Below are 124,482 nucleotides of genomic sequence, written 5' to 3' on the forward strand. Positions count from 1 at the left end.
GCTAAAGAGGTGACTGGAGGAGTGAGCTGGGAAAGTGGAAATGTGGGCTTCTACAATTTGGTAACCATTGACAATCTTCCTTTACAGTGTTCAAATTAAGACTGAAAGTAATGGAGTCATTGTAATGTTGAAAGATTAGGGGCTCTATTGATTCAAAAACCATCACGGCAAACCAAGGACCTCAGAGGCCCTCTTAATTTTGATCACTGCATTCTAACTTCAGACAGCTTGAGTTTGAAGTGAGGTGAGACTACATCTGAATGAGATTTTCAGATTGGTCAATATGACTTACCGTATTCAACGTAATAAGCGCTCCGCTCTAATAAGCTCCCACGGCGACATTTGCTAAGATATTGGCTAGTGAACAATCCCAATTAGCACCCCTTCAGATTGATCAATGTACACAAGACTTATTCATTCACGTATAATACTCACTCGTGTATTATATGCACCCTTAATTATGGGAAATTAAATTCTGGAAAAATATATCTGTCATACATAAACATTTCAGGCTTTCACCAAAATAATATCCTAATAAGAGCCCCCTATTTCTAATTTTGTGAGCGCCCTGGGTGCTTATTACTTTGAATATGGTACTTGGATTTCTGTAGCAATATGCTACCTGTTACTACAGCTACATTTTACATGGGGGTCTTGTTTATAAGTACACAAGTGACTACAAGCATATTACCAATTCTTTGGTATAATATCAAATCAGTGATTGCACCATCGTTCTCATCACAGCTCACTGGCTGGGGTCACTACTATGTTCAGCTAATGTATACTTCCAAGGGGTACAAATCAACTACAAAATATGAAAAAAACAACAATAAAACAAAATATAGCAATCTTTTGCAGAATTGCTGGTTTCACTAACAGGCAGGTAGGAAAATATATCACTCCACAACCCACTAATTCCTCTTCACAAACTGTCACAAACTCAAAAATTTATCATGCACGAACAACAAACCTTCCTATAACATGCATTTTGTCAATACAACCTTTTCCTATCTATGACGGTAATTTCCAAACCATGCCTTATTCCATATCTTGTTCACATAGCACATCACAATGTCTAACAATATTAGCTTAGTTATTCATTGTCACATACTCTGGTACACTTAACACAATGACTGACAATATCAGTTCAAATAACCACGAATGACTAGTACCATTATAAAATAAGCAAAAACATGTAACAAAAAATGGTGTTCATGGCACCGCTGCTCACCAGCTACAGTTAAAGTGTCCAGAATATCACCATATTTCTGGACAGTTCAAATTAAGGCCTGTATCAGAGAACAGCTCTTATTAGAAGCCTGTCCCTTATTCTTTCATACATGTATCTTTAATGAGAAGTGATGGTACGTTTAGTGAACAATCGGCCTTACAATGTTTTTAGCTAGTTTATGTAACTGACCGACAAAAACTACCTGAGAAAAAAACACTGAAAAAATAAAATAAAATGACCTTTGGCAAAATATTTTATAATCAGTTTTTATGACAAAAACAAGTTCGTCAAACTGGTGAATAAAGATAAAAAAAATTATTCCAACAAAACACAAATGGGATAATTTTCATACTTCTGTGATGGTGTGACCTACGAGTTTATTTTTCATTTATTAGCAATCTGGAAGTTGCAAATTTCATCTGTGTTGGAGAAGTTGAAAGTTAGCAGCTAGGCAACAACTGGACAGAAAACGGGCAATGTGCCATGTTATAAGCCCACTGGGTGGGAGATCTTGGGTCCTGGGAGCTATAAATATGTCCTCACTCAACCCTCTCAACATGACCATCCACAGAAGAATTTTAGTCTCTACCATGACATTTTATTGCTCAAATTCTATTCTTCTTTGTTAACACCGACTGTCATTCTGAGGCAAGCTATCTTGCAGGTTCAACACCCATAGTGGTGGTCAAATCAAGAAGAGGAGGTTTTGAAGAAAGGTTTTTGTCTGGGGGTCATAGTATTTGCTGTTTCGAAACATGTGGTTCACATGGAAATAATGTTGTAAAAGTTGTGTTGAGATGTGTACATTCAAATAATAGTGTACACACTTCAGATCTAACTCATGAAGTATACCTTATATATAAGAAAGCAAGCAGAAACTCATACCAAGGAAATTAGGCTAAAATAATTAATAGTGTTGGTTCTCAGGCACCACCAGCATCATCCTAAAGTCTGCCGCACGTTTTGTTTTTATTTCCATTTTCAAAAAAATATAAAAATCCTAATACTTAAACACAATGCACCAAAAAAATTTAAAATGGAAACAAAAAAGAAACTTGCAATGAACTTTAGGATGATGTGGGCAGTGCCTGAGAACCAAGACTATTATTTATTTTAGCCTTAATAAACCATTTTTACCACCTTTCTCAACCAATTGTTAACTAGAGACTAAAACTTCAAACAGCATCATATGAAGATTGTCATGATTGCAAAAAATGCTAAAAATAAGTATGCACAAATAAAAAAATATTCGTTTCATTTAAACCTGCTTCTGTTGTGTTAAACAACTAAACACGATATAGAATTGCCCTGAAATTAAAGCAAAGGTGAAAGAATTCTTGGGATATTGCAAAAGCTTCATATATTATCTCTGGATATTTACAAAGTTGCATGGATTCTGAAAGAAAACTGGCAGTTGGTACTATGCTAACTGTAAATCTATAACTACCTCGATACTAATGAGCACAACCAATGGGGTTATATCACATTGTCCTTCAACAATACATACAAACTTTAGCATTATCCTCTATGGTCATCAGAAGATAATTTTCAAATGACCAGGTAACATTTTCCTTCTTTCAGTAGGCAAAGAAACAATTTGCTAAAAAATGTTTACATAGTTTAGCCCCAGCTCCATCACAGCATATGCCACCTTTGTTACCCTCACAGTATCACCTGAGCATAGAGAGCAGGGATTGAGGTATCACTGTGAGGAGCTTGAGTTCTAGGCAAGGAAAGATCTGTTAAAATCGAGAAATCATCATAAACATAATGAATTTGTTGCCCTGAAAAATATTTATTGATGTCACAATGTTATAAATGTGACAAGGATACAGTAAATCTTTTTAATTTTTCATGGACTTAGTTTTCTGTGTTTTGCTTGAGAAACTGGATAATTTGTCATGAACAATGACTTAATTCTGTACTTCAGCGTTATAATCACTCTAATGTGTATGAGGCCTATGATTCTAAACTGAAGTCTTATTAGTGAGCTATACAGATCAGGCTAAGCCTTCTTCTCATCTCTTTCCACATCACTAAACTTGCTTACAGACAATGTCAGACATCTTGAAAACGTATATATGTTTAAGTTATCATGGACGAAAAACTCCAACTGTAGTATTTCTGGGTTTGCATACTGTGGTAATCTTCACTGCAACAGTGTACATATTTATGCAAATGTAGGTGTTAGAAACTGACATGAATAATAATAGAGTACATTCTTCATTCAGTCTTTCAGAGAGACCAGAGACTCATCACAAGGTAAACTGGGACCTGATGGGCAGGGGACCCATGTTGCATATAAACCAGAGGGTTGTTTTGTTTTAGGGTTAATAACCCCAGGAAAACCTAATCTCAAGCATGTGAAGAGTGTTTCTCTTGTAAATCAAGTTACTGTATGATTGTGACAATCCATCTCAAACCACAACATCTTCATCAGTCAAAAAGAAGGATAAACAACACTGTTTCAAGTGTTGAATGAACATGACTTGTCGGAGTAGCAGGTACTTAAAACAGTGAAATTTGACTGTTTATTTGATGCTTAATGACCCAGACAGCAATATTCCAGCTATATCACTGGTCTGTAAATAATCAAATAAGGTCAAACAACCAGTGGTTGATATTATGAGCATTGTCCCATGGTGTCACGGCACATTGCCATGCAATCAACAGTCACTGAGCCTGACCACCTGATCCAGTCTTGTCACCTTTTAGGACAAACAACAGAGTGCTGAAGACCTAGTCTAGTCCGGGCTTCTTGACTATACATATGTTTCTGAATATAGTAACAAAATATATTCCATGAGATTCTTCATCCATTCAAATACTGTAACTGAAGTCAATAACACTGAAGCATAACAGCTGTGCTGAAACATCACCAAGCTGAAACATTACACATGTTGTCCCTATGACAACATATCTGATGATGAATGGTTGCTGGGCGGGTCTAGTAGTTGCTAAGGAAGTTGGGATCAACGGACGACAGCTTGGCAGACAGGAATGCATGGACACAGAACATCAGTGTATGCAGACTTGTGCACTCGATCTCCTGTAGGTACAAAATGATACCAAATGGTCATTAATGAAGTAGACTGCTGAGATGCTAGAAACAAAAGATAAATGAAACCAATGAGCATGAACCAGGATTCTAACTCACAATTACAGTTTTCTGGTTTGGCCAAGGGATGCAACTCTGCCCCTGTTGGCTGTAATGTCAAGAACTTTGCATTTTGCCCTAGAATATCAGACCTGGAGGGAGTGCTTACCCTAGATTCTACACTCCTGCTCAGGTCATTCTGGAAGAGCAGTTTGAGTTTGGTCTTGCCGTCATCTGATGATCCCTTCAGCTGGGAGAAGCGGTAGGTCCACACATATGTCTTGGTCTCATGGTCCACCAATGAGAAGCCATGTTCCAGATCCAGAGTGAGGCCGGACAAACGACCTCGCCATGAGCAGCCAAATGTTATATTCTGGAAACATTTTTGGTAGTTTGTCATATAATCTTACAGCTACTTAAATATTTACACAATGACACAAATGACTAAATTAAATGACTTAAATTAACAAATGTAAAGTGTCCATACTGCAATAAACAGGGCCGTTACTGTAGCGTTCAGCAGAAGTTTGCGTTATGTTAATTAGTTTTTAAGTTTATAGTGTTGTTAACCGAAAGTCTTGTTGCGTGTATTGCACCTCATTTTAACTTGTTAATTAAATGTCCAGCTGGGAGTGTGTTGTTGTCTGGTGTCTTTGTTCGTCGCATTGATGTCCTAGTCTGGTCTTTCATCCAGTATTGCGTCTTATCCAAATAATGAATACATAGAACCTAAACACTACAGTTACCAAAGGTAGTGTCGCATCACTGTTACAAACATTATCATCATGCGTAATAAAGTCCAGCTATTTGATTGGACAGTTGCCATCTTTTAAAACTCCCCACAAATTGGTTGTCAACTACAAGCACATCATGATGTCATAGTGTTTTATGTGATGTCATCTGCTTGTTACAATTAATATGGTCACATAAACATATTTCACCTAAATAGATCTCTGTCACTTGTGAACACAAAGATAAATTCATCACTGTAAACAGAGAGGTGTAGAGGATTTTACGACCTGAATATCCTTGTACATGTTATAAACCCCTCAACCTCTGGAGCTGTGGTGTACAAGGCCCATCAGGCCAATGAGGTAAAGTTCTGTACTCCCACTATTGACACAAGTCACTCATACAGTGATCAGAATAACTAGCACCTCAGAAGATCAAGCCATTTAAAAGAAGTCATTGATCGATACCCAAAGGCTGGAAGACCTAAAATAACATGTGACCTAAATACAAGCACAACAAGGCATTTGAAGGAAGTCATTGAGCAAGACCCAAAGGCTGGAAGATCTCAAATAACATGTGACCTAAATACAAGCACAACGAGGTATTTAAAGGAAGTCATTGAGCGGGACCCAAAGGCTGGAAGACCTAGAATAACATGTGAACTAAATATAAGCACAACGAGGCATTTAAAGGAAGTCATTGAGCGAGACCCAAACGCTGGAAGACCCAAAATAACATGTGACCTAAATACTAGCACAATGAGGCATTCAAAGAGACCCAAAGGTTGGAAGACTTAAAATAACATGTGACCTAAATACAAACAAAACAAGGCATTCAAAGGAAGTCATTGAGCAGGACCCAAACAAGGCTGGAAAAGGCAAGACAGGCAAAATCCTCCTTCTTAGAGGCAGCAATCCCTACTGTACAAGCAGTGTGTCATGTCTAAAATCTTCAATATATGATAGGTGAGAGGGGGAAACATGTACACCTGACATCTTGGCTGTTTCTCCATAAATACTTCACACAGGTTCTAATGGCTTGAAAATTCCAGGGAGGCTAAAAATTAATGATAATGTATACCTACTTTTGGAATTAAGCAGCATTTAGAATGAATGCTTGATGGCTACCTCGGATGGAAAACCGTCATGGATTAGCATCTTCTAATTATTTTGCTAAGTATGTCGATTAGGTTCCAACTGACCTTGATCCTATGGACGGCGAGACTGTTGGTCTTGTACCATGCTCTCTCAATATGTAACAAGTCTGATCTAGCCTCCACACTCAGCACGATAGACTCGCCACTTCCTGTCTGGACAGAGCAGCAATGCTGGCGGTCGTCTGGAAGCTCTTCATCCTAGACGGAAATGAGTGCCACATGTCCTTAATATTTTGTTGCCTTGTACACCATTGACACATTTCGGATTAGACTACAAAGTTACAGTAACAGGTATTTGCATTTAGGAGACACTTCCACATAATGACACACAACTTCATCAAACTGTATGAAACACTGATGTTATGGAGCCAAGAAACAGTGGTTCATGAAGTGCTTTCTGAGTATGAGCACTATATCAATGTTGACAGTGTTATGAGGCAGTCTTAAGAATTCAAACCACTGTATACATAATTTCTAAAAACAGTTTACTTGCATTGTGTCAACAGATGGTCTTTTGAAAATCACACATATGATAATGAGTTGTTAGTCAAGTATTATATGATCATTTATAAGGAAAATAGTGTCAGAAAGTTCTGAAAGTTACTTTTTCCTGTAGGCCAGTGATCATGAAAACATGTAATAACTTTTTAGAACTTGAGTATAAAAACTGGGATTGTGACTAACAAAGAGGATTTTTCATCTAACAATGAATGTTTATGTCCGTTGGCCAATACTTGGATCAAACCTGTTCAGATCAAGATTTTACAAACTGGTCAGTAATTGATTATGACATTATTGTCAGCATCAAATATATACATGTCAAATCCTAGATATACTGGCATTGTAATTGACACTGATTTATAGTTTAAACACACTTGTTGGGCTCACCTTCAGCATCTTGAACATACATTCATACACCTTGTACTTCATATCACAGCGGGTCCAGTCACGAGCATGCATCTGAAACAATATCAACCTACATTAGCCTCCAGCTTCTAAATACTGACTTACACTCTTTTGTACTTATGGCCCTATGTGAGTGAGTGAATGAGTATGGTTTTACGCCGCTTTTAGCAATATTCCAGCAATATTGATTAAATGCGGTGAGGATATAGAAGGCTACACTGCATATTAAATTATTATTCCTGGAAGCCATCAACAGATATAAGTTACGTAAATTAGGATGTTTCCAGTCATATATCAGTTGAGTACTTTTGCCATGAGTTCATGTAAACACAGAGTGAGTGAGTGAATGAGTGAGTGTGGTTTTACGCCGCTTTTAGCAATATTCCAGCAATATCACGACGGGGGACACCAGAAATGGGCTTCACACATTGTACCAATGTTGCGAATCGAACCCGGGTCTTCGGCGTGACGAGCGAACGCTTTAACCACTAGGCTACCCGACCGCCCCTATGGCCCTATGTGGTTTATACAGTCGGCAATAGTCTGGGCCATCCAAAACCACTGGTTAAAAAGGTGTGCAACAAACTACACTGTCCAAGTACGATAAATCACAGATGGTACTGCATTGCAACCACCTGATCCTTATAAGAGTTGCATTCTGCCCTGGGTGACATTCAACAAACCACAAAGCAATCTTAGTGCTACGACTACATGCATCATTAGTCTGGGTGTATCCTAGGAGTTGTGACAGTCATAGCACCAACACTGTTTTTGGGGATGTATTCTGTAGCCACTGGGTTGCTTTGTGGAGCAGGGAACATCGCATAGCCCTCCCAGGTGGAAAACTGATTGTAAGACACTCACAGGTGGAACATTGACTGTGTTATATGTGGAAAGTTGCATGTGATGCATGGAGTTTGTATTGCATGTAAGGAGCTAGTGTAGTACATCTAGTCACATGACCTAACATGGCAACGTCCATGGAGTCTGCGAGCTGTCATTCATTACAGTGTAAGACTTCTAAACTTGGTAAGTTCTAGGTACTAGTAACCATGGTGAGGTAGTTGATGACTTAAGTGGGCGATATTGTTGAGGCGGCAGTTGTAATATGGCGATGTCGTAGGTCGTAAAGTCCGTTTTGATTGATACAAAGTGATTGTTGATGCGTGAGATGTCAACAGGTGATCGCAATGCCAGGCGGAGATATAACAATAGTAAGACACTCACAGGTGGTACATCAAAGAGAAAGACCTCGGGTCCCTTGAGAGCCATGAACTTGGCTTTCCATGGCTGGTTGTGGACTGCAGCTGACATCCGCTGCTGGCTCCAGCACATGTGTGCTATCTGTAACAGCAGGCATAGCATCACCAGCACAATCAAAGAGGGATGATAGTGGATGAGCTTCTCAGTGGTAAAGATGTTGACAAAGATAGTGTGCTGAGTGCATCCCCATTTTGAACAGTACCTCTGTCATAGTATATCCGCAAGAAGCGATGCTACTAAAAAACAAAGTACCAGTAGCTGATTTGTTGAAGCTGAACTATCTATTGACCAGGGCCTCGTTTCAAGAAGCATTAGAAGCACTATGAGTGATTGAGTTAGGTTTAACACCGCTTTAACAGTATTCCGATATCATGGCGTGTCAGCTTAATGTGGGAGGAAAGCTTAAAGTGGTGCAGGTCTCAGATGTTTACCACTTTGGTGAAACCCACGAGCACGGGTATGGTGCTGACAAACCTAGAAACATAATCTGGGGGAACCGGGATTCGAACCCACAATCCTAGGTTTCTGGTGTGTCCAAGGGACGCAACTCCGCACAGCGAATTGCAGCGCCTTAGATGACTGGGCCACCTGTCCCCCCTAGAAGCACTATGACACATTAGAGACATGGGTGCCGTTGTACAAAGCGATCTTAGCGCTAAGGTGATCGTTACTGCCATACCTTAACATAGACTTACGACAGTCCTAGTGCAAAGGTTGTTTTGTACAACGGAACCTTGTTACGTGTGTGTCAGTGTAACAACTGGACACCTGAGTATCAGTAGAAGTCATGAGGGAAGTGTTATTAGTGGTGTGTTTTCTTGAGTTTGGCCTGGCTTCAGTACTTACATGGTCCTCAGACAGCAGCATCTTGTTCGTCATCTGAACCTGTCAACAAAAAACAGGAGCAGCTCAGTGGGCTGCAACAGTCCCCCTTGTCACACAACAAAACACAAACGCAAGACGCAAACAGAGGACTTTTGTCTTTTCTTGTCAAATTACCTCTTTGCAAGAGAACTGACAAAACTGGAAATTGTTTGAATGATAATGAGAACTTGTTCAGGAAGTGAATTGAGATCAACATGTTACTTGACAAGAAAAGGCAAATGTTCTATTTGATTTATTATCTGCCAGGTTTTAGTCTGAAAACCAGTGTCACCAAGGCTGACTGGAAGTAGCTCGTAAAATGCTTTCTAACAAAGCAGATTTTCTAGCTTTATTCAGCATGTTGATCCTCCGCCATCTTGTTTCAGTAGATTGCTCAGAATGCGTTGGAGATTTAAGAGAGGTAGCTCCTATAATGGGCGTAGAAGTAGATACACTCATAAACAAATTCTGACAAAAAGCAAATCGGAAATTTGTAGTACAGAATTCATTATATGCATAGATTCATATGATAATATACAGAACAATAGTCAGGAGAAATAGCTGGAAATAGACAATCCAGCGGATGCTATTAGGAGCAATGATCCCCATCATTGGGGTACAATGACATGCAATGTCACTATTGTTTTTCATTGCATAATATCTATTTTAACTATCGACAGTCTAGGATGGTATCAATGCCAACTATAGATATTTCAGTTTGATGAATTGTTCCTCCCACCCAGATCTGCCCTCTATCTGTGCCCAGTGCCGAGTCTGCTACCCACCATCTGTGTGAGCAGACTGTCGATGATGGTTGTGATGGACTGGATCCACTCGGCCAACATGCGGTTGTCCTCACAGTGCAACACCCCCGAGCTGGAGCCGTCACAGCCAAACACCTCAAAACTGTTCATTCTGCCAAACAAAACATCTTTTAGTGAAGAAACAGTGACAGATCAAATCCTCATATAACAGAGCAATTTCAAAGAGGTACATATCTTGAAAATACAGTGAATCAAATATCTTGTAGTTTCCCGTTTATGACAGAGGAAAAGATAACTTAATGTGTTCGTACTTGTGACATAATGTTTATCAACATTTTACCATGTTCACATGTACATAGGGTATCAGTCATTTTCCATTGTAAGAATAGTCATACGCCATAAACAGTCCCAAGGATTTTCAGGCTTCCAATCCCTTGTAGACATGTCTCTCTACCAGTACAGTACACACTGTTATATATAACGGCATGATGATGGATTTTTTCTATGTTGTCATAACCATGATAACATCATAGCCACACATGAATCAGACCTATGTTTGTCTGTGTCTGTCAGGAGTATTGTGAGTGTGACCTGAGCTTGTGCCTGGCAGGAGTATTGTGAGTGTGACCTGAGCTTGTGCCTGGCAGGAGTATTGTGAGTGTGACCTGAGTTTGTCTGTGCCTGGCAGGAGTATTGTGAGTGTGACCTGAGCTTGTGCCTGGCAGGAGTATTGTGAGTGTGACCTGAGCTTGTGCCTGGCAGGAGTATTGTTAGTGTGACCTGAGCTTATGCCTGGCAGGAGTATTGTGAGTGTGACCTGAGCTTGTGCCTGGCAGGAATATTGTGAGTGTGACCTGAGCTTGTCTGTGCCTGGCAGGAGTATTGTGAGTGTGACCTGAGCTTGTCTGTGCCTGGCAGGAGTATTGTGAGTGTGACCTGAGTTTGTCTGCACCTGGCAGGAGTATTGTGAGTGTGACCTGAGTTTGTCTGTGCCTGGCAGGAGTATTGTGAGTGTGACCTGAGTTTGTCTGTGCCTGGCAGGAGTATTGTGAGTTTGACCTGAGCTTGTCTGTGCCTGGAAGGAGTATTGTGAGTTTGACCTGAGCTTGTCTGTGCCTGGCAGGAGTATTGTGAGTTTGACCTGAGTTTGTCTGTGCCTGGCAGGAGTATTGTGAGTTTGACCTGAGCTTGTCTGTGCCTGGAAGGAGTATTGTGAGTTTGACCTGAGCTTGTCTGTGCCTGGCAGGAGTATTGTGAGTTTGACCTGAGTTTGTCTGTGCCTGGCAGGAGTATTGTGAGTTTGACCTGAGCTTGTCTGTGCCTGGAAGGAGTATTGTGAGTTTGACCTGAGCTTGTCTGTGCCTGGCAGGAGTATTGTGAGTTTGACCTGAGCTTGTCTGTGCCTGGAAGGAGTATTGTGAGTTTGACCTGAGCTTGTCTGTGCCTGGCAGGAGTATTGTGAGTTTGACCTGAGTTTGTCTGTGCCTGGCAGGAGTATTGTGAGTTTGACCTGAGCTTGTCTGTGCCTGGAAGGAGTATTGTGAGTTTGACCTGAGCTTGTCTGTGCCTGGCAGGAGTATTGTGAGTTTGACCTGAGTTTGTCTGTGCCTGGCAGGAGTATTGTGAGTTTGACCTGAGCTTGTCTGTGCCTGGAAGGAGTATTGTGAGTTTGACCTGAGCTTGTCTGTGCCTGGCAGGAGTATTGTGAGTTTGACCTGAGCTTGTCTGTGCCTGGAAGGAGTATTGTGAGTTTGACCTGAGCTTGTCTGTGCCTGGCAGGAGTATTGTGAGTTTGACCTGAGCTTGTCTGTGCCTGGAAGGAGTATTGTGAGTTTGACCTGAGCTTGTCTGTGCCTGGAAGGAGTATTGTGAGTGTGACCTGAGCTTGTCTACACCTGGCAGGAGTATTGTGAGTCTGACCTGAGTTTGTCTGTGCCTGGCAGGAACCTGGTCAGCCTGCCATAGAGTAGCGGTATCGAGGTGACCGTCGTCCACTGTCGCTCCAGCCTCGGAAGACCAGGGATCAGGGGACCAGACAGCTGATGTACCAAATGTGTATATACACGTCACATAAGCATAAGGTTACTTATAGCAGTCGGTTACTTGGAATAACTAAACTGAAGCCCGTATCTAGTTAAAAAGGCTAAAGAAAATGTACACCCATTTTTGTTGGTGGCCAAAAATGAAACAAATAAGAAATGGTTATTCGACAGTGGTGTATTTGATATTGGTATCATAGTTGTGTTTGGACCTTAAGTTTGCGGTGTTTCAACAAATGTTCTCAGCCTAGAAACGTTTTGTTTTCGTTAGTAATGTTTTGGTCCAATCCAAATTTCAAGCGTGTACTTTGTTTTGCTCGGCAGTTTAGTAAGCTCAGCTAGTAATAGTCTAATAATTACATCAAAATCTACAGAAAGTGATACTTATAGCCAAACCCGGGCTGTAGATATTTACAAACCTCTTGGCATAGACTGTTATAGTCACACAATACATCAAAGTTACACAAAACACGAATCACACAAAAGTACACATTCAAATCTGATATGAACCCAGACTAATAAAGGTCTGTGATATGTGATTTACTTTCATTGATTCAGTTTAAAAGATTTTTTCTTCTCCAATTTTCAGACAAATACATAATACTTTCAAGACTGTAAACATTTCAAATGCATTTGAGGAAGTTTCACAGTTTCCACTTACTGGAGGATCATCTGTTTTGGAGCGCACTTGGTTACCTAGGAGATAAAGAAAACAATCTGTTAGAGTTTTAAACTCTTACACTTACATAAACACTGAAGAAGTGAAAAACTACCATATATACAATATACCAGCACAGAAGGTGTATGGATAACGTAAGCGACATGCATGCTTGTGTGTTTGTGGTTGGTTGTACTAGTCCCGACTAATGGTGATATTATGGCAAGGAAACAACAAGTACCATCTTTTAATGTCTTAATGTCTTTTGGTATGGCACGGCCTGGGATCGAACCCAAGACCTTCCCTTTTCTGGGAGAGACACTGCAGTCTCAGAACAGAAAATGATTTGTGAGAAGGAAAGGTAGAATGATACATGCAACTTACAAGAATTACCTTTGTTGAGGAAGTGTGACGCAGGGCGGAAGTGTTTCACTGCCAGCTTCACAATGCTTCCTTCGGTGTCCTTCATCGCCTTGACAACCTGGTCATGGGTGTAGTCCTCCACATTATTGCCGTTCACCTGGAACACCGATCACGCTATGATGTTGATGTCAAGTCAAAATTATATGGTGAGTGAGTTGGGCTTTACGCCACAGTAAACAGTATTTCAGTGTGGTAAAAGACAACGACACACAACTGGAAGAAACAGGGATTTAAGCCCATGATCCGACGATCTTGATGTGGCTAAGGGACACAACTCTGATCAGATAAGTTGGTTGGTTGGTTGGTTTGTTGTTTAACGCTGCACTCGGCAATATTCCTGCTATATGGTCTGTAAATAATCGAGTCTGGACCAGACAATCCAGTGATTGATATCATGAGCATCGATCCGACTTATTGGATGACAAAAAGATAATTCTTCCATTGAAGCTAGGCAAGGGAAAAATTACTCTTCCATTGAAGCTAGGCAAGGAAAGATTACTCTTCCATTGAAGCTAGGCAAGGAAAGATTACTCTTCCATTGAAGCTAGGCAAGGAAAGATTACTCTTCCATGGAAGCTAGGCAAGGATATATTACTCTTCCATGGAAGCTAGGCAAGGGAAAGATTACTCTTCCATTGAAGCTAGGCAAGGAAAGATTACTCTTCCATTGAAGCTAGGCAAGGAAAGATTACTCTTCCATTGAAGCTAGGCAAGGAAAGATTACTCTTCCATGGAAGCTAGGCAAGGATATATTACTCTTCCATGGAAGCTAGGCAAGGGAAAGATTACTCTTCCATTGAAGCTAGGCAAGGAAAGATTACTCTTCCATTGAAGCAAGGCAAGATTACTCTTCCATGGAAGCTAGGCAAGGAAAGATTACTCTTCCATTGAAGCCAGGCAAGGAAAAGTTACTCTTCCATTGAAGCTAGCCAGGGAAAGATTACTCTTCCATTGAAGCTAGGCAAGGGAGATTACTCTTCCATTGAAGCTAGGCAAAGGAAGATTACTCTTCCATTGAAGCTAGGCACAGGAAAGGTTACTATTCCACTTAAAATGTATTCTCAAGTACTCAATACACATCCCCACACAGTGGCTATGAGAAAGAAAATGATGTGGCAGGGGTAGTCAGGTGATCAAAAGTTGTGTAAGGTCACAACGAGCAGAATTACAGTGTGTGACCCATTTGTTTGGGTAATAGTGATGCTGGGATGTGTTCGGGCAAAACGTTTTTAGAAGCTGGAATTTATGTTTTAGCATGTTTCCACGGAAGGATCTAAAGAAGAAGGAAGAAATGCATAGTGTGAGATAGGAGAAGTATAAATATGTAATAGTGATAGGATTACCTGCAGGATGGCATCCCCGACGATGAGCTCCCCGGACCTGTCTGCCGCCTGGCCGTTGATGATCCGAGAGATGAGGACTGGGAGGTTGTGTTCGGCCCCTCCTTTCACGCACAGCCCTAAACCACTGGCTCCCTCACGGTTGATCGACACCTCACGGATCTAAACACGAATATGCAAAACTAAGAACAGCAGTTTTTACAAAATACAGCATATTTGTAGCACAATTGAGGCTTTGATTCAGAATTATAGCCCTCAAATGTAGAGAACCATCATTGTATTTGGCTTGTCCTGAGCACTATTTAGTAGTTTTGGGGAAGCGGACTAGTGTGAATTTCGGACTGATAAACATGTCATGCTGATACATACAGATAAGGCAGATTAATTGCAAATTGACATTTTCTATATGACCGTCATGTTACAGACCAGAAAGGTGAGCAAGTTTAGAGGCACCATCAAAGTTGAATAATGTTCATAGGCCTTGTATTTTCAAAGGAGATGTAGAAAATGTTAAAGGTTAAGACAGGTGGACAGACTAAGCACCAAAAGCCAAAATTGAGAGTTCAGGTGAGCTAACAAGAACCCACTCAGTTAATGAAAAGTTCTGTGCCATGTGGTTACTTTTTATCAGCAGGCTACTCTTACCATATTCAGGAACACCTCATCTTCCTCCTCCAGTGGTGCCGTCACCCATTCCTCTTTCTGTATGACCAGAGTTTCTGTCATCAGCTGCAGTCTGATTGGTTGAGCCTTGCCACGCCCATCATGTAATGTCACGATTCCACACTTAACCTTCAAAGAAAGCAGTTGGAAGTTGTAGTGCAGATGTTCATCATCCATTTCCATGGTTCAAACAAAACTGGGGGGGGGGGGGGGGGGGGGGAGAGGCACGGGTGGCCCAGTCGCCGCGATTCGCTGTGCAGAGTTGTGGCGCCAGAAACCTATGATTGTGGGTTCGAATCCCGGTTTCGCCCCAATTATGTTTCTAGGTTTGTCAGCACCATACCTGTGCTCGTGGGTTTCACCGAAGTGGTAAACGTCTGATACCTGCGTCACTTCGGGCTCTCCTCCCACATTAAGCTGACACAACGCGATACAACTGGAATACTGTTAAAAGCGGCGTTAAACCTAACTCACTCACTCACTCACTCACTCACTCACTCACTCACTCACTCAAACAAACAAAACTGTAAAACTAAAACGTAAGACCAATATGTTAAGAGATTTATCAGCTCAATTTGTACATGCAAGTACACTATCAAAATATTGAAGACCACCCACCAGTATCTCAACATTATTTGTAAATTGATTTATAGACTAATCTTTGGCTATATATCATCACACATTATGACAGAAAATATAATTCTAATATATTTATGTAACATCCGGGTTAACCATGTTTGATGAATTTAGGACTTTTCAAGACATTTTATTGGCCTTTTCATGCAGATTCACATTTAATGCTTTTTCAAACCACATTTTGATGTTACTTTGAACAGGATTTTACTTATGTCATAGTGCGTCAATTTGAAGTGATACAGGTCTTAGATGTGTACCAATTTGGTGAACACACAAACATGGGATTCAGGGTTAGAAATTGGCACTAGTCCTATAGTCCTTGCCAAACTGCCCAATAGTAAAGGTATCCTAAGGACTAGTAGAATTTTGACATTTTTAAAGGTTTTGCTATATGCTATCATTATAAGGACTAGTGGACTGAAACTGTTAGTTTCTACCGCTGGTGGCCCGATTGATGCAACAAACCGAGATACATAACCAGGGGTCATCTGTGATTCAAACACATGATCATGGCAACAGTCAGGGATGATCAACATGATCCTGTGAGTGGTATTTTTTTTGTATACATGTATATCCTGGTATATTCTGATATATTTACTGATTGTAAAACAAGGTATAATCTACCATAGCACTGCCAGATTAACTGTAAAGATAGATTCCAGGAAGAAGCTAATGTTTTATTAGTCTTCTGATAATAAAGTTGGATCTGAATGGTAAAGAAAGTCAACCCAGCAGCGGTAGAAACTAACAGTTTCAGTCCACTAGTCCTTATGATGATAGCATATAGCAAAACCTTTTAAAATGTCAAAATTCTACTAGTCCTTAGGATACCTTTACTATTGGGCAGTTTGGCAAGGACTATAGGACTAGTGCCAATTTCTAACCCTGCACAGGTTTCAGACTTTTACCACTTTGGTGAAACCCATGAGCACAGATATTGTGCTGATAAAGCTAGAAACATAATCAGGGCAAACCAGGATTTGAACCCACAAACATAGGTTTCTTGCGTGCCCAACTCTGCACAGCAATTTGCACCACCTTAGACGACTGGGCCACCAGTGACTGAAATTCAGAAGACTTTGAATGTTTTCACAGTGAATTTCTTCTACTCAAACATCAAATATAAATTTATGAGTGAGTGAGTGAGTTAGTATGGTTTTACGCCGCTTTTAGCAATATTCCAGCAATATCACGGCGGGGGACACCAGAAATGGGCTTCACACATTGTACCCATGTCGGGAATCGAACCCGGGTCTTCGGCGTGACGAGCGAACGCTTTAACCACTAGGCTACCCGACCGCCCCATAAATTTTATAAAATGAGAGCATGCAAACAATATCCTCTACTTTGACATGAAACTGCTGTACCCTTCCTCCTTGTGAATCCAGGTATCGTTTGTTTGTTGTTTAACGCCACACTGAGCAATATTCTAGCTATATGACTACTGGCTGTAAATAATTGAGGATGGACATCATAAAGCATCGATCTTCGCATTTTTGATACCATGACATGCATCAACCAAATCAGCAAGCCTGACCACCCGATCCCGTTATATGCCTCTTACGACAAGCATGGGTTCCTGAAGACCAATTCTAAGACGGATCTTCATGGGTGATACAGGTATCGGCATAAGAATGTGCCCTTAGTGCCAAACTGTTGCTGTTTTCTAATAATAATTTCACAAATAATCAGAAATTAGATGAGACAATTCCTTATGTGAGAACGGAGCACCTTTAGAAATCAGTCCCGTAAGTTCCTGTGATGAAGAATTCTGCGTAAGGTCACATATCACTGAGACAAGTAACCAGTTTTTGTGAGAATTTTCTCGGCCTTGAACTCAGATTGTCAGTCCTTTAAGCTAACCGAATTAAGTCCACACTGTTAAACTAAGGACAAACTGACCTTGTCATGCCGAAATGGATACGGAAATGAATGGAAAGGAATGGGGACAAAGTGGTGACAGACACTCATGAAGGCTATGAGTATGCATTAGGGCTGGGACAAGTCCAAATTTACTACCCGTAGGCCCATCCCCCTATAATAATAATAGGTCATTCGTAGTTCGTCTGGTGATATGTTTGTCCATGCTGTTGCTTGATTGACTGGAATGTCATATTGGCACTAATTAATAAGTGTATGTAACAAATTAGCAAGTAGTGTATAAATAGTATGACTTGCCAGTGTCATACTATACACATCCCTTTACTATACACATCCAGTGAAGAAGAGTATACTGACCCTCAGGATTTTAACAGACATCTTAGGGTTAAGACAGTACAGAGACAACTGACCCTCAGGATTTTACAGACATCTTAGGGTTAAGACAGTACAGAGAGACAACTGACCCTCGGAGTTTTAACAGACATCTTAGGGTTAAGACAGTACAGAGAGACAACTGACCCTCAGGATTTTAACAGACATCTTAGGGTTAAGACAGTACAGAGAGACAACTGACCCTCAGGATTTTACAGACATCTTAGGGTTAAGACAGTACAGAGAGACAACTGACCCTCGGAGTTTTAACAGACATCTTAGGGTTAAGACAGTACAGAGAGACAACTGACCCTCAGGATTTAAACAGACATCTTAGGGTTAAGACAGTACAGAGAGACAACTGACCCTCAGGATTTTAACAGACATCTTAGGGTTAAGACAGTACAGAGACAACTGACCCTTAGGATTTAAACAGACATCTTAGGGTTAAGACAGTACAGAGAGACAACTGACCCTCGGAGTTTTAACAGACATCTTAGGGTTAAGACAGTACAGAGAGACAACTGACCCTCAGGATTTTAACAGACATCTTAGGGTTAAGACAGTACAGAGAGACAACTGACCCTCAGGATTTTACAGACATCTTAGGGTTAAGACAGTACAGAGAGACAACTGACCCTCGGAGTTTTAACAGACATCTTAGGGTTAAGACAGTACAGAGAGACAACTGACCCTCAGGATTTTAACAGACATCTTAGGGTTAAGACAGTACTGAGAGACAACTGACCCTCAGGATTTTAACAGACATCTTAGGGTTAAGACAGTACAGAGAGACAACTGACCCTCAGGATTTTAACAAACATCTTAGGGTTAAGACAGTACTGAGAGACAACTGACCCTCAGGATTTTAACAGACATCTTAGGGTTAAGACAGTACAGAGAGACAACTGACCCTCAGGATTTTAACAGACATCTTAGGGTTAAGACAGTACAGAGAGACAACTGACCCTCAGGATTTTAACAGACATCTTAGGGTTAAGACAGTACAGAGAGACAACTGACCCTCAGGATTTTAACAGACATCTTAGGGTTAAGACAGTACTGAGAGACAACTGACCCTCAGGATTTTAACAGACATCTTAGGGTTAAGACAGTACAGAGAGACAACTGACCCTCAGGATTTTAACAGACATCTTAGGGTTAAGACAGTACAGAGAGACAACTGACCCTCAGGATTTTACAGACATCTTAGGGTTAAGACAGTACTGAGAGACAACTGACCCTCAGGATTTTAACAGACATCTTAGGGTTAAGACAGTACAGAGAGACAACTGACCCTCAGGATTTTAACAGACATCTTAGGGTTAAGACAGTACTGAGAGACAACTGACCCTCAGGATTTTAACATACATCTTAGGGTTAAGACAGTACAGAGAGACAACTGACCCTCAGGATTTTACAGACATCTTAGGGTTAAGACAGTACAGAGAGACAACTGACCCTCAGGATTTTAACAGACATCTTAGGGTTAAGACAGTACTGAGAGACAACTGACCCTCAGGATTTTAACAGACATCTTAGGGTTAAGACAGTACAGAGAGACAACTGACCCTCAGGATTTTAACAAACATCTTAGGGTTAAGACAGTACTGAGAGACAACTGACCCTCAGGATTTTAACAGACATCTTAGGGTTAAGACAGTACAGAGAGACAACTGACCCTCAGGATTTTAAAGGATGCCCATGGGCTAAGACAGTACAGTTTTTTTTAAGCACATCCAAGGTAGGCCTGGACAAACCCAAATTTACTACCCGGGTACCAGGCCCCCAATTAACCAACCCTACCTGGGTACCAGACCCCCAATTACCCAACCCTACTTGGGTACCCACTGTAGGTCTCAGGAGATGTCTCAAAATGTCTGATTGGGAACATTTTGAGCATAGCCCTGGCAAACGTATTAAGATACATGTATTAAACAATCTGGTCATTCGTAGGCATGGTGTCGTGCGACTTCAGTCTAGAAATACCTATGAATGGTCAAAATGCCATCTGGCACACTAATCTCATTCTGTAATCTACATAACCCAAAGTGGTAAAGATGATTTGAAATGATGTGAACTGAAAACAGCTCCAGGCATCAATTTTTCATGAGTACGCATGAATGACATCAATGGTATTTAATAATTTGTGACAGAAAAGTGTGGGAAGGAATACTGTAAGGGTAACATAGATCTTAATATGGAATGAGGGAGGCGTGGCTACTAACGCTCTGAGCATGAGTATCATATCTGTGTAATTGCAGCGAGTGACAGTAGCTTGGATGACGTTCCGTGACAGTCTCCCCCATCTAATATATTCAACACCAAACCACTTCATCCTGCTCTCACAACATTTATATGCGAAGAACAAACAACTGTCACAAATTATTCATGCAAAACAATAAAATGAATTATATGTTTTTTTGTATGCTTTGCGGCCAATGCTACATTATGTATGAGAAGAGGGCATAACCACCTTCCACCCCACACAGCCCTTATCCATCTTTGTCATCACAGACCTAATTGATTCATTACAAAAGATAGATAGTGTTCGGACTGGGGACGTTTGGCTGTGTGCAACGTCACCAAGTAAATAAGTAAATATCTTAATTTCTGTGAACAATAATGAAAATTACTCAATTGAAACAACAAATAATGTATATTAGTTCCTATTTAGGATCTTGTTAGCATGTTAGCCAAATAAATTAAGTTGAAACAGAGGCGACTGTGCTTGTCGTAAGAGGCAACTAACGGGATTGGGTGGTCAGGCTTGCTGACTTGGTTGATGTATGTCATCGATCCCAATTGCTTGGATCGATGCTCATGATATTAATCACTGTATTGTCTGGTCAAGACTTGATTATTTACAGACTGCCGTCATATAGCTGAAATATTGCTGAGTGTGGCATTAAACAACCAAACAACCAAGTTGAAACAAAAAAACAAAAAAACATGCTGAAAATATTATGCTTTCAGAAACTGGCACTTGCTATAAAATGCGCCGCTGCAGCCTGTACTTGCTCAACAAATATTTTGCTGTGCACAGTTGCGTCCCTTGGGCTTGCCAGAAATCTATGATTGTGGGTTTGAATCCCGGTCCGCCCCGATTATGTTCCTAGGTTTGTCAGCACCATACCTGTGCCCGTGGGTTTCACCAAAGTGGGAAACGTCTAGGACCTGCATCACTTCGGTCTTTCCTTCCACATAAAGTTGACATGCCATGATGTAACTGGTATACTGTTCAAAGTGGCGTTAAACCCAACACACTCACTCAACATCACTGGGCTTCTTCAATGACATTACAGAGATGCTAGAGGTGGCTTATGCACACCCGATTACACAGCAACCCTGTTGCAAGGCTGATGTCACACGGAATTGTTTTGCCAGTGTATCTGACGACACAATTCTACAAATTACATCATAAGGTATTGTGACATGTTCGTAACTGAATTCTCAAGGTAGATCGACCACAGAGTTTGTAAATATTCTGCAACATTGACATGTTAAATATAAATATAAATAAAATAAAATATAATATTAACGCTACACTGGTGTAGCATGGAGGTCAAAAGACAGTATGCTAAATGATGAATAATCATGTCCCATGACTGTAGCAAGATATATCAAGAGATGGTTCCGGCAAATTAATGTCAATCTAGTAGCCTTGTTGGTTTCTTAATGTGTCATTCCTATCAAGACTGTGAATCGCTTGCTAAATTCACAGACAACAAAAGTTATCTCGCTGATTCCATCATACATTACATTCTTACACATTTTGCAGTAGGCTTATGACAGCAGTAGCAACACGACAATCCCTGCAAGTCATGGAGTGTCGGAGGAAATGTACTATTTATGAACTGTCAAACTAGTGGAGTAGCCGATAGATCTGTCATGCAAGCGTTAATGTGCAGAAATATACGTCTATTTTTCAGTGCTTAGACTTAATAGAACTGCAATACCTCTGTCATTTTTTTCTGTGTTCAGTCTACCATTATTATGCGGCACCGAGGAGTCAAATTACACTCTACAAGTGGCATTTTCTAGCACGGCATTCCATCACATTACTTTCCGAAGAGACAAATTTGTCCAAGACTACTTTCCTAACCAATAACATTATGGAGTGCAGAGCACAAACGAACTTCTGACGACAGAATAACATCCCCGTTAAAAATGTCTGTTATATGCACTGAATTTGTTAAATGAGTTTCGAATATGACATTTTAACTTTTTTTTATAAAACATAGGTAGGAGCTCGTCCCGACATTATCCGATGTTGGTGTTTTTGGGAGAATGGAAGAGTAACTGTTAATTAGTTAAATATTGTTATTAATAATATTACAGGTGGACACTACTGTGTAATATGCCATACTGTAATTAAAGAAATTACACATGCTACCTAATAATTTGACAGACATGAAAGTGGAAGAAACGGAACACTCATTGTATCGAGATAGAGTTACGAACGTCAGACTGAACACGCAGGGTCAAGCGTACGTCACTTGGGATCGATCGAATGTCTTGTTTGATAGGCATGACTTAGAAGTTGACGGATGACAAGGTAGACACACTTTATGGATAACAACTTCTTTAATTACTGTAAAGGCGACGTTTCGGTATAGATCCATATACCGTTGTCAAGCAGTCTTGTCATGCTTGACAACGGCATAAGGATCTATACCGAAACGTAGGCCGAGGGTGACATCTTTCCTGGAACAAGGCTTATATAGCCCAAATCACATGACCAGGAAGCCTAAATAAATATACGAATAATGAGGAATGGCATTTGCAAAGCTCCTTTTAAATGGCTCTCAATAAATGCATGGTAACACAATAGAGACTAGGCTTAACAATTAACACGTTAATCTGGGGATTAGCACCCTGTAATTAATGTATATTGAATGATTCTAGACATATGTGGATAAAGAGGTATAGTTAAGCCCTTTGAATAAAATGTTACTTCCAGCAATGGTTGTCATGGATTCTGAGCCGCTACGACAACTAAAGTTTCTTGAAAATTTTACTTCAAACATGAACTAATTTCTTTATAAATTTTCGTACCCCAAATATCGGAAGCTTTTTTTTCTGGCCGTAATTTTAAAACCACAATTCCAGTACTTTTATTTAAATATCCTTTCATTGGGGCTTTTCGTTAATCTTATTTCAGTTCTAAGAAATGGATGGCTCTTGCTGGTACGATAATTGGTGTTTTCAAATACGATAAACAATAACATTAGCAATCGACACGCACGCAAGCCATTTCCGAGTAGACACATTGCGAACACTGGGCAATAACAAGAGTTACCCAAGACATCCCCTATGCCATGTAGTAGTATCATTTCGTTATTGATAATAAATATTCTAATTAATCTGTAGTGTACTTCTCACGACTATTGGACCAATTCAGATTAATTAGTATATTAGGGTTAATTGGCAAAGTAGACAGAACTTTTTAAATTACTGTAAAGGCGACGTTTGGGTATAGGTCTGCTTTGTCATCCTTCAACTTCTAAGTAATGCCTAGCAAGCAATTTAGGGTTAATTGGGTTGTGTTATCCAATAAACACGAATTAAGACCGGTTAGACTAATTCAGAATTTATTTTGGCATGATTGTGCGAAATTACCTCCAGACTTGTCGAAAAAGAAGATGTTCATTTCTCATGAATATTTATTTCTCTCGTGACACAGAGACATTGACAAAGAAAATATATATAGAGAATCTCACCCGAGTGTCTTTTGATATCTAATATATCAACACGAGTTGATAAAAGTGGAACAATTCCGAGGCTTGTCGATGATTTTTGTCACTTTTATTAACGAGTGTTGATATATTTGATATCAAAAGACACGAGGGTGAGATTTTATTTATCATCCAACATCATTCTTCCAACTTTTTCAATTTGTAGACAGTAATTAGCAGTGTCTTCAGTGTAAAAAGTACTGCAAACAGCTTCAGTAGCAGAGCCATTAGTGATGTCATTTGATTGTGACGTCATTGTAACCAGTGACGTCACAATGGTCTGTAAAGCATTGTGATATAATTTCATTGCAGCGATATCTACAGTGTAGATATCGCTTGATCTATCTCCTGTGGGAGCCAGTTTTGGATGCTAAATACACAGTAATGGAACAACAATGAGTGGAGCACACGCAGTCCACATTGCATGTACATAGCTAATCTTAATGGAAGAGGTTTATAAGAGCATGGCATAAGCGAAATACGTAAAGTTTACAGTATTTAATATTTGCCGTAATATGATGGAAGATATATATATTTCTTATATAATCCATTTTACGGCATTGTAATATAAAATGTAATTCATTACCAACATTAATTTTACACAGTGAACAAAGTCTAACTTCCTTATTGATATTATACCATCTACCTGTTTCAATATGGAGTCGGTGATTGGCGCTTCTAATTATAGTAAGCCAAACGCACTCATTAAGAGGTAAATACAATAAAAAATCTTCCATTGAGAGAATAATTTACACAAATTGTACTGTCTTTTGATGATTTGACTTTACTTTGCCTCAACAGATTGATCGGTAGGGACAGTTTGACCTTACCTTAGCCGTTATCCATTATACCTGATAGTTTCGTTTCCGAAAGAACGAATGAATACTAATATGATACCATTCTTAACTTTACAAAAAAAACATTCACTGGTTACGTACCCGTCACCATGAAACCAAGAGGAGTTTGTTTAACTTTCAAAATATATTTACAATATCTTAAATGAATACGTTCCACGTTGACAAAGTCTTTATTTCATAACCCAGTTCATTAACGACATTTTACCTTGATGGCACACCGGTTCATTCCTTATAGTATTAAGTACCTTTGGGCTTTGCTTCGTCTGTTTATTACTTTCACTATGTGTCTTTTCATAAATGTTTTGTTTTTTAAATATTTCACGAAATATTGTTTCACTTACAATAATACACATAGTTTGGAATAATGATTGCTTGTGAACCAAGAGATAATTGACTTCTTGATATTATTAGTGAGTGTGTAATTCAGTAAACAAACATGTCTACAAACGGTGCAGTCTTCCTTTGATTACAGTTCATTTCGTCTACAGTCAGTTCGACTACAGTAATTGTGGTAAGGTGGGGTGATTCGACTACATTCAGTAAATCTCATCTCTCACTTGGTAATGGACAGGTCCGAACTCCATAATACCAGCGACACATACCTAAAGACAATTAAAACTTGAAATAAAGCTGAAAAATTGAAACTATTCTGCTCAGGAATAGCTCAGTAGTAAATAAAGGTCCCCTTTCTCCTGAGTAGTCTCATAAAGTTTAAAAACCCCTTTAAAACCACTGATCACGCCGAACACGCGGATTACTAATAAGAGAGAATTGCTTATAATAGCCGTTGATTAATTTATACTTTAAATGTTTGCATGAGGCCGATGTGGGTTCGTAACATGAAGAATGGGTTGTAATCAAGTAGTATTTGTGCTCTCCAACGAGAAAGACCGGAAAATCCTAATGCCAAATCACGCGAGATTGTAAGCGAGACTCGGTACCTTAGCAACACCGGGCAACAAGGACGCAGGCTTAGAATATCAACAACCAAACACCTTCAGAACATAGTGTGTGTCTGCCATCTGCCAGTTCGAAGGCAGTGATTTGAAGATGGAAGGTTTACCATTTCTTCCCGGAAACAGCTTTAATGACCCAACTGTAAGTTACACTTTGTTATACATTTGCACCTAAGTTTGTCTACTATTTCACTCCAGCGGCCTCTAGAGCCTAGTCTAGGTCTAGTTGCTATATTGATAAGAACTGATAAACTTAGACAGAATCACACTGACACATTTTGGTCAACATTTAGCTGGTGGAATGTACTATTTCATTGTTAATATCGACAGCTGTGTCTTAATTTTATCTTCTGTTGTTTAGGCCTAGTTCCGTTTTACCAGGTTTGGTGCTATCGATCTCTAGAACATGACCAGGCTTCAGCGTTTCCACCACTTTTTATCTATTATTCATGTACTGTCTGTATCTGTCCACACCATGGGACACTGAAGACCAAGCCAATACACTATTTCTGTGGAATATGTTTAATTACACCCAATATTACTTATATATTTATTAAGGTGATATTGAACTGATGTGTTATCATATTATCTCGATTTATTTATCTTTTCGTGCCAAAATTGGCTGATAATAGCAAGTAGGCCAGGGTACCTTTGTGGGGAAAATACAGCCTTATCCCCAGAAGATGTCTGTTCAACATCCCTGTCATAAAAGAAATAACTGATCAATTGTGAAATGACATTACACAAATATACAAATATAGGAATCTGTAGAGTCAAATTTTAAATATATTTGTCATTGGTAAAGAACATTACTGTACTGTAATACACCATCCAACAGAGTCTTTTTTCCATTATTTTCCCTTAATGGCAACAAGCACACCAAGCTCTGCATTATGATATATACCAAGAGATGCTTGATGTTGTTGTACAGAGTCCAGCCAATTAAATTTAGTTTCTAATGATCTGCCCCTAAAATTTAGGGCTGGGACGATTCCAAATTTACTACCCGGGTACCCCCTCCCCCCCCTGTTATCCGACCCTACCCGGGTACCCGCTGTAGGTCTCAAGAGATAGGTACAAACATACTCCTGTCAAAATGTATTTAGATACAGGTATAAAATGATCTGGTCATGCATACACTGAACTTGACTGAAGTTTTATCTTTATGCAAACATATAAAGTCTGAAGGAATGTGTGCATAGTCGGAAAGAAATGCGAACATTTGTCACTTATAGTGTAACCATAGATTTCTAGATAATGTTTGCCATTAAACAATATAATCATGTGACTAACCACGGGCCAGGGTAGTCCTGTGGGTACCCGGGTCCTACTCAGTACCCACCCGACCTGAGTACCCGAGTTACCCGTCCCAGCCCTACCACCATTCATATTTAATTTTTTTAAACACTGTTAAAACTACTTTTAAGTCAACTTTTTCTTATACCAGATTCTATTTTGGCAAATCATGCCATTCACACAAGGGGCATGCACGCATTGGAATCTAGATTTCATTTAGATTTGTAACCTGTTTAAACAAATAAAGTCCTCCCTATCAAGTCATTTTTGAAAAAAAGTCATGAAAACAATAAAATCTTTTAAAAACTGGCCTGAAATAGTTAACTCCATATCATTGTGGCATCACAATTATTTAAAAAATATGTCCAAATCACCCACACATAAGTTCGCACTCTGATACTGCATGGGTATAGAAGGGAATGTATATGGATGTTCAGCAACACCTAAATGTCCAACAGAACATACTTGTTGCAATGTTAATCTAACTATCTCTTTATTTTCAGTAATAACTGAGCATGTGTTATTAGGTGATTACTTTTTTCTTTTACAGAGGGGCAAGTATCACAGACCACACTCACTGGGATACAAGAATGGCTATGCCATCCAGAAGCGTCCAGAAGTTGGGATTGGTGGTGAGACGATTTTGCACAATCAGCTGAATGAGGCGGAGTTGGATGAGCTTGCCAATTTCAATCCCACGCTGACCTATGGTCAGGCAAAGCAAGCCCCTCCAGAAGATTTTGTGCCTGGACATGTGGCTTGGGATAAAAAGGTTTGTGGAAGCGGACTTCCTATTTTAGATATGGTTGAAATGAAGACCTGTTAACAAGTTTGTGAAGTAACTGACTGCAGACCTGATGCCAGCAAAGCTGAGAGCTTGATGGAATCTTCAAAAATAATTTATATTCATCCCCAAAAATTATTCTCCCCAAACCAGCCATGGGGAACTTGAAATATACAGAATATACAACAAAACACAACATCATTGGTCCTTTCAGACTAGTGGTTTATGTGAAATAGCTATTTTGTTTTGAACATATCTTGTCCCCTAAGGTTTTCACTAGACTTTGACAAACTTGTGACCATGTCTATATCCTTGTCTCATCACAATATGATCTAATCATGAAAATGTTATTATACCATTTGTGTCTCGAAAAATCACTGTTTGTATATTTATTTTGAAATATTTTGGTAAAACACAATGTTTGTTGATGATTTTGTATTCTTCAAAAATACATATCTACTTGAATATATTGCTAAACATGCTGTTACGTTATAGGTGTTGCGGTTCAATGGCTACTTCAAGCAGACAGTGAATGAATCGCCTGATGAGTTTTACCGCGTTCGTCCCGTGGACATCTACTACTACCTGGAGGATGACAGCATCGCGGTGGTGGAGCCACACGTGGAGAACAGTGGGATGCCTCAAGGTTACTATGGCCTTCTGTTTTTCATAAGTTGATGTGCAGATTTTTCTCTCTCAAACCTTTAGGTTGGCCCCGGCCGCGTCATACCAAAAGACGTTAAAAGATGGTACTTGTTGTTACCCTGTCTGGCGCTCGGCATTAAGGGACTAAAACAAGGACTGGTCGGCTCGGAGTCAGTATACTGTGTCTGAGTGGGGTATTCATGTTAAACTGCGGCATGGTATCTCAGTGGGCTAGCACTATAAATCGGCATCAGTCCTGACTAGTACATTCAGCCACACACACATGTGCATGCACGTTGCTATATAAGTGCAATAATCTTTGACGCGACGTTAAACCAATACACCTCACCTTTAGGTTGGTGATAGAAATAAAAACAAGCATAAAGTAACTTTTTTTAGGAAAAATATGGTTATTGGGATGCCAAATATAAATTTTCAAAGTTTCTATTTTGATTTGTGAAATTCTGTAAATTATTATTATTATGTTTGGTTTACAGGGAAGTTGATCAAGCGTCAGCGTCTTCCGAAGAATGATCAGGGGGATCACTGGCACTGGACGGACATCAACATGGGCCAGAACATCACCTTCTATGGCAAGGTGTTCCATGTTGTCACCTGCGATGGCTTCACAAAGGTACATTACAATTCAGGAAGTGTTGTGACCTTTGGAATTTTCCTTTGAGGCATCAATGTCTTGAAATAAACTTAAATTTGTATCATTAATCAATGTCACCTTTTATTACACATCAACTAGACTTGTTATTACAATAATGACGAACACAAAACCATGGTGACTAATGCTTACAGTTTTCATAACTGCCCATGACAGAATTATAAAATAGCTCTTCCTATTTTTTATTTATTTGCTCAAAATGTTTAAGTAGGTAAAAAGAAAGTGGGGGCAGGATGACTAGGGAAAGAAACAAGTTTTAGAGTTACCTCCCTTCCATTATATATGCAGATCTGTAATAATTCACATAATTCATTGTGTTTTTTAGATAGATTTTCAAAAGGTTTTTAGTATATTGTTTTAGGTATTTATATTTATATTTTAGTTTTAGGTATTTTGAATGTTTATTTATCTTGAGAGCGACAGTAAATGAGTTTTTTTTATCATTTTCATTATTTCTGGTTGGTGGAATAAAAACTCTAGCTGCTTTTCATTTGTTTTGGCGGATTCGTGAACCAAGTTTTTAAAAAAGTTGAGCCTTATAGCTTCAGTGGAATACTCAGTTAATGATATGACAGTGAAAACCTGTTTATCTGGACGGTAGTGTTCCTCTTAACTGACCGACTAACAAATGTCTGGATTAACGAAACATTGGTATGGAGTAATGTCCCTTTGAACAGATTTCAGCATACCCAGCAGCTATCGCCTAGGAGGTGGCTTCCAGATTAATAGGTGTTGGATTAATGAGGTTTAAATGTTCACAGAAACAGAGGAAAGAGAATTATCCTCCCCTTTGTGTTATTCTCTAGGACTTTCTGGAGAGCGAAGGTATTGTTGTAAATGACCCCACGGGGATGCCAACCGATCCCTACATTGAACGAAGAAAGCAAGCAGCGGCACTGCGCACATACCAGGCCCCGAGCTCATTCGACAAGACTCGACAGTTCCTGGAGCTGGACAGAAAAGTCCTGAGGTTCTACTGCGCTTGGGATGACAGGGACAGTATGTTCGGAGAGATGAGGCCATTCATCCTACATGTGAGTTCCTTGGATCAGTGTTATGATGGCAACAGGTCACATTGTGTGTTGTATTTTCTTATGTATAATGCACGCTTTATAAGAACAATACAGCTGTGTAGAGGGGGTGCACATGAGTTTTGATGGGTTTTTTCCCCCAAATGCAAAGACATTACTGTGAGCACGTAACACCAGAAATATGTCAGCAAATTGGTACTGAAGTATACAAGTTAATTCTGTTATTACACTATGTGATATTTTCAGATCAAACAAGACCTATGTGTGTAAATGTGTTTTAGGGACAGAATCATTTGATATTGGGATGTTTTTAAAGAAAATTAAAATTGTGCTGGCAATTTCTTTTTATTTGCCTCAGGGTGAACAAAAAAAGTACCTTCCAGGTAGTGGTGGCTCCAAAAAAGCTTTCCGCACTCTTTCCAGAGGGAAAATAACTGTCTTGAAACAGTACTTAAAAAAATATTCTGTCTGTCACCAAACTACCTGGTCCGCCCCAGAATATGAAATGGTCAGGAGCTTGAAAGGAGCGGTTGAAAGCCAGGGTACACAGGGTTCTGAAGTTATCATGATTGAACATAAGAATAATGTTCAGTTATGTAAGGATCTGTTCCTAGAGGAGTCCTTATACATATGAGTGCAGTTGCATCCATAGTTGTGCCAGGATATGCATGGATTTGCAGGGGATAGAAATGAACCGAAAAAGTAGACTAGCCAGAATAGTAATAACATATAGCAATATGCCCCCAAAATGTTCAAATTCTTCTAGCCCTTAGGATACCTTGAACATTAACAAGGGGGCACAGGTGGCCCAGTTGTCTATGTGATTTACTATGCAGAGTTGCGTCCCGTGGGCACGTCAGAAACTCATGATTGTGGGTTTGAATCCCGGTTCGCATGATTATGTTTCTAGGTTTGTCCACACCATATCTGTACTCATTGGTTTCATCGAAGTGGTAAACATCTGAGACATACATCACTTTTGACTTTCCTCCCACATTAAGCTGACACGCTGTGATATAACTGGAATAATGTTAAAAGCGGCGTTAAACCCAACTCACTCACTCAACATTAACAAACCTGGTCTGGTCTAACAGGCTATTGCCAATTTCTATCATTGATTTGAATCTGACATTCGCTCTGATTATGACCCTTGGATTGTCAGAATTGTTTTCACCAATGGGAGATATCTATGATATAATCTTTCCTCTCACTTCAGACTGATCCGCTGCAGCTTAGACCCAACTCTGATACCTTCTCTCCTTATTTCAGTACTACTTGGTTGATGATACTCTGGAATTAAGAGAAATGCACTCCCCCAATGATGGCCGCGATCCATTCCCTGTTCTGATTGGTCGTCACAAGGTCCCCAAGGACCGTTACTCTGCTCCTTCCTCCTTCCCAGCAGTTGTCATGGAGCTGTCAGACCACGAAGTCAGGGAATATTTCACACCAAAGGACTTTGCAATGGGCAAAACCGTATCAATCTATGGACGTCGCTTCATTTTATATGACTGTGACAACTTCACAAAAGCTTTCTATTATCACAACTTTGGATTAACAGATTTCAACTCAGTTGATATCAAGGGCCTGACAAAGAATCTGCCTAAAATGGTGAGTAATTTCCACAATATACTACTCAAAAGAAGTTAAAGAACACATTATTCTTTCGTATGATTATATTCTTTATATGGCCAGGACAGATTGACTGTCACCATTATGGTAAGTATTATGAAAAGATCGATGTTCTCTAACTTCTTTTGAGTAGTATACATGTGACACAATACATATACCTGGAGCCCAAAACGCTTCAACTTACTAGACAGTCCGGCTAGTAGGGGTCTAGACAAAATGACCTTGACTACCAGGGTCACAAAGCATGACCCAGACTCGAATACTCTATTTCAGCGGTAATATGCCACACTACTGACATTTTTCTTTGTATCATCAAGTAACATACATCCAGACACTATCGTTTCTCTTCCATGTCACAACACATGAATTAGAGAAGTAAAGATGTGAGTTATCTCCTTGTGGAGCATTGGAGTCCGTGACTAAAGCTGACATGTACTCTCAAGCACTCTCAGGCTAGTAGACAGAAAACATACCAAGTTCTCTTTAATATTGAAACATTTTCCAAATCAGTCCTGGTTTCAAAGGCAATTTTTTGACAGGAGTTTGACAGATGATTCCCTCACACATGAGACAGTCAATGCCTGAGAACCAGAAAGGATTTGTTGAGCCTAAAATATATTTTTTCATTACAGGAGATTCCACCATACAACAATTTTGGGTCAATGGAAGACTCCCTCCAGTCCTGTCTGTCATTGGTGCCTCAGCCACCTAAGAAAGACTTCATCAAGATGCTGGAGAACGACCACAAAGTCCTCAGATTTGAAGCCATCATGGTAAGCAGGCTGTGAATAACAATGTCCCATTATAAGTATAAAATATGTCTTCTGTAAGGAAATATTTAGGAAGAAGCAGCTAGTATACAGGCAAATTAGCTGTTGAAAAGGAAACTCAAAGGACATAAAGTACAATATATTTCAATGAAGTATTTGAATCATCAATAATGATTTATTGTTTAAAAGTAAGGACAGAAATGAATTTCAAGAGCTGGACTGTCGTACTGTATACCTTGGTTATTCCTCAGCTGCATACAACTATATGTTCTGCTTTTTGCATGAATCCAGGATTCCGTCAGGCCAGAGGACAAAGGTCGTCGGTTCATCTTGGCTTACCGTCTGGCTGATGACATGATGACCATCTATGAATCTCCTGTCCGAAACTCTGGAATCATTGGTGGCAAGTTCTTGGAACGGACACGAGTGGCCAAGCCAGGAACTACTCCAGACAAACCTGAATTCTATGGACCTCAGGACTTCCACATTGGAGCAGTTATTGAAGTCTTCAAACACAGGTTCATCATCGTCGGTGCCGATGCCTACGTTCTTCACTACATGCAGGAACACAGCAGCCAGTTCCCAGGTATGTCTCTGTGGTGTCAGGTCTTTAATGGATTGGTTGATTCCTGTGAGTATTTCAGAGCTGACAAAGAATGGGCTTTGGTTGGGCACAGTGGTGCATTTATTGTACAGATTTGCTTATTTACTCTGTCATTGGACCTTTGCAAGAGCAGATATAGCTTTTAAAGAAAGAGGGATGCACATCTGAATGAGTCATAGTGTTGTGCTTTTACTTTATGAATACCAGATCACCTATAAAAAGTCCAAATTAATCAATGTTACGAATACATATGCATCCCAGTATTGGGTCCGTGTGTGCTGTGGAAGAGATGAAAGCTGCTCACTCCAATGTGATTCCTAAGCTGCTGTGATTATCAAACTCTCATCCTCAAATGACAGGGGTATATAGTTATACCAAGGAATTCCATCTGTCTGTCGGTCATTTTGAGGACATTTTTGTGTGCGACCTTTGGGCTTGAAACTATAGCATAGATTCTTTTCAAATTTGGTGCAAATTTGTATACTAATAGGAGAGGTGCACTGTGAAATTTGCTTCCAATATTTGGATTTTCAGAAAAAACCCAGCTATTTTTCATTTTTTTTGCTTAGAATCATTTTACATAAACATTTGTGCGACCTAAAACTCAAAAACTACTACACGGATTCTTTTCAGTTGAAGTTGGGGTTATTAATGAGCCCTGCTCACATTTTGCCTTGTTCATTAATGGTTTTCACATATTTCATCATCACTATATGAATTTATCACATCTTCAAAAAGAAGAGGATGTTTGGATGAACTGTTCTTGGGGTTGTGCTTGTTACTGATTACAATAGTCTCATCTTTTTCCATGAAAATGACATTCTTGGGTTTGATGTGAGTGTTTGCTATTTCAGAGAAAACCATTCAGTCTCTGTGTGATGCACTGGGCAGATCACAGGCGCAGAAAGAGGTCATCAAGGGAGGACTCATGAAAGTGAAGAGATCGTAAGTATTTGAAAAAATAATAATCTGAAATCCTTTTGTCCATCTCATAATGTCCCACCTCTTTTGTCTTTGATGACTAATACATTTTGAACTGCTTATCTATAAATGGTTAATTGTTTAATACTAGAATGTTCATTTGTATGAATTAATAGCATGGGTGACGTTCTATTTCTACCAAGATGCTCTTGCGACTGAAGGAAAATATGTAATAACGGTTTCATCTCGTCACAGGGAAGGCGACCTTGAGAATCTTGTCCGACAGGTTCGCGCGCAGTTGAAGAAGATTGCAATCACTGACAAAAGCCGTGTTGATGAGATGTTCCTGAGATACGACACCGACCGCACTGGCTACATCGACTGTAACAACATGCGAGATCTCTGTCGCAGGCTACAACTCCCAGTTGATGATGATGTCATTGAAGCAGTAAGTGTGGACAGTCCGCAGTAGGCCTGGGACGGGTAACTTGGGTATTTGGGTCAGGTGGATCTTGAGTATATTGTTTAATGACAAAAACTCGCTATAGCTCAGTGGTTACACTACAAGTCGCTATTGTTCACATTTCTTTCGGATGATGCACACATTCCTTTTGACTTGCATATGTTTGAGTAAAGATAACGCTTCAGTAAACTTCTTTGTACGCATGATCTGATCGTTTGAAACATGTATCTAAATAGTTTTGGCCAGGGCTGTGGTAAAATTCCCAATTAGACATTTTGTTCCAAACTCTTGAGACCTGCAGTGGGTACCCAGGGGGTTGGATACGCGGTTAGTAAATTTGGACTTGTCCCAGCCCTAGTCCACAGATTCGTGTCTGGATATAATATCTGCTTGTAATCATCTGCTTTAGTGGATTTGTTGTTATTGAACAGTCATGTGTCTCATTTTCTGCATATGTAATGATGACTAAAAAGCACTTGAGACGTTTTCAAAATTTTCATGAAACACCACAAGGCGATCTTAGTGCTGAGACTGAAACTTTCATACTTTTACAGAGAAAGGATGGGGATAGCACTAGACTGGCTTTGGATTGTGGGGAAAGTAAAATAAACAAGACATTGAAATATATTATCTGATCCGTGTTGTCTGGATATTTTGCATTATTACATGTTCAAGTTATATCTGTTGCAGTCCATAGTGTTAACATGTTATGAGAGATGTGCTTTGTTTGTTTTCAGCTTGTCAGCCAGTGTACTGTTGATGGCCAGGGCAGAATCAGCCTGGAGGATTTCCGCCGATTTGTCGAGAGCTCATAAATCACCATAGTCCTAGTGTATATTGTTTGAAACTGTAAATACCAGGGAAAGACTTCTACTGTACAGATGTTATTCTGACTATATCGATATTGAAATGTGAAACTTGTCAGTATCTAATGTGTTTTGCAAAACATTTTCAACCTCACATTTAACATAACTTGTACGTCATGGTGATGAACATAAGACTGTTTTAAGCATGACATTCAACACAAGACTGATGTCATGTTTTAAGCTTGACATTCAACACAAGACTGGTGTCATGTTTTAAGCATGACATTCAACACAAGACTTGTGTCATGTTTTAAGCCTGACATTCAACCCAAGACTGGTGTTATATGAGACATGTGTCATATATACATAGCAAATGAAGTATCCAGCCTCTATCATGATTTTCTCGTTTTCCTCGGATGTTTGTGTTTTGTCATTTTTTTTACTGATTTTAAGACTTATTGCTCATTTTACATAAACTAGGAAACATTCATCACAGTTTGATACTCAAACTCTAACAAGTGAATTTCACAAGTATTTTATACAACAAGTTGAAACTGCTGATACAAATGCCAGTTTTATTTTAGATGTTTCCGTTGTTGGCTCTGGAGAAAGTCAAAGAAACTGTTGTTGTATTGTTATTTTATCCTGACTTTTACTTGTACACCTATGCATGTCAACATATGTCTGCTTATTGCAACACAAGTACATTCTGTGATATACATGTAGCAATGTTGCTGGAATAAAACATTTATATACATTCAATCTCTGTTTTGTGAAACAATTCTATAACAGCCACCTCATCACTCTCTTTCTCAAACTGAGGTGCACATGTGGCACAGTTGTCTAAGAACCTGCATTTTGGTGAACAGAGTTGTGTCCCTTTGGGATGCCAGGCTCCGCTGATTTTAGATGCCAGATTTGTCCACTATTATCTTTGGTCATTTGGCGCATGTGGTTTTGATGGTTTCACCAACCAGGGGAAAACATCTGCATCACAGAACTGCCATCAACATTAGGACACAATAAGTTATCAGATTTTCATCCACAATTCTAAAATATATTTCAAAGAGTTTGAGGCACCTGTATACGTAACCTGTATACGTTACCTGTTGATGGCTGTAGTTCACATGATGCATGAATTACACTGAAGGAGTATCTATATAGTTTATGATATCAAGTAAAGACGAGAATCATCAGGAGTTTCGCTACAAACACACCACTTTGGGCTCATTGCCACCGAAAGACACCATACAAATTATGACACTGCAATGAAACGGTTATCAAAAGGATTAAAGAATAGTAATTTGATTACAATTTTCTATTCTCTGCCATAATTATAGTACCTATCATGCAAATATTAAAGGGATATCAATAATTACCGTTTTGTCTCACAGATATCCAGATTACCGTGAAGATCCAGGGTAGAATAGGTCTTCAGTAACCCATGCTTGCTGTAAAAGGCGACTATGCATATTGCAAGAGGCGACTAACGGGATCGGGTGGTCAGGCTCGCTGACTTGGTTGATGCATGTCATCGTAATTAGTGGAGCCATTTCATGACAGATATGGGGTCAGTTGTGCACTTTGTGATAAAAGCATGAAACTTGGCACAGTTGTAGGTAATGACATTCCAAATATTTTCAAATTTGGGGCCACCCCTAAAAATCCAATATGATCACTAAATCCAATATAAGGCGCCATGGAGTAATACAATTCTAGTATGTCTCATGTGAAATTGACCCATAACCTAAAAATATCATGAAAATTGAAATGGAATGTATTGACCCAACACTGATCTGTAAAGTAATTAATTTTTAAAGTCGACCACTTTCTCCTAGAACAGCATCATTACAAGCACTCAGAGGCAGATACAGAATTCTTTTTATATACTTAGTCTGAACTCTCTCAATTTGATCCACGACTTCGTATCCCCAAAGTTCGGAGCCGTATGTTAGGATGGGCAGAACCATGCTATCGAAAATCTTTAATGCAGTCGTAATTGGTAAGCCATCACACATGGAGTGGAATCTGTATATAAGTAAGCATACTTTCTCCGCCTGCTTAGCCAACACTTGTCTCGATCGCGTCCAAACTAGTTTAGGTGTAAAAATAAAGACCAAGATATTTATAAAAGGAGACACTTTCGATCCGACAGCCCCTGTAATACCATTTTTCATACTGCCGTAGATATCCACCATTTCGGAATACAACAATCTTTGATTTTTGTTTAATTAGGTTCATACCCCAGTTTTCAAAGTTGCCGGTTGCTAAGCAATTTATTTGTTCTTGGAGTTTGCCTGCGGAATCTGCAGAGTTAGCGACATCATCAGCATGGAGAAGTGAACATATATTAGGATAATCTTCAGATATGAAGATGCCTCTACAGTTTCAGGAAGCCATCTCAGTAACCAAGTCGTTGATGTAAAATGAAAATAACAGTGGGCTGACCATACATCCTTGGTGAATACCAACCCAGCACTGAAACAAGTCTGTGAGACCTTGATCTGTCCGTACACAAGTCTGTAGTTTTGAATACATATTTCTTAAAGCAGTTAAAATATTTCCATGTATTCCATAGCTAATAAGTCGATGCCAATGTACAATGTGATCTACGCAGTCAAAGGCTTTTGAGAAGTCTATGAAGAAAACATAAAATCTCCCCCCGTTGATTCAGAGAGGTATTTTCTAATCATCCCATAACGTGAAAACATGTTATCCACCGTCGAATAACCTTCTGGTTTAATATTTTGGTGAAAACCGTTCCAACCGCTGGCAATAGATCTAATTCCGTTTAACATAGTGATAAATCAGTGATGAAGGTGTTGCGATGTTATGCCAGATTTCACGTGGGTTCTCGTCACACAATGGCCTTGGCGACGACGGCCACCTAGTAGTATAATTATTGGACACTAGAATTGGTGATATTGGCGATTGGCATTTGAAACACCATATGATTATAACCCTTACGAAAATACCTACAATATTTATTATGCAAAGCACTATCATACATGCATTTATTCGTCCAACACACATTCAGGGACGTGACGTCACAACTACAAATCCCAGGCGATGGAGATATTCCTCCTTTAGGTGACTGGGCGGCGGGGTTAGCCAAGTGGTACAAGCGTTCGCTTGTCACGCCGAAGTTCCGGTTTCGAGTCCATAACTTGAAAAGCCTATATCTGGTGTTCCCCACCGTAATATTACTTGAATATTGTTGAAGAGGCGTAAAACCGTATTCATGTGTAAGGCGACTAGACATTAACTATATATTCAACGTTCAAAGTTTAGTGTCAATAGTTTCTGAAGAAGTAGATTCCTTCCGTCGCCGCATCCACAGTTCCAGACACAAGAAGACAACCCCCATCACCAGGGCTACTCCACCAGCCAGGTAAAACATCAGGAGATAGTCCCCTGTCATGTCTCTGATGGCGCCTGTTGAGAGATTTATACACCATTAAGCACATAAAGGAGTCAACATTCATCTTGAGGAACGTATTGACCGTGATTCCCTCATCACAAGGGATACAAAATGGAGGATCCTAACCTTTCAATAAATATTCATGTGTATATCTGCTGGATATAACAATGAACCAAGGTCAAGCATCTTTACCTTCAGACGAAACTTCATATATATCCACGTTTGCTCCCTTTGCTAGAACCAGAAGAATTCAGCCCCTCTGCTCCCCACCCACCACCGAGTATCAACAAGGACGATGTCGCAGTGTAAGCCAGGCTGCAACACCCGGGATACAAAGGTGTTATACTCCGGCAAATATAGACTTGAAAACCTATGAGAACCACAAGAATAGGTGTCAGACTTGTTCGGCCCATAACACTATTCTCAAGAAACACAGAATTCAGAGGTCTTAATCACCAGAGTGGCCCATGAACCACCGCCTTCTGGTCTAAGTCTCTAGGCAATTTAGCGATTGGAAAGGTGTATTCCAAGTCCAACAAATTAATTTAAAAAAAATTCAAATATGTGCAGAAATACTTCTACGCACAGGATCTGGCATGACCAGCCGATTGCTCGAACCGGGCCCATTCTATCACCCGTCTAGGTGAAGTGGTGTGTTGGGCAAAAGGAACATCAGTTCCTGTCTCCTGTTCCTTCAACCAACGGCAAACAAGTTGCCCAATTTGCTTGGTTGGAGGAAATATTTGGCAAATATATGATGATATATTTTCTGAGTTGATTTAGGATGTTTACGGTAAATACAATTTCCCTTTTAACATTAATTAGTTCATACCATTTGTGAAAATCTTACTGACGTCTTGAGGGGCGGTCGGGTAGCCTAGGGGTTCGCTCGTCACGCCGAAGACCCGGGTTCGATTCCCGACATGGGAAGCCCATTTCTGGTGTCCCCCGCCGTGATATTGCTGGAATATTGCTATAAGCGGCGTAAAACTATACTCACTCACTCACGTCTTGAATTGATTGTAGATATGAAGGTCACTGGCGTCACTTTACGTGCCTTTGTATGTGTTTGTGACGGATGTCACTGATGGGGCAGGATACGGTCACATTTTCGAGAACATCTGGTATCATCACTATTAGACAGTGATTCATAAACACATGATCATGATTTAGTCGGAATCGTACAGTCAATTCTGCTTTCAGTAGAGATTTCTTATGATTTTGGAAATATTTTTTTGGATTATTGAATCAAAAGTTGCTGGGACTGCTAACTGACGTCGACTTCTCTTATATCAGGATTTCAGGAAGAATGCTCACAGCTTGAAAACACATTATTCAACTCATTAGGACTTAGATTATTGTGGTGGTTGTCGAGGACACCTAGCTGGGTGTGGATACATTTTGGACTCTGATGTCCTTCATGTGTGCTAATGATGAATCACTTACCACTGATGGGTCCACTAGCAATATCCGAGAAGCCGGAGAGTCCGAACATATAGGACAAGGCGGATGAATAGGATGCTGGATCACTCATTTTAAACAGGACAATTGGTATGGACACATCCAGAATAGCCAGGAGTACGCCATGGCCGATTGCAAGGGTTATCATAACACCATATGAACTGAAGAAGGCGAAACAGATGCTCAGGAGCCCACACAAAACCAGAGACACGGAACAGGAGATGAGTGCCCGGATGTGGAACACTGTGTCCAGCATCCCTCCCAGTAAACTCCCAGCTACATGCGCTATAGTGATTGCAGAGAGGAGGAAGGATGCAGCCTCCAGGTCGTAGCCCCTGGTTCTGGCAACGTCCACGATGAAAACGACTACCCCGGTATAGAAGCACCAGATCACAGGTTGACATAGTAGAAATATCATGTACGGTACATTCTTGAATAAATGGAGATTGAGAGATTTGATTAGAGACTTGGGCTCGGCATCCTTAGGAGTTGTTTTCATGTTGTAGATGGGCTTCGTCAAACAACGGATCAGGAATCCAAGGACACACATGTTAAAGTTCACACCAGCCAGAAGCAGAAACGTCCCCTTCCATCCGTACGCGTCCAACACAAGCCTGTTAAACTGGGGAGATATAAAGGCTCCAAGTCCTGCCCCTGCCGTGATGAGGGAAACTCCCATACCCTTTTTCTTCACAAGAACGCTTCCTGTCGCTAAATAGGAGGATAGATGTGCAAAACACATCCCAAAACCTGCAAAGATTGAACATCGAATCAGTTTATACAGATGCAAAAGCAAATGATGCCATGCGCTTATCGATAATACGTAGAATTTGTGGAACATAACTTAAAAAACCTCTTTCATTTTACGATTTAAATCGTAAGGCTTCAATGAAGCTGTAAATGAATGAACACAACAGGCTCTTTAAAGCTTTTAAAAAAAATTAAAGTTCGAATTCTGTCAACCATTTCTAGTGTTCTAGTTACGGCGAACTTTCTTGTTTCATTCTTCATGGGAAAGGTATAGACTGACAAAGCGAAACGCTCAGCAGTTTGAAAGAGAGATGTGACCGTTGACCTCAGTACCCATTAAATAACACCAAGCTATCCTAGTCAACATTGACGAGTAGCACTTGTTCTTATATCTAAAAATAAAGCCCTGATTAAATATTTTCATAATTATTATTCATGTTTTGGTAACGTATAAATAAAGGATAAATGAAGAGAAGGAAAATTCGTATGTCTATCGATTGAACAATGTCTTTAATTGAGACATTCCAGCTCAAGCTCTGTGGTAAGTATCGCTTCAACCATCTTCCCGAGGCAAGAAAGTTAACTGACTTTAAAAGTCCAGTTTCCAACCTTGCCGAACTAGGCTTGTATTATGGAGTTACATTTTGGCTTGACTAACGAGTCAATACATAGTCCCGTTCGTAAAGTGTCGTGCAGATTTCGGTCGATTGCAGGATTTACAAAGCATGTGCACCACAAACTCGTAGTAAACAGATATTTTCCAAACTTTTTCATGTTTTTAATCAAGCGCTCGCGTGATTTGATGCACTTCGCGATGTAAAACTTGTTTTATCACAATATAGATCTTTATTATCGATCAGATCGTCTATACTGGGCGCCGCCATTTTGTTTTAAACAAATGCAAGTCATGGAATCTTATTGGTCCATAGGAGAGGCTTAGAAGGGACATAACTCATAATAATCAGTTCCTAGTTCCGCAAGGGTGGAAACTGGACTTTTAAAGTCAGTTAACTCTCTTGCCTCGGGAAGATGCGCTTCAACCGAACGAATAGAAGTAAATACAATGGTAACAGTGGTGTATGCATTTATTTGATATTACCTGTTATAAATCCAACAGTGATGATGAGCACCTCCACGTTAGGGGCAAAGCTAGCCCCCACACATCCTACCAGGGACAAGAGGCCTCCTAATATCACCGAGTTCCCTGGTCCCAGCTTCTGGACAATTGGTCCGCATATCAATGCTGTGAAAAGCGAGGAACTAATGAACTTGTGGTTATTAGTTAAATATCATACACATGTGACCGAATTAAAACACAGATTAGAAACAGCAAAACTTCAAGTAGAAACATTTTGGAGAAATCGTATTCAATTCCATTCAGTCATTTGGTAAGTTGTCTTAGAATAATGTACTGGTATGTGACAAACACATAAAAACTTCAACCACGATTTACAAATGAATATTCATACATAATATGATAGTCCTGAAGTTGCTGGAGATTAAATTGTACAAGCCCATACATACGACCGATCAAGGTTACAACAGTCAAGACCTCCGTAAAGCTTTCAAAACGTTTTATGCTAGAAATGTGGTCGACTTTTCCAAATTTAACGCATCAGTAATAAAAAATGATGTCCGATGCAATTTCCTTTTTCGACTTGTGCCATCAGTTTTCGTGTTTTTTATCAGGTGAACAATTGGATCATTACCGGTTGATAGTGATTCATAAACACATGTACATGATATTCTCGGAATCGTACAATCGACTCCGCTAAACTTTTATCATAGATTCTTTATGAATACGGAAAGGATTTTGTCACATTTACCAACATAATACCTCGGGAAACGGTGGAGGGGTGATAACGTAAGAATTTACTGTAACACGTGTAACGCTAGATCCCGGCTCACATAGTTAGAATAAAATATGGCTTTTGTTGTGAGGTGTGCACTTACATAGTGACGTACATGCACATATGTGTGTGTGTGTGTGTGTGTGTGTGTGTGTGGCTGCTTGTACTAGTCCGGACTGATGCCGATTTTGGTCCTAGCCCACAGAGATACCATGCCGCAGTTCAACATGAATACCCAACTCAGACACAGTATACTGACTCCAAACTGGCCAGTCCTTGTTTGGGCCCCTGAATGCCGAGTCAGGCAGGGTAACAACAAGTACCATGTTTTTTTGGTATGATGCAGCCTGGGATCGAACCTCGAACCTTCCATTCTCCGGGCGGACGCTCTACCACTAGACCACGGAGGCGGCCCGGTTGTTTTGGAAGACGTGTCTTTGTATACTTAACAGAAGGTGACTATATAGTTTTATTTGAAGACAAAGGCAAACGGAAACAGTTTGAACACTGCCAGCAGGGCTGGTGCTGTATCACGTCATAGTCACATGCACGAAACTAGCTCCAGTATGGGGTCCAATATGGGGTTATTGTGGTTCCACTGGACTGAGATGAGGTGAAGGTTTGTTAATTGTTAAAGGGCAAGTTCACACGGAAATTAACCTATTTTTCTTGTACTTTTTCCACTTTAAAAGTGTTAACCTAGAAGTGTCATAGACAAAAATATAAAAATATCACAATTAATTAACATATTTTTCGCATTAAAACGATTTATATTTTTCATATTTACCAAGTGTTCTATTTCCACAACAAAAACACCATGGCTTATGCCCCTTGCAATATGACGTCATTGGTGCCAATTGATAAACATTATGACGTCATCATGCTTTGTTAGAGCCGCTTCACGTGGTGTAGGTCTAGGTGTGTGATTCTAGCGTCTCAGATGCCAGTCAGCATAGTGTTATGCTCAGTCACCACTGCGCCGGAGTGTGTCGTAGGCCATGTTGTTTTACCGCAAACTGGTACTTGATATCTTTTGCGTTGAGAATAGACAGGGACCCAGTTGAATTGGCACCAATTACGTCATAATCTAATAGGGATAACTCAGGCCTGTTTAGCTCGAAAAACGAAGGCCTCATAACGGCATATCATTTTCACACTATTGTGAGCTTCCTACTTTCACTGTGAAAAAAATGAGTGTATATTTTCAAACACAGATACTAATTAATTCTAAAATTGCGTTTTGTTTAGAAAAAGAAAGAAAGTGATTTTTGCGTGTACACTTCCCCTTTAAATGAGGTTTAAGAACGTACAGCCTGAGAATATAACTCCAATACACAACGACTGCATCAATGACGTCAGGGCTCGGGTGGTGTTGAAAACGTCGAGGATTTGGACAAACACGACTCCAAGACCGACAGCAAAACCGATACACAAGAAGTTGATGCACGTACAGGAAGCAAGTATTATCACCTTGGCAGATGACGCCAGCTCCGGTTTTGGAGGACTGCGATTAGAAAAGGGAATCAAGTCATCGATTATCACCATAGTTAATTCATATTTCATCAATGTAATGTTAAAGTAATTTGTAAACTTAGGTATTTTATTTTTATGTCAGGCAATGGAAGGAGTCAAACACACGTTCATCACCATGAAGGGTTGACGATGAACGTAGAGCGGCATTACATATACATCACAACGATATGCAACACAATCAGGAAGTTATTTATATGGATACTAGTATTTCATTGTTTGAAAACAATCGGACATGGACGGTCTAAACATCGAACATACATTTCGCGTCCTGAGAAGCTCGTAAAATGCATATTATTTGCACCCACTGGAAATGTTTAGATGTATAAGGCTCAAATCTGGTTTCCGCCCAAACTCCGGTGCGGTCAGCTCTTTTGATCCAGCTAAGCATTAAGATGACACGTGTCGTTGCTGAACTATAGTTCCAGATCGATTAATATCACGAGTGTCAGGAATGCACTATCCTATATATCCTACACGATGTGTAACTGTTCTGACATTCAGGATTCCAAACATCAAGAGGCGTGTGGAAACGTCGTGGTAAAACTGAAAGAAAGCTGCTTTAAACCCAACTGCCTCATGTCATGCAAATATATCAAGTAACATACCTCATCTCGCCAGAAGGTTGACCATTGTTTACGTGGGAGGGGGGTTGTTCTCCAACTGCTTTATCGCCACATGCAATTAGATTATGCCCCATGTCTTTTCCCGAGTGCCTTCTGCTCAATCCGTTGGAGGTGATGCTGTTTCCAGACATTTTCTTAACAGTCTTTAACAAGTCCTTAACAAGTCTTAAGTCTTAACAATAAACTCTGCTCGGCTCGTGGACGGCAACTGCAGATTCTGTTGTGTTTAAAAAAATAATTTATGATGTATCACAAGCATTACGGAAATACAAGGAAATATAAACTGAACCGCAAAAGAAACGTCACCGTGCATAGATATATGAGAAACCTTATTTGTTCAAACACTGTAAACATACTTTGAGACATATTAAAAAGATGAAACTTCGCAAAACTGATCATCAAGGTTGAAATTAAAGTGTCAAATGTTCTTACAGTGAAACACAACACTAGTCTCTGAGAAAATGGCATCACAAGTCAGTATCTCGTGTGTCCGCCATGTGCATTGATGACTGCCGTGCAACGTCGATACATGGAATGGATGAGGCGGTTTATGAAGGCCATGGGCACTTGAGCCCACAATCTGAGGAACGCCTGACGCAGTTCAGCTGCAGTTGTCGGCCTTGGTCGGACGTCATTCAGCCGTCTTTAAATCTCGTCACACAGGTGCTCAATGGGATTTAAATCGGGACTGAGGGCAGGCCACTGCAAGGTTCTGATGCCATTCTGCTGGAGGAAGTCTTTTGTTGCAGTGTGGGCACATGCGTTATCATGCTGAAACTCGTGGTTGCGGCGTGTGGTCTCAAGACTTGATCAATGTACCGAGTTGCTGTGACACAATTGCCTCTCCCTGGACCGATGTTCTGGAAGATCAAGTCCACCCCACACCAGGATGCTCGGACCATCCCAAGAGTCTCTCTCAACAACACAAGCATCCGAATAACGTTCCCCACGGCGTCGCCAGACTCTCTCTCTCTGCCATCTGCTGTTGAGATACAGTAACGGCTCTCGTCTGAGAAGAGGACTCTTCTCCACCGCTGCTGGCGCCAATGCTGGTGCTTTGTTGCCCATTGAAGACGGTCCTGGCGATGACGTGGTGCCAGAATGGGTCCTCGGTGTGGCCTGTGACATTGGAGGTGTCTGCTCGTCAATCGTCGACGCACGGTGTCCGCACTAATGTGTCGCTGGTGTGTCCCCATGGTCTTTCGAGCAGTTTCCGCAGCAGTAACAAAGCGATCTTGACGATGCTGTCGCACAATCTGACGATCCTGACGTCGTGGGGTGACCTTTGAGATTGTGGTTTTCTTCGCTCATAATTTATTACTATCTAGTCAAACGCTTTATAACAGTTTCATAGTATACTACTAAAAAAAGTTAAAGAACAACCGATTCTGCCATATTTTAAAGAACTATTATAATTGTTAATCTGTCATGGCATAACAGATTAACTGTAGTAATATAAAAAAGGATGTTCTTTAACTTATTTTGAGTAGTATATATCCACTCTGTCAACTAGAACGTTGGACATATGCTGTTTCATCGAATGTTTCATCGTGTGTGACACTTGGCACACAATGGTGTGTTATTGTGTGCTTCAGCACAGATGCGCTATTATGAAGCAATTAGGATAGGCTTTTCAACCAATACCGCAATATGCTTTCACTCAAAGAAAACGCTTTGGTGGTAGATCTATGTATGTATTCTACGGCAGGATAGACCCCACAAAGCGATCCTAGCGCTAAGGTGATCGTAACTCCCATACTTTAACATAGGCTTATGATAGTCGAAGCGCTAAGATCGTTTTGTGGAACGGAAGCCCAGGGCCTAGATTTTCGAAAAGATCTTAGCCCTAAAATTATCGTAAAGTTATCGTAAGGAAATCGTAGGCTATCGTAGCATATGTTCGAAACTATCGTAGCCCTAAGATATCTTCAGATTGTCGTAAATCTAAGATAGCCCCATACCTGTCGTAAGTTTATTTTATATTCATCCAAGATGGCGGCATACTTTTCAATAGATATTTTGCCAAACAATTAGTCTGCTTTACGTTCAAACATTGACATTTCATTTGGTAAAACTGAGTGATTCAAATTGACACTTCGAAAACACAAAGAACGCATCAAGGATTTCGCGTCAAAAATGTTCTCAATCGCGACAGCGATCCACATAACTGTGGAGTCGAAAGCTTACAATATATTTCTATCCGAGTCTATGCTGAAGAAGTGTGAAACAACATACCTTTTCGATAGTTTGGGAAGGATAAAAACGGAAGGTGTCGGCAGGCTACAGTGATGACCGTGACCTTATTGATAACTCAGGGGGAGCTAATCTTAGTTGTGAGTGGTTTCCCTTTGTATTCGCCCGGGACACCTTGCTCAATGTTACAGTTTTCATAAAGCACAGAGTTCCGCTGTTATATTTTCTGGATCGCATTTGTGTCAATGCTTTAGTCTTTATTTTCGCATTTTATAAAATTATATCAATCTACATATGTAAAAAAAACCATAAAGGTTTCGCATAAGGTTTTACTTCTAAAATCACTTTCCAATATATGTTCGCAGAAAAAAAAGTTTATTGAATGAAATTTACTGATCAATATAAAATACACATTTTCAACAATAACAACAACAATAATCTTTGCATTCAATAAACCGGTTTTAAAATATTTTGGTGTTTTTAATATTTAAGTCTACATCTTCCCGTTTTATGTTCATAATATATAGATATACTTGAGACAATTCACACAATAAAATCGTTGTCACGTTTAGGGTCAACGGACATATACTAGTAAATGATCCTCAGCAATTCTGTCAGACAAGCCAAACATCATTGAACTACGTTCTGGAATAGATTTGACACATTACAAAGTATTTCGCTCCTTAGTCAGATTTAATTGAAATCAGACGAATCAGTTTATTAGCTCTACTTAATTCAAAAGGATAGAAAATGACTACATTATATGTATGTTCACGTTAACTTGTGGCGTGTTGCATGAGACAACATAGCTTGACAATTCCGAAATTATCTCTCTTTGCGAACCAAAATTAGTGTCACTTTTAAATTTTGAAAAGAATTATGGATCTAAAAAGATACAAAATAATGTCATCATCTAAATACTTATAGCTTGATATTGTATTTAAGTCCTTGGTTAATTCGTGAAATATATTGGATATATAAATAACAAAACAAACTTAACAAGCTTAGATTGTCATAAAAACTTGCTTGTGGGTGCGCTGCTTCCTGAACAATTTTTGTTTTGAGTGTTTCCACGTATAATGTTGGTGTTTACACTAATATAAACTTGACTTTTGACATAAACACAAACATATTCAGTATACATCACTTAACATCAGACTTGAACACGCATGTTAAATGCTGAACGCATATGCTGTTCGATCAAAGGTCTCGTCATTGTCATTTAGAACAACGTCCCTTACTTTCGTCCTTGACTTTGTACGCGATGTGTTTATATCATAAAGTTCTGCGCGGTCACGAGAGGACCATTTGAAGGGAAAATAGTGAAGTATCTTTTGGCACATTATTTCCATTCTAATAGCTAAAGTGTGGTAACTCTATACTTATTGATTATAACATTTTTGGGCTTTGAAAAATGCTATTGCATAACACACGAATGCTTTTTGTGTTCTGTTAGTCATGGCATCTTTTATCATAAGAACAACACGTCTACATGTAGGACATATGTAGGATTGTACAGAATTTCACTCAAATATGTGCATGTTAAACAATGTGACCTGACAATGTGATCATGAATTCCGTGTCACTTATCTATGTTGTTGTTATTGTCAGCAGCGGGGAAATCCCCGTGACGTCACTGGGAAACACCCCGCTTTTTCAATCTCTAACAATGAGTTCTCTGTCAGAGTTACGACAGGCATCGTAACTCTGAACGATCTGCGACAGGTTTACGATAGTTTCGAAAATCTATCTTAACCTTAAGATATCTTATCCTTGAACGTAAGTTGTTAATATTTATCTTAGCTAAGATCGTTTCGAAAATTTAGGCCCAGATTCCTAACTGTGACGTCATCATCCGCAAACAACCTTTGGCATCCAGTCAGCAGAAGGACCGTTGCTAGACGATAACGCCTGTTTGGTCTCCGTACCTATCGACCTTTTAAGGGTATGACGTTAACGTTTCTGCACCGACGTCACAGACTGGGATGGGCCAGGACTGTACAGCAGTGGCAGCAGAGAAATTGGCGACGAGTGCTCTTCAGCGACGAGAGTAGGTGCCAGCTCTCCAAGTCTGAATCTACCGACGACGTGGTGAACGGACGGCACGTTGTTGCGTCCAAGAAATGGAGCCTTATGGAGGTGGTTGTGTCATGGTCTGGGGTGGCATGGTCTGGTCATTGTCGACGGAAATCTCACTGCACATTGTTACATTGATGATGTTTTTGCAGCCTGTGGTACTGCCTTCCTGCAAAGACACCCACGGGCGCTGTTTCAGCAGGACAACACCGCCCCTCACACAGCTCGAGTCACGAGCGACGCCAACAACGTGACCGTATTACAGTGGCCAGCCAGATAACCGGACCATCAAGCAATCTTAGCACAGAGGCGACCATTACTCCGGGATTTTTTTGTTTTTATAAAATCGCTGTCGACAGAGCCGACTGCTTACAATGTCAACTGTATGATTTTGTGTTATGTGCCCCCTCGGCATAGTTGCCTGGCAAAGGTTACAGTATTTGCAAGCCTCCCTGGTATAGCTGGAATTACTTTGACTGCGGTGTAAAACAACATTCCTCAGTCAGTGATTTCCGATATGCTGCAATAATGGGCTAATCTATTACATGCAATATTTTCTATATGTTCTAATTCGAAATATTATTTTCTTCAAATATACATGTATATAACAATCTTGCGTATGTATAAAACGTTGTCTCTTTTATGTGAATTGTTTGATGGGCATTACTTAGAAGTTGACGGATGACAAGGTTGACACAATTTTATCGATAACAACTTAATACAGTATTAAAGAAGTTGTTATCCATACACTTGTGGCTACCTACTCTTGTAGGTGGTCTATGCAAGTGACGTAGTGCGTCTTTTGGGTGACGTAGCTTGTCTTTTGGGTGTACTACTTAATTGGGGGAATTAGCGGTAGTAGCGGTCACGACTGGCTATCACCTTGAAGGACAGAGAAGGCTGTTGAGTTGGTGGCGTTTATTGGTGGAAGCAGAGTGAAGTTTACACAGAAGTACATTTAATTGTAATAGCACGATAATATGCTACGTGTACAACACGTGTTAAGAGGTTGAGTCATATTCATCTAATTGTATACATATAATTATAACAATTCAATACGTGTACAACACGTACGATCATAATAATACAATCGGCATACAACCGATAACAACATGACTGTAAAGATGTACAATACATTTGTTTAAAGGATGGTTATTAAAAGGCATTTATTACGCGAAAATATGTCTGGTAGAAAACAGTAGAAAAACAGTCATGCGTGGATATTCTGTTATAAGAGACAATATAAATACATGTTGGCCGACTCAGTTTTCAATGTTACTAAGTTGCAGGCAAATCATTGCTATGAGTATGTGTCACTGAATGTAGGAACGTACAAGTTATTGACATTGGTACACATACTCATATTGGGATGTTGCCGTGCAACTAGTATACTAATATACTAATATACTAATATATGTTCAATTATATACAACTCAGGCCTTCATTACGTTACATAACTAAAGATCACAACATCCCAGGTGTCAGCGGTTGATCGGCTGTAACAATGGGTGGGTGTGTCATTATTTACGGATTTATTCAAGTAGGTTGTTGTATTGCCTAACTGACCCTTATATCACAGTCGGACTGACCATGTGTGCCGGCCCTGTGACGTGAAGTTACCGATATAGGTTGATTGATATATATTTTCTAATAGGAATTTGGTGTAAGAAGAAAGCTATGACACAAGGTACATACATATACTGTGGCCAGACCAGTGATGAATGATTTCTGACGGGAGTTTTTGCCAAGATAGCTTAATAATCCGAACATGTGTGTTGTTGTTTTACATACACAGTGTTAAAATACACATTTAGGCATTTACACATTTCAGAACAATCTTAGTCTGTCCTACAGACCCTGATACAAATATATATCAAATACAGCCCTTGCAAGTCTATAGTGTTTGGCAAGTCTAGATCACTGCAGTATCTGAAAATGAAGTGAGTCACTGGGCTCCTTTTAATTATATTTTTAGTAAGATAACTGAACAACTGTTTTTTTTATGTACGATATGTTCATTTCAGAGACTAGATTTTAGTCTAGAACAATCTGTATATGGTTGATTATTATCGGAATTTAATTCAAAGGCAGTTAATTTACAATGGATGATATTGTAACTTACCCTGACAGCGGATTGTGCTTTGTCGTCAGAATTTCACAAGCATTAAATAAATCCTGCAATTGTGTCGTAACACTTTTAACAGGACGGATACACGCTTCGCTCACACACAGTGGTGATCTAGTGACCACAGTTAGTGTCATGAATGAGGATACCACGCACGTGACCAATCATACTCTCGTGGCCAGACTAATAATGTCAGTTCCTCTTCAGTACCCTGTGGACAAAAGAAATTGTATGAATATAGTTATACTGATTTATAATTGTTTACGACGATTGCAACTATTTGTAATCAATATCAAATTGTTTAAAAATGTATCTATTTTAATATGGTCTCATTATTTCGATCGTGCGGGTATTTCTGGATATACGTTCCCAGGAGAGGCGAGGAGCTAGGTATTTACCTCCGTATTTTAAGTGTTCGTTAGTGATACCATCCTCAACAGCAGCTTTGTTATGTTTTTTTTAAGTCTGACAAATAGTAGATGTTTATTGTGGTGTTATCAGGAAATCTTGGACTGTAGCTTTTTCTCTGTCGATCTCAGTTCTGAGGTTCTCCACTTGTTGGTCTATACTTCTTCTGAAGTCTTCACCATAGCGCTCGTCCGTTGCATTACATGAGATCATAGCAATGGCGTTTGATATTTCTGTCGGATCTCTGATTTGCTTATTATTTATCAAAAGGCTGGATATTTGTTGTTTCTTCTTCCCACGGCACAGTCGAGTCCAAAATACTCTCTTGTCTACATCACATGAACTGTCCAACGTGTCATATTGTTCCGACTCGTAGTCTAAAGCAGGTTGTTTCAGAGCATGTCTAAATTTGTCCGTTGCAGATTTGTATGATCTGAATGATTCGTGTTCCATGCCTCTGGGTCGCCCGTTTTTTAACCATCGATTACGGTACTACATCACGTGGTTATGGAATTCCTTAACTACATTGTTCCAGAATGACTTCAGATGTTTAGAAAACTTAGTTTTAGGGATGAACTGATCAGATGATGTCTTCAGACTGTCGACAATTCCTGAATAAGAAGATTCAATATCCTCTGTATCACAGTTTTGGCTTGGAATTTTCACCATAAAGTATTTGATACACTGTATTAGTAGTCACTAAGCACATCTGGGTTTTTCGCCTTATCCCAGGATGGCTTTGTAAACGTCGTCTGTTCTCTTACAGCCAGTAAGTCTAGTTCAGTTGCAAAAACAATCGGATGATGGTCAGATACATTCAGGGGATTGTCATCTTTAACTACAGCGCTAACCACAAGTTCTGTTAACCGACACTGGATCTACAACGCAGGGATATCAGTCATGAACAACTTCGTCAAGAAGTCAGGAGTGTAATGAGTCAGATACATTCAGAGGATTGTCGCTTTAGTGAGTGAGTGAGTGAGTGAGTGAGTGAGGTTTTATGCCGCTTTTAGCAATATTCCAGCAATATCACGGCGGGGGACACCAGAAATGGGCTTCACACATTGTACCCATGTCGGGAATCGAACCCGGGTCTTCGGCATGACGAGCTAACGCTTTAACCACTAGGCTACCCGACCGCCCCGATTGTCATCTTTAACTACAGCGCTAACCACAAGTTCTGTTAACCGACAGTGGATCTACAACGCAGGGATATCAGTCATGAACAACTTCGTCAAGAAGTCAGGAGTGTATAGAGTCAGATACATTCAGAGGATTGTCATCTTTAACTACAGCGCTGACCACAAGTTCTGTTAACCGACACTGGATCTACAACGCAGGGATATCAGTCATTAACAATTTCGTCAAGAAGTCAGGAGTGTATAGAGTTAGAGACATTTGTTTGGGACGATTCAAAGAGAGATTTATATATTAGCAACCTTGCAGGTATTGATGCCCAGAAACCATTACACGATACAACAAATATGCTTAGTGTGGATGTTAGCAGAATTGCATTTATGTTTAACACCGTTTTATATAAAGCCTGTGCATGTTCACTTAAGAATCTAAAATATAACATCGTACAGGTTAGGAATGCCTTGCATGATCAAGAAGGTTTGCTGTTGAAGAGGGAGAGTAGGATAATGCTTAGACATCATAGGCAATGTAAAGCATGGCGTAGTTTTAGCAAATATAAAGTTAGTTTGAATAAATATAAATCTACTATTAAAAAGAAGAAGTAGAGTTTTAGGCAAACGGGAAGTAGACCATTTATATTTACTAGCACAGGACTCGTAAACGCTAAACAGTTTTGGTCTCATTTAAGACGCATACGTCGTCGGAGTATGTCTGCACCAGTTTCACGTGCTGAATGGTTCCATCACTTCAGATGTCTGTGAGGTAATGGAGTTACTGGGTCAAGTGAAAGTAGCATAGCCTTGGGTGAGGATTTCCACGCCCACCATGATGAGAACATTGACAATGAAAATGATGATCAGGTATTGTTTTACTCCCCGCAAAGAAATTGACGAGATTATTTCAGCTATCAATGGGTTGAATTTACGGAAATCTGCAGGTTATGATAAGGTTAATGCGAAGATGTTTGTCTGTGGTAGATAGTATGTTATTGACTCTGTGGTTAAACTTTTTAACACTATTTTTGATACAGGTATTTTCAAAAGTCGGTGGTCAGCAGGTATTATTGCATAAAAGTGAGGCAGTTGATAGTCCTGACAATTATAGGGGTATTATTGTGTATATTTAGTAAAAATATATATTCGTGTTTTGAAAAAAAGAATCACGATGTGGGTTACCGTTATGAAAAGATAACTAAAGTATAGGCGTGGTGTAGGGCTGGTTATGCAACGACTGATAATTTATTCGCACTGTGTGCAGTTATTATAAAATATAATTTTAAGAATAAGGGTAAATTATATGTTGCTTTGACTCGGTGGGTATTTTTATAGATTTAATACTATATACATGTACCAACCTGAACTCATTGCTGTTATATTATATTATTCTTGCATATCGGCTACTAGCCTTAAGTACAGAAATAAAGAATCGATTGAATTGATACTACAACTGCGACAGTGAGGTGCATGACGAATGCTTTTCACCTTAAATGACGTATATATTGCGAACTGTCCGAACGCGTAGGGCTTCGAGGACAGGACGTGGAGAATAAATACGTAAAACTGAAATAGTTTGTTCACGCTTTGGGATATGTTGTCAATGAAACATTCAATGACATAAATGCAGGGAGAATAAACCACTCGGGGATTCACCCCTCATGGTTTATTCTCCCTGCACGTGTTATTGTACGATAAACAACTCCCACTCGTCGTTTATGTCTTAATTAATTGGCCAATATTGGTATTTTTTGAGGATTGATTGACATGAAATATTATACAGATTGATTATGTTTTGATGTTTGCAACCTCTACTATTTAAAAAAAGATATTGTCCTGACAGTTCACCAAGATAAATGAAATAATGTGAATAAAAGTTCGACAGGTTGAATATTGTCGGACACACTGGCGGATTCAGAATTTACATCGGACTTTCCGATTGGTCAATAAAGTTGTTTGATTAATATCTTAATATTTGGCGAACGAATATATCCTCAAGAACAGTGCTGGCCATTTCTAAACTCAGAGAAATCATCGTCTTCAGTTGATATAGGGGGTTAGTGAGATGGGTTTAAGGCTGCTATCAATAGTTTTTCAATTATATCACGACGTGTCAGCTGGATGTGGGGAGAAATCCAGAAATGATGCAAGTGTTAGACGTTTACCAATTTGGAGAAACCCAAGCGTACGCGTATGGTTCTCACAAACCAAGAAACAAAATCAGGGCGAATCGGGATTCGAACCCACGATCATGCGTTTCTGGCACTCAGCAAAACAAATTGCGGCGCGTATAACGAGTGGACCCCTCGTGCCCATCCGTTGATACATACTCTGGTAAACAGCCCGCTAGCTATTAATTTCAAAATAGTATTTAACGATAGTGCTAATAAGTCAAGTGACCACACCCTGTCCTTACATGTCAAACAAAGACCGCCTCCGTGGTCTAGTGGTAGAGCGTCCGCCCGGAGAGCGGAAGGTCCGAGGTTCGATCCCCCGCCGCGTCAAACCAAAAGACGTTAAAAGATGGTACTTGTTGTTACCCTGTCTGGCGCTCGGCATTAAGGGGCTAAAACAAGGACTGGTCGGCTCGGAGTCAGTATACTGTGTCTGAGTGGGGTATTCATGTTAAACTGCGGCATGGTATCTCAGTGGGCTAGCACTATAAATCGGCTCGAACTAGTACAAGCAGCTACACACACACGTGCATGCACGTCGCTATATAAGTGCAATAATCTTAGATGCGACGTTAAACCCAATTTCACCTCACATGTCAAACAACAGTCCACCTGTTTATACCCAAGCATTCATGCTCGTAGCACGATTTGTTTCTTTCGATCACGTACAATTCAATGTGTGTGTTATTCACGGAATATAAATCCCGTATATGTTCAACCAGTAAATGAAATAGGTTATGCAGAATAATAATGCCACAAACCACGGTGCAGTAAGTACATTGTGATCTACATATCCTGCTCGTTTGTTCAGATGCAACATGTGACATATAGACCAGAACTTAATTTGCGGTCATTTTCATTATAAGAAGGATGTTTGGCGATATTGAAAGTGTTATTGATTAGTTGCTGTGTATACATGTATGTACAGACACGCCGTTGTGTGTGTGTTTGATTTAAATGTACTAAATATTTTTATTACTTGCCCGTGAAGAGATCACCTGTTTTACAGCTGAATTACACATTGTGTAATACCTAAGCGCGTGCTTATGTACTACGGGAACAAGTTACACTAACAAACATTGAAAGCTCTCAACATCTCTTGGCTTATTCAACGACATTGCGTGAGTAGATGATAGATCACTGAGAGGAGCTTATGCACACCCAATGACCCTAGGAACCCCGTTGCGAGGATGACGTCACAATGCATTGTTTCGCCGGTGGATCTTGCAACCAAATTCCACAAATCACGTCATTTAAGGATTGAAGTTGTATTTGTTGACGTTCATCAGCTGATGAAGACAGTGCCTCACGTGAACAAATTCCATGATGCGCGAAGATTATTGTAGCGCAACGACAGTCGTAAGTTTCTGTTTAAGTATGTAAGTTACGATAACCTCAGCGCTACGGTAACTTTGTGGAACGGACGCCCGAATTCTAAAGATGGGCCGTTGTATGGTATTGAATTAATATGTGTCAACGTTTGATGTGTTTGAAGTATTATTCTGTAAATCTCATTTGGATTACGTTGTGGATCGTGTAGGTGTCTGCCTCTTCATTCACGACAGTGAAATTCTAAAAAAAAAGTTATAAAAGGCAAGTAATTAATAAATTAAATACTAAACGAGCTCCCGTGCAATACCAATGAAACGAGTAAATAGTTCTGGTATTTAACGAGCGAAGATCAGGCTTGGTTACATTTAAGTGAACTTGACAAGTGATGATGAATTTCAATAGTCAGATTAGAGAGAGAGATGACAAGATGTCCAAATAACGCTCAACATATATATATGAGTGAGTGAGGCTTTAATTTGAGCATCTTGCCTGTTAGTCATTCAATCCAGTCATGATTCACAAATACACATTGTTTAGAAGGGAAAACAAATGTTATTGACAATTCATCAATAAATCAGTTGTATTTTTGTATACATGTATGTTTAAATAGGCTGTCAGTATCAAATATAACTTACGTGTCTACAATGTTTCAAGAATATGAGTACAATATATATACAGTGTACATGTGACACTCAACATATATATTATATTACAATTTCAGCTGTCGGGTCTTTATGTATACAATAGTAATTGGAGTATGGCCCTTGGAGGACTCATTGGTAGAGACAAGACCCTTACCAAGATTACTGAGAGATGAATACCACTTTTTGTTTCGAGATGACAATGAACCACTATAATTTAAAATTTAAACCTCGCAAGATAAAGCAGGAAAAATGTGGATCTTTTTAAATTCAGTTTTAAAACACCTATTTAGCAAATACTTTGAACAAGGTCAACTCCGTATGGGAAATTGCCGGAAATGCTTTGCCAATAAGTGCGTTCGTTTACAGTAAAACAGAAACACCGTTGCCATGAGACATAGTTCAATGTTATTATCAGATCATAGACATATTACTGGAAAACCCAGAATCCACATGAACATCACTAGCCATCTAAATGGAAATGTACGTTGGCCTGTCAACTCCAATTTACAATTTGTCGCGCATGAGGAACGCACATTAGTTTCCAAAAAGATTACACGATATTACATGTAATTAAAGTCACGTGTTGATAATCGACAAACAAGTCGTCGCGGAACACAGATAAAAAACCAAAGTCCTATAACAGTAAAGAGAAAAGAAACAGGTTACAAGTACTTATGTTGTACATGAACAATACAGTGTACTGATAAAGAACCTATGTATTAGAGTAAATCGTCTAAAATGCATATAGCTACCCAGAAATTATAAAGTAAAAGAGAAACAGTTTGGTAAGGAGTTAAAAGTAATACGAACTTTGAAACATGTTAACATTTAATAGCATGTAAAATCCATTCTGTATTTTGACAAGTTAAGGGAAGAAACATACTTTTAGCAATTATAATACTGAATCTGGTCACGTCCAAGAAGCATCCATTAATAGTATTTGCTTTAATATTGGATATTTAACATTAACGTGTAATGCATCTTATATACATACAGATAATTGTGATATTAAACATAACATGTGTTAAATACCGATATTAATGCTCAAATTAATAACAAACGACAATATTGCATTTATACCTTTGTCCCTATTCATTATTTTGTATATATATTGCAATTCACTGGAAGGTGCTATAAGCATTTTATTTCTTTTGTTGTGGCCAATATTGATATTGAATACGAATTTCAAAGCAAAATAAAGTCTGATATCATCAATATCCTAACGTAATATACAATTCGTACACACTGTCGTATATGCCTTCTGATAATATGATATGTTATTGATATTGACATGTGAATATGTTTTACCATCTAACAAATACCCATTATTACAGTGTGTATGATGTTCTCATTCATACAAATATATTGTATTGCATAATTCAACAAAGAATTCCAATTAAGATCTTCTTAGCTTGTACAGCTCTTACATAGAACATACTTATAGAATATTACAACATCTAATGGATAACTTTATAGTTGGCAACATCTGTTAAGAGAGAACTTATATATATATTGTCATTATATTGACATTGGACAAGGAACGATTTTGTAGAAAAAACACATATCACGTGTAAATTGTGCAGTTGGCAACATCTGTTTAGAGAGAACTTATAATTTGGACTCAAACACAGTTTTTATATTATTGGATGTTCGGCTTTGATTGAATAAACAGTGTGATATTCACATTCTTTTTCAGCGAACCGAACGCAAAATGGCATTGAATGTTACATTCATTTACATAGTAATGAAAATTAATACCTGCGTGATGCGTGTGTACAAGAATAATGTTCCTTATTTTGAGCAATTTTCCAAAACTTACTTCTGCTTCACTTGTATCTGAAGCACAGGAGTACACCCACATCACCTAATTTTACTTCTCAATTAAAGCCAAGATCACCCAATCATCGAAGAGCCCAGATGACTTAATATCTGTGACCACTGGACCACGGCTCCTCACTCTAATTAATTAAACAGGTGGTGCTTTCGGAGTACAATGTAGCTTTCATAGTGAGACATCTGACTGACGATTAATTAAAACAACACCGCAGATGCAGTGTTGGGTAAATACTTTCCAAATGTTTGTTTTTCATGATATATTTACGTTGTGGGTCAAATTCATACGAGACATTCTAGAATTTCATTCCTACATGGCGTCCATATTGGATCTGGTAGCCGTATTGGATTTGTTTGAGTGGCTCCACAGCTTACAATATTTGTGCCAGGTTTCATGATATTATCATAAAGTACACAATTGACCCTATATCTGCCACGAAACGGATGGACTATAATGATTTAAGAAAGAACATGAAAACATCGGCACATAACAAACCTGCAAATAAACTTCACTTAAGTCAATTTATTGTTAATAAATTACATAAAGTTAACAATTTGTGATGACAATATCAATAGATCGCGTCATATCATATCATAGATATACAGGCAGCAATGTGTCGTCGGCTGTCCAGCTAGTTATGAGAATGTTGTTATTTGACAATACTAGAAACAATATCTGCCTCGGCTTTTACCGCCCAATAATAAATAGTGTTTGCTGGTGACCTGAAGAAAGAAATGGTTGGCTCCTCCTTTTATAGAAAATAGTTGAAAGTTCTGAAGCGGTGACCGAGAAAAGATTATAACAACAAAACTCTGCGATTATTCATTCACAAAATAGTTTGTCCATGTCCGTCGCCACGGATTAGGCGTCCATGGCATCGCCATGTCCAGATGCACTTCCGGTAACTTCATCATTCTGTAAACACACACGGTTCGGTCCTCTTTTCTGTCACGAGCAAACAAAGGGCGAAGTATATCAGAGTGAACTGGGTCCGTAAACCAACATCACTTGTAACGGCCTTCATATCTCAGTCTGCGACAAACACACTTGCTCAGCACGTCCAAGACGGTACGATTCAGCCAGTCGGATCCAGGAGGTGGCAGGAACACCAAACACCACTTGGCCAGCATGACCGTCTGGTTATCTAGAGTCCTATATATCACTTTAGAACTATCTACCATGATATGCTGAATCGTAAGTATATAATGCCCATTCCTCTGTATGCATTGATAATTATTTCAGCAAACACAATTGCCTTGGTTATGCTTGATTTAAGTCGAAACATGTGAAACCTTTGAGTGACGTGTTTACTCGACTTCGCCGAATTAGCCCCTTCAAGGCTCCAAAATACAACCAGCTCAATGCCCAGTTGGTGGCACAAGTGAACCCATGTGAATATTTCAAAGGGCCTGTATGCATTTGAGTTGCATAATTCAGTATAGTCAATCAACAGTTTTCGAGGTGAATACTTATTTCGACTGGCACCGCCTTCTTTTTCCGCATCCATAGTTCCAGACAAATGCAGACAAGCGCCATCAGCACCGCGCTTCCACCAGCCAGGTAAAACATCAGAAGGTAGTTCCCTGTCACGTCCCTGATGGCGCCTGTGGGAGGATAAAGCATATTTAGCAACGTTGCTTGTACTTTTTTGTAAAAAACTGTTTTTTAAACGGTAAGGTGAGGTGAAATAGGGTTTAACGTCGAGTTCAAGAATATATGACGACGTGTGAGCGTGTACGTTCGTGCGTGTGTGTGGCTCTCGTACTTACCAGGACTATTGCCGGTTTTATATGCTATCCCACTGAGGTCAGATTAACATGGATACCCCACTTAGACACATATACCCCGAGCCCTAGTCCCTGTTTTATCCCCTTCACACTGATTGCCAGACAGAGTAACAAGTACAATTTTTTAACGTATTTTGGTATGACGCAGCAGAGAATCGAATCACCGACCTTCTACTCTACGGCAAGATGCACGATACGCCAGACTGCTGAGACGTTCTATTACGGATTCAACATCAACCTAACAGTTAATACCTACCCAAATTACTATATCACAGTTTCACTGATGCCACTAATACAACCTCGATTCAAAAACTGGTGGACTGAAGTTTCATCATAAGCTCACAAAACATTTAACGATTATGCTGAGCCAACTGCGAAACATGTTTTGTGCCGAGACATTAACACTGTCCGCTGTGTTCCTCGTATCACTTGTAAGAATCCCTGACAGGTCCAGACTCGATTGTTTTCAGGCCGCCGCCGTATGGCAACAGCGCTCTCTCGTTTAATGACAATATTCAAATTGCCCTTTCTATTTCAGAGGCGTCGTGTCACCTGTTATTACAGAGTGTCACTATACAAGCGTGTGGGAACCAGGACTGACATAGGCATTAGACTACCCCCCTCCGCCCCTCTAGAACAGAAAATCCGTAACCTGTCACTAGCGGTGTGTGTGTGTGTGTGTGTGTGTGTGTGTGTGTGTGTGTGCGTGCGTGCGTGCGTGCGTGCGTGCGTGCGTGCGTGCGTGCGTGCGTGCGTGCGTGCGTGCGTGCGTGCGTGCGTGCGTGTGTGTGTGTGTGTGCGTGCGTGCGTGCGTGCGTGCGTGCGTGTGTGTGTGTGATTCGGGCTTATACACAACGAGACCAAACGTCGAGAGCTGTACAGTCAGGTTTAGCTCATATAGTTCAGTACACTCTGCCAGTTAACGCATGTAACAAAGATATTCACAAGCTACATAGACTTATTTTGGGTGACATATCTGACATTAGATCTATCTGCTGACAAGTCACTGAACTTTCGGTACGGTAGCCCAAACAGGATAAATTATGACGTTACGTCAAATCAAGCGTTCAGGCGTCATGATTCATGTCGACCAGCCGACTTAAATGCTTTTTTCACAAGACTGCAAATGATATCTAATAGCTAGAATATTTAACGAGTAATGATAATGTGTCTTAAATGTCTTCCAAAGCTGTTTCATCATCAACTTACCACTTATAGGTCCACTGGAAATATCAGCAAAACCAGTAATTCCGAAGAAGTAGGATAAAGCGAAGGAATAGGATGTCGGGTCAGTTATCTGTACGACAATGATGGGTACAGACACTTCCACAACCGCCAGTAGTAACCCATGGCCGATTACAAGCGCCATCATCACGCCATATGAAGTGAAGTAGACAAAGCCAATGCTAAACAGGCCACATATCAGGAGAGACACTGAGCAGGAGATGAGTCCGGGTATGTGCGCCACTGTATGCAGCATCCCACCCAGGAGGTTACCGGGTACATAGGCCACAGTGAGGGCAGAGAGGAGGAAGGAAGCAGCCTCAAGGTCGTAGCCCCTGGTTCTGGCAACGTCGACGATGAAGACGATTTCCCCAGTGTAAAAACACCAGATAGGCATTTGAAGAAGTAGGAGTATCACGAACGGTCCATTCTTCAATAGATGAAGATGCAGAGCCCGGGCCAAGGATTTGGGCTTGGGGTCTGTTTCAGATTTGGTTTGGTATATAGGTTTCGTCAAGCACCGAATTATAAATCCAGAAACACACAAGTTGAAGTTGACGCCTGCTAAGAGGAGAAACGTGCCCCTCCATCCATATGCGTTGAGCGCCAGTCTGTTTATCTGCGGATACACGAACGCTCCAAGATTAGAACTGGCGGTGATGAGGGACACTCCCATGCCCTTTCTCTCTGCCAAGACGGCCCCCGAGGCCACGTAGGACGATAAATAGGAAAAGCAGTGCCCAATACCTGTAATATAGAAGTAAATGATGATAATTAGTGCATTCAGGACAGATAATGCTATCAAGTGATCCACCAGACTAGGTCCGAGGATTGAACTATCGTTTTGTAGTGATTACCGTATCTATGTGACGACTCCAATAACCCTCCTTATATTTGTCGTTTAGAACTTCCCCTTCTATGAGAATGTGTTATACATAATACCGGTATGTTAATAAAGAGAATAAGTATATTTAGGACATGTCATTTTCTCAAATAATTCGTCTATCTATGTCCGCTTTATGGTTCGACGATTGAATAGTGTAAGTGACCATCGTACAACCCTCCCTTTGTGTGTCAATTGTAGGGGGCACGGGTGGCCCAGTCGTCTAAGGCGCCGCGATTCGTTGTGCAGAGTTGCGTCCATTGGGCACTCCAGAAACCTATGATTGTGGGTTCGAATCCCGGTTCGCCCCAATTATATTTCTAGGTTTGTCAGCACCATACCCGTGCTCGTGGGTTTCACCGAAGTGGTAAACGTCTAAGACCTGCATCACTTCGGGCTTTCCTCCCACAATAAGCTGACACGCCGTGATATAACTGTAATACTGTTAAAAGCCGCGTTAAAACCCAACTCACTCACTCACTCATTGGGTGCCAATTGTAACTTCCATACCTTCTCTGGGCCCACTGGATTTGACGAACTAAATGGGCTCGTACACCAATTTTCCGTGAGGAGGCACGGGTGGCGTCCCTTGGGCACACCAGAAACCTATGATTGTGGGTTCGAATCCCGGTTTGCACCAATTATGTTTCTAGGTTATTCAGCACCATACCCGTGCTCTTGAGTTTCACTAAAGTGGTAAACGTCTGAGGCCTGCATCACTTCGGGCTTTCCTCCCACATTAAGCTGACACATTAATACTGTTAAGCGGCGTTAACCCCAACTCACTATTGTCCGTGAAATATGTTTGTGGGACTATCAGATCTGCTGTACGACCACGTATGGTTACTGTATGGTAACTTAAGATGTAAACGTGACAAGCAGATAACGTCATATGAAACACTATGACGTCATGAAGCCGACCGACTTGTATTGTTTTTCACAAGAGGGCGATTAGCCAGTCAGATTGCTGGATTTTTGTATTGTATCTATATACTTCTCGATATGCTGTAATTATTTTACATGTATTTTCAATATTTATGAGATCACTTCCTTACATGAATCAAGTGAATGCTACGGGTGAAAAACAACCCCATATCGCTTATTGCGTTAACATATTATGAAAGACTTCCAAAACATTTCTACCCCTGAACATCCGGGGTAGAATAGGTCTTCAGCAACCCATGCTTGTCGTAAAAGACGATCATGCTTGTCGTAAGAGGCGACTTACGGGATCGGGTGGTCAGGCTCGCTGACTTGGTTGATGCATGTCATCGTATCTCAATTGCGTGGATCGATGCTCATGATGTCAGTCAGTGGATTACCTCGTCAAGACTCGATTATTTACAGACAGCCGTTATATAGCTGAAATATTGCTGAGTGTGGCGTAAAACAAACGAACAATCCAAAACATTTCTGTAGAATATAACCTGTGATAAGTCCAATGGTGACGATGAGTACATTCACACTCGGGGCAAACGTTGCTCCAACACATCCGGCCAGGGATAATACACCGCCCAGTATCACCGAGTTTCCTGGGCCAATCGTAGCGACTATTGGTCCGCATACTAGAGCTGTAAGAAATAAAATAAAAACTGTATTTTGCGACTGGAATACTGGATTCTCACTCTAGTGCATTTCAATTTCAGAATTGGTTTTATAAAACTTTAACTAAAAAAAACCTATATAAACAGTAGCATATTGCGAGTCTGTTGCCATATCGCCTAAATGTTTATTTGTCAAAAGCTGGACATGTATAATTCATTGTGTATCCCCTTCGGGAATTAAATAACACCCAAAAACAAATTGTATTAAACAAACGTTTCAAAGTTGCACAGATATATTTCAAAAGAGTATGGGTGGGATCGTAAAGTTGGATTAGTGCAAGAAATTGAGTGGGTAAATAATGTTTTAACATAAAAAAAGTAAAACTGAAATAAAGTATATGATATTCACTCTTGTCTGGAATGTTAACAAGAGTGCCAAGTAGACACTGCTGAATGTCAACAAGGGTGCGGCATTTGTAATGTGGTTCTAACTCATGTACATTTAATAATTCAAGGGAAAACGAAATGAAAAGAAAACAAGGGCCAAAATAACGCATACCCCCTGTAAATATAACTCCAAAGCACAAGGACTGCATCAGTGACGTCTGTGTTCGACTGGCATCGAAAACGTCGAGGATTTCGACAAATACCACCCCCAGTCCGACGGCAAAACCCACGCTGAGGAAGGTGTTGCACATACATGACGCCAGTACTATTACCTTGGCCAATGACGTCAGTTCCGGTGACTTCGCACTGAGATAAGAAACGGATGAGGAATAAAATGATAATTATATTCTCAACAAAGAGTTAGAAATGCTGTTTTCCATGTTGAACTGGGCTATTTGTTGATTTAACCACGCTAATTGGAATTTGAAACCGAATGCCGATCATAATCGAGTGTTTTAAAAATGGTAGAATATGTATTAATGTCAATATATGGACAGATTTGAAACATTTCTTACCTTGATGATCCTTCATGGTCGGATGTTTGTGGGGTCTCCTCTTGTTTGGGAGCTACTTCAATGGGATGATAAACTTTAGATTCGGGTGGTATCTCTGGTACCACATTCATTTCTGTAACGCAGATGGCCTAGGTTATGATGATAGTTCGGATAACATTCGTAGAAAATATAGACTGAATGACACGACAGTGAGAGCCGTTTAACGCCGCTTTAAACAGCATTCCGGTTATGTCTTAATGTTGGAGGAAAGCCTAAAGTGATGCAGGTCTCAGACGTTTACCTTTTTGGTGAAACCCATGAGCAAGTGTACGGTGCTGACAAACAAAGAAACACAATCGGGGTGAACCCATGCAGAAACAGAATCAGTTCAGTTTATTCTCAGAAACCACAAAAGGTGGTACAAGAGCATATTACAATATATAATTATGCATATGTTCAAAAAGCAGACAAGATGGCAATTAATAACAACATGTGGTTACCTAGCATTTTTAATACTAATGGCGTTTTTACAATAAATCTCGATAAATCTTTTAGATCCTGTGTGTTTGTTGTTGATAAGAGTTTAACAAATTTTATAATATTTGACCATTCAGTATAATATGATGAGAGAAATGTTCGCCTCTCTCTTTTAAAATAATTACATCTGAATAAGTAGTGAAATTCATCAGCAATAGATGGGGAATTACATAATTTACAAGTTCTATTTTCCTTTGGAATATTTTTCCATCGGCCAGTCTCATTAGGTAAATTATGATTACAGGTTCGAAATCGTAGTATTGGAATTGCTATTCGTTTTGGCAATAGAAGATATTTATCGAGAACCGGAGTGTCCTTTAAATGTTTATAGTATAAGCCTTTAGAACTAGAATTAACGTCACTTCTCCATTTCTGGAAAAAGTGATCTTTAAGTATTTGCTCTACTTCTGACACTAGCCACTTTGTTGTGCAAATTGACGGATTGTTAAATACATAAGATAATCCAAAACTGTCTAATATATCCATAACACATCTAACCCAGGGATTTGTTGATGCAATAGTCTTGTTCCCGTTAATTGACAGATATTGATATAACAGCTGTGAAAGTTTATACACACCAGTTTGATATGTTAATTTGTGCCAGAAAGATATCATTCGTTTACAAATTATTATTCTTAATTGTAGCCTACCTAATTCGCCATATATCATATAACGAGGAGTTGAATTTCTTAATCCTGTGATGAGTCTGAGGAATTTGAGGTGTATTCTTTCTATAATTTCTAAATTTTCAAAGCCCCAGATTTCTGAACCATAAGTTAATATTGGTAATACCATCGCATCGAAAGCTGATAATACACAGTCCAAAGGTAAATTTAAATTTCTTGATTTTTTTATCATGCAAAACATTGCTTTCAAAGCATTATCACTGAGGGACTTAAGACTTCATACTAGTTTTCTATTCATGTGAAGTACAATTCCTAAGTGTCGACAGTATCTAGAGTTTTATCAGAAATAGTGAAATTTATGTTTCGAATTTTTCGATGGGCCACCACCGAAAATCACAATTTTTGTTTTATTTATATTTACATGTAGTTTCCACTCTTCACAATATTCATTAAAAGTGTTCAAGGCTTTCTGTAAACCTTCTGGTGATTTATCAAATAATACAGCATCATCTGCATACAATAGAATTATGAATTGGATCCATACAATTAAGTCTTTATCTTCATCACTCACTCACTCACTCACTCACTGATATCTGTCAATCCATCGGGACTGGTTGTTGCCTTTGTTATTATTCTTCCCCGGGGACACCTGGATGATATCCCAGAAATCTCTACAAGTTCGCGACCTGTGCTGCGCCAAGCGCATTTATTGTTAGTATAAAGGCGTATCGTCACATTGATCAACAAAATGAAATACAGTTTCGTTTTTGAAATAATAAAGGAATGTGGGTATCTTTGGGGATAGAATCGGTAATGGTGACGAAGTTTTGATAAGCCCGTGCTTGGTCCTGTGTATATGTTATAGTCAATGTGTAAAAGTTTCGCTTCGGTAGTATTTTACACGCATACATATGTAGTTATTTCACAAATGTGTCAAAATGACTTAACGTATCTAGGATAATTTAAGGAATGGCACGGTCGCCTGAAGAAGGTGGTTGGCAATGCTCATCCCAATATCTCTGAGTTCATATAATCCCTCCCAGCAGAGCAGACAAAAGACCCAATTTGAAGCAAATACAGTATACTGCTGATCAGCGCATTCCGGCGAAGAAGACAGATATGAAGAGATTGGTAGGCCATGAAATCGATATCATGCACTGTGTCGACAGTGCGACTTTCTGTCTTAAAATGTAAAATTTAATGTTAAACACGTTTGAAGAATTGGACTGTGTTTTTGTGTATGTGTTTTACAATAAGTAATAATGAAGTAATGAATGTACATCAATATATACGCTCATGAATGGTAAGTTGTATAACATCCATTTGAACCTTCAAATATGTACGCGACGACCCCAGTCTTAATCCGGATAAAACGAGGCACCTGCATGACAAAACTTCGCCCGCTGCCCCTGTAGAGAATTAGTGAAAAGCTCTGTACGTCACCGTCATGTACGGAAGCATTTTGGGGCCATTTGATTTTTAAAATTTCAAGATACTAAGATATAAAGCTTGAAATTTCGAGGTACTTACTTTGATTTTCAAGAAACTAAGTTGAAATTTCAAGATACATACTATGTTGAAATTTCAAGGTAATAAGTTGAAATAAGTTAATATCTTGAAATTTCTAATTAGCATCTTCATGATAAGTTGCAATTTCAAGGTATTATCTTGAAATGTCATGATCATTATGTTGAAATTTAAACATAGCATCTTCAAATTTCAACTTAGCATTTTGAAATGTCAACTTAGCATATTGAAATTTTAACTTAGTAATATTGAAATTTCACCTAAGCATACTGCAATTTCAACTTAGTATCTTTAAATGTCAAGACAAAAAAAACAACGACAAAAAATGGCCCTTAAGGTCTTCCGTGGTCCTCCGACTCAAACGTGCGTATATTTGTATAAGCAGGGGGTCATTGCACAAAGTAATTAATTGAAATTCTAGACAATAAGCAAATGACAAAGTGTTTCACTTTTACTTTGAAATCAGATGATCTAGACTCCAGCCTTAGGTACGTCATATGAACTAATTGTAATGACGGAGATAAATGCCAACATTAAAAGGATAAAATATGAGTTTGCGCGTACTTAACATGAATCAAAATGAAACGCCCTTTATAATCAAATCTCCGTATATTATTATTAACCATCGAAATTGTGAACATCTTTTACATCTTATGAAAAAATAATATATATTGTGTAAATCCAACTTAAACAAAATACTGACATGACGTACAGGACGAGTAAGTGCGTTAGATATCATCGTGGTATTTGTAGCTAGACAGTGCCGAAGACCCCAAACAACATACATATTCGCATTATTGAAACTCGGGTTCCGCAACTATCAAATGAAATTACAAAACTGAAAATATACTCACTAGGTTCGATTACACATGTGGCCTTTGTGTGAGAGTGGTTGAGACTCCAACCACGACAGGTGTTCTTCATGTCAAGGGATAAAGATTGTTACGTAATAATCGCTTACTAATTCCGATGAACTCACCACACATCCGGTAGGCTGCCGACTGCCCTTTATTTCTGGGTATTGCTATTATCGCTTTGCACGGACTTGTAGAATAATACTCATAATATATATATTGAGTTTTAAACAAAGAATGGCTTACGATTTTTATTGAAAGGTTTGAAAGGATACCTCTTTCAATTATATTTTAATTATTCGTGTTGACGTCTTTTATTCCGTACAGTTATGTAGGCCATAAACCCATAAGAACAATACTGGTTACCACAGATATATGCTTCATATGCTACAGACGGCTGTACTTATTTTGTACATTCCATGATGAACAAACATTGCAATATTTTGTATTAAATTCTCATATACATGTACATATGACAACATAACACACAATCTGGAATATTGCTGAGTGCGGCGTTAAACAACAAACCATCAACAACAACAACAACCAACACAATCTATGTCTAGTTGGAGATTTGTAATATTGTGGTATTCATTTTCATCGTAGTGTCATAGCGACCGAATTGGGACAAAGGCTAATTACCCTGCAGCCATGATGTGTATATGTCTAGAATCTAGAAATGGATTAGTAAACAATCGAAGCGCTTATGTTAATACCACTCCATTACAATTAAGACACGATGCAATAAATACATCAGTGAACGTTAGATTAACAAATGAATTGCACATGCCAAGCTAGATGTGTGTATATGAGAAATATATTTGCAGTTTATGTTAAACAATTCATTTAATTGAACATCTGCCAGTTTTTAATACGAAGTTTTGAATAGAATCTAATGTTTGGATTTGCTCTTCTTTACTCAAATGCGAATTTCTGCATAGCACTGTGTGTAAAGAATAACCTTGTTGGTAAAAATACATTTCATTTCGAAGAACTTAGTAGTTTGTACACACAAAAGTGTAAAGCATGCTCGGTATGATATCCACAGGAACAGGTTTTAGTATGCAATATGTCTATCATACTGATCTGCGTTAAGATCGCTGCAGCCAAGCCTGATGCGAATCTGAATAATTTGACATGCTAATTGCCATTGTTAATCCAGAAGTATTGTACATTGACTGTCTGCCATCCTGAACGAGCTGTGCAACTTTGACATTGTTTATTTCCATAAATAACCACTCACAGTGGTACATGGACATAAATGCAAGAAATAGATAACGGAGGCATTCACCAAATTGCATCCATCGAATATGTTAGCGATCGTACATCTACATCAGTATGTTCTATTATTACCCTTACCTGAGAGTTGTGCGTCGGGGTGCATGGCAGTATAGGATGGCAGTCGTTAGTTAGTTACTTGAATGGCAGTCCGGGGGTCCTGTCGCTATGTACTTGTCCGACATGAAATGACAGGTTTTAGGGTTTGTGATTTAGTTAGTGTGGATGATTTTAAGAGTGTTTGTTGAATGGGTGATAATTACTGCTGACGCTATAGATGTAAACATTCATATAATGATGGCAGCAAAGGACAGCCGAAGAGACAATGGCGTTGCCACCACGAGACATGTGTATGGCTTTTACGAGACGGCTAAGGGTATAATTCACTATGTCTATAAATGTTATGTAATCAGTCCTGTAGCGAATCCCTTTCTGAGCAACAGACCGTATCATTGCATGATTTATTGTGGGCACAATGGAACAGGACTGTAGGCACGTGTAGCTCTTAATCCCATATGACAACACCAAGGTCGGGGGCACAGTGAGCTAGGCTCAGGATAAGACCTTATATTCAAGGTCACCCGACAAGGATTAAATCATAAATATAAACAAGCGAACTTTATCATGTACACAATCAATGGTTGCTGTCCACTATAGAAAGTAGGCTTAGAGACAAGTTTGTTGAGGGGTGGCACAACGATCAAACTATGTCATCAAGAGGAAAAGTTCACTCTTGTATCAAACCAGAATTCGGCCTTGAACCCCATAGTTATATAAATAATATAAACTTGTTACCATTGACTAAGTTTAGAACCAGCAATCACCCTCTACCTGTTGAGAAGGGACGATGGATAGATTTACCCTTTGTTGATAGGATCTGTCCATGTTGTAATACATCTGTCGGTGACGAGTTTCACTACTTGTTTGAGTGTATATATTTAGAAATTGATCGTCAGCGCTATCTTAAAAAGTACTATTATGTCAAGCCTAATTAACAACTATTTACGTCCCCTAAAGTCTCAGTGTTAAGAATCATAGCAAACATCTACCATTGGACAGTGAAACCAATTAAAAGTGAGGACATAGAAACCTTAAATGAAATAGGCCAAAAATCCACCATTTTCTTGGGGGACCTGAACGCCCACCAACCCTTCTGGGGCGTGAAAGATTAAAAAGATCAACACTGTAAACTAATCGCGGACAGAACAGAAGAAAAAAATAATACTCCTAAACAATAATGAACCAACTAGATATAATAAAATAAATGACACTATGTAGGCTATAGACCTAACAATATGTACCCCCGACCTCGTCCAGAGCACTTCGTGGGGGAGTGTATGAGGAGCCATTTGACAGCGACCACTTCCAATTCATATAACAATAGGAAACAAAAATTTGGAAAACCCAAATGAACCCCAAGAACCAAACTTCCATTCCAATAAGGCAGACTGGGACAAATTCAAAACATTATGTGAACAGGTAAACCCATACAGATATGCTAGATACAGGTAGGAGGCAATGTTTATACAATAGAGTAGATGTCAGATGTAGTTATACTGGAGCGGAGAAGACTGTTAGGTACACGCAAGGGTGGTAATGACAATCATTGGTGAAGTCAGTGACATATACAAAGGATGAAGCCAGTAATATAAACAACGGGGTTATGACTGATTGGGGTCTTTGATGAGTTGATGGTACGCCGGGGGTATGTACTAGCCTTGGTCACGGTTGATTGACGGTTGGAGTCTTTTGACTGGTTGGAGTCTTTCCTGTAGTTTTCTGATTTTGAAGTCTTTGAGGTTGGTGGTGAGGGCTTTGACTTTATCCCACTGAATGCTGTGGCTTGGGCTGTCATGGATGTGGTCTGATAGAGCTGATTGAGAGTTATCTTTGGAGACTGAGCTTTGTTGTTCTTTAATTCGGCTTTTGAGGGGCCAAGATATTTCTCCTATGTAAGCTTGTCCACAATTGCACGGAATGTGGTACACTGCTCCTGGTGGTTCTAGCTTGGGGCTGGATGGTGGTTTCCCTGTTGCTTTTATTGTGTTCTGAATGGTATGACTTCTCTTGAAAACTACATCAATGTTGGCCTGTTTCTTTAAGAGTCTCTGGAATTTGTGGCTATCTGTTCCAAAGTAGGGGAGGCTGATCACAAAGGATAGACTAGACCACCCGCAAGTGTGGGTTCGAATCCCGGACGGGACTCAACCCCCCAAAAGTACGAGAATCTGTTCTCCACTAAGAAAGTGTGATCCCAAATATAACCACTTTCTAAATGGCATTGTGTATTCTTAGCTTTCGGCCATGGGAGCCGTGCAAATTTACACTTGTCAGGGGGTACGCAAAGTACGTGATCTAGACTACCAGTTGTCGGATATTCATTTTTGTGGAAGCCTCGGTGGCTGAGTGGGTTAGATCGCTGACTGTGTATGCTGGCAACTGGAAAGTGTGGGTTCGAATCTCGGACGGGACTCAACCCCCCCAAAGTACGAGACTCTTTACTGCTTTACTGAGAAAGTGTTATCCCAAATATAACATTTGTTACAACATTATGGTATCTGTGGAAATGTTTTCAGACGGTTCGATAGTTACTTATGTGTAATGGAATTGTATTAACATAAGCGCTTCGCTTGTTTACCAATCCATTTTTCACATTTTTGTGAAAATTAATATGTTTAAACCAGAAGGGATAGAGATTGTCTTCGGGGTGGCCTTGTGGTCTATTTTCGTGGTTCATTGAGTGTTAAACATAGAATAGGTTTAGAATTAGACAATTATGAAATAATGTGGTTCCGAATATATCTGCATCAAAAGAGTGTGTGATTGTGTGTTAGATATCGCCCTCCCAACACCCCTACATCATATTGAGATCATCTCGACCACTCAGTACAAACATCCCTGGACATTTCATGCAGTACTGATTGGAGACCTTAACGAAGGTTTGTTGAATAACAATGACACCACCTTCACGATACAATGGTGAGTAAAGATCTACGTAATCTCATTAAATCGTCCATACGTATTACACAAACCTCGGCTGCTCTGATGGTCATCGTTTTTCGTATTGCTGTAAGCCAGGACAGCGAAACTGTAGAAGCCAGCGTTTTAGACCTTATCGTCGATTTCAGTCACTACAATGTTTTTCTGTTACTCTGTCCAATTGTACCAATTGTACCAGAGTCTTATGTAAGAGATGTTTTACTTTACGAGCAAGGTGAACATCAACGCTTAATCCAGCTTATTGTTTCCACAGATCGATGTTTGACTCGTGACGCCCTTACATTAGCACGGAGTCATCACGTAAAAGAGTACGTGCCTTCCAGACGAGTAATAATAAGGCCAAGGGTTAAACCCTGGTATAACAGCGAAATTCGACGAGCAATTCGTATCAGAGAAAAACTATAATCAAGCTTTTGTCCCGTGTTTGGGAACTTGATTATATAATAAGAGGTGAGGTGAAGTGGAGTTCAATGTCGCGTCCAAGATTATTGCACGTATATAGCGACCTGCATGCACGTGTGTGTGTTTGTGTGGCTGCTTGTACTCGTCCGGACTGATGCCGATTTACAGTGCTAGCTAAATGAGATACCATGCCGCAGTTTAACATAAATACCCCACTCAGACACAGTATACTGACTCCGAGCCGAACAGTCCTTGTTTTAGCCCCTTAATGCCGAGCGCCTGATTGGGTAACAACAAGTACCATCTTTTAACGTCTTTTGGTATGATAGAACCGGGGATCGAACCCGGACCTTCCGCTCTCCGGGCGGACGCTCTACCACTGGACCACAGAGTCGGTCTCTTAACAATAAGAAGAACGATTACGGCCAAGCAGTTTACTGTCAGTGGTGTTGTGTTTTATAATACAGAATACAAGAGATAGAGTACCAATATATGGTACATAGAATGATAATAGTATGAATACATGAAACATATAGAATAATGATCGAACGATCGAATAAGCAACGGTTGTAATACTTGAGGGGGAAGGTAGGTAATATAGGGGATATAGCTATAGGTAGAGCTAAGCACACTTTCATGTCTAGAGACAGCATTACATCATGACACCAACATTATGACCTGTGACTGCATTTGTAAGTCACATCACTATAAATACGCTTGGCTTATTACGTCTGAAGTGAGACGCGCTATTTACTAAATGTAGATATACATAATTATACGCGATAAACGATAATAGCAATAACCTCAAACCAAGTATAATAAAACATTTAGCTGTAGGATATGAACGGTATTGATAATCATATAATTATCATTTGCATGGAGTTGACCTATCACGATGTTAGATTTGACTTCTAAGTACATCAATGCTTTGTCATCGTGTGTATCAAAATAGAATACAGTACCAGTGAGTGATTGAGTTTGGTTTTACGCCGCTTTTAGCAATATTCCAGCAATATCACGGCGGGGGACACCACATTCACACATTGTACCCATGTCGGGAATCGAACCCGGGCCTTCGGCGTGACGAGCTAACGCTTTAACCACTAGTCACCCGACCGCCCCTAATACAGTAACAGTTTCTGTAACGGCCGAACATTAGATATACAGACTAACTGTCTATGTCTTTATCGTTCAACATACCTCACCATTAACGTTACTTTCATGATATTTATTTGATATATATTGTATTTTGATACTGTGTATATTCGGATATTGATAATGGATAATCATATTCAAACAATAGGGAATTACTGCTCATGAACGGACACATGTGGTGCAAAACACATTTAATAAAACATACAAAGTATAGTAAACATCTATCATAATACATACAAGTTCTGGTAAACAAATATCTAAAACACACAAGTTACTATGTATGACCTTTCATACGTACATATATAGGTAATAATGAACGCTTCATTATTTAAACACACAAGGGACCCGTGCACATGCACAGCGCAAATATGTCTCTACCATCTTACATTAGATTGTTAAAGTTAACCACCTATGAAAACATAGACTATCCAGAATATATCACACACACATATATATATAATATAGGACCAAATTATCAAATAATAAAATTTATTTATTACCTTAATAAGAAGAAAAGGAACGATTACAGTCAAGCAGTTTACTGTCAGTGGTGTTGTGTACTGACCAGTGGAGATGCTTGACTTTTATAGTAATCGCCTCGTATATTTTGACTTTGAGTGATTCCCTAGTCAGTGAATTGTGCATTGTCTTCATCTAAATCTTGACCGACGATACGTCACGAGGTAATGATTCTGTATTATTACATAATAATAGCTTCTACGCCGATGCGACTGCGGCCTCTGGACAATAGAATTCAGTGAACGCGATGGGTTTGATGTATATGTCTTACTTCACTGTAGCCTGCTATGTAGCTGTCAGTGTTCAGTCTGACACGTAAACGTCTACAAGATTTAATTCCTTGTAGATATACTGTAGGTAATGAAACCATTATGAATATTCTAATTCCATTTATATTTAGATAATAATTATATCAGAAAATGCTAATATTTACTGAAAATATTAGAACAATATTGAGTGTATTTTACATTGGTATAAGACTCGGAAATAAGGCAAAATTACCCTGTAAACGAAATGACTTTGTAAGGTAAAAAAACAAACAAAGACATACTGTTGGTAATCTCCGAAAACAAGCAAAAGAGGACTTCCATTATAACGTAGATGTTTGTATCAACTGTATCAGATCTATTCTGAAGGATTATGGTACTACAACAACTATACCCCTTTAGTCACTGATGTTTCAAGTAAGCCATCCGCTTTTTCAGATTCCGAAAAGTCTGAATCATTAAATATATATTTCAGTTCAGTCACAAATATCGATACATGTAACCATGTGTTACGCGATAATTATAACAAATGTTATGCCAAACTTAAAGACTTTCATGTTGTACATAACGAAATAATAGATTTGATAGTGAGTGAGTTAAAATGTTAAGTCACATCGGCAATATTTCAGTCATATAGCGACTATCAAGGGTTAAACATAATAAATACATTGGACCTGCCAACGAAAGACAGTAAAATAACTAGACTTATCACAGAAATATATTTAAAACTAGTATTTAATCATAAAATGGATAGCACTATACATACCATTACATTATATAACGGGCTATAGATCGCCAGCAACTGAAGGTAGATCACCGATTTGATTAAGTCACTTCCAGTAAACAAGGCCAGTGGCCCAGATAACATTAATTATCGCTTATTGAAATTTATTGACCATTCAATAGCCACGCCATTGTATTTATTGTTCAATTTGTCCTTGCTTGAGCACGAATTTCCACACCAGTGGAACGTGGCGCTTGTCAATTCTCTATACAAGAAAGGGGGTAAATCCTACCTTCATATTATAGACCTGTATCACTACTGTCATGTATAAGTAAGATTTTTGAGCGAATCGTTTTCAAAAGGTTGTATAATCATCTTATGGATCATAACTTGCTGTGTATATACCACTCAGGATTTGTACCAGGACACTCAACTATTTTTCAACTACTAGAAATACACTCTTCAAAAAATTCGAAAATGCCGAGACTCAGCGCTGCCTATCGGAACATCGCCATAGGACGTATCCAAAGAGGGGAATCGCAGTCTTCAGTGGCACGCCACTCCACAGCAACATTTGGCCTCTTTGTGACCGATACACACAGTTCAATTCAACTGCAGACCTTCCGAGAACGGGCCGACCAAGAGTTATCCCAGGGGAACTGTTTCAACAGGACAACGCTCCACCGCACACAGCTCGTGTCACGGAAGACCTTCATAATGCCAACATCAACGGCTTGCCCTGGCTGTCGATATCTCAAGATCTCAACCCAATCGAACACCTCTTGGATGAACTCGATCGACGTGTACGTCAACGTCAGAACACGCCACAGACACTCCCACCACTGGCCAACGCGTTACAAGCAGAATGGCGCAGAATTCCGCAGGACAGAATTCGTACACGTATCCAGTCAGTATTGAGGAGATGCAGAACCATGATTGCTGCCAGGGTCGAACACACGAGATACTGAGTTCAGCGCAACCTTGTGGCCTTATGTGACATGACAATGAACAGTTTTCAATGCCTTTGTACAACGACAACATGTGATTATCGAGCTCCAAAATTTCATATTTGTACCTATGATATTAAATTAAATATATCGACTTTATTAGGTACAGCATGCACGTTGACAACTCAGATACACGATTTAATGCCTTAATTGTCGATTTTCTTTCGGACGTTAATCGGCGACCTTTTTGTGTATGACCTTCTCTGATGAAACCACCAAGGATGGTTTCCGCAGGTCATTATACAACAAACGATGACGTTAGAGAAGTTGCCCCCACTCTACATCGTGTTTTGGTTTCGCAAACCTAACCTCCGCCAAAGTATATCTAAACAAAAAACAGAACCTGTTATTTTCTTTGATAACTCTGTACAAAACATATACTAGTACCTTAAAATAGTAGGGTGTCATAATTATCGGCATGAACTATTCTAAAAATATTTTCGATCATGGGATTCGATCCCCGTATACTGTATGGTACGTTGATGTCGGGTTTAAGGCTATTACCAATGCGTCATTTGGGAGGTATGCATCGAAAGAATTGTCTGAAGTCAGTCTCTGGAAATACCGGGCGTCCTTGTTCGGTGTTGGTGTTTCTGAAGTAAAAATAAACTGACATGCCACGCCGGCATCTTAAAGGGCAAGTTCACACGGAAATGAACCTATTTTTCTTGTACTTTTTCCACATTACAAGTGTTAACCTAGTAGTGTCATAGACAAAAATATAAAAATATCACAATTAATTAACATATGTTTTGCATTTAAACGATTTATATTTTTCACATTTACCAAGTGTTCTATTTTCATAACAAAAACACCATGGCTTATGCCCCTTGCAATATGACGTCATTGGTGCCAATTGATAAACATTATGACGTCATCATGCTTTGTTAGAGCCGCTTCACGTGGTGTAGGTACGGGTGTGTGATTCTAGCGTCTCAGATGCCAGCCAGCATAGTGTTATGCTGAGTCACCACTGCGCCGGAGTGTGTCGTAGGCCATGTTGTTTTACCGAAAACTGGTACTTGATATCTTTTGCGTTCAGAATAGACAGGGACCCAGTTGAATTGGCACCAATTACGTCATAATCTAAGGGAGATAACTCAGGCATGTTTAGCTCGAAAAACGAAGGCCTCATAACGGCATATCATTTCCACACTATTGTGAGCTTCCTACTTTCACTGTGAAAAAAATGAGTGTATATTTTCAAACACAGATACTAACTAATTCTAAAATTGCGTTTTGTTTAGAAAAAGAAAGAAAGTAATTTTTGCGTGTACACTTCCCCTTTAAGCTAATTATTGCCTTTACCATATTTGAAAAGATTAGTTGTTTGCTCGTTGTTGTCTGTCTTGGCTACGAACATGTAAACTCTGCTGACCACCAGTTAAAACTGTTGAATTTCATTACCTATTTAGATGTGAAACATTTAATAAATATAGAACCTCTCTCATAGCCGACAAAATACACACTATTCCAATATCACTAAATTTAAAAAAAAAATTCTTCTAAAAAAGTCACAGATCTTAAGAAGGTCGCAAAATTCCCCCCAATCATTGACAAAAAATATGAAATAAATAACTTATTAATTTATACCCATGCATACCTTTATAGTATACGAATCCCATGTACACTATAATGGTTTTGTCAATATTTGACATATTTCAACGTCGGTATCTACAGCTGCATGTAACCCTCATCTCCGATGACCCTTCGGATAGTATACCCCCAGAGGAGGAGATTGGGGAGCAAGCCTTTATCAAAGGTTTTACAATGCCAGGCACACCTGTGAATATCCGGATTGTGGCATTCGTAACTCGTGGTAGTGGCTATAAAAAGGCAACCATAAGCCAATAATTTGTCATTCGATTGTCAACATTTTACAGGTTCGAAAATGGAAAAAGTTGTTTAAGACACTTTCATGTTGTTATTTGTACAAGTTGACATCTTTGACGGAGGGGGCACAACGTTAGGAGGAACAGCGCGAACACGTACTGCACGTGCTACATTGTGTACGTCGTTGTTGACTGACAAGAAGCGCTACTGGTTTCAACATGACAGTGTCTTAAAACAACTTTTTCTCCAGCGATGGGAATAACAATAACAAACAACAGATATTGTTGGGTACAGGGTATTCATTGCCGTGTACCGTATTCGCGTTTAATAGGCTATTGAGTTATTTTGCAATTCATGGTTCTCATTTGAAGCCAAACGGACTGTAGCATCAAACGAAATTTATAAGCCTGTCAATCAAGGCATATATACAACGGGAGATAACTACACGTACCAACTACAGTTGAAGTATGATTTACTGCCCCTGCGTTGGAATTGTAGTGATATATCGCATCAGAATTCCCCGACATTCCATTGTGGTGAAAGGTGTCCGTTTCGGTGGGCGTGGCTTATTTGATTATATTCATGAATGAATGCAAAGGAAATTGACCGTTTCAGCCAATTAGATAGCTGAAATTACAATATGAAGCAGGAATTGCAAATATTCGTGCACTATCTGATTTGCTATCCTGAACCAGTTTCAAAGGGACGGTCTACTCCTTTACATGTCATTGGTTTATATAAGATATCCAGTTACCAATGGGGTTGCAATGGATTCTGACCATTGCTCGGTCTGTGGACAAGTCACACTCGCACCAGTGACCCACTTACATTAGTGTTATTTTGCTCGTTTAGCGCTTTCCCCTGCAATATTCCGGCTATATGACGGCTGTGAATGATCGAGTCCTGGTTGTAAACGTCGAAGACAGGGCTATTTCGGGCTTCCCTCCAACATTATCCCAGGTTAGGACCCGACACCCTACTGCTTGTCATAAGAGGGGACTAACTAATATCTGGTGGTCAGATTCAGATAACTGCGTTATCGGACTACGACTGCGGTGCACGTGGCTCTATCAATCACTGGCTTGTGTGGTCTATCGGTGATTGATCTGTGATACAGCTGGAATGATGCTGACGGAAGAGCTAGTCATCACTGAATCTAACAACAGAAGCTTCCATGTAGTAATATAACTGAAATGCTGTTTAATGCGCCATAAAAGAAGTCTCGATCACTCACTGGTTGGTCATTAAGCATATCTGATACATTACAATCAAGTCAGCGTAATCACGTCAGAAAAGATTAGACAGTTTTAAGCTTGCACAATGTGTTGATATATAAAACTTCATTTGTGAAAAAGAAAATATGAATATTTACTCACATGTGTGACAACCTTAAATTTGTGATAATAACCATATTCCATATTCAACAGAAGGAATGATTTCCCCGAACACTGTGATGAAATCGATGATTTTTCTGTCATGAAATAAAATAAACTGATGTCCAAAAGAAACTTTACCAACTGAAAATATAAATTTCAGACAAAGTATAATTTTTTTCCCGATGAAGTCTATCTAAAACACATAACCTAAATACAACAACAGTGTATGCAGAAAATGTTAATCGTTTGTTTGCGAGATAACACGCGAAAAAGTGAAAAACACGTGCACCACGGACAACTGCAAATACACGTGCGGGTAAGGGTATAAAACGATTGCAACGGCAGGTCAGACATCCACAGGGATAAATAAACACAAAAGAAATGCCACGACTCACAGTCGAACAACGTGAACGAGCCTTAGGTATGGTACAGATGGGAGCCACCCACGCCCATATTGCACGAACCTTCGGTTGCTCCCGTGTTGCCGTTACCAACTTGATGCAACGTTACAGACAGACAGGGCGGACCGCTGACAGGCCAAGAACAGGCAGACCACGCTTCATGATGACCGGTACTTGCGTACCTTGCACCTCCGAAATCGCTTCCTGACAGTGACGTCATCGGCGACAAACGCCTTAGGTCACAGGGTTAGTCGACAGACAGTGGCCAGGAGACTCAGGGCTCATGGAATCAGGGCTTTTAGACCATACAGAGGACAGCTATTGACAGCGCAACATCGTCGTCTGCGATTGAGATGGGACGGACTGTACGACGTTGGCAACGACGTGACTGGCAGAGGGTTGTCTTCACTGACGAAAGTCGATTCTGTATGTTTAGGGCTGATGGAAGACAACGTGTTTACCGCCGAAGGGGTAACACGGCGTGTTGCGTGCAGGAGGTCGTACCATATGGTGGAGGGAGTGTCATGGTGTGGGGAGGGATCTGTGGGCAGGAGAGGACACCGCTGGTCATCGTTGACCCAAACCTTGACAGCTCAGCGTTACATGGATTACATTCTTCGTCCAGTTGTCCTACCATTTCTCCAACAGCAGCCACGTGGTGTCATTTATCAGCATGACAACGCTAGAGCCCATACAGCCAGAATTGTCACTAACTTCCTCGCAGCCAACAACGTCAACGTCCTGCCGTGGCCTGCACGCTCACCCGACATGTGAACACCTCTGGGACTTGATGGATCGTCGTGTTCGACAACGACCACACTCTACAGCGAACGGACAAGAACTGATCCTGGCCCTCCAAGAAGAACGGCGTCAAATCCCACGTGACCTCATCAGACGACTGACTTTTTCTGTGCGTCGAAGAGTTTTTGCGTGTATTGAGGCATTTGGTGGTCACACACGCTACTAATGACTTGTTATTGAACGTGAGCGATTGTTCATGTACTCTGCCTATTGTCCATGATTCTAAAAGCTCGAGTTTTGTACCACACCCAACTTTGGGGGGCTCTGACGTCATTCTCGGTCGCAGTATGATTGTTATTTTCAGTGTTGATTATGTTGATATATTGATCTTCTCAATACACTTTACTTCATGCATGTATGTTTTGTTGTTTTTGAGCAAGAGTGATTTCAAACTCTGGTAAAGTTTCTTTTGGACGTCAGTTTATATAGCATCCCTGAACCAAAGTCAATAACAGCAATTTGACATAATAAGGGAAGGCAAATAGAAATTCAAACATCTAATCGATTTTACAGTTGGTACGAGGGTTGGCTGAAAAGTTTTAAGCCTAAGTGGGATATCTCAATCGGATTGAAACAAACTTTTGCCACCAGCAAGTACAATCATTTAATGAATCATAGACATAAGAACTGCAACTGTAGTGCTATTCTTGTCTTTGTACCAGACCATCTTGTGATCCTACCCATTGAAATCACCAGAAATGGACAAAACTGGCTATAGGACAGTCATCAAGTACCTGCAACTGAAAGGGCTAACTCCAACACAGATACATGCTGACATGGTCTCCACTTTAGGGGATGATGCCCCTTCCTTTTTCACTGTAAAGAAGTGGGCTGCGGAATTCAAGCGTGGCAGAGAGAGCCTTGACGATAACCCGCGTCCAGGAAGGCCTTCAACAGCAACCATTCCGGAAAACATTACCCGGGTGCATGACATGGTTATGGCTGATCGACGATTGACCACTCGACATATTGCCAGTGTTGATGGCATGTCTCATGAGAGGGTTGAGCACATTATCACCAACGAGTTGGGAATGACAAAAGTTTCTGCAAGATGGGTGCCAAAGCTCTTGCCAGCGGATCAGAAACGTGTCAGATTCCTGACGTCCCGTGACAATTTATGCCGTTTTGAAGCAGATCCCGATGATTTTTTGGCCCGATTTGTAAGCATGGATGAGACCTGGATTCATCACTTTCAACCAGAAACCAAAATTCAGTCTAAACAATGAAAGCATCTGGAATCACCAGCCCCCCCAAAAGCCATGTCGGTTCCTTCTGCTGAAAAGGTGATGGCTTCAGTCTTTTGGGATTCCAAGGGTATTCTGCTGATTGACTATCTTGAAAAAGGCCAGACTATCAATGGAAGATATTATGCTAACCTACTGTGACAGTTGCGTGAAGCTATCAAAGCTAAGCGACGGGGAATGCTCACTAAAGGAGTCCTGTTCCACCAAGACAATGCTCCTGTTCACAAATCGGTGGTTGCCATGTCAGCGATCCATGATTGTGGCTTCGAACTCATTGACCATCCCCCTTATTCACCCGATTTTGCCCCGTCAGACTTCCACCTTTTTCCCAAAATGAAAAAGGAACTAGCCGGTCGCCATTTTCCTAGTAATGATGACGTCATTTCCGCTGTGAATGACTTTTTTAGGGTGGCTGAAGAAAATTTCTTCTTGACCGGCATTCAGGCCTTGCAGCAACGCTGGCAAAAGTCTGTAAACCTGGAAGAGGACTATGTGGAGAAATAAATGAAAACCATCGACTTGGAACGGGTCTTTCACAGTCAGACTTAGAACTTTTCAGCCAGCCCTCGTATGTTTTACACTGACACATCACATACGGGGTAGTACGTGTGCAAGCATCGCTCACAACATGCAAGGTTTCATGCGTTAAATCTCCTGCTTAGCCTCTTGGAATTCTATAACCTTCTATCTATCCTAAATTAAATGTGTCGACACAAACACGGTTCCGAACTACGCAAGATATGTTCAAATTGTGAAATACCTTTTAATGCGATTCAAGTCACATGCCTTGTAGATAAAAACTTTGTCATGCATGCTTTAAACCAGGAACGGTCTGTTACTGGTGTTTTCTCACTTTCCAGACCTCTGGCCGGGTAAAATAACACAATGATGTTTAATGTTGTAGTCTGAATTTATTTGCAGCAAGAGTGTACTTTTTTGTTATGTACAGTAAAGTACGGTTTTAACGAACTCAAAGGGACAACTAATTTTAGTTCGTTATAACCGCAGTTCGTTATAGGCATATATACAGCATAACTACAGCAAATAGTCGGGACCAAAAAAAGTAAGTTCGTTATATCCGTAAGTTCGTTATAAGCGTGTTCGTTATAACCGTAGTTTCCTGTAGTTGGTTTCTTTCTGATAGTACATTCCCACATGTAGAGTACAAAAATAAACAAATAAATATAGTTACGGTGATATATATTTATTTATTTATTTTTAAAATACCCGATTGAGTGATTGAGGTAGTGAGTGAGTCTAGCTTAATGCAGTCAACACGCGGCCTACAAATAATCCACCAGTATAAACAGTACTGGTATCACAAATCACTGAAGATCAATTCACAATTTATTACAGTGCGATTACAGATCCACAAGACGTATTACGTAGACGTTTCCCAAGGCTTTATAATTTTCTTCACTCAGCAATATTCCGGCTATATGACGGCGGTCTGTAAATAATCGCGCCTGGACCAGACAATCCAGTGACTGACATCATGAACATCGACCACGCAATTTGGATACGATGACATGCATCAACCAAGTCAGCGAGACTGATCACTCGATCCCGTTAGTCGCCTCTTACGATTAGCATAGTCGCCTCTTACGGGAAGCATAGTCGCCTCTTACGACAAGCATAGTCGCCTCTCATGACAAGCATGGTCGCCTCTTACGACAAGCATAGTCGCCTCTTACGACAAGCAAAGTCGCCTCTTACGACAAGCAAAGTCGCCTCTTACGACAAGCATAGTCGCCTCTCATGACAAGCATGGTCGCCTCTTACGACAAGCATAGTCGCCTCTTACGACAAGCAAAGTCGCCTCTTACGACAAGCAAAGTCGCCTCTTACGACAAGCAAAGTCGCCTCTTACGACAAGCAAAGTCGCCTCTTACGACAAGCAAAGTCGCCTCTTACGACAAGCATAGTCGCCTCTTACGACAAGCATGGTCGCCTCTTACGACAAGCAAAGTCGCCTCTTACGACAAGCAAAGTCGCCTCTTACGACAAGCATAGTCGCCTCTTACGACAAGCAAAGTCGCCTCTTACGACAAGCAAAGTCGCCTCTTACGACAAGCAAAGTCGCCTCTTACGACAAGCAAAGTCGTCTCTTACGACAAGCAAAGTCGCCTCTTACGACAAGCATAGTCGCCTCTCATGACAAGCATGGTCGCCTCTTACGACAAGCAAAGTCGCCTCTTACGACAAGCAAAGTCGCCTCTTACGACAAGCAAAGTCGCCTCTTACGACAAGCAAAGTCGCCTCTTACGACAAGCATGGGTTGCTGACCTATTCCATCCTTGATCTTCACAGGTCAGAGTGTCAGAGTCCGATACTTAACTCAGACAGGGGGTCTTTATTATTGTAACAGTTTTGTGGTAGAAACAAGCTTCTTATATTAAGTAAATGTCCAGTCACATTTTGAGAACATTTATACACATAGAAATGTTGTCATGAAAAGTATTCGTAACAAGGCTTTGTTACATTGTACAATACATAACAAAAATAGTCTAACCTCTGCTTAACATTTTGCTTTGTGCATGTATACTATTATGGGATGGAATCTCACAGTCGGCTGAGTATGATCCTTGGTCACTCATTGAATCGAACACCTGCTACCTAAACACGCAGCTGGATGCCAAATTGAGTGAATGAGTGATTTGGGTTATAACGCCGCTTTGAACAGTATTACTGTTATATCCCGGCGTGTTAGCTTCGTGTGGGAGGAAAGCCTGAAGTGATGCAGTTCTCAGACGTCACTTTACCACGGGTATGGTGCTGAAAACCTGGAAACATAATGGAGGCGAACCGAGATTCGAACCCACAATCATACGTTTCTAGCGTGCACAAGGGACGCAACTCTTCAGAGTGAATTGTGGCTCCTTTGACGACTGGGCCACCTGTCTGGATAAAACATATTTTCATCCAAGATTGGTGATGGTGACAATAATTCAATGGTAACGAGGAAGCATTTTAACAGAAGCATTCATACGAAATCAATCTTTCAATCTTTCAATCAAATCTTTACAACTTTCGTTGTACATTCATTAACACGAACAACCCGGCCATTCATGAACTATTTGCAAACGTTTAATGACTGTTTGTTAGATGATGTTAATTTTCATCTTGATTTTGGATGACTCGAAAGATGTGTTATATAATTTGATATTCACAATTTAGTATCCACAGTTTCACGAGAAATATATACGTCCTTTAATGAAGACTTTGCTCGTCGCATCCACAGTTCCAGACACAGTAAGACAACCCCCATCACCAGGGCTACTCCACCGGCCAGGTAAAACATCAGGAGATAGTCCCCTGTCATGTCTCTGATGGCGCCTGTTAAGGAAGAATTGCAAGTAATAAGTTCATGTATGTGTGCGTGCGTGCGAGCGTTCGTGCGTGAGTGTCTGTGTGCGAGTGCGTAGGGTTGGGTGTAGGTGTGGGTGTAGGTGTGGGGGTGGGGGTGGGGGTGGGGGTGGTGGTGTCTTTTTGTCATTGCTTTTATTTAAAAAACGGCATGGGTAGTGAAATTTTTCTCTCCTCTTTAGAAGGTTACAAATCCCTTTTGGTCACAACATCTGCGGGTCGAAGTGCAACAGGTTGGAAGCAGGGATTTATGTTCTGCCATGTCCAGCGCGTCTTTGGATAGTGGAGCCGAACAAAGTGTTTTGAGTCCAAACACACTCTTTTGTCAGAACAGCCAGCTCGTCAAGTGCACGATATTTGTGTGTGTAAAGCTTCAGGACAAATTAGTTTCTTTCGGAATATTTTTCCACGAATAGATTCATTTAAACAAAATGCCTGGCCCTCCCCCAGATTTTCAAATGAAGGTACCTACCATTCACGGGTCCGCTTAAAATATCGGACAAGCCTGAAAGTCCAAAAAAGAACGACAAAGCCGAGGAATACATAGCGGGACCACACAGTTGATGCACAACAATTGGTATGCACACATCCACCGTACCGATGAAAGCTCCATGACCAATTGCAAGAGCTACCATCACGCCATAATCATGAAAGTAGACGAATGCGAAGGTTAGAGGTGCACAGACAAGCAAGGCTGCAGAGGAAGACAGAAGGGCTGGAATGTGTAGCACCGAGTCCAGTATCCCGCCGAGCAAACTTCCAGCAACGGTTGAGATGGTCAGGGCAGAGAGTAGTAACGACGCAGCCTCGAGTGAGTAACCTCTGTTTTCAGCAATGTCAACGATGAAAACGGACAGTCCAGTGTAAAACATCCATATCGGTAATTGACAAAATAGAAATATTGTGTAAGGTACGTTCTTGAATACGTGAACATTAAACGATTTAGATGTACGCTTGAGGTCCGTTTTCGAAGGTTTGGTCAAGAAAAGAGGCTTCGTCAAACAACGGACCATGAATCCAAGGAGACAAATGTTGAAGTTGACACCTGCTAGGAGGAGAAACAGCCCCCTCCACCTATATGCGTCCAATATAAGTCTGTTAATCTGGGGGTATAGGAAGGACCCAAGTCCTGACCCTGCCGTGATGAGGGCCACACCCATGCCCTTGTTCTTCGTCAGGACTCGGCTCACCACCATATACGACGAGAAAAAGGCGAAACATAGTCCAATACCTGTAATGAGCAGAACACAGAGTATCATGGACTGTCGACAAAAGTCACATTGCTCAATAAGTAATACATATTAAAAGCTACATATGTGTTTTAAGTGTGATGAAATCACACCCATTGTGATACATTTATACACTCAAAATGTACTATGCATCCAAATTTGGAACATGAAATGAATGGGCGATCTTTTTGTTCCAAAGGGCAATAACTTTCCTTTTTAAATGATATAAGCGACGGTCCAGCCTGTCGCTTCCGGTCTGGTTCCCGGATCAATGCGCGCTGCGACAACTAGTGACATGTAGAGACGGAGCCAAGCTAAAGAGTTACCCTGTTGCACCTTCGTTCAAAAAACGGTCGTTTACAATTGAATATTAGCCCTGTTACTGGAAAGAGAGGAGTCCACCAGAAATGGAAGCAACACCAATCTAATTAAAATCACACATTTTACTCCGATGGGATTCCACTCTGTGTGAAGATAAGGGGAGAGAATGTTCTGATCAACCCATCCGCGTCGCTGCTTTTAGAAGTGAGCGAAGCATTCAGACCAGCGTATCTGATTTTTGTCTCTCGAAAAAACCCATCAACAACAAAGAAAATTTGCAAATGTTGATGGATATTGCTAAGGCATGCCATTGTATTATAATGGATATTTGATGTACCCCGTTGTGTCTAAATACCATGTCATCTTCACCCCAAACTGACGACCACCTTGGGTCATTTTCATTTGTACACATCAACATTTCCGATTCGCACTCATCAACCTATAACTGTTTTGGCGGATGCGACGTATCGGCGGAATCATTTTGGAGCAGACAAGACCAAGTCGTCGCAGGTGGTGTGTTGTTATTAATAGTTATTTCAGATTTAGGCATAAATTGTTGGACATTTAGAAGCAGTAATACGCATATGGCAGTTAAGCATACACCAGAAAAAATTCTGAGCATGTCCGACCTAATGACGTGGATATACACTCTTAAAAAAAGAAACGCACAGGTAGTATGTAGTAACATTGACCTGACTACACAAAAAAATCCGGTATATAAATTGGATATTTGTTATTGGAAAATGTTGGTGGCCTGGCCATTATCGATCTGCAATGTTTTAAACGGCATTGTTTTCACACTTGTTAAAAATGTCATGGAGGAAAACAGCAAAATGCACGTGCAAGTTATGGGATTCGTAACTCGTTGTAGTGGCTATAAAAAGGCAAACATAAGCCAAAAATTGGTTATTCAATTGTCAACATTTTTCAAGTTCGAAAATGCCGAGACTCAGCGCTGCCGATCGGAACATCGCCATAGGACGTATCCAAAGAGGGGAATCGCAGTCTTCTGGGGCACGCCACTTCACAGCAACGTTTGCCGCCTTTGTGACCGATACACACAGATCAATTCCATTGCAGACCGTCCGAGAACGGGCCGACCAAGAGTTACCACCCCTGCACAGGATCGCTACATTCGACTGCTCCACCTACGTCATCGCAATGTCACAGCTACGGAGACTGCAGGACGCATCCCTGGTTTGAGGAGGATATCGGACCAGACTGTCAGGAACCATCTTCGCGAGCCTGGAATCCGACCAAGAAGACCAGTTATCTTCCCCGTTTAGCAACAGATCCATCGACTGCGACGCTTGGGTGGTGCCATACCTTACAGCCTTGGAATTTGAGAAAATGGAGACGAGTGTGGTTTATGCGATGAGTCACGATTTCTTCTTCACCGTCAAGATGGAAGACAACGTGTTTAACGTCGTCGAAATGAGCGTTTTGCTCCACATTGTGTACGTGAATTCGACAAGTTCGGTGGCGGTAGTGTCATGGTGTGGTGGGCCATATCCTACACCACGAGATCCGACTTGGTTGTGATTCAAGGAAATTAGACAGTAAATCGCTCAATGAATCAAATTCTTCAACCTCACCTTCTTCCAATCATTGACCGCCAGAGTGAGCTGTTTCAACAGGACAACGCTCCACCGCACACAGCTAGAGTCGCGGTAGACTACCTTCATAATGCCAACATCAACCTCATGTCCTGGCCGTCGAGATCTCCAGATGTCAACCTAATCGAACACCTCTGGGACGAACTCGATCGACGTGTACGTCAACGTCAGAACACGCCACAGACACTCCCACAACTGACCAACGCGTTACAAGAAGAATGGCGCAGAATAGGACCTACACTGACGAGTCACCGTGTTTCGTTTTAACTAGGTGTTCGCAAGTGTAAGTTTATCTAGGACCTACACTGACCTTTTACCGTGTTTCGTTGTAACCAGGTGTTCGCAAGTGTAAGTGTACCTAGGACCTACACTGACGGGTGGCCGTGTTTCGTTTTAACCAGGTGTTCGCAAGTGTATGTTTATCTAGGACCTACACTGACGAGTCACCGTGTTTCGTTGTAACCAGGTGTTAGCAAGTGTAAGTGTACCTAGGACCTACACTGACGGGTGGCCGTGTTTCGTTTTAACCAGGTGTTCGCAAGTGTATGTTTATCTAGGACCTACACTGACGAGTCACCGTGTTTCGTTGTAACCAGGTGTTCGCGAGTGTAAGTTTACATATGACTTATACTGAGGACTCCCCTGTATTGTTGTAATCAGGTGTTCGCTAGAAAAGGTTAACATAGAGCAAACGCATGAAGGGTACCTGTTATAAATCCAACAGTGACGATGAGCACCTCCACGTTAGGGGCAAAGCTAGCCCCCACACATCCTACCAGGGACAACAGGCCTCCTAATATCAAAGAGTTTCCTGGTCCTAGCTTCTGGACTATCGGTCCGCATATCAATGCTGTGGAATACAGTTAAGGGCACGAATTTAGAGTTCATGAATGGAATGAATGAAAATGTATCGACAGTTTATATATAATATATTTTATTTTAATTTATAATAGGATATTTTTTTTTCATTATAAGCCAATGTAAAGTTTGATATATGTAAACGTACATGTAGTGGGCAATGTTTAGGATATATTGTAAGTGCCTTTTTTACATCTGGGAGTAAGTGTGGACCATTGCTGGCCTTATAAACAGCAAATGACGAGTACATGGTTACAGAACGAAGAATGAGGAGTAAAGACCATGAAGGCCCTGAAATATGTTCCGATATTTCAAGTTGATCTAAGTCCCAAATCTGAGAAAGGTGCAAGGTCCAAACTATTCCATGTTACTGTCCAATGACAAGCCGTTTTGAGGTCACGTGATATGGAGAACTAAGCAGACAGTTGAAGTTATTTTCCATTGTTTCACGCTCAAATATGGTATTACAAAGCATAAAAGATATTCAACAATATGATATTATGATATTACGTTTTCATTTAAAATAAATAAAATAGACTTAACTTACAAGATAGTCAGTTATGCCATTTCAATGTCAAAAGGAGTTAGAAAGGTGTAAAAATGTTTTCAGCTACAAAACAAGATACGTTTTTATTTAAAGCTATGAGCCTGAATTAATAGAGATGAGCGCAAAGAGAAAAAGTGTTGGGGAGCATACCCCCTGCGTATATAAAGCCAATACACAACGACTGCATCAGTGACGTCTGTGCACGGGTGGTGTTGAAGACATCAAGGATTTGGACAAACACGACTCCCAAACCGAGGGAGAAACCGATACACAGGAAGCTTGTGCACATACAGCAAGCAAGTGCTATCGCCTTGGCACATGACGTCAGTTCCGGTGTCCGAGCACTGTGATAAAAACAACGATCAAATAGATAATAAGACATTGATGTCATTTTGACAACTTTATACAATATCCACTGCGACTTGGTGAAACGTTGGTTTAAGAACACTAGCATGTTCTGGATAATTTGATACGATGCGAAGAAACAGAGGAACCATTTCAAAGAGTAGTTAAATCGCTAATAGTTAACAATTGCCGAGGAACAATTTGATTTCTGTATTTTACATGAGTATGTCAGAGCAAAACACATGCGTACATAAATACAAATACAGGATACGAGTTTAAACAATAGCTATTTTTCAATGAATTATATGGTTAGCGATACTTAAAATATTGCCCATGTAGATGCATATCTTTTACCTCGGTATCTCACTGTGGCCTACAGGCCCTGGTGTCACTTGGGAAGACGTCAATGTTCCTTGGTCAGTTTCCACACGATCCTTTTGATCGGATGCTCCTTCGCGAAACCCTTGCAGCGACCTTGTCTTGTTAGGACTGAATGGAGTCACTTGTGACGTAGACGAGTTTGCTTTGCCAACCCTTGCGAATGAAAGATCAGCAGAATTCAAAGTTGTCAAGATAGAAGTCTTGTTCGCCACAGCCATTTCTGAAATCAAAATGATTGGGTTCAATCATAGGCCCATACTAAGTGGTCTTTACCGAATGCACCAATGTTGGAATCGCAACCGGGTCTTCGGGCTTCGGGGTGGTGATTCAGCGCTCAAACAACAAGGCTACCCCCCCCCCCCCCCCCTCCCCCCCGCTCTTCCCCCCGCCAATATTACAGTAGAGACGTCTATAGGTAATTTCTGATTTGAATATAAGTACGCGCAATTTTATTTTTTTCGATTAGTATCGATATTTGTCAGTGTGTGCATAATGTAGGGCCCCGCCTTAGAATGGGCCACGACCATTTGCAATTATATAGCAATCAGTGGAAGAAATAGTTTCACAATAACAAAAGCCAGAACATGTTAGTTATCGCTACGTTCAGTGACAGAATATATTACGATAGGCTATCTCAAAGAACTCAAAACATACCTTTTCGGAAATATTAGTGACTGTAAAACTGAATTTGTATGTCATTCATAGAATGTCTCCTGCAGTATTATTGCCGCAATATTAACGAAGGCGGCGTAAAACCATATTCACTCATCCATGGACAATTACTCTCAGTTTATCATTCTAAATGTAGCGCTAAGAAGTAACTGTAACGTCACAGTACTGACAAAGTAACGTCAATGTCAGACTTAAAGAGCAACTATTTCTTATATGAGATATCACAATCATGTACAACCCTCATTAAGGATGTTGATACAATGTACAAGCTTCAAACATATTTACGCAAATTTTTAAAATGATGTCTCCCTGAATAGAATCCGAACTTGGAAATGTCGGACAAGACCATTTTACGAACAGGTGGGTTAAGTTTTGAATTTCCCGGATAGTCTCACATTTCCCCCGTCAATCATCTGTACCTTTTCTCCTATTATAGCTAAAATGGATAGAATTATCAGTAAACCGCCCGCGTGTTATCAAAAATCAGCGGGCCACTGTAACTTAATAATGCCCCCATATGGCTTGACGACGGGCCTTTATCACGCCCGTTGTTAGGTGACGTCATAGGGTAGGCATAGGTGACGTCACGTTCAATAGTGACGTCATCTGGTTTGTTCTATGACGTTTCCATATTTGTAAAAGTGGGTCAGTGACATTTGTGTTGATAGCAGTAAATGTTTCAAAACCGATATTCTTGTTTCTTTTTATTTGATACAAAATTCCATCCATTTTAGCTATAATAACGGTAACGCTATTTTTCAGGGCATTATCATTTGCAGAAGCCCTCGGTCTTTTCAACTGCCCTCCTTCGTCGGGATGTTAATGGAAGACCTCGGGCTTCTGCAAATGATAGTGCCCTGAAAAATAGCGTTACCCTTGTAATAACGATTCTCATATCGCTCCCACTTTTAGATGCGATTGTTCGGCCACTGCGTTCATCTGCGTAGCCAAACTACATATATGGGGGACAAATTACTAGACACTTCCCTCTAACAAACAAGTAGAGATTGCTGCAGAGCATCAATAGCTCCCGCCATATAATGTTATGTGCAGAGGAAGGAAGTGTAAGCTATGGGAGGAGATAATTTGTGTTAAGTACAAATTGGTTGTTATTAATGTACTTATCTTTTGAAAGCACAATAAAAGAAGCAGTGTCTTTAATTGGTCAGCACAAAGAAAACCCAGGCAAGAAAACTAGGCCTGTCAGGCAAAACTTGATGTATAACCACTATTAGTACCAATAACAAAAATCCTATATAGATAACAACAAATGTCACTCTAAAGCATGCTTTTGCAGCAAATATCAATATTTCTGGTCAAAATGTTGGTTGGGTTAAATAAAGCAAACTTTTAAAATAGTAAACACAAAAAATGTAATGAATACACTCTAAATATACTTCAGTTCAAATGTAAAAATTCACGCAATCATTAATGGATTCCCATTTATCTAGCAGCAAGTTAGGAACATACAGTTTGGTCACGTTATCTATAAATATTGAGAATTATCTTACATATTGTAAAAACAAAGGCCATAGGTCACTTTTCTCAAAACTTCGTTTAAGTAATCACAAACTAAAAATTGAAAAAATTGTAGATATACAAAAACACCAACCCCATTTGAACAACGTCTCTGTGAAACATGTGATGTCTCAGAAGATGAACAACATTACGCACTGTCTTACATAATACAACCAAGAAAAGAGAATCACAAATAATCCCCAATCATGATAAAGAATTTGGTACACTCTGTTAAAAGGAGCAGATTCTTAATAAGTTTACCAACAGTTATCCAGAAACAACTTCCAAGATCTGTTAACATATCAACAATTACAAACAAATTCCTTGTACATGTGTGTACTACATTACCATAGTTTTGCTCAATTCTCATATTGTTTCCATATCATTATAAAACACTTGTTTTAGAAATTAAATTCCACCTCTTTTGAATGTTGAATGTTCCTGTGTTTTTTAATTGTCGTTTATTGTGCATGTATTTTGTAGTTTGTGATTGTGCAATATTGCCACTGTTTCTTCATGGAATGTTCAGCAATACATATCTCATCTAAAACATCTTTGTTGTATAATAGTTTCTTACAGTTGTTTACGGGGGCATGGTTGGCCCAGTCGCCGAAGGCGCTGCAATTCGCTATGCAGAGCTGTGTCCCTTGGGCACGCCAGAAACCTATGACAGTGTGTTTGAATCTCGGTTCGCCCCGATTTTGTTGTCAGCACAAAACCCTTGCTCGTTGGTTTCACCAAAGTGGTGAATGTCTAAGACCTGCATCACTTCAGACTTTTATCCCACATAAAGCTGACACGGAATACTATTCAAGACGGCGATAAACCTAACTACCTCACTCACTCTTGTGTATGGTTCCGTTTGGTTAACTGGGTTTGTGTTGTGATTGCTTCCGGCTTAGATTGGAAATTTGTTTAGAAGAATGTTACTATGTTCAACACAATCATCGTGAAGATATCACGCAACCGTATTATCTTTTTGGAAAATAATTGCAAACTACAGACCAACCTGTTGATTTCCTATGTATCCAGAAGCAAAGAACATATACGGGTGTATGATCTCTGCTGGAAGTTAATTTTTTTTGTCAAAGCAATAAACCATGCAGAAACGTAAACCGCCGCATGAAACGGTATGTACCATACATTACATACACTGAAGTATTTAAAACGATGCTGTGCTCAACTATGCACAGCAAGCGCCATGATTATGAAGACAACTAATAAAAAATTTCTCATATCAAACCCGTTGTTTTACATGTGTTGTTTATTGAAGAAAGTCATACTTTATAGAAGCCTGTTATTTAATCGTGTTGAACAATATGTTGCAATAGCAGTGTGAAAGTTGAGTGCGCGTGACAGGCTTGGCCTAAATTCCTTCCTGGAACGTTTCTCGATGGCTGCCTGAATAACATACAATACAATGCAAAGGTAGTGCGCAATTGAACTGTTCGGGTAAGGGAGATAATCACTCACTCTCAGTGATACAGCTTGAATAAGATAGGAGGTTCAGCAATGCAAGGTCAGTGCGTGAATTTATCACTTCTATACTACGCCTATAGCTAAAGGAGATAATCGCTCAATGCGCAATAGTTTATTCTTACAAAATATAGACCGGTTAACTTTAGCAAAATGGGATCAATTTTAGCTCTTTTAAAAACAAAATGAACAAATTTCATGGGTTATCAGCATTACGAAAAGTGACTAAGTCTCAAATTAGCAAGACGATTTTGAAGTATCTCTTATTGCTGGAAAAGATAAACATCAACATTTCACGCACATTTCACATGATTTGTATGTTTCGTTTCGGTAACTGTGTGGCTTGAAATTTCAAAGAAACCAACATCTCGACTTACATGCTCCAAAATTAACTCCTACCGTATACTTCCCCGCCTTGGGCGGGGAAGAATAACGTCGTCCAATACATGACGTCATCAAGTTGCGAGGACATAACGTCATGACAGAACATGTTTTATCGTGATATAAACCAGGCTTCGTTCTTTAAAGTTTTCTGCGAGTTATCACGTAGCTATCTTATATTACTCTTTATTGCGTCATTCGTTGCGGTTTCTGTCCAAATCATAATGTCACGCGTTCTTAAGATAATCTAGAGATCGCAACCTAGCATTTTCAACGTAACTTGGTAATGTCAAGCATCTAAAACTTTCTTTCCTTGAGATGAGATTGTCATCTTATGTTAGTAAGGCCCGTGTATCAGTGGCAGGCACTTAATACGTTTTACCAGCTGGTTTGTGTATGAGGTGAGGTGAGGTGAAATTGGGTTTAAAGTCGCGTCCAAGATTATTGCACTTATATAGCGACGTGCATGCACGTGTATGTGTGTGTGTGGCTGCTTGTACTAGTCCGGACTGATGCCGATTTATAGTGCTAGCTCACTGAGATACCATGCGGTATTTTAACATGAATACCCCACCCAGACACAGTATACTGACTCCGAGCCGACCAGTCCTTGTTTTAGCCTCTTAATGCTGAGCGCCAGACAGGGTAACAACAAGTACAATCTTTGGACGTCTTTTTGTATGACGCGGGCGGGGATTGAACCCTTCCGCTCTCCGGGCGGACGCTCTACCACAAGACTACAGAGGCGGAGGGTTTGTGTATGACATTCATGTATCGTGATGACTTTGTGATGAATAACTGACACCAATAATAATATGTACATCACGGGCTTCTCGACTCCATCAGTGTACTGCATCTTTAACCTACCCAACTATATGAACACTGCCTCCTGTCCTGTATATATATATACACTTGTCAACCATACTCTGATAACGATGTCAGAACCTACACCGAAACGTCGCTCCTAATAGTAATAAAGAAGTTGTCCATCCATATATCCTATCCTTACTTAGTACTCCAACTCATCCATATATCCTATCCTTACTTAGTACTCCAACTCATCCATATATCCTATCCTTACTTAGTACTCCAACTCATCCATATATCCTATCCTTACTTAGTACTCCAACTCATCCATATATCCTATCCTTACTTAGTACTCCAACTCATCCATATATCCTACCCTTACTTAGTACTCCAACTCATCCATATATCCTATCCTTACTTAGTACTCCAACTCATCCATATATCCTATCCTTACTTAGTACTCCAACTCATCTATATATCCTATCCTTACTTAGTACTCCAACTCATCCATATATCCTATCCTTACTTAGTACTCCAACTCATCCATATATCCTATCCTTACTTAGTACTCCAAATCATCCATATATCCTATCCTTACTTAGTACTCCAACTCATCCATATATCCTATCCTTACTTAGAACTCCAACTCATCCATATATCCTATCCTTACTTAGTACTCCAACTCATCCATATATCCTATCCTTACTTAGTACTCCAACTCATCCATATATCCTACCCTTACTTAGTACTCCAACTCATCCATATATCCTATCCTTACTTAGTACTCCAACTCATCCATATATCCTATCCTTACTTAGTACTCCAACTCATCCATATATCCTATCCTTACTTAGTACTCCAACTCATCCATATATCCTATCCTTACTTAGTACTCCAACTCATCCATATATCCTATCCTTACTTAGTACTCCAACTCATCCATATATCCTACCCTTACTTAGTACTCCAACTCATCCATATATCCTATCCTTACTTAGTACTCCAACTCATCCATATATCCTATCCTTACTTAGTACTCCAACTCATCCATATATCCTATCCTTACTTAGTACTCCAACTCATCCATATATCCTATCCTTACTTAGTACTCCAACTCATCCACATATCCTATCCTTACTTAGTACTCCAACTCATCCATATAGCCTACCCTACATAGTATTCCAACTCATCCATATATCCTATCCTTACTTAGTACTCCAACTCATCCATATATCCTACCCTTACTTAGTACTCCAACCCATCAATATATCCTATCCTTACTTAGTACTCCAACTCATCCATATATCCTATCCTTACTTAGTACTCCAACTCATCCATATATCCTATCCTTACTTAGTACACCAACTTCTAAATGCCTCTCAAAGTAATGGGTTCAAAAACTAGCATAAGCAGTAGAACGTTAAGTCCGGCAAGAAACTTTCTATAGTTAATGAGGCGGTGGGGTAGCCATGTGGCTAATGCATTTGCTCGTCACGACGAAGCCTTGGGTTCGGTTTCCAGCATTAGTTCAATATGTGAAGCACATTCCTGGAGTACCCCGCCGTGATATTGCCAGAATATTGTTGAGACAACCATATTTGATCACTCTTTAGTTTATGCAACGTTAGTCCTCTGTCAGGTGTGACATGCATAATAAACTCAGATGAGATATAGGTTGATTCTTCATGCACGGACATCCAGCATTAATGTTGTTACATGTTGTGGCATGGGTTTAGAAAACAATCTTGTCAGTGTATCCTGTAAACAATACAAGCTGACACGTTATCAAATATTCTACTATGACAGAAGTCATAACTGAACACGTATGAGGACCAATATATGATAAATCGTCTTTCCTGTATTTGAATAAAACAATAAAATAAGTTCACTAACTTCGTCATGGTCTTTGTGAATCGCTGCAGGTAGAAAAATACACTTTTCCTGTCGCGAACACCTTTTGTCATTAATGAGTGAGTGAGTGAGTTGGGTTTAACTCCGCTTTTAACAGTATTCCAGTTATATCGCGGCGTGTCAGCTTAATGTGGGAGGAAAGCCCGAAGTGATGCAGGTCTCAGACGTTTACTACTTCGGTGAAACCCACGAGCACGGGTATGGTGCTGACAAACCTAGAAACATAATTGGGGCGAACCGGGATTCGAACCCACAGTCATAGGTTTCTGGCGTGCCCAAGGGATCATTAATGATTTTTAGTGATCCATTCATATAATTCCACTATATTGCCTTTGAATCCCAGCGGAATCTGTTTCGGAAGACAATCAAGACTGATTATTTTCCCAGCGTTGACGTTTGGGAATCGTTCAGTGTGCAGTATACAGTTTGAACAGGAACTTACCGGGAAGCTTGTGTCAGTGTTCCTGGGTACTGATAATGCAGGAACAGGTGAAGCGAAATGAATAGTCACAGTTCAAGGTGAAGCGTCTTATGATCAGATCTGCTGTCGGTGGTTTACAAATAGCCAATCCACAACGACTGTGAGTCACACCATCATGATCAAGGACGTGACTCAACTATATATATATCCGATTGCGTAAAAAGGGTAATTATTTTTATATACTCACTAAACGCAAAAGTAGTAAAATCGTATATATCTGTGTGTGTTGTCGACATCCATACAAAATTAATACCAAAAATAAATTGGTCATTTCTGCATGGATTGGGATTGATTTGTATGTAAAGAATGAGGTAGCGCAGAAATTTGATGAAAAGATGGAAAACTCTCAAAAACAGAAGCACAGGAGAGCCTGGCGCGAACAAACCCACACCAACATGACATGCACGTGCATCATCACTCGTTGGGTTACAAACAAGTTGTTTTTTATTTAATTTGCATGCCATCACAATCTTACAGAAAGTGATTAGCGAAAACATCTCACGACTGGCGGAAGCCCAACGCAACAACGCCTTCGGCCGACTGCAAATATGAGAATAACCTTCAGCTGTAGCCAATTTGTTCAACATAGCACCAAGCACCATAACTGTGGAACCCTTATCAAAGTCACGGGGCAACACTGGACCTTCCCTGATCCGGTCGGTGACGTATGACTACTGGAGCACAGGACAAATCCTACGGCTACGTCACTTACGTGAAAGAACCATTTCGGCCACCTCTACAACTACGGCAATACCAGGATTGCGTAGGATATCAGCCCAGAACTATTTACTCGCTGAAGTTTTTCGCACTAAACGACCAGTTCAGGGTGTCATTTTGACAGATCTGCATCGTCGGCTGCGACGCCATTGGCGTCAAGGTCACGGAGTATAGCCACAACTGCGATGGAGACAAGTTTGGTTTAGTGACCAGTCACGTTTTATAATTCGCCGTGCGGATGCTAGTTTTTACAGGCGTCGCTGGAACAGAACGTTATGCTTACAGGAAGTGGACAGATTTGGTGGTGGTAGTGTGATGATGTGGGCAGCCATCTCCTACAGTGATAGAACAGACCTGGTGCAAGTTCTGGGGAATTTAACGGCACAACGTTACATGGATGAGATTCGTGGGCCTGCCAGCAGCCTTCTTCAGGAATCACAACATCCAGGTCTCCAGATTCAAACCCAATCGAACATTTATGGGATGCACTGGAACAACGACTGCGAGCACGTCAGCAACAACCACAGAACCCCCGACAGTTGGCACAAGCACTGCAGACAGAGTGGGTGAATATTCTCCAGGCCACAATTCGGGATTGCTTCCATGGGTCGCGGATGCCAGTCAAATTGGGACTATAATACAAGATTTTTAGAACATGACCTTAACCTTGTAAATCTACTGTTTCATGTGTGCAATATGGAGCCTGGGTCAATGACGTAGATGTGTGCCAATTTTGACCAATCGCTTTATCATTAATTGATTATTAATTTAGTATATAAAACATACATCTAAATCACTTTTGCGTTTCTTTTTGTGCAGAGTATAGTAAAAGATAAACAACTGAGACATTTCGAAACATCTTCAGATTAATGTGCTGACAGTTGGTATGTTGACGCAAAAAGTCATAAAGAACACGAGCCATCCCTGTAACCTCAATCACCTACATCGTTGTCTAATGTTGAAGTGATTTTGATAAAAGATCATAAGTAAATGAAAGAATGCGCTTTATTTCCTCCAATAGTGTCGGAGAGTACAAATTTTCTAATAATGTTAACGAAACACATGTACATGAACAATGAACATTCAGATTATACAGAAAAGTTGGATTGGATTTTCAAATTACATTGCTGGTATTCTTTTACAGGTAGAGAATAGATTTTAGGTTCAGTGAAGGTAAATCTTTTGAGGGGGCACGGGTGGCCCAGTCGTCTAAGGCGCCGCGATTCGCTGTGCAGAGTTGCGTCCCTTGGGCACGCCAGAAACCTATGATTATTGGTTCGCATCCCGGTTCGCCCCGATTATGTTTCTAGGTTTGTCAGCACCATACCCGTACTCGTGGGTTTCACTCATGATGTCAATCACTTGATTGTCTGGTCCAGACCCGATTATTTAAAGACCGCCGTCATATAGCTGGAATATTGCTGAGTGCGGCGTTTAACAATAAATAAATAAATGAATGAATAAATAAATAAATAAATAAATAAATAAATAAATAAATAAATAAATAAATAAATAAATAAATAAATAAATAAATAAAAAAAAACTGGCCATGGTTACTTTAGGTTCTACTACACCAAATGAGAACCAGTTTCGACAGTGCGGTTTTCAGTGCAGATCAAGAGATATCTGCAGGCTGTGATTGGAGGATATTCTGTAAGATTTTTATGTCTTTCAAATGTACATCCATCCAGTTATTAAAACTGACCATGTTTTTCTGTATTTAGTACTGTCTTTTTCAACATGATGACTTATGCTGAATGTGATCGCAGCTATTTTCAAGTAGGTGACATTTGGTGCGAAACTGGGGGTGGTGTGTTTAGCTTCCTGTACTCGGAAAAGGAGCTGGCTAAGCTGGTCATTTTATATTTTTTTATTGATGCTCTAAGGCCAAACTGTGCACACACGTACAGGTAATAGCTGTCGAATGCTTAGTTATTAAAAAAATTATATATAACGTTACTATAGAAGCCTATGGGAAAACATTTGGTTGTGTGTAACCTTTAGCTTAGGATATTTTACAACCGCATCATTCAATACGTCGTCGCGATCACAAAGCCCCATATAGTTTAAGTCTGAGGGTCCCTCGATCCTTTTCCCCATGGGCTATATGTGTCCCTCCGCGGTACTGGGGGTGTACTATTTAACGCGGCATTAAATCACCCTAACCTCTAACAGTGTTGTGATTGATCTTAATGCATTGTTATATTAGACAGTTCACCTACACCGAAATTAACCACTGACTGGTAAACGCGTTTGAAGATGGGTGACCCACCTCAGGTCTGTGATGGGCATTTAGAGGTTTAAAGGACATGATGACATGAAACTATTATGGATAACAACTGTAATGGTTAGCAGGGACATTCGTTCACCCGATGCAGGGACAAGAAGCAGCCCTGAAACGTAGTAACAAACAATAAAGAAGTTGTTATCCTTAAATGTTTTGGGGGCACGGGTGGCCCAGTTGTCTAAGGCGCCGCGATTCGCTGTGCAGAGTTGCGTCCCTTGGGCACGCCAGAAACCGATGATTGTGGGTTCGAATCCCGGTTCGCCCCGATTATGTTTCATGGGTTTGTCAGCACCATACCCGGACTCGTGGGTTTCACCGAAGTGGTAAACGTCTAAGACATGCATCACTTGGGGCTTTTCTCCCACATTAAGTTGACCGACAGTGATTTGACTGGAATACTGTTAAAAGCGGAGTTAACCCCAACTCACTCATATCCATTAGAGTGAGTGACGCATACCTTAACGTCGTATCGGCATTAATTCAGCCAAATAACGACGTCATATCTGTTATAAGTCATTTAATGACATGATGTATTGATAGCCACCAGAACTTTTTTCACTTGTAGATATAGTTGGCAGTGTTTGACACCGTGTGTTGTGAACCAAATCGAAACTGATATAGGTAATCCCTAAAATAAGACCGGGTGTTTTGGATTAAACTGTCTACTTTATAAAAGATCCGCATAGTATTCGAACATGTGGTGGCCATGTGATACGTATATGTTGAACGTTTTTCAATTACAGTTAATTTCCTAGCATGAATAAATGGGAGAAATACTGTTCCTCCGTGTGGGAGACATTCTCGTCGTCGCCTGAATGACTGGGGCGGTCGGGTAGCCTAGTGGTTAAAGCGTTCGATCGTCACGCCGAAGACCCGGGTTCGAATCCCGACATGGGTACAATGTGTGAAGCACATTTCTGGTGTCCCCCGCCGTGATATTGCTGGAATATTGTAAAAAGCGGCGTAAAACCAAACTCACTCACTCACTCACTCACTGAATGACTGGGCACTGACCATATACCGATAGATGGCCTCCGGACAAGGCAACCAGAGTATATTGGGACCTGGGTTACTTGAATACGGACCAATTCAGTACACAGTACAGTTGTCTATATAGCCACCCTTGGTCAATCCCGGGAGCCCAACCACCAAGATCGCCCACCATTACCGAGATGGCATCATATCAATATTGTGCTACTATATAAATATTTACAAACTGTATCGGTAAAGTCATGCGGAAAAACGTCATTTCTTCAAACCTGTTTTTTCATCTTTCGTGTTTTTGAAATATCTTTTTTGCTTGATCCAGTGTTATCAGGTTTAATGCCTCTCCTCATTTACACACCTCTTGTACCGTACATCTGGTTGCTCGGTCTTCGTCGGCACTTTCCGTCACACGCAGCGCCATATTTGCTGTCCTCTGATTGGCTCCGTTTCACAAAGCGACAATAGCGATAAGACTATCGTAAATGTAAAACGTCAATGAAAGAGAATAACTAGTCTTGTATCCCCCATAACAGATACATTTGGTGTAAAGGGCAAAACAGTTGTGACAATTAAATGAATGGACCACTATCAGTCTTTAGTATGTGAGTAACAAAAGCAGTAGCTAACATCAGTTTGTGGGACGGGGCCATGTATATAATTGCGTCACCCCAACTGTAATACATAAAACATAACATTAAGTTTGCCAGCAGTGCTAGAGATATTTTCGTCTGAAGGACTGTTCTAATTATTATCAGCTGAATTCTTCACATTTGGTATGGCTGAAGAATAGGTCTTCAGCAACCCACGCTTGCACGTAAAAGTCGACGCTTGTCGTAAGAGGCGACTAATGGCATCGGGCGGTCAGGCTCGCTGACCTTGTTGATGCATGCCATCGATCTCAATTGCGTGGATCGATGCTCATGATGTCAATCACTGCATTGTCTGGTCCAGACTCGATTATTTTACAGACCGTCGTCTTATACCTGGAATATTGCTGAGTGCGGCGTTAAACAACCAACAAACAAATACTACCTATTTACATTGACTTGCCGATAATTAGTGGACAACTAACACGCAGAAAAAAAAAACAGAACACAAAAACGCTTGTGAACTATGCATATTTATCAGATGGGCCATTCGCTGTCGAATCTGGACCAGACAATCCAGTGATTGACAACATGGGCGAGCATCGACACTTGCTTGGCTACAGAGCGATAGACTCAGGCACAAAATGCCAAAAACAAAATAGTGCCACGGCATTGTAGCTCAACTGAATATGTAGTCAATAGTCTAAAACGTCAACAAAGACAGACATTTAACGAAAGTAACTGTCAGCGTTGATAATCCAAATATTTTCTGTATAATAACTGAAAACTAAAAGGTAACACCGGAATCTAATGCTATGAACTAAGATAAATCCATCATAAGGAAGAACATAGTGCCCAAATTTAGCTCCTGAATTTAAGATAAAAAGTTACAGAGCCAAACAGGCATTTGGAGAAAATACAATGGTAATACCAAAGTCAAAATTTATATTATTGCGAAAAACGGAACACGAATCCTACAAATAACAAAACATATACCAAATTTTATTCAGCTTTGTTGTTTGTTTGTTTTTTGTGTAACGCCGCACTCAGCAAAATTACAACAATCTGACGGCGGTCTTTAAATAATCTAATCTGGACCTGACAATCCAGTGATCGATATTGTGAGCAGCGATCCATGACGTCGGGGTACGAGGACACGCCCTGACATCCCAACCTATTTGGTCTCCTCTGACGACCGGCATACTAGGTTACTGGGGACCTCGTCTTACCCGGAATCCTCACGGGGGACATAATCTATATCTAGCCAATAATCTGCTATATGTATTCGAGCAGTAGCTACTTTTGTATCACAGACAAGCAGTTAATGTACAAGTCTCACCCTGTGTCAGAGTCCATTAAGGCTTGTAAGGTTTTTCAAACCTAAGCCTTTCTTCAGCAATGAAAAGAATAGATTCGCCTCTCAATGTACAGTTTACAGCTGGTGTGAAAGGGAAGCTCTGTTGAGAGTTGGGGTCGTAAAGATAGGCTTAAATGTCTTTGTTGGTGCTTAATCAACTGTTGCATGTTTGTGTGACGGATCAAATACAACTTGCACTGACAGTCCAGTCCAGTCCACGCTACAAACCGGTGTTCACTTACTTAATGCACCCAAACTGCGACTAAAGCTGTTTAAATCATTACGGCGATTATTCTAGCGATACATTTCCGATACATGATATCACGTCTTAATGCTATTTTGGGGTGTGGTTAATGCAACATATTTACTATACATTATTTATATAATGATATGTGTACTTTTGACCTCATGGCAAAGAGGCAGCTATTTCCATCGACACCGGTTTTACTTATCTATGGCATTGGATCATATGCCGATGTTTTAAGGAACATGACAAACTTGAGAGCGCGAAGGCAGAGATACGCACAAGGTAGGGTTGCGCTTAGGTTAATGGCAGAACACGACAATGTAAAATATACATAGTCAATACTTATTTTATACCTTGAAAACTATAAATTTGGAATTGGTCGGAATGAAGTCAAATAGTGTCGCTAAGGGATGTATGTTTCAGACCCTCCGTGGTGGGACCCACAGTTGTGTTGGAAAATAATTGGAAGCAAGGGACATACGATAGATAGGTATAGTTTATCCCTGACTATAAAGAACCAAACACACGTGTGTGTGGATGAATGTTGTTCTACACCACATACCGAAAAGTACATTTGTAGTCGAGTCAGTTTCGATAACACCAGTTGTAAAAGACGTTAAATGTGGTACTTGTTGTTACCATTCCTGGCGCTCGGCATTAAGGGGATAAAACAAGGACTGTCTGTAGTGATGTCAGTATGCTGTGTCATACTTGGGTGTCCATGTTTAACTGTGGCATTGTATCCCAGTGGGCTAGCACTATAAAACAGGCATTAATGGCAACAAACACACAAACGGGCATACACGGGGCTATGGAAGTGAAATATACTGGAACGTGAAATATACTGAAACTCCATTTCACCTCACCTCTCCTTGACTGCCAAGAATCCTGTGATTTATTTTGTATCTAAAAGATAAAGGTTTTTGTTGTAAAATCTGTGGCAAAATTATGTTTTTCTATTTTCTAATATTATCTGGAACAAGTTATCCAGAAATAAATATAAAATATAAGGCTATCACCTTATGACATATGCATACCTTGCAGTCACAGTTAATTGCTACCCCAAACAGATTGCAGGGACTTTCGGGATGGGCGGGCGACTGATGGCAAGATGTTTAGGGATGGGTTAGGGTGGACGTGTGGACTCTCATTTGAGAAACACACAGTGTTACTGATAAATCTATCACACCCCTCCCTCACCAACCCAATATTAAATGATTCTTACTAATACAGTGTTGATATTCGCATCAAGACATAGAGAATCTCACCCGAGTGTCTTTTGATATCAAATATATCAACACGAGTTGATAAAAGAAGAAATATTCCGAGGCTTGCCGAGGATTTTTGCCACTTTTATCAACGAGTGTTGATATATTTGATATCAAAAGACACAAGGGTGAGATTTTATTTATCATCCAACATCATTCTTCCAGCTTTTTCAATTTGTTGACAGTAATTAGCAGTGTCTTCAGTTGAAAAAGTACTGCTAACAGCTTCAGTAGCAGAGCCATTAGTGATGTCATTTGATTGTGACGTCATGGTAACCAGTGGCGTCACAATGGCCTGCAAAGCATCCAAGCTATATCTTCTGTGGGAGCCAGTTTTGGATATATAGAATACTAAACGAGCTCCCGTGTAATACCAATTTTATGAAACGAGTGAATAGTTGTGGTATCTGACGAGCGAAAGCGAGTCAGATACCACAACTATTCACGAGTTTCATAAAATTGGTTTTACAAAGGAGCTCGTTAAGTATTTTATTTATTACTTGCTATTTATAACGTTTTTTTAGAATTATGCTGTTGAGTGTGAATAGGCTGACACCTACACGACCCACGGCATAATCCAATTGAGTTCAACATAATAATACTTCACACACGTCAAAAGTTGAAACGTATGAATTTGATACCATACAACGGTCTACCTTCGGACTTCAGGTGTCCGTTCCACTAAACTATCGTAGCGCTAAGGTTATCGCAACTCACATACTTTAACTTAGACCAACGACTGTCGTTGAGCTACAGTACGATCGCCTTGTGGAACGGGGCCTTGCACCTCAAAGTTTACAATCACGTCACAGTACCCGATGACGTAATTTGTGGAATTTTGTTGCAAGATCCATCGGCGAAACAATGCCATATGACGTCAGCATAGCAACAAGGTTGTTGGGGTCATCGAGTGTGCATAAGCTCCTCTCAGTGATCTATCATCTCCACCCGCAATGTCGTTGAATAAGCCAAGGGATGTTGAGAGCTTTCAATATTTGTTCGTGAAACGTGTTCCGAGAGTACATAAGCACGCGTTTTGGTATTACACAATGTGTAATACAGCTGTATGTTTATTAAACGGGTGATCTCTTCACGGGCAAGTAATAGGATAAAATAGCATTACCTATAAACTATGATTACAACACTCGAGAACAAGATCAAGGAAGAATCAAGGATAGAAGTGACCTTCTACAACCGATGCTTGTCGTGAAGGATGGCCAGGCTCCGTGACTCGGTTATCGTATCGCAATTGCCAAGATAGAAATACATGATGTCAAACCCTGAACTCTCTGGTCCAGGCTCGATCATTTACAGACCGCCGACATCTAGTTGAAATACTGCTGAGTGCGGCGTTAAACAATCAGCAAAGCACTCACGAGCAAGCCATCGATAACGTATAATCGAACAACAGGTAATATTGAGTCGGGGCAATGAACCAACCCACCTTGCGTCAAATAGGGCACATGACACTTTGTTAAGCCCTCGCGTGTTACTGGTGGTGTGACGAGCTCACCTGGTCAGCTTCATTGCATATTTACTCGCTATCTCAGAGGAACTCTTTGCATTACCTGTGTACAACATGCTAAAGGGAATTCGATACGGATCGATGTCGGTGAACTCAGGTTAAACATGAACAAAATTATTTGAGTATACTTTCCACTTTGAAAGCGTCTGATTGCATATGTACATGCGAGTGCGTGTCTGTTATTGCAAGTGTACATGAGTACGTGGCAGTGGGGTTCCGTGCATGAAAATAGGATGACAATGGATCAAGGGAGAAGTAGGCAGTGATTGTGTAGATAAAGTTTAGTTTAACGCTGCTTTAAATAGTATTTCAGTTGTATCTTGCGTGTCACCCGGTCACGTTCACCTATTTGGTGCAACACGGGCATGGTGATGCGTGCGCGCGCGTGTGTGTTTGTGTGTGTGTGTGTGTGTGTGTGTGTGTGTGTGTGTGTGTGTGTGTGTGTGTGTGCTTTGATTACTGGTCATCCGTTTCCTCAGATATAGTTTATAATACCATTGGTAGGTTGGTTCGTTCGGAGAAATTATTTTCCGTTGTGATTGACTTGTTGTTACCCTATCTGGTGCTCGGCATTAAGGGGCTAAAACAAGGACTGATCGGCTCGGAGGCAGCATACTGTGTCTGAGTGGGGTATTCATGTTATTCATGCGGCATGGTATCTCAGTGAGCTAGCCCTAAAATTCGGCATCAGTCCGGAGTAGTACAAGCAGCCACACACACACGTGCATGCACGTCGCTATATAAGTGCAATAATCTTGGACGCGACGTTAAACCCCATTTCACCTAACCTCACTTATGAATTTTTAACAAGATTGACGAACTTGATCAAATGCGGTGTGTTCCTTTGTTGACTGTCTCATCATACAAAATATTCCTGCTCCAGAATGTGATCTGCGACACTGTTACATTGTTGTTCTTGGTAGCATTTCATTATTTAAAAGGTTGATGTATTCTACTCAACACATGTTGACGACCACCCGATTATTTCATATTATTATGGTTAATATACCATGACATGACAGGTTAACAATAGTAATATGAAAGAATCGGGAGGTCCTTTACTTTTTTCAGTAGTATGTTAGGATTATGTTAAGCTAATGTTCGAAATGTTCCCTGATAGACGATGTGTTCGTGTGCAGGGTAGACAGGAACTAGTAGGGCAGAATATAGTTTATCATCTTCCCGAGGCAATGTAGCATCATTACCTGTCTATTTACCGACTTGTACCTGTCGACCCGTGAAGATTCCGGGGTAGAATAGGTCTTCAGCAACCCATGCTTGCCGTAAAAGGCGTCTAGGCTTGTCGTAAAAGGCGACTTACGGGATCGGGTGGTCAGGCTCGCTGACTTGGTTGATGCATGTCATCGATCCCAATTGCGTGGACCAATGCTCATGATATTACTCACTGGATTGTCTGGTCCAGATTCGATTATGTACAGACTGCCGTCATATAGCTGGAATATTGCTGAGTGCGGCGTTAAACAACAAACAAACAAACAAAACTTACCTGTCTATTTTCTTCCAGGTTTTACACCATGCCGTCTCATAACAGACACCCGGTGGCTGAGTCTATTGACTCAGCAATCCCTCTTGTTTTTTCCACACACCTGGTCCCTCCCACAAGTTTCGTCTCCCCGAAACCTCTCCTCCCCCCGGCCCCCCCGGTCCCCATCCCCTCCCTCTCCCTCGACCTGGGGGACTTACGGAAAACACAGAGACGGGTGGCAGCATTGATGAACATCACCAACCCCAAGGGCGGACTAGGCTCAGTGGTGAGTAGGATATAGTGAGTGAGTGAGTGATACTAATGTAGCGCCGCTTTGAACGTCTTGATGCGGGAGGACGGGACGAAGTGATGCACGTCGTAGACGTTTACCACGTTGGTGAAACCCTCGAGCACGGGTATGGTGTTGAAAAACCTAGAAACATAATCCAGGTGAACCTGGATTCGTTCAAACAATTATAAGTTTCTGGCACGCCTAAGGGACGCAACTCTGCTCAGCAAAATGCGGCGCCTCAAACAACTGGGTCACCAATGGCCCCTAGGATATGGTTAGTTACATGTAATAAGGAATTGGTTAATAGGCTGTAACAATGGGGTGTCAACGTCACTACGCGCGAGATACCAAACAATGTGCTGTATATTAAACATCAGCCGTCCATGATTCCAGCTTTGTTTCTTTTCTCTTCTAGGGGTGGTCGGGTAGCCTAGTGGTTAAAACGTTCGCACGTCACGCCGAAGACCCAGGTTCGATTCCCGACATGAGTACAATGTGGGGAGCCAATTTCTGGTGACCCCCGCCCTGATATAGCTTGAATATTGCTAAAAAAACCGGCGTAAAGCCATACTCACTCAATTTTTCAACTATCTTAAATAAAAAGGATTCCCATAGAATCAAACAAAAGAGAAGAACATTTACAAACAATAGGAATTGCGTGTCATCGTACCCTGGGGGTACGGGCTGATGCTCATGCTATTAGTCACTTGTTTATTCTGAAATCCACCTTAAATCCTTAAACAACAAAACAAAACAACAACAAAACCATAACTAATAATGACATGCAGCAAAACAGGAAGACACTAATTATCTCACTTAATGCGAGGAACATTGAGTGAGTGAGTATGGTTTTACCCCGCTTTTAGCAATATTCAGGCAATATCACGGCGGGGGACACCAGAAATGGGTGTGATGAACATTGAACACGTGGAACATTCCTTTGTGTAAAAATATGAACACACTTATATAGGGTGGTTGAGGAACGGATGTATGATATGAGATGTATAGCTCTATGTTGTTCAAGAAAGTGTCATGAGCATGTATACACATCAAAGATAATAAGTATCACCAAACATGCATAGTTGCATGAAGTGTTCTTTGTCTTTCTGCAATTATTAAATATGAAATGTTGACTTGTTAAATACGAAATGTTGACTACATGTTTCATATGATGAGTAGAGTTTGTTTCGCGTGCCTTATTTCCAAAGCCACCAGTCCAAACGATTGTTGAAAAGGGAGAAGCGACGAAAACCAATAAATAGTATACACCTTATAAAGTATGTCGCGCTACTGCAGGTAAAAAACATGGCCGATTGTGAAAAACTGAACGTGTTTCATGTATTCTGAGCGAGTGTATTGTATAACATGGCGGGATGCTAAATGTAGATTTGTATCATCCAAAGATTTCCATAGGAGATATCGCCCGCGTGAGATATCGCGGCGATAAAGATTACAACACGAGTGTCCGTCAGATTCCATTGATCTTACAACCAGTTGTTCCAAAACGTTATTAACCCGTCTAAAGCCATACAATTTCCGAATCACGAGAAACCTATCAATCGTTTACAATCAGGAGAGTATGATCTGACCTTAGGTCATCACCATGGAGTAGCCAATCACGGACCTGAAATTCGATGTCATACATATGTTTATAAGTTTTCTCACTCACGGGTTTGTAATGTACATAAAGGCGACGAAATCCTGAAGCAGAGTCCATTGAACGATTCCGGCTAAAACATGAGTGAGTGAGTGAGTATGGTTTTACGCCGCTTTTAGCAATATTCCAGCAATATCACGGCGGGGGACACCAGAAATGGGCTTCACACATTGTACCCATGTCGGGAATCGAACCCGGGTCTTCGGCGTGACGAGCGAACGCTTTAACCACTAGGCTACCCGACCACCCCTATATCATGAGCATCACACAGATGAGGACATAAAATTACGTCACAATGCTATGCAGATCATTGCGACGTCATCGGCTACCATAGCGTCACAATAAAATGACATCATTAATCTTTCTGCCACTGAGGCTGGTTTTCTGTACTCTGCTGGTTTTACACTAAGACACTTGTTATTACTGTTTACAAACTGATAGAAAGGTTTTGGATGATCACTTGTGTCTTTTGAGATCACATACATGTACATCAACACCCGTCGCTAAAAGTTTCAAAGTTTAATTTTTTTATTGAGTCGTGTTGATATATTTTGATATCAAAATACACTAGCGTGATATTCTCTATATCATTACCTTAGATAACCTCGTTTAAGATGTTGGTAATGGACGTGTTTATTGATGAAACTTTGACTATGATGAATATCCCTCACTCTCCATGTATCTTATGTGGACCTAAATAAAAGTATTGATTCAGAGGTGTTTGAGAAGTCACAAATGGATTTTGCTTCAACATAAAATTACATTCCGCGGCTAACAGATTCAACTTGAAAAAATCTCTTTGATGAATACAAAATCTGCTGTAAATCTAGCTGTAAATCTGCCTACATGGGACACTACATCTTTGTTTATGCATGTGCTAGGAGCAATGACAATCGAGGCATATTCTCTCACTACGTAACTCGTGCTAATATTGCAGTGAGTGAGTGAGTGAGTGAGTTGGGTTTATTGCCGCTTTTAACAGTATTCCAGTTATATCGCGGCGTGTCAGCTTAATGTGGGAGGGAAGCCCGAAGTGATGCAGGTCTCAGACGTTTACCACTTCGGTGAAACCCACGAGCACGGGTATGGTGCTGACAAACCTAGAAACATAATCGGGGCGAACCGGGATTCGAACCCACAATCATAGGTTTCTGGCGTGCCCAAGGGACGCAACTCTGCACACCGAATCGCGGCGCCTTAGACGACTGGGCCACCCGTGCCCCCTAATATTGCAGTGGATCTATTGGCACACTATACCCTATCAAGCAGCTGCATGTACGACTCCAGTGAACAGTGACAATATGATAGTTATATAACGTAATCTATGCAAGGTTTTGTTGATAACAGTTGCACAAAATAACATCCACATGTGTGTCCATGACATGTTTTCTTAAAATACGGCCTCAATTATTGAAAAATATCTGCGTGTCTTATTGCTATTTAGCACAGTTTATCCGGTTACGTATTTTAGTTATAAGGGCGTATATTGTCACCAGGGCCCACTTGCACAAAGCGATCTTAGCACTAAGATGATCGTAACTCCCATACTTTAACATAGGCTTACGATAGTCTTAGCGCTAAGATTGCTTTGTGCAAGTGGGCCCAGATCATTTTTCAACTCATTCACATTACAACAATATAAACTGCACTGTGGAGGCAGATAATTAGGAGATATTAAATGTTAAATATCTGGGCGTGAAATAATCAACAACACCCGCAAATCTGACAACACATGATGTTAATCGACATTGCGGAAGAATACAACCGTTATAAGTAAAAGTAGCACTTTCTCTCTCTCAACGTCCATTTTTTCAATTATGAGTCAGACATGACGTCACTCTGAAATTCTGCGACGTCACAATGGATGCTGGAATATGCTTCCGTGTTAACTAGTTAAGAGTTTGTCGAAAAAAGAACTAAATCAATGTATATGAAATTGATAATTAATATAGATCAGACTTAAAATCTGATTATAAATCCGAGTATTTATACGCAGTGAAATACTCTAAAGCAGATACCACCTAACAATATCGGTATATGATCTCTGCCTAAAGGTTTCAAGGACCCTATCAACAACGTTTTACAACCAATCAGGTTGCAGCACCCACTCCCATTCATTTAACGATCGGCAATGGCGTACTTGAATTATTTATGCAGGCAGACTGATGTGTTTAAAATGGCGTTCGTACATTTTACCTTACTTCTAAAACTCTTCACTAGTTTTTCAGCACCAGTATTAACACGAGACAGTGCCGTACCTACATGTAACCAAGGCGTGTGTTCACGCCAGTACGTGTGTATGATGCTGAGGCTGAATCACATTCTTTGATGTAAATGGGTTTATCCTGAAATCCTGCTAATTATTTAACGACACAATTATGTACACAATTATGAAGCGGATATTAAAGATGTGCCAGCGGGACAGATTGTTTTTGTTTCTTATTCCAACTCGGAGCGCAGTGCCACTAGATAATTGCGAACGGACATTTCAGAGCAATGAGATTGATTGCGTCCTTCATTGAGCACACCGGTATTCCCCTGGATAACGCATGTTTGGGATCGTCAGAGAGTTTGTCAAACCCTCTAACCTCGAGTCTCAATTAATCTCAACGTGTTTTTATTTTCTCTTGAAACAGAGGTGGGGTTGGGTGGCGTACTACCACAGTGACGTAATAAGAGAACGACCCCTGCCTTGAGTAAGCACGAAGAAAGGTAACACATGAAACATGTTTAACTCAACACGTATCCATATAATTGAGTGGCCCTTCTATTCCTGAGAAGTCACAGTGCACTGTGTTTTGGAAAGGTCGTCCTTCGAGGATACAACTGATTTTGTAAGTAGATATATGTGAGCTATCGCCTAAAACTTTATTTGGACCGAGTAGAAAACGTTTTATTTGAGGTGTTAGAATGTTTCAAAGGTCAGACTCTAGTGGGACCTTCTCTCATGATAGATTCTACACATACGGCACACTTTTGTATAATTTAAATGAGTTGAGGGGAAGATAAGATAATTGCACTTATATAGCGACGTGCATGCATGCACGTGTATGTGTGTGTGGCTGCTTGTACTAGTTCGAACTGCTGCCGATTTTTACAGCTTTTAACGTCTTTTGGTATGACGCGGCCAAGGATCGAACCACGAAACTTTCGCTCTCCGGGCGGACGCTCTACTACTAGACCAAGGAGGCGGTCGTATTATTTGAGTGAGTCATGTTCATTAACACAGCCTAAACGATAAACATCAGTTAAATTAAGTTAAGAGAAGTGTCCTCACATATATGATGCTGAGAAAAGATCTATAACATCACGTCATATCCAGCGTACCCCGATCATATCCAGAGAAACTACAGAGTTAAAACCTGTGTGTGTACATCGCTCCAAATTCAGTTGATTTATCCCATTTGTACTGAATAATCTGCTGAATTCAGTGGGTGTATCCAAACATGTTTAATTTAGGGTGAAAGGTGACCCCGTTGTCTGGGGTACCACAGTTGCGCCCCTTAAGCATTCCAGGATCCCATTGTCATGGGTGGGATCGAATCCGAAACTCACCCTGATTTTGATTCTTGGTTTGTCCACACCATACTTTACCATATTCGCTCGCCCACTCTTCTAAATCCAGTAGGTTTTGGTTTAGGTGCTGTGAAAGGGAACATCATTGTTGTATCCCATGGTGTAGTCTTGGCATACAGATTTACATAGATGTAACGTGAACTATATATCCGATAAATATGCAAATGAGGTCACAATGCAGTAACTATACATCGATGCTTTGCCCACTTGCTCAAAACCATACATTCCCAAAACTTTCCCGCAACGTGAGTGTAACAAACATGGCTGCAAAAAAATTGGGACTATATCATAAACGGGCCAGTTCACTATGTCTTTGTATTATTACGCGATTCATAAAGTTACTTTTATGATCGAAACTATGTGTAAAATGTGATTATATGATAAAGAAATCGTACATAACATTTCCTAATTGTGTTATGCTTGCCAAGGTCCCGCATTATACAATTCTTATACCTAACAAATCCTAAATACCATAAGAAAACACGCCCGGCAAATACCTCCCATGTCTTCACAATGTAGTTACAAAAACAGTGGAATGTGCAAATGCATTTGACATGGCAATACAGATTGTCTCATAATTTTTGTAATTAGAAGCAACAGAGAATGATACGCATTTCGTAAAATCATACAAAGATGACAATAATTTCCTAACCATCAAATGATAAGTAGTGGTGACGTGTAAGCACGTGCGTGCACTCAGCAAAATTCCAGATATATGACGGCTGTCTTAAATTATCGAGTATGAACCAGACAATCTAGTGACTGATATTGTGAGCAACGACCTACACCATCGGGTTAAAGTGATATGCAATCGACCAAGTCGCCGAGCCTGACGACGCGGTCCATTACGTCGCGCCTTACGACCAACAATCGCTGTTGGAGATCTATTTTTATGCGGAACCCCCCAGGCTAATGGTGAAGTAGTCGTGTCTTGAGTAGCTTGTCTAGAAACGTCGTTAAATATCGCTATTAGGCTTTGGAAAATGCTCTTCACAATAAATGACTTTATTTCTTCTTCTTAACGATTAGACACATAACGTATTGTTATTTGTTCTTTGTGTGAGAGCATACGCTGTGAATTATGTCCCTTTGACGTACCAGAAGCTTATAATAGTGGGTTTCAGTTTCGGTTCGTTCGATTATGTTTCTTGGTTTGTCATCATCATACCCATGCTGGTTGGTTTCACCCAAATGGGAAACGTACAAGACCTACATCACTTTGGGCTTTCCTCCCACATCGAGCTGACAAGCTCTGATTTAACTGAAATAAGCATTAAACCCAACTCACTCACTTTGTATAAGATAGTCTCTTTATTTTTGCAGTTTCCATCCACATCGACCCATAAGACCAATTGTATCTTGTGTTATAAAGACATGGGCAACCCATACCACAATGCCCGTGAAGAAAACTACCTCGGCGAACGGGATGAGGATGCAGAGCTCGCTACGAACATACATTTAATGAACACAAAGCCAAACAGGATCGTAATCCCATCCATACTCGATGGGAAAGAAGACACAGACTTGGAATACCTTCCCTATATTCGAGACAGGACATTGACTTCTAGTTCCGGTTCACTACGGCAGTCCATGGGAAGAGTTGTCCTCCCTTCTCTGGGCAACAATCTTGGAAACTCAGATGCGGATGATAAAACAAAGAATTTTATGGACGAAACCGAATTGAGAAGATGTGGGTCTGATGGTGATGGAGAATACAGTACATTGACTGATGGAATCGCTGGGTTGGGAAGAAAAAAGAAATCTATCACCTTTTTTACTGATATTTCTGGTCTTGGTCATTCGTCCGAGGAGGAGAATGAAGGGGAAATCCCAGAAACGAGAGCCATGGAGGTGTTTGTTAAGTACAAAGGCTCATCGGAGAAGTATAGAGCTAAACAGAAGAGTCTTGAAATAAGGGTTGATATTCCCATCAGTAGGCCTTATAGCATCACCTCATCAGCAACTGCATCGAGAGAAACACTTCTGACCTCTCCGGAGGTTTACAGCGCAAGGATGAATTCAGATAAATGGTGCAGTTGTTTGTATGTTAATGCTAAAATGGTCGAGTGCAGAGAGTGTTGTATGAAGGGCGGACATGAGCTGTGGTGTATCTCCCGGACAGGGATATGTGCTGATTGCGGGAAACCAATTAAAGGGGATGGAATCAAATCTTCCAGCTCTTTCGTCAAATCACCAACAAAGATAAGAAGAAGTCTGACTAGTTCATCCCACAACTCTGTTACATGCTCGGGGAAACATACAACCTTAGTTGACAAAACAGAAGATTCTGGTCCCTTGGCAAAGACCGAGAAAAGTAAGAAGAAGAACGCTAAGAAGGTAGACACGGGAGCGGATCAACTCAAGGCACCAGATGCAGTTGAAAGGGGTGGGTCTCGAGTTAGTACCAGACGCTCCTTCAGGTCAGATGCAAACTCTTCAGCCTCAACCATAGATCCTAACATCCACAGACAGGCATACCTTTTGGCTCTGGCAGATGCTGGATTCAAGAAGTGGAAGAAGGGTCCTTTGATGTATCATACCAACAATCGACGTTACTTCTCATATTTTCCGTTGTGGAAGAACCCTAAGCCTCAGGAAGAAGACACTCCTAGGATTGGCATCAGGGGTGATGATGGGAAGAAGTTGAAAATAAAAGATGGTATGAAGCATATTCTTGGTCCGGTGAAAGTGTCGGAGTACTACCCTACAGGGAAAAGGTTCCCTAAAATCAAAGAGGATCCCCTTTAACTCTGATGACAATTTGATTGATAGACAAAGTGATCTATCAACACAAAAACATTATGCTGACACGACTAACATCATCAACTGACGATCATAAGAAAGAATACCGATCAGCTTTTCAAAACTCTGAATAAAAAAACCAACCCAATGTTGATGCAAATGTTGTATTTGAAAGTATAATCATTTGGCGAGATATAACCTCTGATGAACACACTATTGACCATCAGGTGTCAACATCACAGATTCCACACAGCACCAGGGGTAAAATGGGCGATTTCACAGATTACACTCAGGACCACATGTGAGTTTCCACACGACGTCGGACAGAGATCGTTAGGCGTCTAATGACGTCATCAGGAATTTCCCTTCATTGCTCTCTCGGTGCTTGCAAGATCTCTGTCTGTTCATTTGAGGATTGGGACGGCGTCGGATACTCTGGTCAAGATGATCCTAAATGTGTTTTGTGGGTGACATGGCTGGCGAAAGCCCTGGCCTTTGCTATACACTGACGTTGTTTGTGGCCAGAAACTGGTGTACAACACAAGTGAGAGATCTTGCTTTGTCCTGTTGGGCTTCAGAAAGCACTTGATTGCTTTGAAACGTATTGTAATTTGTGGAATTAGTTGTAAACACTGATAAAACGAAGGTCCGTATTCTCGGTGGAACTTAAACTGACAAAAAAGGAAATCTATTTTGAATGACAATTATTTGGATTTGTGGATGAATTTTAGTATCTTTGTATTTATTTCCAAAGTCAAAATAAATTTTCCTAATCTGTTACAATCTGTGACCAAGTAACAAAAGCAATGTATTTTTCTTCCATCAAGCACGTTTACACAATCTCTCCTTAAAATGTCAAATCTATCTTTTTGACCAAAACCAATACTATTCTGTGGATGTGTAATATAGGGTTGTGATCATGGTAAACTAATTGAAAAGGTACATGAAACATTTCTTAGAAAATTATAAGCAGTGAAAAAAAGCACCCCTTTTGCATTACGTTTTGGCGAACTTAGTAGAATCCCACTTTGTTTTGGTGTTGAGTTAAGAATGTTAACTTTTTGGTCGATGCTTATGTCAGAAAAATGTAGCAAACTATCGTATGTATTGTTTTCAAATTTGTACAAATACTCAATTGTAAATCAAAGGATTTAAAAAATGGATGTCTCTTTTTGGAAATATGTTCGATGTATAGGGTATCACAGAGCTTTATATCATCTTCCTGGTTGAAATCATCTGTCTCTCTGATACATATTGGGAAACTTGACATTCGGATATTTCAAACTCTAGTAAATGCTCATCAAAATCGAACTGGGAACATATTTAATAAACATTTCTCCCCAACCAACCCCATTAATGCTATTCTTTAGGACATCTTGTCACCGCTTGCCAACATAAACTTGAAGATGGAATAAAACTCAGTTGAATGAACTTTTATTTAAAGTGTGTGATTGTTGTTGGAAATGAATTCCAGCTATCATCCTGGTCAAAATATAAAATATTCCTGCAGGAGATATTACTCTGGTAACGTATCTCTTCAATCCAACCGACAATCACACCCATATAAATATATTCTATATATAAATAAACATCAACATTCATTTCTAATTTACTAGGTAATATAATATTTATATATATAATAAAGTTCACGTTAGTCCATCATCTTCTTTATATCAGTTTCAGACATAGTACTTTCGCTGTCTCATGACAGCTCTTCAGTGTAACTGACAATGACATATAAGTAAGACGTCATATTATATGTCATTGTCAGTTACACTGAAGAGCTGTCATGAGACAGCGAAAGTACTATGTCTGAAACTGATATAAAGAAGATGATGGACTAACGTGGACTTTATTATTTTATTATATATTACATGTACACCGAGTGAACATTTACCTAATTTTTATATATATACATATATATACCAAATTCCCTGGTTGTAATGCCAGGTGTCAACTTCAGCACATGATAATGATGATGATGATGATGATGATAATGATGATGGTGATGATGATGATGATTAGGGGATTATTCAGTTGATGTGCAAAGGCATGCGAGTTGTTTAATCCTTCCTTAATCTGATTAATGGTCAATCGTTTGAACTTGTTTCACTGGTGATGTTTTTACAAATGAGTTGCCTGACTCAAGCGGATGTTCTAATATCATCAGGTTTTACGTCTAGACACACCATTGGCTAGCATGTAATATCCAGAGCAAGTGCTCGTGTAGATAAGAACTTGATCAATGAAAGCCTGAAACAAGCTTCACTAGCAGCTGCCGATTATAATCCCAAAGATATTTCCAACATGCCTGAAACTGCTCTTTTGTTTCGTATGCTTCTTGAATGGCCCCTTACTACTTAAAATGCTACAAAGGGGTGAAAAGAATCAACAGAATCGCTCTGGTTCTTTATTGGAACTTAGATGGCAGTGATAACCTTATCTCTTGTGACTGGCAAATCTCTGGAGCCACGTTACAAACACCTCAGTCATAAACATTATGTAGAATATAATGCTAATTAAAAAAAGCATGGATGACGGGTGTGCTCTTTCTAGCGCGGATGAATCACTTTAACAACTAAATGAGAATAGAGTAGCGCCATGTAACGCCCCTAGTCACGTGGTCCTTGAGGAATTGTCATATGTCAAGGTCAAAGTTGCAATATTTGAAATGTTTTGGTCCATGACATTTTGGTAAATGTCACTGGCTCCCACTGCCTGGCAACAGACATTGTGCCGATCTGTGTAATCTCGGCAATTCAAGCTCCTTACACCGAAACGACGTCGCATTATATATATTACATTCATTTATACGTGATGAACAGAGCCTCTACATTAACAGATTGTCCTCTGGAGCTCGCCTGGCACGTGGCGGAATGTTTCGGCTGAAATTGGTCTACAATGTATTGAATTCCGTGAAGCATATCGTTCAGTAACACAAAGCAAACATAACAAAGAACGAAATGTATTGATTTAGATTAGAGAGCTATGACCATTTAAGTATTATTTGTCTCTTCGTGCATCATTGATGACATCCACCCACAAAGCAACTGAATACCTTACAACTCTTTGGCGTACATAAAATGTTGATAATGACTTATTCAGACTTTTATAATTATAACACCAATCACTCTCTGACCAGATAGCCCAGTGATGGTTGTGCAGTGCAGAGTTGCGTACATTAGGTTTGCAAGGATCCGGCGATCGTGGGACAGTGCTCCAAGTGACTACCATAGGCGACGACCTAGTCGATCAGATAACGAAAACATTCGCGATTTCATCCCTTAAACCATAAATTGGGAAAAATAGAATTACAACCCATAAGTTAAATCTGTAAAGATACAGCAATGCTGGATAACACAATGCACCATATACTAGTATATCGAGGGAAAACGGGCGAGCAACTCGCCACCAAACTCCCTCCAGAACCTCCGCCTCTCCCTCAGGGATGTTCTATGAATGTACCTCGCTAGGGATATATTTTGCAGTTGACACACAAGATGGGCGGAATGATGTGAAATCAAACGACAATTGTTTTATTTCAGTGGATTGAACTTGCAGCCTTCGTATTTGTAGACCCGTGAAGATTCAAGGGTAGAATAGGTCTTCAGCAACCCATGTTTGCCGTAAAAGGCGACTATGCTTGTCGTAAAAGGCGACTAACGGGATCGGGTGGTCGACTTGGTTGATGCATGTCATCGTATCCCAATTGCGTGGATCGATGCTCATGATATTAATCACTGGATTGTCTGGTCCATACTCGATTATTTACAGACCGCCGTCATATAGCTGCAATATTGCTGAGTGCGGCGTTAAACAACAAAACAACCAACCAATCGTATTTGTACCTCGACAGTGAGCCAGCAAGAGATATTTTACGTCCGTTTCCTAAGGTTCATGGCAAGTTAAATTATTGATTAATTTTGTTTTGAGATGTTTCTTTCTTTTTAATGTCATCACCATGAGGAAGTACTAAGTCAGAGATTTTCCCAGGCAGAGGGTTAAGACTTGAGAACAGTTTTTGATTTTTTTCATGATCCTTTTTGTCTTCCGAATCAGCTTGTTGACAGCTTACCTTGACGAGTCGAAGATTTGTCTGTGTGTTTCAAGTCGCCAACGATGTTTAGCTACTTGCCTCTTAGCTTTAGCATCCTTGACATCAACGACTACTTCTCATATTACTACTGCTGCTGCTACAAGGGTGGCCCAGTCGTCTGAGGCAACGCAATTCGCTGTGCAGAGTTGCTTCCCTTGGACACGCAGAAACCTACGATTGAGGGTTCGAATCCCGGTTCACCCCGATTATGTTTACGTCTAAGCCCTGCATCACATCGGGCTTTCCTCCCACGTCAAGCTGACAAGCGTGATATATGTAGCTACTACTACTACTCCTACTACTCCTACTACTACTACTACTACAAGTATCAACACCCCTACCCGTCACATCCATTTGAACATTAAATGGTCGGTCCTTTAGACTATACGTTTAGACTATACGTTAGACCCTGCATAACAGAATTCAGTATTTTGTATTAGGAACAAACAATGGTGCTGTCAGATGAGATCAGAAAGATAATCGGGAGTTAACGTATTTACCATTTTATAGGAGAGCATCATTTAAAAATAATTTTCCCGAGAGATTTAAACTTTATTTTTTCTTATATCTTTTCATGACTAGTACTTCTGGGAACCCCGCAAATTGTTCTTCAAGCATTCGGGGCGGTCGGGTAGCCTAGTGGTTAAAGCGTTAGCTCGTCACGCCGAAGACCCGGGTTCGATTCCCGACATGGGTACAATGTGTGAAGCCCATTTCTGGTGTCCCCCGCCGTGATATTGCTGGAATATTGCTAAAAGCGGCGTAAAACCATACTCACTCACTCTTCAAGCATTCAGGTGAGCTTTTCTAATATTTGAATATGATCTATCGTACAATTATCCCATATATTACTACAATAGTTCAAAGGTTTATCAAAGGTAAGTATATCAACACGACATTTGATCGCAGTAGGAACGAGAATACATAGGCATAGTTTAACCATCAAGTTGACACAGAGGCCTCTCATCTGACAAAATATAAAACTAAACAACAGACCACAGATTGAGATTTGACATGGATTATGTTTTGGCTATGTGCATTTGCATATGTTACATGGTTCGACGTTCATATATCATGGCTCTCCCTCTCTGAAGGTGCATACTCCACTACACGCACACACAGTGAAGACAGTTGGTAATATTCGTCATGTCTTTATGTGTTTGGTATCTCGAAGGGTACGGGAGCCTTTTAGGGCCATTTGTTTTTAAATTTTTTCGATACTATCTTGAAATTTCAAGATACTAAGTTGAAATTTCAAGATACTTTCTTGAAATTTTAAGATACTAAGTTGAAATTTCAAGATAATAAGTTTTTAACATCCTAAGATGTAAAAATACGTTTGAAGTGAATAATCTTGAAATATCAACTTAGTATCTTGAAATTTCAAGATAGTATCTTGAAATTTCAACTTAGTATCTTGAAATTTCAACTTAGTATCTTGAAATTTCAAGATAGTATCGAAAAAAAAAAAAAAAAAATGGCCCTAAAAGGCATCCGTACGAAGGGTGTCTACACAGGTTAATGTTCGTACATACATGTTTACACCGATAGTGAGTGAGTATGGTTTTACGCCGCTTTTAGCAATATTCCAGCAATATCACGGCGGGGGGACGCCAGAAATGGGCTTCACACATTGTACCCATGTCGGGTTTACACTAAAAGCCATACAGATAGCTGTGAATCCAAAGAGGGAAAATAATTTCTTCAAAACTAGTGATGGTATAAGTGATGCTCATACAGTAACATCCTTTGTAGTTTGAATACAAGAAGTAAATTTGAACACTATCATCTCTATTATGTCAGTCAAGCGTTAATTTCCCCTTCATGTCGAGAAATATACCATCAGCTCCAGATTATAGTGTCTACATGTCTCAACTGCTTGATACCACACTTAGAATAGGATGATCTAAGCGATGCTCGGGGTAAACAACACATGTTTATTTGTGGCTCCACAACGTCTGTTTAGACTTACTTCAATTGGGAATTTAACGTGCGCTTTCCGACATATGCGTATTTCGCGCACGGGCCCGCCAGGCCATATAGTGATTGGTCGAAAAGGGTATGTCCGAAAAGGTGAGGCAACCTAGGGGGCTTTTAGGGTTGCTTACTTAATTTTGGAGAACAAATTTTGAATTTTGAAATATGCCATGCAGAAGGTGTGGTGGACAAAGTGGAGTTTTTGTAAGGTTGTGTGGCTGTGTGTTTTTATAGATTTAGAATTTTAGGGTCATTGACAGCATGTTTGTTTGTTTTTTTGATGCGGTCGAGTAGGCCTGTTTTGATTAGATAGATACCTTGTGCTTTATAGGTATGTAAGTCATTTAGGGGGTTTAGTAGCGTTGCTAGTGGCATTTGATTGTTGCAGTTTAGTGTGGATTGGAGTGTTGTTCTGTGTTGCTGGTAATGTGTGCAATATAGTATTACGTCTTCAGGAGTTTCTTTTAAGTTGCAGTGGGGGCATTTACCGGTTTGGTGTTTTTTAATTGGTGCATGTATCTATTTAGAGTGAATTATGTGTGTATTATAGTGTCGTGCATAAACTTACACGTATTAACTTCTATTTAGACCACACGTCTGATGTGTATCAGGCGCAGGTAAAGTGTAAACTGCCCAGGTCTATTCCCTGGTCAGTGTTATGGTTTTCATTTCAATAATGTCCCCATGCTAATTCGGATAGCCCCTGTCAAGTATCAGTCTCAACGGCCATACGCCATTAGTCATACGTCCATTTGTTTCCCCCCATTTGTTATACAGCAAAGTAGAGGTAAACATAATCAAAAGTAATCACATCCGGTAGGACATGCCTACCATTTTCGCGGTGTCATCACCGATTTTCAGTGACCCATTCACATAATTGCCATGACAATTTTGCCTTTGCCAATGGAAAGATATTTGAGATTGAGCTGACGTGCTGAGTATCAAAATATTAACGCCATACGTCCGCGTTTATAATAGCCACAGTCATAATACAATTAATATTCATATTGCGAACACACTACGTCAGTGCCCTGTGATCGTGACTGATCATGACGGCCAACACAACATAGCATCAGGTGGAAATGGGC

The 124,482-nt window shown here is 40.2% G+C and overlaps 6 protein-coding genes across 8 annotated transcripts; 2 read left to right on the forward strand and 4 right to left on the reverse strand.

Annotated features, from left to right (window-relative positions):
* Window positions 1-459: 459 nt before the first annotated feature.
* LOC124145049 (gamma-1-syntrophin-like) lies at window positions 460-22,121 on the reverse strand. 2 transcript variants are annotated; one of them, XM_046514705.2, is made up of 13 exons: window positions 21,985-22,121; window positions 15,119-15,265; window positions 14,477-14,635; window positions 13,104-13,230; window positions 12,714-12,748; window positions 11,934-12,052; window positions 10,035-10,164; window positions 9,232-9,270; window positions 8,350-8,466; window positions 7,105-7,176; window positions 6,262-6,414; window positions 4,498-4,701; window positions 460-4,280 (listed from the first exon to the last, which is right to left on the reverse strand). In XM_046514705.2, the coding sequence occupies exons 1-13, from the start codon at window positions 21,991-21,993 to the stop codon at window positions 4,179-4,181; spliced, it is 1,413 nt and encodes a 470-aa protein (XP_046370661.1). In that variant the 5' UTR covers window positions 21,994-22,121; the 3' UTR covers window positions 460-4,178. The 2 variants fall into 2 exon arrangements, with proteins under 2 accessions (XP_046370661.1, XP_046370660.1); XM_046514704.2 differs by having other exon boundaries at window positions 13,095-13,230.
* A 3,425-nt stretch (window positions 22,122-25,546) lies between these two features.
* On the forward strand, window positions 25,547-35,963 carry LOC124145045 (EF-hand domain-containing protein 1-like). The gene is made up of 11 exons (XM_046514698.2): window positions 25,547-25,718; window positions 27,423-27,644; window positions 28,152-28,302; window positions 28,799-28,935; window positions 29,781-30,008; window positions 31,275-31,616; window positions 32,270-32,410; window positions 32,699-32,993; window positions 33,866-33,956; window positions 34,188-34,380; window positions 35,133-35,963. Exons 1-11 carry the CDS (start codon window positions 25,671-25,673, stop codon window positions 35,208-35,210), a joined length of 1,926 nt encoding a protein of 641 aa, XP_046370654.1. The 5' UTR covers window positions 25,547-25,670; the 3' UTR covers window positions 35,211-35,963.
* Window positions 35,964-37,968: 2,005 nt separating this feature from the next.
* LOC124145047 (monocarboxylate transporter 6-like) lies at window positions 37,969-51,366 on the reverse strand. Of its 2 annotated transcripts, XM_046514700.2 has the most exons (6): window positions 51,231-51,366; window positions 44,822-45,056; window positions 43,994-44,187; window positions 41,933-42,076; window positions 40,069-40,833; window positions 37,970-38,636 (listed from the first exon to the last, which is right to left on the reverse strand). In XM_046514700.2, exons 2-6 carry the CDS (start codon window positions 44,968-44,970, stop codon window positions 38,482-38,484), a joined length of 1,407 nt encoding a protein of 468 aa, XP_046370656.1. In that variant the 5' UTR covers window positions 44,971-45,056; window positions 51,231-51,366; the 3' UTR covers window positions 37,970-38,481. The 2 variants fall into 2 exon arrangements, with proteins under 2 accessions (XP_048254876.1, XP_046370656.1); XM_048398919.1 differs by lacking the exon at window positions 51,231-51,366 and having other exon boundaries at window positions 37,969-38,636; window positions 44,822-45,010.
* A 7,038-nt stretch (window positions 51,367-58,404) lies between these two features.
* Window positions 58,405-70,397, reverse strand: LOC124145048 (monocarboxylate transporter 6-like). Its single transcript, XM_046514703.2, has 6 exons — window positions 70,038-70,397; window positions 65,156-65,267; window positions 64,753-64,946; window positions 64,077-64,220; window positions 61,752-62,513; window positions 58,405-60,359 (listed from the first exon to the last, which is right to left on the reverse strand). Exons 1-6 carry the CDS (start codon window positions 70,060-70,062, stop codon window positions 60,202-60,204), a joined length of 1,395 nt encoding a protein of 464 aa, XP_046370659.1. The 5' UTR covers window positions 70,063-70,397; the 3' UTR covers window positions 58,405-60,201.
* A 15,127-nt stretch (window positions 70,398-85,524) lies between these two features.
* Window positions 85,525-90,961, reverse strand: LOC124145046 (monocarboxylate transporter 6-like). Its single transcript, XM_046514699.2, has 4 exons — window positions 90,772-90,961; window positions 89,923-90,066; window positions 86,523-87,281; window positions 85,525-86,020 (listed from the first exon to the last, which is right to left on the reverse strand). The coding sequence occupies exons 1-4, from the start codon at window positions 90,908-90,910 to the stop codon at window positions 85,851-85,853; spliced, it is 1,212 nt and encodes a 403-aa protein (XP_046370655.2). The 5' UTR covers window positions 90,911-90,961; the 3' UTR covers window positions 85,525-85,850.
* Window positions 90,962-113,728: 22,767 nt separating this feature from the next.
* On the forward strand, window positions 113,729-118,101 carry LOC124145013. The gene is made up of 2 exons (XM_046514646.2): window positions 113,729-113,837; window positions 115,903-118,101. The coding sequence occupies exon 2, from the start codon at window positions 115,954-115,956 to the stop codon at window positions 117,325-117,327; it is 1,374 nt and encodes a 457-aa protein (XP_046370602.2). The 5' UTR covers window positions 113,729-113,837; window positions 115,903-115,953; the 3' UTR covers window positions 117,328-118,101.
* Window positions 118,102-124,482: the final 6,381 nt, after the last annotated feature.

This window comes from Haliotis rufescens, unplaced genomic scaffold, assembly GCF_023055435.1.
Source record: "Haliotis rufescens isolate VD_foot unplaced genomic scaffold, xgHalRufe1.0.p SCAF_1, whole genome shotgun sequence".
NCBI classification, from domain to species: domain Eukaryota; kingdom Metazoa; phylum Mollusca; class Gastropoda; order Lepetellida; family Haliotidae; genus Haliotis; species Haliotis rufescens.

What these genes read in the sequence shown, in the direction of transcription:
- LOC124145049 (XM_046514704.2), bottom strand. An exon ending in CCAAAACAGATGATCCTCCA is followed by an intron (nt 12,053 to 12,713) that starts GTAAGTGGAAAC and finishes TTGGTACATCAG; the next exon opens with CTGTCTGGTCCCCTGATCCC. An exon ending in GCAGGAGTGTAGAATCTAGG is followed by an intron (nt 4,281 to 4,497) that starts GTAAGCACTCCC and finishes TTGTACCTACAG; the next exon opens with GAGATCGAGTGCACAAGTCT.
- LOC124145045 (XM_046514698.2), top strand. Translation starts at nt 25,671, where the DNA reads ATGGAAGGTTTACCATTTCTTCCCGGAAACAGCTTTAATGACCCAACT. An exon ending in CCTGCGATGGCTTCACAAAG is followed by an intron (nt 28,936 to 29,780) that starts GTACATTACAAT and finishes GTTATTCTCTAG; the next exon opens with GACTTTCTGGAGAGCGAAGG. An exon ending in ACACAGCAGCCAGTTCCCAG is followed by an intron (nt 32,994 to 33,865) that starts GTATGTCTCTGT and finishes TTGCTATTTCAG; the next exon opens with AGAAAACCATTCAGTCTCTG.
- LOC124145047 (XM_048398919.1), bottom strand. Translation starts at nt 44,970, where the DNA reads ATGTCTGGAAACAGCATCACCTCCAACGGATTGAGCAGAAGGCACTCG. An exon ending in CACTGTTGGATTTATAACAG is followed by an intron (nt 40,834 to 41,932) that starts GTAATATCAAAT and finishes CAATCTTTGCAG; the next exon opens with GTTTTGGGATGTGTTTTGCA. An exon ending in TGCTAGTGGACCCATCAGTG is followed by an intron (nt 38,637 to 40,068) that starts GTAAGTGATTCA and finishes ATCTCTCAACAG; the next exon opens with GCGCCATCAGAGACATGACA.
- LOC124145048 (XM_046514703.2), bottom strand. Translation starts at nt 70,062, where the DNA reads ATGCACCCCGACGCACAACTCTCAG. An exon ending in CCCCGACGCACAACTCTCAG is followed by an intron (nt 65,268 to 70,037) that starts GTAAGGGTAATA and finishes TCTGCGTTACAG; the next exon opens with AAATGAATGTGGTACCAGAG. An exon ending in TTCCAGTGGACCTATAAGTG is followed by an intron (nt 60,360 to 61,751) that starts GTAAGTTGATGA and finishes ATCCTCCCACAG; the next exon opens with GCGCCATCAGGGACGTGACA.
- LOC124145046 (XM_046514699.2), bottom strand. Translation starts at nt 90,910, where the DNA reads ATGTGCACAAGCTTCCTGTGTATCGGTTTCTCCCTCGGTTTGGGAGTC. An exon ending in TGGCTTTATATACGCAGGGG is followed by an intron (nt 90,067 to 90,771) that starts GTATGCTCCCCA and finishes TGTATTCCACAG; the next exon opens with CATTGATATGCGGACCGATA. An exon ending in CACTGTTGGATTTATAACAG is followed by an intron (nt 87,282 to 89,922) that starts GTACCCTTCATG and finishes TGCTCATTACAG; the next exon opens with GTATTGGACTATGTTTCGCC.
- LOC124145013 (XM_046514646.2), top strand. Translation starts at nt 115,954, where the DNA reads ATGGGCAACCCATACCACAATGCCCGTGAAGAAAACTACCTCGGCGAA.